This window comes from Hemicordylus capensis, chromosome 4 (assembly GCF_027244095.1).
Source record: "Hemicordylus capensis ecotype Gifberg chromosome 4, rHemCap1.1.pri, whole genome shotgun sequence".
Classification (NCBI taxonomy): domain Eukaryota; kingdom Metazoa; phylum Chordata; class Lepidosauria; order Squamata; family Cordylidae; genus Hemicordylus; species Hemicordylus capensis.
Genome location: NC_069660.1, coordinates 245,711,095 through 245,855,273, shown reverse-complemented (window position 1 = coordinate 245,855,273; position 144,179 = coordinate 245,711,095). Strand labels below are relative to the sequence as shown.

The window sequence follows — 144,179 nt, the reverse complement described above, 5'->3', positions numbered from 1 at the left end:
TTTTTTGGGTGTCAAGTACCACCTGTACATCATCTTATAATAATTTTCTTTTAAACTATAACATGCAGTGAACTTTTAATCCATTTTCCATAATTTTTCCCAAGCTGCCATATCTATATTATGACCCACATCTTGAGCCCATTTTATGTCATTTTAACCACTTCATCTCTTGTCTCCTCCAAAAGCAACAACTTATACATCTTAGAAACTAATTTTTCATCGTTTTCACACAGCTCCTTCTCAAATCTCGACATTTAATCCTCAAATCCAACTTTAAGATCCTTCTTATAGATTTCATTTAACTGATGGTAGTGAACCTTTCTATCTTATCACCACCAGTTAAATTTTTCCCACGGTTCAATAATCCGCCTTCTTGCTCTAATTGGTGCACTTCATGATAGACATATTCAACAGCAAACAGCAAATCACTTGTTCGTTGAGTTAAACCCTCTCAGAAGGTACTGGAAAAAGAAATAATTCCAACTGCTTTGCTTTTTTAAGTTTTAGAACTTTTACCCATCAGTTCAGTTTTTAAATTCCAGCATTTAGTATACAGATTGAATACCCATCCTTAATTTATAGTTGGCAGACTTACAACAACTTCACAGCATCGGCTTGAGATTTGTCCAATCTTTGCAGCAAAAGCAGGTAGAATTCCAGCAATTTATCACTAATCACGCTGAGAGGTGAGCTTCTTGAACTTCAACCATTAATTATAATCCAAACCAAAAGAGAATGGACACCAGACTGGCTTCTGTCCATTGGATTTCCAATGAAGGAGTGTAGCTTGATGAATCCCAGCCCCCACCGCCCAACTTAAATCAAAGCTGTACTTTCCAGCGCAGCCTTGAGATAAGGAGCAGGCTCCGGGGGATCCAATGGTCAATCTTGATCCAACCCTTTAATCCAGGGTGGTGAGGGAGGGGTTGTGAAGACTCAAAAAATCCCAAAATAACTCCTCCTCGGTCTCCCCTGTCGGGAAGCATGCAGCCTCGTTAGCAGTCCAACCGGAAGTCTGGGACAGGGATCCATCTTTCTTATTTATTTATTTATTTATTTATTTATTTATTTATTTATTTATTATTTCTCTATGTAAACCACCAGTTGTACAGTTAATGAGCCATTTTTGGAAGGGCGGTATAGAAATAAAATCAAATAAATAAAACAATTAAATAATAAATAAATAACTATAACAGAATCACCACTTTAAAAGGTGCTTCTTTGCTCAGTTAGCAGGGGTTAGCAAGAAGTGCTCAGTCCTGTGGTTGGTTCTGGAAGCATGTCTGCACATTCCAGGTGGAGACCAGCGAGATCATAGGCATTCTTTAAGAGCTTAGTCAAGGGTGTACTGCCTTTCTATCTAAGGCTTTCTATATAGTATATACTCTGGTCTCTATAGAAGTGGTGGAGGCTACCAGCCAGCATGTGCAACTTAGCAGTGCCTATCTCCGAAATGTACAGCTAATGTGATTTTAAGGATGGAGGCTGGCTTGTTAAAAATCAAATCTTGGGCTTGGCTTTTAATTATCTATTTTTGGTTGAAAATACATCTGCGACCAGTTGGTTTAATTCCTGAGTTTCTCTCAGCTAATCCCCGGTCACTGTGGTGTGTTACAGTAAGTAATAAACTCATCTTTCCAGGTTTAGATCCAACTCAATTGCTGGAACTGGGTCTAGCGAATGTGAAAAGAGTAGTGAGACAACACCTTGTTGATACTGAGATCCAAGAGAACTGGGCTGTACTTCCAGAGTTTTATAGAGTAATAAGAACTAAGATGGACCCCCGCAAAATATCTGTCAACTATCACTTTTTCTAAGTTTCAATGGATATTTACGAGAGTAAGGGCTAATTCCTTTCAATCTGCACTTTTAGCTGGGAGGTTTCAGGGTATGCCTTTAGAAGAAAGACACTGTGGTTGCAGGTCAGGAGATACAGAAACTGTTGCCCATATTCTTCTTCACTGTGCATTCCATTTATACCCTAGGGAATGTCTTATTGCTCCTTTAATATGTAAACTGGTAGATCAATCAGATGGAAATCTTGCAAAACATCTGCTCTCAGATAAAGATGCCTCAATTTCTATTTCTGTAGCTAAGTTTAGTTATATTGCTTTTAACCCCTGCTAACTGGGCAAAGAGGCACCTTTTACCGTGGTGATTCTCTTTATTTAGCAGGGGGAGAGTAATTGGCCCTATCCACCCCCAGCACAGTACTTCCAGTGACTGTTGCTGGTGTGTGTCTTATGTTCCTTTTTAGAATGTGAGCCCTTTGGGGACAGGGAGCCATCTTATTTGTTATTTCTCTTTGTAATGTAAGGGCGGTAATGTAAGGGCGGTTATTTCTCTTTGTAATGTAAGGGCGGTATAGAAATCGAATTATTATTATTATTATTATTATTATTATTATTATTATTATTTAAGAGGTATAATGGGACATCATCCTAATTGTAAACTCTGTGTGTGTGTGTGTGTGTTTACTAGTTTTTATTCTCTGTTTGATCTAATGGCCGTAAATAAAATTACAATTACAATTAGCATTGCCTATATGCATGCACACTTGCCCTTACAGATACACCCATGATTTTGAAACACCAATGCTTCTGTGTTGTCATAGCATCCTGACTATATGCTTTGAACTAATCTGAGCAGTATATGCCTAGAAATATAAAGAACCTGCACATATTTTGTTTTGAAAATACAGCTTTTAAGCGTAGGCTTTGTGAATTCCTCAACCCACTGTCTTTAGTGAACTGGAAAGCTTTGTGTATTGAGGTGAGGTCAGGTGGAAGCATGAGTGGAAAAACAAGTTCTGATTGTCTCAGTCTCCTTGCCTCAAGCTTCAAAATTCAGAGATCTTCTTAATCGGCACTGAAATGTCTCACCTGTATTCTCTAGACCCTTATCGTTCTAAATCCCTTTCCGCCTATGAGCAGTAACATCTGGCCACCTCTGAGTTTTGTTTGTTAGACATCCTAATTAGTTAATTAAGTATTTCCTGTATCTTTTAATTAGTATCTCAGCAGACCTGTTTACAGTTCTGTGCATCATTAAAAAATGGTCAGAGATTCTGATCCTCTTCAGGTCAATGCCTATATGACACAGATAATAAATATAGATACATAAACATAGAATGGCAATGGTGAAAATGTGGCAATTCAAATTTATTAAGTGCAGATATTTTCAGCTATGCAGATATTTTCCTATGTACATAGGAAGTTGCCTTATACTGTGTCCATGTCAAACCATTGTTCCAAATAGCTCAGTATTATCTGAGCTATTTGGACTCTTCATGGTTTCTCTCCATGGTGACTCTCCATGGTTTCAGAAAGAGATCTATCCTAGCCCTACCTGGAGATACCAGGGATTGACCCTGAGACCTTCTAAGCACGTGTTTGACCTACAGGCCTTCCCCTAAAATTTCCTTCATTCTTGGAGGCTGGACTCTCCTGAGCGAAGCTGTTTATGGCCCAGAATTAATGTCATTGCACACATATACCCCTCTGAACAAGTGTATTTTGGGAAGCCAAACCTCCAGGTTGAAGAACCTGGCAAGAAACCCTCCTAAGCAGAAAGCAGAAGTAGCTCCAGAGGCCAATATAGCAATAGGCTCCTATTTTTTACTGGGAAAGGTGAAAAACAGTGCCATATACTTCCAACCTAACACAGGGACTATTGATGCAGGGGGTGAATATTATCAGTGGTGTCCAAGATCTCCTTGTGCCTAAGCAGGGTGCTAAATGCTTCCTCTTTGTGCTTAAGGCAGGGGGCCCTCTCCCCCCCCCAAGCGATGGCATCAATAACTACTTAATTTCATAAGCACACATTCATGCCTACCATCTCCTCCTCCACCTTCGCAGAGCAATACCTGCTACCTCTACAGAGCATCTCTGTAGAAATGCCCTTTCTTTATTTCCTCTTGTACTTACTTCCCCTTCTCATTATCAGGCCAGTGGCAAATGAGAGAGGAGGGAACAGAAGCGAGGAGGAGGAGAGGTGGAGGAGGTGGTGGTAGAGGTGTGGTATGGTGTGAAGCAGCTCTTTGCTGAGCAGTGCCTGTGACACCACTTGGCAAAGAGCTGCTGAGATGGTGGGAGGAAAATAAAGGTAGATGATGTTCCAAGGGAACCAGCTGCCATCTCACAAAGAATGCCATAGACTCTTTGGGTTCTGCAGAGCCAACTGGAAAACACTCAGACCTTATGAGTTCTTCTCTTCCCCATAGCAAAAGAAAAACAGCCACACTGAGATAATTATGTTCTTTTAATTCTCACTATATGCTTGTTTTTTAATAGTACAGAACAAGTTACAGAATTAGTTACAAATCTATTTCTAACACCAACCTTTACAAGTTGACACTTCTTGATTGTCTGAATGGAGATACATCTGGAAACACTGATATCCACTGGGGATAAATGATAGTTACTGATGTTTTGTAGAAGTCTTAGTTTATTTCTTAGTTCTTATCCTTCACCCCTCCCATTACATTCAAGCTGTCATGTTGCATAATAGATGCCATCAGTGATTATTTTGTTACATCAGAAGCTAGCAGACTTAAGAAGCTGACAGACTTAAGAAACAAAATGCAGATTCTGTTACTTAGATGGAATAAATTTGATTTCCAACTTTTCAAACATACAGCAACACTGGGCAAAGAATGGTGCCTCTAACATTCTTTTCTGCCTTAAAAATATGATGCAGAGAAACATTTTTAAAAGGGCAATTTAAATTGCAATGTTTAAATATTGTTTTAGGATTTGAGAATAATTTTTAAGCTTTTCTGGTTTATTTTGTTGATTAAAAATAATAATAACATTTATTTATTAATGTATTGATTTTAAAACAATGGATCCATAGTTTCTGCTTACATTTTTTGTGTTCCAAGTGTTTAGATCCTCCCTATAAGTAGAAACTCCTCATGTAAGGTGATTGAGAGGGTGGCGGCTGACCAGCTCTAGGCAGTTTTGGAGGAAACTGATTCTCTAGACGCATTTCAAATGGGCTTTAGAGCTGGCTTTACCAGGGAATCGACAGAGGGAGTGTGACTCTGCTAGTTCTTCTGGATCTCTCGGCAGCATTTGATACCATCGACCGTGGTATCCTTCTGGATTGCCTGGGGGAGTTGGGGATAGGGGGCACTGCTTTGCAGTGGTTCCGTTCCTATCTCTCGGGTAGATTCCAGATGGTGGAGCTTGGTGACAGTTGCTCTTCAAAACGGGGGCTGTTATATGGAGTCCCTCAGGGCTCCATTCTGTCACCAATGCTTTTCAATATCTACATGAAACTGCTGGGTGAGGTCATCAGGAGATTTGGTGCTGGGTGTTATCCCGCTCTGGGAAGAGCAGAAGGTTTCAAGTTCCCTCTCTGGCTTCTCCAAGATAGGGCTGAGAGAGATTCCTGCCTGCAACCTTGGAGAAGCCACTGCCAGTCTGTGAAGACAATACTGAGCTAGATAGACCAATGCTCTGACTCAGTATATGGCAGTTTCCTATGTTCCTATGTTACTTCTCCTTTTCATCTTCAGGAAATGGCACTCATTCCCTAAATGCCTGCCTAAAGGCAGTAATGGGATGGATGTGACTGAATCCAATTGAGACTGAATACAAGCAAGACGGAGGTGCTCATTGTGGGGGCTCAGAATCTGAGGTGTGAGTTAGTTCTTCCTGTATTGGATGGGGTTACATTCCCCCGGAAGGAGCAGGTGAGCAGCTTGGGAGTACTCCTGGACCCAGGCCTCACCCTCAGTATCTCAGGTGGAGGCCATGTACAGGCATGCTTTCTATATCAGGTGGAGGCCATGGCCAGGAGTGCTTTCTATCAGCTTTGGCTGATTTGACAGTTGCACCCATTCTTTGAAGAGGATGACCTCAAAACAGTGGTGCATCAGTTACTAACCTCCCGGCTCAACTACTGCAATGCGCTCTATGTGGGGCTGCCTTTGTACATAGTTTGCAAACTTCAATTAGTTCAAAATGTGGCAGCCAGATTGATCTCCGGGGCAACCTGGAGAGACCATATTATGCCTGTCTTGAAACAGTTACACTGGCTGCCAATATGTTTCCAGGCAAAATACAAAGTGCTGGTTATTACCTTTAAAGCCCTGAACGGCTTAGGTCCGAGTTATCTTAGAGACTGCCTTCTTCTGCATGATCCCCACTGCATGTTAAGGTCATCTGAGGAGGTACCATCTCCAGTTACCACCGGTTCGTCTGGTGGTGACTCAGAGGCGGGCCTTCTCTGTAGCTGTTCCTGGGCTATGGAATGCACTTCCGGCAGAAATCTGTAATTTGAGTTCATTACTGTCTTTCAGGAGAGCCCTTAAACCCTATCTGTTTGGCCTGGCCTTCCAAGTAGTTTTTAAACTACTGTCAACTGTTTTAAATTGTTTTAAATGGTTGCCCTGGATTTCCAGGGTTTTTAGCTGTTTGAATGTATAATTGGTTTTATTCTGTTTTTATAGTTTTGATTTTAATTGTTAACTGGTTTTAATTGTTTTTTCCTGTTGTAAACTGCCCTGAGCCATTTTGGAAGGGTGGTATATAAATCAAATAAACAAATAAACGAACTAACAAATATGGACTCTAACAGGCTAGTCAAATGCTCTGTGGAATAATAAAAGTGGAATATGGGATCATGTATTAGGTTCCAGATGGTGGCATAAAGGACACGCATCTTCTTTTTCTAGTGCTCCAGTCCAGTTGCTCCCTCTGTATTGGAGTGGTGCAGCTGTTCCTTTGGGTGGATATGGGGTTAGAGAGCAAGCTGGCCAACAGCCATTTGTTGCACATCCTATAGGCTACCAGTGAATTCCCCCTTGCATGAAAATATGAAGCAAAACGCTGCATGTAGGATTATTTAAGGTGAGACTACATCTCTGTACCACACATGCCTTGCATAAATGTCACTTTAGCTTGACAGATAGGATCCAGTTGTTTGAGGATATATCCACATTCAACAAGTGAAAGGACTATTCCCAGTCAATATATTTGACAGGAATCTTCATAGCAAGGATAGGCAACTGGCAGCCTGAGAATTTAGTAATCTAGTCCCCAGCAGAGTGCTTGAACCCAGGACCTCAGCCACTTTCTCCCATGTAATCTCAGACAAAAACAAATGGCTATTTTCCCCTTGTCCCCAGTGTGAGTGTCAGCAGTGACGTAAGCCTGGACTTACTCTTTGCACTCCATTGTCCCTTGTGATGGTTTGCTGTAGTGTAGCAAGCCTTTGAGCCTGTGGGTTTTGGACAGGCTCCACTCATGAGGGCATGCATTGCTCTTGCTACAACAGGAACAGTACAAGAAGCTTCTGTCAGAAGCAAGTGTTGCAAGATCTTTTTGATCCTGGAACAGTGCACTGGCCATTTTTGCTGTTACTGATTGCTTTCCCTGATCCATGGCTAGTTCCTAACCTCTGGCTTGCTGAGTGGCCCCTGGCCCCTTGTTCATCTGCTTGGCTTGCCCCTTGGCTTGTTGCTGACCTTTGACTTGCTTCCTGACTCTGGGTGTGTCTGCTTGAGTTGACCCTTGGCTTACTGCTAACATGGCTTTGACCCTTGGCTTACTCCTAACATGGCTTTGAGCCATGTGCCACCTATAGGTAGCTGGCCATAGTTCAGCCTGACAGTGAGTTATACAGTGCCGCTTCTGTATAACCCACTGTAACTTGTTCCCATTTGCCCATGCCTTGGCTTCTGAGATCAATGAGGGGATCAACTTCTGAGATCAATGAGGGGATAACTCTCCCCAACCCTCTGCTCATGTTCACACTGAGGAAGAGGGGATTCAACATCCTTTGCATGTTTCTTAGCTCACCAGTAATTGAGTCAATAGGCAAAGATTTGAGTCCATGATGTTGGCCTCTTTGCCTTTGCTCCCCCATAAAAGGCTAGCTGCAGCGTCAGATCATCATCATCAGCGTGATCACCATCATGTTTGGGGGAGAAACCCAGCCCTTGAGACAGGAAGCTGGAATACAAATAAGCAGCACCACTGCAGGTTCCTAATACTGTAGATTTTGTGAAGAATGCCACTCATGTCATGTGTCATTCAGCCTGGTCCTATTTATTCATAAGGAAGTCGCACTGAGCAAAACAGAGCTTACACCCAAGTATGTAGGATTACAGTCTTCGTGACCAAATAATCCTAATTGCCTGTGCTATGTTCCTGGGTGAAAGTTATCTGTAGACAGTATGATGCTTTTGTATCGGGTGTAGAGCTTTGGAGTTAGGCAGCCATCTTGGTTGCTGGCTTAGCTCCACCCTCTCTAGACAGTTTCATATTCATGTCTAAAGACAAATTTTTAAAAATATAAATGAATCCAGACTTGTGATTATTTCATTGAAAAAAACAAAAAACAACCAACAGCAGGTTACTGGCATGAAACTCAATGGCTGACACGGTGCACAAGTCTAAGATGGAATGAATACAGCAGCACTGCTGTTTCCAACCAGCGGTTGTGCAAGCAGTACCACTGCAGTTTCCCCCATTCACCAAAATGGGGGAAATCATGGGAAAGCTGATTGCGCAACTGCTGGTCAGAAACAGTGGCACCACTGCTTCTGTGTCAGCAGCAGTGCTGCCATTGATATCTTCCATCCACCTTAGACTTGAACATCTTGAACACATTGATATCTTCGATCCACCTTAGACTTGAACATTGTCAAATCCAGAGACAAGCATTTTGGTATGCAAGGACAAGACAGTGAAGTTGAATCAGGAATATTAACAGTTTAATGAGATGGAAACTATTTGCAGAGAGGCAAGTTCAGTTAGCCTTCAGTGCTGTTGGTGCTGGCTGTTTGTTAGCCCCTCCTCTACTCCAGGACTGGAATAAAAGTAATTAAAGCACCATTCAAAAGCTGGCCTAGATCAATTAATGGATTGACCTAAAACATCACAAACATTATGTCAGCCACTCGAAGTCAAGGGTTCTCAACTCTGGGTCCCCAGACAACTTCCATCATTTCCAGCTCAATCTTCATTTACCTTCACATGGGTCAGGTGAACTGAATCAGCATGTCTGTCACTTAGACTCTCAGTCTGGAAGTGTCCTTATTTAAAAACTGGAAAGTTTGTCCTACTTATGCTGTCCAGTGATTGATTGATTGATTGATTGATTGATTAAGTGCCGTCAAGTCGGTGTCGACTCTTAGCAACCACATAGATAGATTCTCTCCAGGATGATCTGTCTTCAGCTTGGCCTTTAAGGTCTCTCAGTGGTACATTCATTGCTGTCGTAATCGAGTCCATCCACCTTGCTGCTGGTCATCCTCTTCTTCTCTTTCCTTCAACTTTTCCCAGCATTATGGACTCCTCAAGGGAGCTGGATCTTCGCATAATGTGTCCAAAGTATGATAGTTTGAGCCTGGTCATTTGTGCCTCAAGTGAAAATTCTGGATTGATTTGTTCTATGATCCATTGGTTTGTTTTCCTGGCTGTCCATGGTATCCTCAAAAGTCTTCTCCAACACCAAAGTTCAAAAGCGACAATGCTTTTTCTATCTTGTTTCTTTAAAGTCCAGCTTTCGCATCCATAGAGTATCACAGGGAAGACCATTGTCTGAACAATTCTAATCTTTGTAGGTGTAGACACGTCACGACATCTAAATATCCTTTCCAAGGCCTTCATTGCAACCCTACCAAGTGCTAGTTTGTGGTGTATTTCTTGACTGCTGGATCCTTTACTGTTGATGGTTGATCCTCCCACTTCAATGTCTTCATTGTCAATTCTGAGGCTGGTTGCTGTACCTGTTGTCATTAGTTTAGTCTTCTTTAAATTTAATTGTAGTCCAGTTTTTTCGCTCCTTGACTTTCATTACTAGAACTTGCAGATCACTCACATTCTCAGCTATCAGAGTGGTGTCATCAGCTTAGAGTGGGTTATTGATGTTTCTTCCTCCAACTTTAAAACCACGCTCATCTTCTTCCAATTCAGCTTCTCTCAATATATGTTCAGCATAAAAATGGAATAAAGAAGGAGAAAGTAGACAGCCTTGCCTTACTCCTTTGCAGATCTGAAACCAGTCTTTTTCACCATGTTCTGTCTGGACTGTGGCTTCCTGCCCTTTATATAAGTTTCTCATGAGAACAATGAGATGTTCTGGGATGCCCATTTTCCTAAGGATATTCCAGAACTTGACATGGTTGACGCAATCAACGGCATATTTTGCAAATTGTTTTGTTGGGTTTTAGGGGAAAAAACCCATCATTTGGTACATATATCTTGGAGTGGATTCAGATGACAGTTTCGGTTGTCTGTTAATCTGCTGCACTATATTACATGTGTCCTTAATGTTCTTCTGCAGCAGAGACATGAGTGCAGGAGAAGGAGAGGAAGGCAGTGAGGGGCCCATTTTAAAATCTTGTCTCTGGGCCCACTCCAACCACCCTGACCCCGGAGCTGTGCTAGAGGGAGCCCTGAGCTAGAGGGCCCGGTAAAAACCCAGGTACAAACATTGGGCTTGCCACAGAGACAGCTGCATACGAGCAGCCTTTCCCTGGGTAGGGCTGCTCATGTGCACAGCCTCAATATGTAACATAAGTGCAGCACCTCCTCTCGGCTCTGAAACCCAGCAAACACATGAGTATGGTTGGCAAGTGCTCCATTCCAGAACTCGGTAGTTGCAAGCCCCGCCCCTCCATGCAAAGTCCTCCAAGGGTGTGTATGCCTTCCCAGTATGCTTTGCACTGCCAGCAGCCTAGAAAAGCTTCATGACATCAGCAGCTACCCTCATATAGGGGTGTGCACGGAACCACCAAACTGCGGTGGGGGGTGGCTTTAAGAGCGGGGGGAGGGTTTACTTACCCCTCCCGCCGCTTTCCCGCTCTGGCGCCGTAATTTCAGTAGTAATTGGGGCGGCAGGATACCTCCCTGCCGCCCCTTCCCCGCTGTCGCTATGAAAAACTTCCCAGGAGTCCTGTGCATGCATGCACATCGTGCGCATGCTTCACGTCTCTGTGACATGCACGTGCAAAGGACTCCTGGGAGTTTTTCATAGCAACAGCGGGGAAGGGGCATCAGGGAGGTATCCTGCCGCGCCAATTACTACTGAAATTATGATGCCAGATCAGGAAAGCGGCGGGAGGGGTAAGTAAACCCTCCCCCCGCTCTTAAAGGCACCCCGCACCCGAACTGGACCACCCAGGTCTGGACCGGTCCAGAGGCCTTTATAATGGCCTCCGGACCGGTCCGGGCCCATCCCTACCCTCATATTGGCTATGAAGGAACAGGAGGTGGTTGCAGCCTTGCCAAAGCTGCTCCAGCCTCAGGATAATAGGGTGTGCTTTGAGGGCTAGCATGTCCACTTCAAAGCAGTCACTGTATGCATGGCTCTTTATGGTTTTAACATGGGGATGGGCGCGGGGTGCCAGGTGCCAGTGGCTGGGTAGAAGAGGTGCAAGGGTTCACATGTCTGGAAAATCAGGGTAGGAGAGCTCTCCTCTCCTCCATCCTCTGTTATACACTACACTGGGTACCGAAGCTGGGTACCAGCTCTGCATGGAGCAGCCTGGGCAGAAGGGAAATGTGTGAGTTCTGAACAATCATGCAAATCTGGGTAGCCCACCTCCTACCCTGACTTTAATGCTCATGTGAACCAACCTATGGTCTAGTTACATAGAACATAGGAAGCTGCCATATACTGAGTCAGACCATTGCTCTATCTAGCTCAGTATTGTCTACATAGACTGGCAGCGGCTTCTCCAAGGTTGCAGGCAGGAATCTCACTCAACCCTATCTTGGAGATGCCAGGGAGGGAACTTGGAACCTAGACACTCTTCCCAGAGTGGCTCCATCCCCTAAGGGGAATATCTTACAGTGCTCACACTTCTAGTCTCCCTTTCATATGCAACCAGGGTGGATCCTGCTTAGCTAAGAGGACAAGTCATGCTTGCTACCATAAGATCAGCTCTCTTCCTCTATATAGAGAAAAAGATGTGTGGAGATTAGCTCTGGGTGCTTCCATTTACTCTGACTAACTGCAGGTTCACCCATTGTGTGAGCAAGCCCTCTGTCAGGAATATACCTAATTATACTTTTATTTAAGCATAACTGCAAAATATGTTCAGCATAAATGCTGAAATGGCAGATTGGTTTTGCACAGGCGGAAAGACAATTGGGTCAAATTAAATGTTCTATCAAGTCAACTTGAAAGTTGTACAAGAGCTCTAAAATTTGTCATCTGTAGTTAACTATCATTGTTCATTTACTAACAGGAAGAAGAGTATGAAGGAGAGCACACCAGATAAAAGTACCTAATCCAGTCAAAATTAAGCACTTCTAAGTCACATTGACTTTAGGTTAAGAACATGTTTAACTTTTTCACTTAAATACAGTGGGTATTGGAAAGAATCACCCCCTTTGATAGACCTTAAATTCTGGTTCCCTTACATCCTGAAATGAAAACACAAAGAAAATTCCCTTCACCAGCTGTACTTATCCAATGCAACCTATAACATCCAACTGAAAAACATCACAATTACAGTCCAGAAAAAGTGTCAGAAATAAAAAACAAGAATTACTGAGATTGAAAAAGGATCACCCCCCCAATGTCAATATTTTGTTGAACCACCTTTTGCTTTAATAACAGCCTTGAGTCTGTTGGGATACTTCTCTATCAACCTTGCACATCTAGACGGAGCAATATTTGCCCACTCCTTCATACAGAACTGTTCAAGTTCGGTCACATTGGATGGTAGGTGTTGGTGGACTGCTATCTTCAAATCTCCCCACAGATTTTCTATGGGATTTAGGTCTGGGCTCTGACTGGGCCACATGAGGACGTTCACTTTTTTCTCCTTCAGCCACTGTGTGGTCAATTTTGCTGTGTGCTTCGGATCGTTGTCATGTTGAAAGGTGAATCTTCTGCCCATCCTCAACTGTCTGGCAGAGGGTAGCAGGTTTTCTTCCAGAACCTGACGGTATTTTGCCCCATCCATTTTTCCTTCTACCCTAACAAGAGCCCCAGTCCCTGAGGCAGAGAAACACCCCCACAACAGGATGCTGCCAACTCCATGCTTCACTGTAGGTATGGTGTGTTGTGGATGGTGAGCTGCGTTGGATTTATGCCAGGTGTACTGTTTGGTGTTGAGGCCAAATAGTTCAATCTTGGTCTCATCTGACCATAAGACCTTTTTCCATTTGGCATCAGAATCTTCAAGGTGCCTTCTGGCAAAGCTCAAACGAGCTTTAATGTGGTCATTCTTGAGAAGTGGCTTTTTCCTTGCGACCCTCCCGAACAAGCCACATCTGTGGAGCGCTCGTGAAATTGTTGTCACATGCACAGAACAACCACTCTTTGCCATGAAGTCCTTTAACTCCTTCAGTGGCCATTGGCCTCTTGGTAACCTCTCTTACCAGTTTCCTCCTTGCTCTTCCATCCAGTTTGGAGGGCCGACCGGATCCAGGGAGGATAGTAGTCCACCAACAACTACCATCCAATGTGACCGAACTTGAACAGTTCTGTATGAAGGAGTGGGCAAATATTGCTCCGTCTAGATGTGCAAGGTTGATAGAGAAGTATCCCAACAGACTCAAGGCTGTTATTAAAGCAAAAGGTGGTTCGACAAAATATTGACATGGGGCGGAGGGTGATCCTTTTTCAATCTCAGTAATTTTTGTTTTTTGTTTCTGACACTTTTTCTGGACTGTAATTGTGATGTTTTTCAGTTGGATGTTATAGGTTGCATTGGATAAGTACAGCTGGTGAAGGGAATTTTCTTTGTGTTTTCATTTCAGGATGTAAGGGAACCAGAATTTAAGGTCTATCAAAGGGGGTGATTCTTTCCAATACCCACTGTAAATGGGACAAAATGTTTTTTGTAAGGATCATGTCCATTATTTCCTTTTAAAAGTAGAATTGTGTCCTGAACAAGCCTAGTAAGTTCCATGCTCACTCTTTTTGGAAGTTGGAAAAATGATAAACACATTTCCGATTTCACAAATTAAACCAAAGGCTTCTCCCTGCTAAGAAAAGAATAATACCCAAACCTTACAACGGCAATAAAAAGAAAATGGCAAGAGGGCATTGTGAAAGTGAATATAGTTATTGTTATATAGTTATTGTTCTGTCTGCTACTGGAGTGTTTCTTCCCTAGGCCAATGAAGGAAAATCCAAGAGAAGACATTCCTATCTATCTTTCTCCCCAACAACTATAATGAGCTGTTGTGCTTTTTACATGTGTATTGCAGATAAGAAATGTCTGTGAACGTTTCTTGAATACTTGATGACCAAAGACAAAGAAAGAGAAAACAGCCACATATATTAATACGGCAAATATTTATATACCGCTTTTCAACAAAAGTTCCCAAAGTGGTTTACACAGATATAAACAAACAAACAAACAAACAAACAAAAATGGCTCCCTGTCCCCAATGGGCTCGCACTCTAAAAAAAGAAACATAAGATAGACCCCAGCAAAATCCATCCACTGAAGGGATGCTGTGCTGGAAATGGATAGGGCCTGTTGCTCTCCCCCTGCAAAATAAAGAGAATCACCATTTTTAAAATGTGCCTCATTGCTCAGTTAGCAGGGGAGGATGAGCTATAGGATGAGGAGTTATGCCCATCATATGCAATCAGCATCCAATGTATGCTTTTGCTAGAGGAAAAAGCAAAGCACTTTGGCTGACCTACCATGCAAGGGTACATCAGCCCAGTACGGTTGCATGCACTCAAGTCTTAGTGCCCTGAACGTAAACACTAGCATTAACTCCAGTTACTCAATATTTAAGGGAATCTCACATGGTAGTGTGTTTTACCTCTTCCCTGCCCACCCTTGAAAATAAGGGGAAGCTGTCAAGCTAAAGGTCAACCTTGAAACCTAGAAGTGTGCCTCAAATGTGGACACCAGTGTTCATTCCAATGTCTTATTCTTCAAGGGAAATGCTGTATTGTAATATATGATAATATAATTTACCTTTTCCTCTCTTCTCTTTGAAAGCTGAGTGGTATTTGCCTCTAAAACTTACAGCTGTGTCCTGAAAATATATAGTCCATTTCATGTTGACATGTCACTATTTAACTGAGTTATCATGTTACAAACAAATGGAATGCCAAACAAGTGAATTAAACCTAAGGCTTCACATTGACTAATAAAGAATAATATTTGTTCACCGCTAGCTGGCATTTAGCATGCTGTACAAACAATGAAGCATTTACAAAGCTTAACCCTGCCCTTGCAAATTCCTATAGCCCAGAAATTTCTCCCTAACCAAACTAGAGCCCAGCTGGCGAAGAACTAGTAGATTTAAGAATAGCAGGTGGTGGTGGTGGTGGGGTGGCTTTTGCAGGACAGAACTGAGGGGCATGGAAGGGTTAAGCAACTTCTTCCACTGCCAGTTCTCTCCTATGAATGCCTGCCATGCATGGGTATAACAGGGGGTTGGTAACGCCATGTTTGCCCACTGGAATGTAGTTTTACGCTCAGTTATACGAAATGATTCAGTAATCCAAAAACCTTTGTTTTAAGATGAGAGTTAAGATGCATTACATTGTCATGCTCTAAAAAAAAAATGGAAATTACAAGTTAAGATGCCCATCTTAACTTCTGTGCCTTATAAGCTGTAGAGACTTTGTACAGTCTGGTATATGATGATAGCTTTAGAAATGAAGCTCCATGCACACACATGGGCAATCTCATTTAAATTAAAAGGACATTAGGCATTCTTTTACATGTTCTTTTAATTTCAGTAATATTTCTTTGAGTAATGTCCCTTATTATGTCAGTCACTGCCTCCCCACCCCCCACCGCATTAAAGTTAAAAAAGGAAAGCCTTTTTAAGCTAGGAGGTCCCCTGTACTTGTAAAGGGGAATCCTAGCCAGATTCCCTTTTACAAATCCCGCCCCAGTGGTTTGGTTTGAACCTGGACTGGCACACACACACCCTTTGGGGGCTGGGCTGGTTTGACCTTGGACCACCCAAACTGTTCTCACATCCCTAGTGGGGGTAAGAACAAGGAGGCAGAGGGAGAAAACAAATGCCCATGAAAGGAAAGGGAGGGGGAGGCTGGTTGTTTAACAATAAAAGTGCCAGAGTGCTCACAAACTGTTATTATAAGACACCTATGTTCAGAACCAGGAAGCCACTCGCTACCGAGTGCCAGGACTTGCCCCTCCCAACTTCGGCTTCAGAATTCTTAGTGGGCAGACTCAGTTATGCTCTTACCTAACATTCCCTTAGTTATTTTTCCTGTTATTATGGGAATTTCAAAATCATTAGATTGGTATTTTTCAAACCAGCAAAAGGCACCAGTCCAGTATGGAACTAGATTTTTGGGGAATGCTAAAAAACATTTTTAAAAATTAAGAATATACACTGAGGCTATTCCCACGATCCCTGGAGAGCGGGCTAAGGGAGCTAAGCCCGCTTTCCAGGGATTGTGGGAACCACCAGGCTCGCAGGCACCACCAGGCTGGTGGCGCAGTGGTAAAACTGCCGCCCTGTAACCAGAAGGTTACAAGTTTGATCCTGACCAGGGGCTCAAGGTTGACTCAGCCTTCCATCCTTCCGAGGTCGGTAAAATGAGTACCCAGAATGTTGGGGGCAATATGCTAAATCATTGTAAACCGCTTAGAGAGCTCTGGCTATAGAGCGGTATATAAATGTAAGTGCTATTGCTATTGCTATTGCTATTGCTATGGTGCTCCCAAGGCAGCTAGCCAACCTAATTCCCCCTCCCCTTAAATGAGGTTAAAGGAGGGAGCACTCTGTTAAACCTCATTTCTTTGCTCATGTCTCGCGGTGGTGACACATGAGTAGACCCCCAACCAGGAGGCTGCAAGCAGCCTCCCAGGCTCAGGGGTCTTTCCAGGATGCCCTGCGCACTCGCATGGGGCATCCTGGAACTTCCGGGGGCCACACGGCACCCACCAATCCCCACAGCCCCCATTGGCTTCATGATGGAACCAGCAGTTGTGTGGGCGGACGATCTGGCCGCTCAGGGCTGCCTTTTGATCATCTGCGATCAAAAGCTAAGCCCGCTCTCCCCGCAGACCCAGAAGAAGTTCTTCTCACTGATCGTGAGAAGAGCTTAACTATCTGTGGTGAAAAAATGTCGACAACACTTTGAACCTTCTTCTTAGGAGTTAAAAACTTAAACTACTGTATCTCCACCAATTTGCAATGGATTTGCACCAAATTTGGAGGAGTGGTGTCCCCCATCCCCTAGTTGATGTGTGCATAATTACATGGGGATTGGATGGATACTTTTGACCTTATAAGCAATAGAATGTGCAGGGTTTATAATGATGGAATGCTGAAAACGATCCTCATCTTAACTATGTTGCTATGACTGTGCCAGTATAATGGAGCCAGAAGAGTGGGAAATTTATCCTGGCCTCATGGCAGCAAAATAGGACTGAAGCCAAACAAAAATCTTAGCAGCAAAAGCAGGAAGGGGATTACTAGCTGTCCAGCTCATAAACATTATTTCAGATAAATCTTTCCATAAAAAAGACTACATTTAAAACAGTCTCCTGCCACTGGTTTTTAAAGAGAGTGGTTTTAAAAGCTGTGGTCTTAATAACATTTTATGCACAGAATATAGATCTCCCCCGCCTGCCAAGTGCTTTCTCTGCCAGTAAATTTCTACCTAACTTATGCCCTACTGAAAAAGGAAGTGTCACTCCACAAGCTTCATACAATCACAGTCAAAGAAACAAGACAGCTTTAATGTGACAAGTTATATGGTCTCTGCCAGCTTTCCTCAGTTAGAAGTGAGCAGAGCTGTCTTTCATATGGACAGAGATGAAACACTGTCACTTTGCAATGGAGTAAGAGCTAGGATTCAACTGGGAAATCTTGCCAAATGTGAACAATGTGAATTGCAGCCTCTGAATGCCCCCTCTTCCTAATAAGAGGCTATCTGCCTACAGTGTGCTGACATTCTCCACAAATTAATCCGTTGTCCTTGTAAATGTCACTGTCTGCCTGATATCCCAGTTTTCTGTGACCAGAGATCTGTGGTGCGTGAAATGTTTAGTCTGGGGTATGTTTTTGCATAATCTTGCAAAAATTTTGTTTAGATTTTGAGAATTACTCCCCAAAACATCCCTTCCATTCTGTATTCTATCCTTGACAGGAAAGACTTCAAGAAGTGTCACTTTCTCAGCTTCTATAAAGTGTGTTACCTTTTTTATTTTTGCCTGCCATAAGGAAGTTAAAGGGCCCTGAAGTCTCTTCTCATGTAATGGCAACCTTACATATAGAAAAGGATGATTTATAAGGATGAACATCACCACCACTATTTTTCATGTTTTCATATCCTAGGACAGGTATTTAAATTATTTCCGTATATAATTAAAACAAAATATTTTCAGAGAGTTACATTGGTATCTTTCTTATCAGAGTTGTAATATCTACACCCATTATGTAACTCCAGGTCTCAGGTCTCTAGTTCATGTTACTTGTACATTGCTGTAAATCATTCATTAGGCTGGTTCAGAACAGAAGGTCAAGTAATTCTTTGAGTAGCTTTTATGACTGACTTTTTGCCCTCCAAGAGGACAGGAGTGCTGGGAAGTTCCTGGGTATTACTGAGCAGCACATGCTCTCTGTATCATCATTTGCTCTCTGATGAGTACTGGTAGTTGCATATCCTTTGCAATGTTTGCAGGCTAATTGAGATGGTAAACAAAGGTCTGCTCATTTCCCCTTTGAAATCAGACACAAAGCTCAACAAACGAAGCTAGTCAGCTTGTTCTTCGCCTGTAGAAATTCCTCCTCTGTTTTTCCTTTTAATGATGTTCGCCTGTAGAAATTCCTCCTCTGTTTTTCCTTTTAATGATGTTTGCAACAGTGCTTTTCACTGGTTACCTATGTAATGCCTGCTGCATTTTTTGCTTGCATAATTTCTATCCAGAAATCATAGGTAGCCATGTATGTCCATTAGGAAACAAGCCAAACGTTAAAACAGATAATATCTCTATTCGGGTCAACTAAAATATAAAAGAGTAGTCAGCAAGGTTTCAAATTCTCCAGAACCCTTGTTCAGACCAGATGTTGGGCAAAAAAGCAGGGAAGGGGTGGTGGTGGTGGAGGGGCGGTGGCACTCTGGATATGATTGAAGAGCCCCAATGTCTGCTGTTTGTAACGGTTTTAAAATGAGAGCTGGAGGTTTCATGCACACTTAATGTGATTAGACTGTGAGACAGATTTCAGTTTGCATTGATGGCTGCTGTGACAAAGAAGCAAAAATGGTTTTATGCTCTCTGCCTTGCCAAGGAACCTGTGCATTCTGATTGGTGCTGGACACAGATTCAAGCAACTGCTAAATATTATGCATTTGTTAGAGAGAGAGAGAGAGAGAGAGAGAGAACGAGAACCCCTTTTCTTTTGTTTTTATCCCAGTTGCCTTCACAGTTTTAGGGGAAAGGGGAGATACTCTTGCTAGGAGAGTGACAGACGAACTCACCTAATGTAATAAGGAATAGAGTATACTAGTGTTGCAGACTCTCTCTAGTTCTGTACTTTTAAAACCAGAAACTGTTCATATTATTCTTGTTGCAGGAAATCCTCTGGAACCTTTGCCCTCCTGTCTGATTCAGTCACTTGCTTTCATTCTTCCATCAATATTTGATGGGGAATGGGGCATCTTACTGAACCAGAAAGGATTAGACCAGGTTCCCACATTTTGAACTTGTTGCCTGCCAGAATTGAGTCAAATACAACGAGAGTGCCGAGGCTAAGCAGTGGCTAGCTTATATAGATTCTAAAAAGCAAGCAAATCAGTAAATCCTACAATACATGTCTTTGTGTATAAACAGATGTATTCATGGGGTGCCAACTAACCTTGAACATGAGCCACTGTCTGGCCTATCCGCCCTCCCTACTCCTTATCTTCTGGTATCTTTGGGTGCCAGCTTTGTTCCTCCTTCTGCTGAGTGGAGAATTGTCACCGGCCCTTGGCTTCATACAGTGTCTGATGTTAGGCTCTGGTATCTTGCTATCTCTTGGCAGAGAGAGAGAGACTTTACATTCTTAAACAATCTTGTTCAGGCTTTCTGGACATACATTCTGTTAGAAGTCTGAAAACAGTCTTGTTCAGGCCTTCTGGCCATTCATTCTGTTAGAAGCCTGAACCAACTTTACACTTATTGATTATTGATGAGCCTGTATTAAACATTTCCATATCATTCTGACCAAACCTTAGCCATCGTGACCAACAGAGGCTTAGCTCATTGTGAGTGCCTTCTATCAACATGTATTTTGCAGGAGGTTGAAATACTAGTAACCTGTAATTAAACAGGATTCATTAAAAAAAAATATTAGAACTTTCCAGTCCACCACCTCCCTCCTTTGAAAACCCTTGGCTGTAAAAGCACAGTTGGCAGGTAAGGCAAAATGGTTCGGTCTCTTTTCTCAGACCGTCGGCTGTTCAAAGTTCACAGAGGTCTAGGTAGGAGAACTGGTGAGCTAATGACTGTTCTGTTTTAGACAACAAGAGCAGCTTATTCCTATCTTCTTGTGAAATAATAATTATGAAAAAGGAACATTAATTACTACAAGTGCTTGTGTTATTGACCAGACTCCTGCTTCAGGCTAAACTCTGGTCCTTTTCATTCTAGTGCATACACATGCTGTCTGTGCAGGTTGAAAGTAGGCTTACTGTGTTGATCAAGTTTACTCTTAGGTACAGGAATTCAGCTTTAGAGGCATTCAGTGTTATGGAGTGAGAAGAATAGAAGCTTACACCAATTTCAGGTTTGTAACCTGATTTTTATGCTATTTCTAACAGAATGGAAATATTCTGTTGTGGAAATGGGGTGGGAAACATAGGAAGCTGCCTTCTACCAAGTCAGACCTTGGTCCACCTAGCTCAGTATTGTCCATACAGACTGCCAGTGGCTTCTCCAGGGTTGCAGGCAGGAGTCTTTCTCAGCCCTATCTTGGAGATGCCAGGGAGGGACCTGGGAACCTTCTGCATGCAAGCAGGCAGGTGCTCTACCCAGAGAGGCCCCATCCCCTAAGGGACCTTACTGTGCTCACATGTCATCTGTGCTATGAACCCCCAGTATTCCTGGCTATTCTTCCATTCTGTTATATTGTACCCCTGCTTCTTAGGGCCTTTTCTGTTATAATTACTTGGCTAATCATTGCACTTTTGCAGTCCTTGGCTATGCGTGTCAAAGGAAAACAGCAAACTACTGTATCAACAGCAACTACAGAAAAGGAAAAACCACATCAAGGTTGCCAGACACTGAACGTGCTGGTTTATAAATAGCCTTGTTGGGTGAAACTGCAATGAGAATCGTAGATTAGAAGAGCCCCAGATATCTTGTTAGTGACTTTTATGTATTAGCCTCACCCATAGACCAAGAAATAATGAACTTTTAATTCTGTAACCTTGTACTTATGATATATGTATTACTGCATTCTGTTCAAGGCACCTGGCATTAGGGGTGTGCATGGAACTGGCAGGAGCTGTTTCGAAGGCGGGGGGATAGCTTTAAGGGTGGGGGGAGGTGCTCACTAAAAAACTGGTCCGGCAGGGCAGCTGCACACCTTCCTACCACCCCGTCCACTCCTCGGAGTGGAAGTAACCCGTGCACGTGTGCATGTCAGTCCGTGCACACACGTTGCACACCAGAGGTACATATGAGTGAGCCTGACGTGCGCCCACATGCAGGGGAAATGCAGCATGTGTGTAAGTGCACCCTCCCCCACCCTTAAAGTTATCCCCCCCACCTTTGAACCACCAAGTGTTTGAACCTGTCAGAGGGCCGTAAAAGGGCCTCTGAACAGGTACGTGCACATCCCTACCTGGCATCTGTATTCTATATAGCAATTTAGCATAATTGTAATCTTGTTCCTGTCCCCTTCCCTCAAATTCCGTGTTTTGAAAGCCTGACAAAGACGTTGTGACCAAAGGACTAGAAAAGAAATATGATGACTGCTGAATAAATTGGTGCCTAACCACCAAGGCTGAAGACTTGAATTAAGAGAAAAGTGTAAACAACTTATTTTGTATGTCTGGGCATGCAGAAGATAAGAAACGGTGTATGATGAAAGGAGAACATCTGAAGACCCAAGCCCAGGCAGGTGGCAGAGTTGTCATTACCAGTGATCTCTCTAATTTTTTCCATCTCTGTGAGGAATGATTGTTGTTCTGGGCAGCAGTATCAAGGCAGTGCACATGTGCATTCAGAGTGAGGGCTTCCTGATACAACCGGAGTAGAATCTAAAATTAACTGAGTGGACCTCAAAAAACCAGTGAGCACATGCACACAAGCAAGCCTTAGAGGGAACACTGGGTATAACTATAAGTTTTGATGGACATGAGGGGCTGATCCCAAGATGACCGGAAGACTCTAGACCCAACATTCAGAGGGCAGGTCCAGAAGATGCATCTTCTCCCTCTCCATCGCTGCAATGTCCCCATATCCCAGCATCATGCACTCCATCTTCTGATCAAACCTTAGCATCTTTAATCACCAGGAGAGAACTTAAAACTGGCCATTTAAGGTTTCCCTTTACCTTGGTAATAAACTTTATCTATTCCCCATCTCCCTCCCCCTTCCACTACTAGATAAACTGCTTGTATTAGAGTTAAGCAAATTAGCTTTGCTTGCTAGGACCTTACATCTATTGTACCTCTCTAAATCTATTTCCTTAAGTAAAAATTCATAAAAGACAATCCCTGTTTGATTGCTTGTGTCTCCTCACACATCTACAGATTGAACCTATGCTAAAAGGTTTTAGGTAACTACCGAGAGTATATAAGATTCAGGGTGCATGAGTACACTGGTCTGACATGGCACTGGCACATAGGCCGGGTAGGTAGGACAGTAGCATAGCCAACAGGGATAGCAAACAGGGGATTGGAGTTTAGCGGGAAGTGTGCGGGGGAGCCTGGAAAAAGTCCCTGTGATCACAAGGAGCCCGGTGGAGAAGAGAAGGTAAGTACTGATTCCTTCTTCATATTCTTGAGAAAGGCAGTTTAGATAGTTAAATAGCTGTCCAATACAGCTGAGACCTATCCTTCTAAAAATCTCTAAATACTGTAAACTGCAAACAAAACCAGTTATGAAGATAGAAAGCTAGCAGGGGAGGGGGCATTTCCCAGTGTATTGCACAGGGTGTCACATGTATGACTAAAGGGAGCCAGCATGGTATAGCGGTTAGAGTGCTGGACTAGGATCGGGGAGACCCGAGTTCAAATCCCCATTCAGCCATGAGACTTGCTGGGTGACTCTGGACCAGTCACTTCTCTCTCAGCCTAACCTACTTCACAGGGTTGTTGTGAGGAGAAATTTAAGTATGTAGTACACCGCTCTGGGCTCCTTGGAGGAAGCGTGGGATATAAATGTAAAATAAATAATAATAATAATAATTAAGAATAATAAATTTGCTCCATGGGCAGAAGTCATGGTGTGTGCTCGGTGCAAGGAGCTCCTAGCTCTCAGGGAACAAGTTCATTCCCTCGAGCCCAAGGTGGTGGATCTGGAGAAGCTCAGAGACAGAGAGGCATGTGGACAAGACCTTCAGGGATATGGTAGAGGCATCCCACTCCAGGACTGATAGCTCCTTTGCTGTCAGGGAGAATGAAGGTCTTGGGGAAGGAGGACATCGGTCTGAGGAAGAGGGAAACCCTTTTAGAAGGGACCCCTTCCATGGAAGATGAACCCATATCCTCTCACACCGGGGATACTCCTCCGGAGGGTGGGGGCCTTTTTGTAATGGGCAATTCAATCAGAGGTATAGAGACATGGATTTGTGATGCGTGTGTTGACCGCACGGTGACTTGCCTGCCTGGTGAGAAGGTTGAGGACATCACACAGCATCTAGATAGACTATTAGGCAGTGCTGGGGAGGAGACAGCTGTTGTGGTGCATGTTGGCACCAACTATGTGGGGAAGTATAGTCGGGAGGTCCTGGAAGCCAAATTTAGGCTGATAGCTAGCATATTGAAGTCCAGGACCCCCAAGGTAGCATTCTCAGAAATGCTACCTGTTCCATGCACAGGTACAGTAGGACAGGCAGAACTGAGGGATTTCAATATGTGGATGAGATGTTGGTGCTAGGAGGAGGGGTTTAGATTTGTTAGGCACTGAGATACATTTTGGGGCAAGCAAGGCCTGTACAAAAGGGATGGGCTGCACTTGAACCAAGATGGAACCAGACTGCTGGCACTTAAAATCAAAAAGGTCACAGAGCAGCTTTTAAAATGACACCTGGGGAATAGCCAACAGAAGCTGGGCAGTATCCAGTTTGGCAAATGCCATCCTTTAAAGTGCAAGGGTGCAAAGGATTCAGATAAAACAGAAGGGAACAGTGTAGAACACATAAAGAGCAGACAGAAAGCTATGCCAGCTGGTCAAAGAGTCAAAGGAAAGATAGCACACACCACATGAGAGATTCAGCGTATAGGTGCTTATATGCCAATGCCAGAAACCTCTGAGTCAGGATGGGTGAGCTGGAGTGCTTGGTTGCTAACACAGAAATAGATATAGTGGGCATAACAGAAACATGGTAGAACAGTGAGAACTAGTGGGACGCTGTTATCCCTGGATATAATCTCTATAGAAAGGACAGGGAGGGGCACCTTGGAGGTGGAGTAGCACTGTATGTTAAAGAAGGGATAGAATCTAACAAAGTAGAAAACCTAGGAGGACCAGAGTCCTCCATAGAAACCCTGTGAGTGACAATACAAGGCCTGAAAGGAAATGTGCTACTGGGGACATACTATCGCCCTCCAGATCAGAATGCTGACAGTGACTGGGAGTTGCAGGAGGACATCAGGGAGGCTTCAAGGAGAGGCAGGGCAGTAATAATGGGTGACTTCAATTACCCACACATAGACTGGGTAAATTCACATTCAGGTAAGGACAAAGAGGTCAAATTTCTAGATACGCTGAATGACTATGCCCTAGAACAATCGGTCTTGGAACCAACCAGAGAGAAGGCAACCTTGGACTTAATCCTGAATGGCATCCAGGACCTGGTGCGGGATGTCAGTGTCAATGACCCTTTAGGGAACAGTGACCATAATGCGATCAAATTCAGCATACATGTGGGGAGAGAATCACCAAGGAAGACTAACCCAAAAGGAGGAAAGGTACCACTAAGTCCAGGAGGAAGGTGCCAGCATGGCTAACAGGTAACGTCAAGGAAACCATAAAAGGGAAGAAGACTTCCTTCCAAAATTGGAAGGCCTTTCCAAATGAAGAGAACAAAAAAGAACACAAACTATGGCAGAAGAAATGCAAGGTGAAAATAAGGGAGGCAAAAAGAGAGTTTGAAGAACATTTAGCTAAAAGCATCAAGGGGAATAACAAAAATTTCTTTAAATACACCAGAAGCAGGAAACTTGCCAGGCAGGCGGTTGGACCATTAGACAATGAGGGAGTGAAAAGGATTTTTAAGGAGAATATGGAGGTTGCAGAGAAGCTAAATGAGTTCTTTGTGTCTTTCTTCACAGCAGAGGATTCTGAGCATATACCTGTTCCTGAAACAGGCTTCTTGGGGATGGAGGCTAAAGAACTGACTCAGATAGAAATGAGAAGAAATGATGATGTTCTAAACTGTCTAGAAAAACTGAAAACTAGCAAATCACCAGGCTGGATGGCATCCATCCAAGAGTCCTCAAATAACTCAAATGTGAAATTGCCGACCTCCTTGATAAAATATATAACTTATCCTTGCAATCAAGCTCTGTATGAAGGACTGGAAAGTAGCAAAGGTGACACCTATTTTCAAAGAGGGATCAGGGGCGATCTAGGAAATTACAGGCCAGTTAGCATAACGTCTGTTCCAGGCAAATTGATGGAAAGCATTATCATGGAGAACAGGTCCTGCTGGGGGAGAACCAGCATGGCTTCTGCAAAGGTAAATCTTGCCTCACAAACCTTTTGGAGTTCTTTGAGAGTATGGATCAAGGTGATCCAGTTGACACAGTATACCTGGACTTCCAAAAAGCTTTCAACAAAGTTCCTCATCAAAGACTCTTGAGAAAACCTAGCAGTCATGGGATAAGGGGACAAGTACATTGCTAACTGTGGATTGCTAACTGGTTGAAGGACAGGAAACAGAGGGTAGATATAAATGGACAGTTTTCACAATGGAGGGAAGTAAGAGGTGGGGTCCCCCTGGGATCTGTACTGGGACAAGTGCTTTTTAATCCTCTATAATAAAACCCTTGAGTGTGCGACCGTGCTGCCCGTGTCTTTTTCGGCAGTTCCAGGCATGCGCGGAGCGCATGCCCAGAACCGCCGAAAAAGATATGGCCGCCCAGACATGGGCGGCCATGTTGACCAAATTATCCAAATTGCCCCAAATGATTCCCGCTGCGGCCGCCACTGCGGCCGCCGCCCTCCCACCCTCCCAGCTGCCCGAGTCCTCTCCCGGCCCCACGGGCGGCCATGGTGGCCAAATTGTTTTCCCGATTGCTCCTAAAAATTGCTGCTGCGGCCACCGCCACCAACCGCCCGCCCTCCCAGCTGCCCGAGTCCTCCTTACCTGTTTAGCCCCGCGTCAGTTGGGCGATGAAAGTCCATATTTTGAGAAGGAGAGAGGAGCTCGCAAACAGAGCTCCTCTCTGCGCAGGCTCTGCCCGAACTGGCGCTATCGATGCAAAGGACGCAATAGGCGTCCTTTGCGCCCAAAGCGCCAGTTCGGGAAGAGGCTTTGCAGAGAGAGGAGCTCTGCTTGCGAGCTCCTCTCTCCTTCTCAAAATATGGACTTTCATCGCCCGACTGACGCGGGCCGGGGCTGAGGAGGACTTGGCAGTTGGGAGGGTGGTTGGTCGGTGGCGGCGGCCGCAGCGGAAATTGCATGGACCGATTAAGGCCTTAATCATGGGGGGGGGGGGGGCGGAGAGGAGGAATCGGGCAGCTGGGAGGCCGGCATTTTTTGGAACGATCGGGACAACAATTTGGCCAAAATGGCTGCCCATGGGGCTGGGAGAGGAGGGAACGGGAGCTAAGGGGGGGGGGGGGGAACGCTAGCGCCTGTTATTGTAACGGGCTAAAAAACACTAGTTTATTCATAAATCAGCTAGAAGCAGGAGTAAGCAGTGAGGTGGCCAGATTTGCAGATGATACCAAACCCTTTTGGGTAGTGAAATCCAAAACAGATTGTGAGGAGCTCCAAAAGGAATTCTCCAAAATGGGTGAGTGGGCAACAAAATGGCAAATATGGTTCAGTGTTGGCAAGTGTAAAGTGATGCACATTGGGACAACCCCCCCCCAACTTCAAGTATACGTTGAATGGATCTGAGCTGTCGGTGACTGACCAGGAGAGGGATCTTGGGGTTGTGGTGGACAGCTCGTTGAAAGTGTCGACTCAATGTGCGGCAGCTGTGAAAAAGGCCAATTCCATGCTAGGGATCATTAGGAAGAGGATTGAAAATAAAACTGCTAATATTATAATGCCCTTATACAAAACTATGGTGGAGCCACACCTGGAGTACTGCATATAATTCTGGTCACATCTAAAAAAGGACATTGTAGAACTGGAAAAGGTGCAGAAGAGGGCAACCAAGATGATCAGATATTTTACACAATCTCAGCCAGCATATTAAGAGGCAGGGAAGATATGGGTTTGGGGAGCATATTATAGAAATCAAAATAAATAAATATTATTGATTAAGTATGTCCCTGAGTGAGCTGTTTTTACTGGATCCTAGTAAGACAGATGAAGAGTCTTTGAATGGTAAAAATGAATGAATAGATGAAGAATATTCATTCTTCATAGAATAACTTACTGTTTTATCACATTTCCTTCATTGTTTGGGGTGTGTGTTTGTGCTCTCCCCACTCCATTCCATTCTTCAGACAACCCCCACCCAGTGTTCTCACTAATTTTTTCCATCTGTGTCGGAATGAGTTTTATTCTGGGCAGCAGTATCAAGGCAGTCTGTGAGCACTGTATATTATTTAGAGTGGGACCTTCCTAATTCAGTCTTAGCGGGATCTAAAATTAACTGAGTGGGCATCAAAAAATGTTTGTGTGTGCGCGCGCGCACACACACACACACACCCCTACCTTAGAGGGAACACTGCCCCCACCCTCACATTACAGGAGGGTAGGATTTCCTTGGAAAATTCTATCAGAGAACTGTGACTCACATGAAATCCACATGCATGCTAAAGACAACAGAAAAAAATGGGACTATCCTTGTACAGCTGAAATTACCCTTCATTCCAGGGCAAAAGTAACATTGTTTTAGAGAAAGATGACCTGGTAGCATCCCAGAGGAATACTCGCTACATTTTAGTGTAGCAATGGCACAAAGCATGAACAAGAGAGACACAAACATACTTTTCTGCTCAGACTAAGAGCAAAAAAGAAGGTTCATTGGAAAATATCACCCTGGTGACAAGGAAGAATAGTTTTAAGCCATAATTGTGATTATTCAAGAATCACGTGTTAGCAGACTCGTTCTGCATCAGGATAATTGTGCTGATAAGGCAAGGACTACATTTAATACTTTTGTATTCTTCTCCCATTTGAGCTCAAGTTCCTGTTTTAGTTTTTTCTAATTTGTTTAAGCAATATGGAAAAAACCAAAATAAATCCAACCAACCAACTGTCCCACTCCTCGAAATGAATTCAAGCTTTAATCATTGGTTTGTTAGGGAAGATTTAAGACTGTGGCATAGGATTAAGACAGCATCCATGTGAACCACAGAGGATTACACAGCTGTAATAACACAGCTAGATTTTTTAAAAAGTCTCCTAGTTAGGGATCGCTACTGAAATCCAGAAAAGGAAAAAAAATTGAGAAGAATTGATGCGAAGAGTCCAAATTTAGAAAACATGTTTATTTCTTAAACAATTTTTACAAAAAACAAAAGTGATTACACATTCTTTAAGTTATCCATTGCAAAATGGAAGCACCTTCTAAAGTTCCACTTAAAATTCACGGAAATCTTCTAGACCTGAAATGAGAAGTTGCAACTTTGCTACTGCTAGACCCCCAAAAAGTCACATCAAGTTACATCAAGATTGAATATAACCAGCAGAGATCTGAACTACAGCAACAGGTCCTCCATACTAAAAGGTGCAAAATCTTTATTTACACATATACAAAGGTGCAAAATATTTATTTACACATATACACGTATTTTGGAATCATGATTTTCTAATTATTTTTAAGAGGGAAGTTAATCCCTTATTTTCATATTATTATTAGGGGTGAAAATACCCGCCATTTTACAGTAATTTTATTCTCCTTTCCCACTGGTTATACAAAGTATTTGCTGCTCAATTTTTATTTTATTTCTCAGTTATATTTTTTGTTCTTTAACTTTTGGAGAAAACATCACATTATAAGGCTTCCTTCTTTTAGGTCGTGGGCAGGGAGCGAGATCCTCTTTTATATAGCCTGAACAAAAATAAAAAGCAACAAGTTTCACCACATATTTTGTGTCAGAGAAAGCATTGATATATTGTATTGGGAGGAAGTCCTTCTTACTTTGAAATCTATTGGTTTATTTTTGTTACATTTAGAGGCCATAAAAGGCCTTTGTGTAAAAAGTCAAATGTTAAAAGCAGTGGCTGACATCTAGGCTAAACTATTCCTGAGTAGTCCTATTGAAATTAAGTAGTTCTACTGAATACCTTAGTCTGGATGTCAGCCAATATAATTATTACTGTTTCCTAAACATAATGGAGATCGAATATGTTAAGATGTTAGAAATATTTTGAAAATTAATTAAATGTTGCACTAGCTTCCCCCTTCAGGGTTCATATATACTGAAATGGAAATACTCTAGTCCAATTCAGACATTATGCTGCTGTATGAGTGTACAGATATCTGTACACTCGTACATGTGTTTGTGTGAATGACTGTACCTGTGTTCGTTTTAAAAGTGAACCTAGATTCAGGCCCTTCAAATGCATGGTACAGACAGGAAGTATACTTCTGTACCTGCATTCAAGATAACATGTGAATGACTGCATGTGTGTAAACATGTGTGCCTGTGTACACTATACACTCATTGTACAAGTGTCGAACATAACATGTGAATGGGCCTCCTCTCTCCAAACACATTGTCAGAGATGGCTGACATCCTGACTTATGCTGAGGAGACAATGCATGCAAAGCCCTTCCACATCCAGAGTTCTGCTGCATGGATGCTCATGTGCATGTGTGCGTGCATGGGGGACAATTTTCACTGATCGCTTCTTCCCCAGGAGGTGCTCTTTAACATGAGAAAACACGTTCCCGAGGGTCGTACAGCATTAGTCAGGATGTTGGCCAATAAGTTCATAACGTTATTTACAAGCCTGCACAATTTCTCTGCTTATAAATGTAGCAATTTCTTTCCAAAGATTGTACTTGAAATAAAAATGTGATCCAGTATGTCAGAATCAAAAATTAATATGTTGAATATCAGCTAGAACTGAGTGAGAAGTGTGTGCATATAAAATGATTACAACATAATGAAGCTATATTCATGACTGATAAGAGTGGGCAGGCAGGGTTTCACCTCTCTTCCCCCAAGATGATCGAAAATTGCTGCTGGGAGTGTGGACTGCCCTCCCATACGATCTGCACTGCTGCATGCAGCACAGCTCTCCAGAGGCCAGGACAATGTGTCCCAGCCTCCGGGTATTCTACAATGCACTGCGCGACAAGCATGGTGCATTGGGGAATAACCCCATAGGACGGGCGCTCTAGGTGCTCATCTCTGTGTGCGCTTGGGCTGCAAGCAGCCTGAGCTCACACATGATCTTGGCAGCTGGGTTAAGGGCATGCTTTGTGCCATTAACCTCGGCTAATGGCTGGGCTTGGAAGTTGGGTTTGGCTGGGCGGGAGCACCGGGATCCGCATGGAGCTCACTGCTCGGGAGAACAGCCTTAATGCCTGTGGTCAAACAAACAGGAAGCTACCAAACAAACAGGAAGCTGTGCTATTTGCTAGTTTAAGTTTCTTAATAGCCACGATGAGATGGCGTATATTCCTAGATATAATATCCATTTTGTGTGTGCAAGCAAGGAAACACGTTTTGATGCTGCTACTACTACGAATATTTATATACTGCTTTTCAACAGACGTTTTCAAAGCATTTTCTCACTTTCCAAGAAGTTTAGGAAACTTTGCTAGAACAGCACAGTAGTTACAAGAATGAAGCCAAGAATTCCCTGGTTCACATGTTCACCTCAGTCTTGAACACACTGATCTATGTTAGACAAGTTACTGTCTCTCAGCCTCAATCCTGCATTTGTAACAGGGAGATTGTAGCACTGGCTTCTCAAACAGCGTTGTTCTAAGAATTACTGAGAATGCTTGTGAAGCACTTCTAGCATTTAGAAATTGCTACAATAAATACTATTAGTGATGATGAGTACTAGGGAGAAAACTGGAGAAGATGCATGCTTAATGTGTGTAAGACACTGATCTATTTCTATAAGATATTGAAAGGACATAAAGCTGAAAGCACAATCTGCATCCGACTTAATGGTCAAGTTCCTATTTATTTTAACAGCCCTGGCTTGCACCCTTTGTGAAGCTTCTATCTCTCTGAATATATATATTTCAACAATTAGAGGAGACTGACAACAATCAAACAGAGGGATTTAAGGTCTGAATGTTCCAGCTTCCACCTTCATTTATATATTTGGCACTAAGTCATAGCAATTGTACAGCAAATGAAAATATGGTGTGGTTTCCCATCAGCCATGCTCCATAAGCAATGAATAGGCTGGAGAAATTGTTCTTAGCAGCAGCTTGCCACATTAGGCATCTTTTGAGGATGCCTTAAATAAAGTATTTCTTGTCTTAGGGCTGGAGACTGAATGTGGGATTATCTTCAACACACTGATTCTGCCTCCCCCCCGCCCAACTATTAAAAACTTGTGAATAATAGGCATATTTCCTCCACCAGCAAAATTCAGGTGAACCAATACTGAGAGGTATCCTGCTGGCTGGTCTCTTTACTAAGGATGGGAAAGCCTATGCCATTTCAGTTCCCCATGAAGGCTTGATCATTCAAGGGACAATGGTGGTGTGCCAATGACATCAGAAGCCCACCTTAGTCTGCTTTTGGGTGGATAAGAGGAGGAGACTCTTCCCATCCAAGTCAAGCCATGACCAGGGGTGTAGCCAGGGGAAAGGGGGCCTGTGTTTGCCCCTCTCCCCAGCAGCCTCTCGGAGTGAGGAAGATAATGAAGAAAACAGAGGGGTGGAGCTGGGGTGCTCGGGTTTTTGAACCCATCCACTCAATTATAGCTGCACCTCCGACCCTGACTGAGCAACCTCCATTCTTCCTGCTTGTTACTCAGATGACCTGAGCTCAAGATTGGCAGCTGTGGCAGGGACTAGCTCTCTCAGATTGCATCTTCTTACAAAGAAAGGGTACCAAGGGAGTTAGTCCTCACTGTGTAGTCATACCGGAAGCTCAGAGTGACAGAAGTTAGGAACTGCCCAGATTATATTAAAATACTGTACATCCGTTTAGTTAATGGCATTCTGTCTCTTAGTAACTATTGCTCCTTCATGCTTGATTAGGCACTTTTCTGCCAGGAGTGTCCTTCGTGAAAGACTTAAACTAAGCAAAATGTATTTTATGGGGAAGCTGACTATCCCATGTACTACTCAAAAGAGAAAGGGGATGCTGTAGTTTTCTCATGGTTTCCTATGTATGGAAACAGTACTAATCTCCTGGGAGCTTGTCTTGTTCCTGAAACAGACATAGATAAAGCAGAATTGATTTCATACAGTTTAAGCATTTATGTACTGCAGCAAGTAGACAAAAGAAGAGCACACAGGTTCTGACAAGAATTATAGAGCTGAATATTTGCATTACCTATACAACACTGATTAAACAGAGCTCTGTATCTGTTAGTTCACTGTAGCACTACTTTATATATTTACCTCTTTCAACACACATTTGGGTGGAAGGGAAGCCAACTTCCCAGAAATTTTCAGGCGTGTCAGGAGGAACGTAGCGAGATCGGTGCCTTGAACAGGCAGCTAACTTCTTTTCTCTCTCTCCTTCTGGCAAATCTGCATAATACTAGGAGACATTGTAGAATCTTTGTATTAAGAAATAACATTTGAGCACTAGAGCACCAAAGCAGCACTAGAATTGCCCCCCTCAAGAATACATGCCAATATGCAATTGGACACAAGAGTTGAACTGCACCAGCATATTTTTAACTCCTTGCCCTAGGGTTGCTTTGCATCTTATATTTTTTAGATACAGAATTAATCCCATGAACCACTTCTGTGCCTACATGCAAACATATTTTCTGAATGAGTAATATATATTGCTGGCTCTAAAACTAACACATGGACTTTAGAGCCACCTCTGGAATATTGCAGTCTTGCAGATATGTTTTGCATGTGTATAGTAGTATCAGAGTGGTTTGTGGGAGTCATCCTCTGTCTGAAAAATATAACAGGAGAGTGGCTCAGAGTAATCTGAATGCATAAAGGCACTGTGCAGACAATGTTCCAAGTCCCCTAAAGATGGTTAGGTTCAGGACAGGAGCAGATCAAAAGCTCACAACTTCCCCTTTCCACACTTCTCATGTGTGAATCTCTTCCCCCTTCCCTTTCAAGGGCTAACAGTATTGCAGAGTTGCATCTACCAGTGCTAACACTAACAGTACAGTGGTCCCTCGACTTACGTATTTAATCCATTCCGAACGCACGTTCGGAGGTCAAAATTTTCGTAAGTTGAAGAGCGCACCACGGAAGTCTGGAAACATTCGTAAGTCGAGGAAACCGCATCTAAAAATTCGTAGGTCGAGTAAGCTGAATCTAAACCGGCAACTACTTCCGGTCTTTTTTGTCGCTCGTAACTCGAAAACATCGGATGTCGAGTAGTTCGTAGGTCGAGGGATTACTGTAGTTAGCTTTAACCATTTCACTGATTGACTGACTAGGACTGGAGAGACCCGAACTCAAATCCCCATTCAGCTATGAAAGTCACTGGGTGACTCTGAGCCAGTCACTTATCTCTCAACCTAACCTACCACACAGAGTCATTGCTGCAAGATAAACACAACCATGTATACTGCTCTGAGCTCCTTGGAGGAAGAGCAGGATATAAATAAACAATCTAGGTTAGCTCCAGAAAATGAAGCGAAAAGTGAGTAGGGGGAATATATGAACAACAGGGGAGGAAGCCTTGCATCTGCTCCCAATCTCTTACCATACATAGAGGACCAGACACATTATGTCTACACCAAACCACAGAAAGGGATTATTTCCTTAATATTATCCTTATTACAATAAGAGTGCATTTTATTTTCCATTGAATCATTTAAATACTAGTAAGTGGAGTTAGACTCTAGTCTGACACACTCAGAAAGCAGTTTGTACAATTCCTAAAACTTCATATCTCATGGATTCCTATTCAGGATAGTTGATATTGGACCATTGCACTTTGTAGCTACATCCAATAGCATTTTCATGCTCATTTGTAGTTCTAATGAGTGCTCCCACTGATTGAACATCTAAGAAGTCTGTCAACAAGATACATGCTTATGTACAGAAAAATAAACAATGTGTTTGCAAGATCAGATCTCAGGTAGAAACAGAGGATTCAATATAAAATTTTCATTTGTTGAACTATCATTCATTTGTTAAAATATTTGTATGCGGAGTTTCTCCTCAACAAGACATTCAATGCTAAGAAAAACAGGTTGCTCACCTGTAACTGATGATCTGGTAGTGATCCGTTGATATCCATTAGAATGAGTTCTGTGCCTGCGTGGAAGCCTCTCGGTGTTGAGTTTTACAGCTCCTCTTCGGCGCCTGCGCTCCACCCCACGTGACCACGTGGCTATTTAAGGCAGGAGGAAGTGCAGGCACTTCAGTTCCTTGGAGACCATCGGAGCAGTCACGTAAGCAGGTAAGTTCTACTATAGTGAGGTAAGTACTACTGCGGAGGTTCGGTTCGGGAGGGTCTAATCATGGATATCAATGGATCACTACCAGATCATCAGTTACCGGTGAGCAACCTGTTTATCTGGTTCGTGATCCGTTGAATCCATTAGAATGGATGTTTAGTAAGCTCCATAAGGAGGAGGGAGCAGTAGAGTTATTGCAACACCCTTTTGAGGACACCTCTCCCAAAATTCGCCTCTGCAGCAGACCGTAAGTCTATAGCATAGTGCTTTACAAATGGTTGTTCAGAAGACCATGTAGCGGCCTTACAGATGTCTTGAAACGATATGCCAGACAGGTGAGCAGCTGACGCGCCATAAGCTCTTGTAGAATGCGCCCTGATGGTCTTTGGTGGCTGAACTTACTGTAGAGTACGCCAGACGAATGGCTTCGATGATCCAGTGTGATAGTCTTTGAAAGGTAATAGAGAAGCACCCTTCGCACATCTAGGGAATGTAGGGCCTTTTCCAATGGAGTGGTCGGTGACTTAAAGAAGGTAGGAAGCACTACGTCTTGATTGTTGTGGAAATCTGACACAATCTTCGGCAGAAAGGTGATATCCGGCCGGAGAAGAACCTTATCCGGGTAGAACTGGGCATAAGGGACATCCATGCAAAGGGCTGTGAGTTCACTCACTTTGCGAGCCGTGGTGATAGACGCTAAAAAAGCTGTTTTCAGGGATGCCAGCTTCACCGTTGTGGAATGCATGGGTTCAAAGGGTGGTTCAATTAGTGCAGAGAGGACCAGCGAGATACTCCACTGTTCAAGAGGTTTCCTGATGGGAGGATACAGATTAGTGAGGCCTTTCAGGAAGCTCTTGCATGAGGGATGGGAGAACACTGTTTTTCCATCCCAGCCTAGATGCTGAGATGAAAGTGCAGCCAAGTGTACCTTGATTGACACGTTTGATAGCTTTGCTGATTTCAGTGAGGTCAGATAGAGCAGGATATCACGGACAGAAGCCTCCTTAGGGCGGAAAGCATAGTGAGAAGTATAGATAGCAAATCTTTTCCATTTGCTAGCGTAGTTTTTTCTTGTAGATGGCTTACGCTGATTTAGCATGATTTGCTTCAGCAGTTGATTTTCCACTCTGTTAGTTGCAGGGTGAGCACTTCCGAATGTAGAAGGCACCTGTTTTCCTGAAGCAGGAGGTCTAGGTGGTTCGGAAGTCTCTGATAAGTCGAACCTAGTTTGAGTAGATGTGGAAACCATGCTTGGCGGGGTCACCAAGGCGTGATCAGGATGCACTTCACATGGCCTATTAGTAGACGTGCTACGACTCTGCTCACCAGAGGCAAAAGGGGGAACATGTACGTCCACTCTGCTGATCAGTCCATCTGGAAAGCATCTCCCAAAGACTGGGGGTCGTGGCCCGCTCTCAAGCAGAACAGCCTGCATTTTGTGTTCCACGCTGTAGCAAATAAGTCGAGCTCCGGGTGACCCCAGAGTAGGAATATCTTGTGCAGGTACGTGTCGTTCAGTTCCCATTCGTGTCGCGTCTCCGTGGAGAATGAATGACTGAGACCATCCACCAGTATGCTGTCTGTGCCCTTGATGTGGATGGCTATTGGGGTGATGCTGTTCTTGATACACCAATGCCAGATTTGAATGCTCAGGGCACACAGCAACCTGGAGACCATTCCTCCCTGTCTGTTCAGGTAGGCAATGGCAGTAGTGTTGTCCAAGTGTAGTTGTACTACCCTGCCCCTTAGCATTGGGAGGAAGGCTTTCATGGCTTGGAACACCACCAGTAGCTCCAGGAAGTTTATGTGGGACTGGCGCTGGAGTTGGGTCCAGAGACCTTGTGCTACTGTGGTACTGCATTGACCACCCCAACCCTGTAGTGAAGCAACTGTCGTAACCCACACAGACGGGGCCTGTGTCTGAAACGGTATTCTTATGTTGAGCCACCTCATCCACCAAGAGAGGGATCGTAGGATTGGTAGAGGCAGACGTAGTTGCATTGCTAGGCTGTCTCTGTTTAGGCAAAAAGAGGACAGGAACCACAGCTGAAGCTTCCGCATTTTCAGTCAGGTGTAGCGTACAGTTGACTTGCAGGAGGCCATCAGGCCTAGCAAATGTTGTATTTGACACGCTGTTTGCAAGGGATTTGCAAGGGATTGTGTTGAAACTCTTGAACCATTAGTGCTAAGGTCTGGTAGTGTTCTTCTGGCATCCAGTATTGCACCAATGTAGGATATGGTGGACACTGGGGTCAGGTGAGACTTCTTCCAGTTGGTTTGTATTCCTAGATCTCGGAGAAGGCCTAACATGTACTGAATCTGCAAAAGCAACTGGATGTCAGGAGCCAGTCGTCAAGCTAGAGGAACAGCTTCAGGCCTTTTGTCCTTAAGTGAGCTACTACCACCGCCATGCATTTGGTAAATACATGCAGGGCCGTGCAGAGATCGAACGGGAGGACTTGATATTGATATACTGATGTTCCTACCATGAACCCCAGGTACTTCTGGTGGGACGGTCGAATCCCTATATGAAAGTAGCATCCTTTAAGTCTAACATCACAAGCTACCGCTCCCGATGTAGCAGCGGTAGGATGTCTTGTAACGTCGTCATTCGATACCTCTTCACTTGGACGAACTTGTTGAGATGCCTGAGGTCCATGATTGGTCTTATCCCGCCATCTTTCTTCGGGATTTGGAAATAGCAGGAGTAAAATCCCTCCCGACGTTGTGCCCATCGCATTGGGACTATTGCTCTCTTGTGCAGGAGTTCCTTCACTTCTTGTAGAAAGGTACGTGTTGCTTTTGTAAAGCGAAGGCCCCTGAATAGCGGGCGTTTTTTTAACTCTATCGCATAGCCCGACGTGACAATCTTTAAGACCCACTGGTCTGATGTTATGTGGCGCCATGCTTGCACATGACTTGCCAATCTTATGTTGTTGTTGGCTAGTAGAACCGGCTGGTTGATGGAGTGGGCCGGGTGGTTGACCTCCTTGTTGTTCTGGGAGGGAGAATGAGGTTGAGGGAGCAATAGAGATGGACAGTGCGATGTGCTGTCCTGTAGGGAGAGGAGAGCTGGTCTTGTGGTAGCAAGCATGACATGTCCCCATAGCTAAGCAGGGTGGGCCCTGGTTGCATATGAATGGGAGACTTGATGTGTGAGCACTGCAAGATATTCCCCTCAGGGGATGAAGCCGCTCTGGGAAGAGCAGAAGGTTTCAAGTTCCCTCCCTGGCTTCTCCAAGATAGGGCTGAGAGAGATTCCTGCCTGCAACCTTGGAGAAGCCGCTGCCAGTCTGTGAAGACAATACTGAGCTAGATAGACCAATGGTCTGACTCAGTATATGGCAGCTTCCTATGTATCTCAGGGCCGTTGTTTGTTGCCCCTCTGCTTGTTTCCTATATTGTGTAGGGGTATATCTACCTTTCTGTTGTCCGGGGCGTTTATTGTAAGGCTGGTAATTTTTTCGGAAGTCCCAGCATTCCTGTGGTCTGTAGGATGCATGGGGGCGGTAGTAGGATCTTTGCTTGTTAGGGTACGAAGTTGAAGCCGAAGACATGAATGTATTGGCCGTGAATTTTGACTTCTTCATTTTTTCCATTGTAGAATCTGTCTCCCCTAAGAACAGGCCTTTTCCATCGAATGGTTGACCTTCTATCTTATCTTTCATGTCCTGGTGCAGGGATGAGGACCGTAACCAGGCGTGACGGTGGAGAGTAATTGCAGTGGTGATGGACCTAGACTCCGACTCTGCTAAGTGTTTTGCAGTGCTCAATTGCTGACATGTGAGGTCCCCCGCTTCCTGTAACGTTTTATGAAACCGCACGTTGAGCTCTTCAGGAGACAATGTATCAATGTCCTTTTCTAGATTTTCCCAAATGCAGTAGCTGTATTTTGCCATACAAGCTGAGTAATTAGCCACTTTGACTGAAAGGCAAGAGGTGAAGTATAACGTCCTCCCCATGACATCTAGTTTTCTGCCCTCTTTATCCGCCGGGGTGGTGTGCCTCCGACCTGACCTGGATGTGGTCGCACAGTCAATGACCAACGAGTTTGGTGCAGGGTGTTTGAATAGGTAGGTATTATCTTGTTCTTGAACCCTGTAGAGACCCTCCATCCTTTTGGACGTTGGCGTGGATGTGTGAGGAACCTGCCAAGCGCATTGAACAGCATTCGAGATGATGGGTAGCAGTGGTAGAGCTACCGGTTGTGCTGACTGTGACCAGGCCATGAAGTTGTAGACAGAGTCATCAATGGTCTTGACTTGTGAGGACAAATCTAGACCCAAGGCCGTAGCCATATGTTTTACGTGAGAGTGGTAAGCCTTTAATTCTTCCATCAGTGAGACGTGGGCCGGTGTGGCCACGTCGGGCGAGGGGTCAGCTTCCACAGTCTCTGCGTCAGACTTAAAATCGGAAGAGCCATGATGGCTGTCATCTGACGCAACCTCATAGGGAGAATGGTGTGACGGACTGCCGCCCGGTGACTCTATACACGGGGGGGGGGGTGTTGACAGAGGTGGGTCCTCTGTCTGGACCGCCACTGTAGCGATGTGCTGTGTGGTTTGTGTTGACCTTGTAAATGTAGGTAGCAAAGTTTGTGCGGATGCGTTGGAAACCACCGGTTTTGTTGCAAGTGGGGCACCCCCTTTACAGAGTGGACGGATTGGCAGGGTGGTAGTAGCTTGAGAAACGGCGGCTGAAGACGCGGCTTGCTGCCAAACTTGGTCCTACTCATAGTCATAGGCCAGTCCTGGCAAGGATGTGCCAGGTAACGCGGTCTCAGCAGATGGGGATGCTCTGTGACTGAACCTGCAAGTGTGCCATGGCGCTGTGGTGGATAGTTGTGTAGCGGATAGTAGTTGAGAGTTGGAAGGTGGAGCTTCTTCTTCCGAGTGCGGAAAACCCTGGAAGGTAGACGGTGTGTTAGCCGCAGAGTTCAACATTGTCAGAAGAGACTGTGTTGCTCCCGGGTCCAAAGCCGTGCCCCCCGTATCTGAAAAGTCTGCTTCTTCCACAGCAAATGTCAGCGGAGCCCGAAATTGAGGTGTTACAGAGGTAATATTAGTTGGAGTGTTCAATGCTGAAGGCTGTGCTCCATTCCCCGATGTCGAAGGGGACTGTATTTGGGTCGGCGTTGGCTGCAAATCCCATAGGCTCGGTATCGGCTGAGTCAGAATCGGAGTAGAAGGCAGTTCTTCTATAGTCGATGCCAGTGCCTTTGTCAATGTCGAGATCGATGTTGACGGGACATTAGGAGCGCTCGATGTCGAAGTTTCCCTCAGTGTTGAGCTTTGCTTCGGTGTCGACAGCGTGGCTTGCTGTGGTGCCATCGATGTCGACAAGGTAGTCGATGTCGAGTGTCTAGTTTGTTGAGTTGCTGTCGATGCCAATGGGGTGGTAGACGTTGAGGGCTTCGACATCGACACAAATTCCACCTCCTGAGTGGACTTCGGCGACAGCGTCGAGCCCGACGTTGACAGCTTCCGCATTTTCGCAGCAGGTGCAATAGCTGCCATTTTCTCACTCGACCTTCTTGAGGTTTTATGGGTTTTCACGGAGGGCAATGGGGTTTTAGACTGGGTGGAAGCCAGGGCCCCCGAGCCATGCGCCTGAGGTGATTTTTTTGATGTAGATGAAGCTGCTGCCAAAACATCCTCATATATAGCGGCCCGCAAACGGAGTTCTCGATTTCTTCGAGTTTGTTTCGAGAACGATTGGCAAATATTACAGGAGGACGTAACGTGTGCCTTACCCAGACAGAGCAAGCACAAATTATGAGCATCTTGGGAAGGCAATTTAGCCTTGCATTTTTCACAGCGTTTAAAAGTCTTTTTCTCCTTCAGGGTATCCATAACGTTACTCACAAATACGTGGTCAGTAGACAATCCGAGGTCAAAGCCAGGCAGCAGTCCAATCAGTCCATCAAACAAAATTGGTTTAAGAGTAGGCAGAAAACGCTAAGCAATCCAGGGTCTTATGTTCGAAAAAACAGTCTGATCAGGTGGCACAATAAAATCACAAGGCAGAATGCTTAACCAGAGGTCCAAGGTCAGAAGCCAGAAAAGACGAAGAATAGCAGAACTTTTTAAGAGAAATAAGGAACTAGAACGAGGAGCCGTAGAAACCGAGTGAACTGATCTCCACGGCGGTCGCAAAGGAACTGAGGTGCCTGCACTTCCTCCCGCCTTAAATAGCCACGTGGTCATGTGGGGTAGGGTGCAGGCGCTGAAGAGGAGCTGTAAAACTCGACACAGAGAGGCTTCCACGCAGGCGCAGAACCCATTCTAATGGATTCAATGGATCACAAACCAGATTAACTCATTAATATGATATTAAACTATATCATGTCCTAATTTATAACCTACTGAGGTTTCCGATACATTATTTACCAGTTTGGAAATAACACTCTTCAGGGAGATCTGAAAAGGCACATGCAAAAAAACATGTGTCATGTTTCCCATGTAAAAGAAAGCAATTGGAAGGTGGCTCATGGCAAAGAAAAGAGTAGTTGATGCCATACTGTTGTACTAATAAGATTAATGTAAGCAAGTGGACCTTGTGCATAGGAAGGGCAGAGGTTTAGGTCTGATTCATATGTTAATTTCTTAATGAGGGTACAGATGTAAGGGAGTACTAATTCCTCCCTCAGTGCTTATATGGGCCTTGGATTCTGACAGAATAACACATGAACCCACCCTTAGAACCTTTGCTTCTTGCCCCATTTTCATTATTATCCATGTATAATTTACACAGCACTTCTAAATGTACAAAAGTGCTTTATACTCTTATTTTCCTAAGAAATGTTTGGATACAAAGACCCCTGCTGCAGGGCATTGGGTCTACGTGGTCTTCAGTTCCTTTACAGCTTGACAGTTCAATGCTTTGAAAATAATGTGCAATCTTTTCCTGCTGACCTGAATCAAAGTTGAAAACACACACAGTTCACTACAGAGGCTCCCGAGTACATTAAGCAAGGAAAGAATGTTAATCCTCTTCACTGATGTCTGCTAGGATATGTTGTACTTCTAGCCACAGTTCTGCCAGAACTGTACAATACAGACATTATATAGTACCATAGTGTTTATGTATCCAGAAATGTTTCCCTCAAGGTTAAATTCTTTTTTCAGTTTAACTCAAAATATGACAGGCTTGCAAGATCCAAAGAGTGATGGATCATAAAAAAGGGGGCTAACAGATTGTGACAGATTATTTTTATCAAGACAGAAAATGCAAAACTAAAACCCTGTTCCAGTCCAGCAGAAAATCAGTCCCTGCAGCAGAACAGTTAAACATTCATGGAGTATTTAGGACTGGTTAACATGTGCATGGTCACCTTAAGTGGGGCAGCGGGGAAATGCTTGACTAACAAGCAGAAGGTTGCTGGTTTGAATCCCCGCTGGTACTATATCCAGCAGCAGCAATATAGGAAAAAGCTGAAAGGCATAATCTCATACTGTGCGGGAGGAGGCAATAGTAAACCCCTCCTGTATCCTACCAAAAGAAAACCACAGGGCTCTGTGGGTGCCAGGAATCGAAATCTATTTGATGGCACACTTTACCTTTTATCATGTACATGACATGTGCATCAAAACATCTGATGACTGTTCAGGGCTGGAATGCATGTGTGAATGAGTACATTCAGAACAGTCACTACTGTGTTTTTGAATAAAGCCCATTCACAGATTCAGCTGTAAGTCGTCAAACACAAAATAATATGAATGTGTAAATCTCCCTAGTGTAGTCCTTTTTATTATTAGGGCATGGTTAGAAGGAAATGAAAAAATAAAAGGGAATCTTGGACTATATTTGAGGGATAGCAGAGAAGGGAAATGTTTACTTACTGAAAATTCTTGTGGGTTTTTTTGGTTGTTTTTGTTTTTTAAATCAGTACAGTCTCTCATGCAGACTAGCAACTCCTCCTGGGGGAGGGGTCAATTTTTCACCTCACCAGGAGAAGCACTCTGCCTTCCAAGACTAGAATTGGCCAACCAGGAAACCCTTTTCCCTATCAGGATCAAACATGGTAGCCAGGAAAAAAGGCAAAACCATCACTACATAAAACTAAAAACCTGTAACAAATGAAAAAGACTGATGAAAAAGATACAGAACATCTGTTAGGCCCTTGTGTGGTGATAGGCAGGGCCAATGAGTGCGGGTCAGTTACAACACAATCCGAGTGGGCAGATTGGCCTCTATACTCCAAAGGATGTGGGTGTACAGTAAACAAACATTCCCTTTCTTCCCTCCAAGTGCCAGTCTCTAAATCCAAGATGTAGAAAAGTAGTCCTCTGCAGATTGTGTGTAGCCGCACCTTAAGGGAATGGGAACAAGGGGATCCCAGTGTCCCAGCAGATCAGGTCTCACACTGTTCCAACTATAGGGATAGGCAACATAAGCAGCCTGTATCTCCTTTTCCAGTTCCAAATGGGGGTGGGAAGGGAGCCAGGTTACCTTAATAACAGTTGACCTCTCAATCTTCTCTAAGCCACAGCAGGATTAAACTGCTGCATCTTTTCCTGCCTCCCAGCAGCGTTGGGGAGGAATCAGGCAGCAACAGCAGTCACTACTGAGAGGAGAGCTAGGCTTGTGGTAGCAAGCATGAATTGTCTCCTTTGTTAAGCAGGGTCTGCCCTGGTTTGCATTTGAATGGGAGACATGTGAGCGCTGTAAGATATTCCCCTTAGAGGATTTATTTATTTTTATTTATTTAATCGATTTCTATACTGCCCTTCCAAAAATGGCTCAGGGCGGTTTACACAGAGAAATAATAAACAAACAAGATGGATCCCTGTCCCCAAAGGGCTCACATTCTAAAAAGAAACATCAGATAGATACCAGCAACAGTCACTGGAGGTTCTGTGCTGGGGGTGGATAGGGCCAGTTACTCCCCCCTGCTCAATAATGAGAATCAGCACGTTAAAAGGTGCCTCTTTGCCAAGTTAGCAGGGGTTCATCTACATGTAATTGCCACATTCACATGTAATTGCCACATTATTTCTATGCTAGAGTCAGAGAGAGCATCACCTTCATATGTTAGCAAATTTCCAGAGGCACCTCTCTGGCTGCTTTTGGAAACCAAATGCTGGAGTAAATGGACCTTCGTCTGATTCAGTAAGATTTATTGCATTTGGAATAAATACATCAACAGAACTTCTCATTTCCATGTAATCCAAAGATGTTTCTTGATGCTTTGAAGTCTACACTTGAAAATCATAAATGCTAATTAAGACCTCATATTCTAATTTATCCACATGAACTTTCTCATCTAGCTTTAACTCTATTTAAATGGCTTCTGCTCCCTATCCCATCATTTTGGTACAATGTAATTGTAGACATCCCACATGCTTTCTTCTTCTTCTGGGACTGTTTATACTAAAAGCTCCTTTCCACAAACATTTTAAGATCCTGCTCTTGTTGTTAATATTTTTTCATGATAACAAAGGTCTTCCAAGTGTTTCCAATCTCACAGTAACTACTATGATTAACTCACCAAAATGTAAAAAAACTGAGTTCCTGGAGAGGAGAAGCCTGCACTGTGTAGAGACAGGAAATTAAAATTGTTCACACACAACCCTTGGCACAAGACACAGAGCTGTGTTTATGTCCTGTTTTTATTCAAGGCGTCTACATTTCACATATTTTGGAACAGAAAATTTAGTTCCACAGTGGGTAATAAATTAAGTTATGTGTAATGCAGAAAAGTCTAGCAAAGATTTATTAAGCTCCTCATTTTGGTTCAATTTCAGAAACATATTAATGTGCTTTTTTTAGCAGAAGAAATTGAATAAGAAAAAAAGGTTAAAAATGGAAATTAAACTGTAAACATCAGTGCATCTTCCAAGTATCTTTTCTAGTATAAGATTGATCTAAAACAAATTGCAAAGTATATTTATTGATAAATTACACATGCTCTTAATATTAGGTTATTTGATGTAGTGCAATAATTTAAGATGGAGGGAAAAATACTTAAATTTAGAAAAGCAGCATATTATATATTATTCACATGCACTATTAGCCTAATGATGAAATGCAATTGCTATGGGACAAACTGTCAATCTAATCACAGCAAGCTGACTTTTGAGAGATCCCAAATGCTTTTGAGGCTCCTTTCCTACTGTAGCCCTCACATCACAAACAACAACTCTCAGCGTCAGGGAACCCTATGGAACAGTAGTGTAAGAAAATGCAATCAGGAAGTAAAGTTGTAGAAAGTCCTGAGCATATGTAGAAGTACTTGGGAATATTCACAGGAATCTTGAGATCCCAGCCAGAATATATACACTCCATTTCTGCACAGATCAAAACCCAGGATGTTTTTTACTGCAATGGCTGCAGATATATCCATGTTTCACTCTCTATAAGACCCATAGGTCGTTTGGTGGCTACACAGAGACAGGCCTTCTCAGTTGCTGCCCTGATCTGGCAATTTTCGAAAAACACTTGAAAACTCATCTTTTTGCCCAAGCTTTCTCAGCTTCCTAAATTTTTAGGTTTTAATTTCTGGTTTATTTTTAAATTGTTAAATTGTTTTTAGTTTTTGTATATGTTTTTAAACTTGTTTTATGCTATTGTTAACTGCCCAGAGATGAAAGTTTGGGGCGGTGTACAAATCTGATAAATCAATCAATAGGTAAAACGGTGCAAGACTTTTCATAGATACGTAGGTAAAATACATGGTTCCATGCACTTTTTGGTTAAAATATCATACCATCTCATCAGCTAATACTACAAATATTTTTCTTTGCTCTTGAGATTTAAGACCTAGCTAAATTATTCTACAAGAAAAAGGCCCATAGCACCAAGGGAAATAAATGTACTTACTATTTTACATTCTTTACAAGCATGGCCAGGTAATTTTCTTCTTTCTTCTCTCTTACGGACAACCTCAATATGAGGAAAATCTAATATAGTATGCTTCCTGGGAAAGTAAACAGAGAATTACAAGGAATCAAACTTGATGCTGCCAATATTTGCTTTTCAATTAGGACACTAAGTTTGTGTAATGCTTCATTTAGTTAAGAAATAAATAAATAAATAAATAAATAAATAAATAAATAAATAAATAAATAAACTATAACCACAACAGGGTTCTACCAGAAGCTATAGCAATAGAAATTTGGCTTTGTTAATGTTTCGTCTTTTATATCTCACCCTTGAAAAAAGTAGGATCATGCCATCATTCATGGCAGTTAGTCCAGTATCGTTCTTCTGAACAAGTTGCCATTTTTTATGTTTGTTGCTATTAGGAGTAATACACAGCAACAGAAAACCACTGTAATAATTATCACTCACATTCTATTGTCTTCAGCAGGACTTGTCTATGATAATTTAAAAAAATTAACAATGACAACAGTTTTCTAAAGGTAAAATGGGCAGAAGCACTACATATCAATACAACCCACTAAATGCTACTACTGTTTAATCTCAATTAATTTTTTAAAGCTGTTAAATAAAGGCTATTGAAATGAACAGAGATTGAGAAGCAACAGTACACACAAGCAGCATCATGTGTTAACACAACTGATGGTAGTGGTTGGTGCATTTATTTGTTTGCCTTTCACCTTCCTCATGCTCTTGAAACTGGAGATGGGCTTGGTATATGCATAAATTATAATCCAGTAAAAGCAGTAGTTAGGGGACACTATGACAATTACTGATAATAATTAAAAGTAGAAAGACAGTACAATACAGAATAGATATTGGGTGTTCTTTTACCACCTGTGTATAGAAAATGATAAAGTGACACATTCATTTTAATATAATATTTTATATCTCTAACTAATATTACTGGAATAATATGTATTTTACAAAAGGAAATAGGCTGGAATATTGAGAGCCAGTGTGGTGTAGAGGTTAGAGTTTTGGGCTTGGACTGGGGAAAACCCAGGTTCAAATCCCTGTGATCTTGGGCCAGTCTCTCTCTCTCTTTCCCCCCCTAACCTACCCCACAGGGTTATCAGGAGGATAAAAGTGGGGGAGAACCATGTACGCTACCCTGAGCCCTTTGGAGGAAGGGTGGGATACAAAATGTCATTAAAAAACAATAACTAAATGGACATGGAAAATGAGAGAACCAAATTTTCTTCATATGAAATTGTACTTCCACCCCCAATTTACATTCTTTAGAAATCATTCAAAAGTTTGATTCCCACCCCCAAAGTTTAGACTTCTGATTTTGTTATGCAACCACGATTGCACAGAAAAAACTGTAAATAGTTTTATAACATACCTTTCATCATTTTTACAATATGGTTCCACAAAAGCCTTCTGTTTGGTTTTATCTTGTTTGTCTACATGTCCTGAAAGCAGATAACTTGTTATAATGGAAATCCTCTAGAGAAAGCACAAAGTTGCTATAAATCTAAGTGAAGAAACTTGGCCACAGACATACATAGATGTCTTAGTGTTTGAGAACTATCTTTCCCCCCAGCAGTAAGAAAACTACAGCTTGAAAAAGGTACTCTCCTTTGTGCATTCAAAATAAAATTGTTATTCACCCTCACCCCATGTACACAAAGTGGGTTACAAATCTAAAAACAAACCAATACTGTACATACTCTCTATGTTTTTCTTTACTGTTGACTGTTCCTTATTTTCCCCCTGTTCTTCCTGAGGGGACTCCCGATTGTCATCTTCTAAATAGGATTCATATTCTTCATGTGATGTTCGATCAAATATTTCTGCTAAGGTATCATGCTTACTTCTCTCTCCTTCTGCAAACATAAAATTAAAAGACAGTAGCAGTGTAGCTCAAACCAACCAACCACATAGCTGCCGTAAAAGCTTGGTGGGAAAGAAAAATTTTCAATAACCATTTACAAGTGAAAACTGAGTGGGCCTGTTCAATCTCATTGGGGATGGGGGACATTCTACAACCTAGATCATCAAATGATGTGGCAAATGAATAATTCACAAGATTATCTCAATTCCACAAGAGCATATGTGAAAAACAGGCACTCTCTAAAGTATCCCAGACTTCTATAGGCTAAGAATAGCACTTTGAATTCTGCCTGGAAATGAAATGGTAACCAGTGAAGACAGTAAAGAATTAGGGTTATACATATCCAGCTATAAAATGCTGCATTCTGCACCAGTTGGTTTCCAAATAGTCTTCAAGGGTAGCCCCATTTACAGTGCAGTATTCCAGTCAAAAAGCTGCCAGTGTGCAGGACAACAAGTGGGGCACACAGTGGGGCACAACTAGCAAAATCAGCCAAAGCTTCAAAAGTGAACTCCAGGTCATGGCTGTTAGAAACGGTGGGCTCAGACACCCTTAGGGAATCAAGTTACCAAATATGACTGGATTGTAAGTCCAGGGCCTATTTACAGACCCATCTTAGGGATTTTAGTACCGTGAGCTTCTGCTTTCCACATTGGACTTCTTGGGTCTAGCAGTTTCTTCTTACCCACTCTGGACTGACTTCATGACTTGGTGATGAGCTACAATGTAGAATCCATCACTCTACTTTCACTAAGCTGCTTGTGCCCTGCTGGATGCCCTTATGCCTTCCTTTGATCTCTTCCGCAAGCCCCAAGTCCCGTCTCGATAGACCTGTTTTAGGCAGCTTATGCATTCCCATCACCCTCTGTTACCATAGGCTGCCACTTTGATGCATCTAGTGGTAGGGTTGTTCCTGCCTGTACGCATGGGAGTTACTGGTTGTTCTATCAGCAAAGCTAATATCATATGTTATTATCTACTTCTATTACTAAAATAAGCAAACAAAAACTTACTTGGACTGTTTGCTTCTTTCTGTTCTTGATTTTTCATTCTCAACAGAATGCTATCACTGATGTATGTATAGTCCATGTCCACAGTGTCTGCTGCAGTTCTTGATTGGGTGCTTTCCTTTTACGTTACAAGGCAATTATAGGAAGTACATTTTTTAAAGATTACAATCAAATGCATCATTTTTATCTCATAGCAGATGCCCATTTAACAGAAATATAAAATGTTTAGATTTGATTTCATTATTGAATTCTGAAAGAATCTCAAGTTTTTCAGGGGTGGCTCTCACATATTCTTTTGGTAGTTTTCTATACTCGTGAGTAATCTACTTGTATAAGCAATTTAACATGCGGGCATCGATCTTTCTGCCACAACAAATTCCATTATTTCCAAAGCCTGAAAATGTATCTTCTGTATTTAAATAGGATAAAGTTGAAAATCAACTTGTGAGAGCACATATAGCCCACAAGATGACAGTTAAGAATGCTGTTTTATTCCATATTTAAACAGTTATAGGGCTGAGATTTATAGCTCATACAGTTCACCAATCATATGAGCAGCCAACTTACAGGAGTGAAAAGAGCAGTCAAAAAAGATCTGAACTGGATCTCACCTTTTTAAAAAATGAAGTTTAAAAACAATACGCCAGTGTAAATGATTTCTACTAGTATACTTTAAAGCCCAGTCTCAAATATGAAAGAAGTAGAAAAGCAGGAAATGATTCCTTTCTACCTTTGTTTAATTTCATCTTATGAATGAAGGTTTCTTGACACCAAGACCGTGCTTAGCAGACAGTTAAGGCATGGCAGACAAGTTCATACACAATTATCAGGTTTCTAGTAAAGCCCTCAGGATAGATTACTGATTACGCTCTATACAATCACACTTTAAAGCATTTCCCTCTGTGTAGTAGGCCTAACTCTTCAGTGTACATTTAGTATGAATAGAGATACAAAAGTTCATTGCTGACAGTTGGCATTGGCCATAAAGCCTGCTTGAATTTTACTTTGAAAAATTATGATTGTTAGTAGCAGAAAATTGTTTGTAGTGCCGAGGTGGCGCAGTCAATGACCAGGGAGTTAGGAGCAGGATGCTTTAGTAGGTAGGTATTGCCCTTTTCCTGGCTGTGATATAAACTTCCTAAATGTTTGGAGGTTGGGGTTGATGTATGAACAACCTCCCACATGCACTTTGCTGCCCTGGAGATTACTTGGAGAACAGGAAGAGCCACAGGTTGGGTCATTTGTGACTTGGCCATAAAATTATAGACAGGATTGTCTATGGTTGCTAGTTCGGATATCAGGTCCAAGCCCAGAGCCTCTGCCATCTCTCTAACATGTTTATGGTAGGATTTCAATTCTTTGTTAGGGGGAACATAGGTAGAGGGTGGCACATCAGTAGGGTGATCCACCAAACTGTCTGGATTGTCCAGATCCAATTCGAAAACGATAATCAAAACGTAGTTGAAAGTCCGTTCTGAGGGTCAAATAATGCAAATGTTGTCCCGAAGCCAAGAAAACAAGTCAAATAACTGAAATAAAAGTTGGTTTTTGGTTGTTCTTGTTTTAAAATGAACTCATGAAGCAGAAAAACTTTCTGAAGAACTTTAACTGACATGGAGCAACAGACCAAGGTCCGAACGCAATGGCGGTCAGAAAAGAACTGAGGAACATGGCGCCGACCTGCCTTTAAATAGCACTCTGGGGCATGGAGGTGGGGCTCAGTCACCACAATGAGCTGCGGCATTCTACCGCGAGGGTCCTGCGCAGGCACAGAACCCATTCTTATGGATATCGACAGATCTCTATCCAGATCACCACCAGGAGAACATTCTTCAAATTGTCCTTCAGAACTAGGATATTCCAAAGAGTAATAATCTATCACATCAAATGTTATTAGCAGATGTCCCAAGTTCGTTTTATATTAGAAAATAAACTATTATATTTGAGGGTGGCAATGAAACAACCAGCCAGGCCAAAATTTAAAAATATATTCACTAAGCCAGTTACAATCAACTGAAGTAAAATACTCCCTCTGTGAGAGCAGAGGGACCAAGGCATGTGTAGGAAATTCTCTTGAATGAGAAGCAGGATAATGGGAGTACCTTTTCCCTGATATACAGTATTATCTTTCCATGGGCAGAGAGATTTTGATGTCAAGGCACTTTCAAACAATGCAGTCATACAGCTGCACAAGAAGACTGCCACATGCCAGAAATTGTATGTTGGAATGGGTGTCATCTGTCTGTATGACCAGTTAGCAAGTTTATGCTGATTCCTACCATTTTCTAAAGTACAATTCATGTAAAATACATATCATGTTGCTTTATCTTGAGTCAAGCTTAAAAGATTAATAGCCATAATACATGCTTATTTCATAAGCTGTGGATCACACTTGAAGATTGCTTACTTTTGTGTCTATCAGTGTAACGTCCATTTTGTACTGGGAAAGCTCTGCTCCCGGGTCTATACTCCAATGCACACTTTCTAAGGATGGTTCATCTTCAAAAGAAGAGAGTTGTAAAAGTTCTAAATTCTAAATATAGTTCTAAATTCTATAATTTAGAAGACACAGAATTTTAAAGATATGGAAACAGAAAATGACCTAAATAGTATCCATTGCCTATCCAAAGCCTGAGATGACATAAAGGGGGCAAGCTGAAAATGGGAATTTGAAATAAATAAAACTAGCTGGACTGGGCACATAACTTCTGCACCTCTAGTTCTCCCCCCCCGCCGCCATTTTCTCCCCCACCCTCCGCCACAGTTTTGTTGCCCACCACGGCCACTGCTTTTCTTTCCCCCTGCTGGCAGCTCATTTGCAAACTCTTGTGAGAGCTGCCACGCATGAGATTAGCGATGGCTACACCTTAGAGAAATATCTATATAGATATAGATAAATAGATAGATCTCAAGCAAAGAGAATGTGTGAGAAATGGTCTGTAATTAGAGGCATATTTAGAGGATGGTAATACCAATAAAAAGGGAAGAACAGGATACACAATGATGCTCCTACCCTTTTGTAAGTAAAAGACAGTAAAGATACCTTGTTTATTGAATTGTGTGTGTTTTGTCACTCTGCAAGGATTTGGTTGCAGCACAGAAGCTGGTTCGCCCACTTCAAGTCCTGTTCTTATTTTACTTGACGGATCATGGATACCACCAACCTATCAACACAGTTATATTTTAAACAACTTTCAGGACTAACCTTGAAATATTTTATTACCTATTTTGCTCACAATTCACATTAACCACTTGCATAGATATCCTGATGTCCAACCCTATGTGCATAAGTAAGCAGCTGGAAAATGTTTGATTACCTTCACACAAGATAGATCTTTGCAAGGTCTTTGACAGGGAAACCAGGAGAAACGCCAGCCTCCCTGGAAACCACAGGCGATTATTAAGCTAGGTAAAAAAAGCTTTGACCAGCAACTTACCTTCATGTCTTCAGAGAGGTATGATTCCAGGATATAATTTTGCAATGGGGGATTACAAAAGTCAGCGACTTCTTTTATTTGTACTGAAGTTTTTCTCTCTGGGGATGCTTTGCTGAGAGATTTCAGGATTGCTTCCTGTACACAGGGTTCTTCTTGTGAATCGTTGCTCATTAAGTAACCACTACTGATAGTTTTACTATCTTTCATTAGTGGTTGGAAAACATCGTGGAGAGTTGCCTGTTTCAGCCTGGTTTTGGAAGTCTCTGCATTCATGTGGCTTTTCTCTTGAGAGTGAAAATCAGAAAAGCGATCGGATAGGTCTAAAGGCTTATCAGTTGAATTATCCCTATTGATAGCATTAGGAATATCTGCTTCGGAAGGGAGAGCGTTTTCTTTTTCACAGCTAATGACATGACCACTCCTCTCCTCAAACTTCTTCCTTTTAGGACATCTGTTTCCTAGTGGTTTATGTGAAGCAAGAAGGAAGTCACTTTTGATTATCTCTTCTTTATCTGAAAGTGTGTTAGTTACACATGTTATGAGCTCATCTGCATTCTGTTTCAGAGCTACTTGCCTACTAGCAGGAGCCTGACTGATTACAGAGGTGATTTCAGTCCCAAGATTAAGTGGTACAACAAAAGCAACATCTTCAGATTTTGATCTCACTTTCTCTGATCCAATACGGGAAGAATTGTTGATGGGGTTGATCTTCAGATTTGACTTCCGTCCTGTTGCTAATACCGAAGGTGAAAGACTTGTATTCAGGCCTAAGGCGGTCTTCACATTTGCAGATGCTCCAAAAACAGGAGAAGGTACTTTAGAATCCAAATCTATAGATGGAGGAGTGTTCTCAGATGGATCTGATAAACTGAACACAGTTAAAAGTTTTAGAAAACAGCAACACCCCAAACTTTATTGCACTGATGGGAAACATTTCTTTAAAAACCAATCAATGAGCATAAGGCAGTATTGTACTATTAAAAAAGGCAGCGAGGCTATTCACATAAGCAGCCCAAGCCAGGCTAGGGCAGCCCAGCCTGGATTGGGCTACTCTTGTGCAGCAATGGGATCGTTCCCAATCCCAGTGCTTCCCCCCCTGCTAGCCCAGCCCTTAACCAGGGTTAGAGGGTGTCAGCGCACCTTCGACTACAGTTTTGGGATTATGTGTGTGGTTGGGCTGCATGCAACCTAACTGCACACAGAGTCAGGCACCTAGAGTGCCCAACTCATGGGGAAATACACCAATGCACTGTGCTCGGCACACAATGCATTATGGGATTCATGGAGGCTGGGACTCATTTCCCCAGCCTCCAGCGATCTGTGCTGCTGGGATGTTGCACCGAATAGGAGCTCCTTGCTCATCTAGGGGGAGGAAGGTAGGTTCAACCCTGCCTCTTGCTGCCACCTGCCCTCTCCACTCCTATTATGGTTGTGAGAACAACCCCAATACATACGGAACGATCACTGCCTTCAAAATTACTAAACTTCAATATAAGTAGGATTTGGGATACTCCCTAATATGGCATACTTCCTAATTCAAAACCCTAATTTTGAAGAGAGATATGCTATAGTGGATCAATAGAAGTAAAGACTCAGCAGCATTCTTGGAGGTAGAAGCACCACTACTTATCAGCTACATTTTTAAAATGATGTATCAAAGTCATCTTTGGCCATTATATTTCTGCTTGCTACGTATGTTAAACCAGTAATTATCTTGGAAGTTTTCCAGTGAATACTTCTATTCAGATTATTTTTTTAAAAAACCCCACACTTTCAAAAACGTTTTTACAGGCCATATATAATTTTCTTTTACAATGTCTGAATTTTGGACCACACTGTTTTCTGACTGAAAAAAACTAAACATTTGACCTGAAAATTGGGACTATTCTACAACTTAACACATTAGTAAGATACCAGATTCTACAAAAAAATTTGTAGAATTTTTTAATTACAAAAATTGAATAAAATTATGGTATGCAAGTCATTTAATATTTGTAGGCCAATCCTTCGAGGTTTTTCATTTCAAAACTCACCCTAAATTGTCACTATTGCTCCTTGGTAATTCATGGACAAGCTGTTTTCTGGAATTTCCCTGTTTGTTCTGAAGCACCTATGACACAAATGGATCGTTTCACAAAAAATTAAAACATTTTTGGTCTCTTTCTTTGCTGCAGTGGTTTCATAAGCAAAATGCATATGTTCTCTTCAGTCCAACAAAGCAAGCCTGGAGAAGCCAAGGCTTTAGGCACAAAAACATTGTTTAAAAGCTAAAATTCCTCCAATTTGCCCTTGGGAGGGAGCAGGTTCTGCACTCATAGTCCTGGTTGCTGTTTGGAGAGGGGTTAAGTTGCATATGTAGTCCCCCACATCTATCTTGAGATACACATTGGGGGTGCTACACTACAACACAGGGAGATTCAAGAAAGTCAAACTTCTATTGATCAAGAACAGCCAGCAGAGGCCTGAATTATCACACTCACTCAAGTCTTTAGCACAACTGCCTTAAAGTCTGCCATTCCCTTCCTTTCTCCAGACCTCCACTTGCTTTCTCTTAAAGGGTCAGTAATCGTCAATAACAGCAAAGTTTAAGGCAAACTCTAAATTAACAGAAGATTATGGAAGACTAATTACATGTCACAAAAGCCTGCTTCCATGAGCATAGTGACTATAGCTGGATCAGGACATTTGTACTTGGGTTCTTCTAAAATCTAATTATGTTCTGAAGCTAAAACCAAGAGATCCCATTTAAATAAAATTACAGCTGTACACAGAGAGTTGTATTTCATTAATAAATGTGTGCATGCCAGTAATACCACAGAATTTTACACTGAGTTCTAGCAATTTGCTTTCCAATGAACTTTGCCAAGAAAGTAGTTGAGAGTTATTTTCTAAAAAATGTTAATCATGTAAGTATGGTATAAACCTTTTCTTTAAAAATAGAAGTTGTTTCTGCTAATGCAAATTTACAAGCAGGAATGTTTCATTTTCAGCATATCAATTTCCTTCCATTCTCACAATGACTTAGATAAGCAATTATTGCAGGTGCAATATTTACTATTCAAAGCCAGTTGCTTTACATGCTGCCATTAAGAGCTGGCAGTCCTTTTCTTGCTGAATCGTAAGATGAAATAAGCAGGATGAGAGACTACTTTTTTCTATGAAGATAAATTTTCCTGAACCATACTGGACATTGTGACAGATCAAGGAACATACTTACAGGTTCATGAAGTCCTAGTGTTTCTGCAACAACTGCAGCCAAATTAAAAGGTGATGTTGTAGCAGGGCACTCTCCAGTCCTTTCTTCATCTACACAGAAAAACAATACACAATAATAATAATACCATTGAATCATACTACTCTTGTTTGCCGGCAGCCCAAACTGAACTAGTGCTAAAAGAAGTTCATGAACTGGGAACTTGAAATAATAGAATTATTATTTCTTCATTGATAAATTATTTAATTTTTGAATCCTTAACAAAAGGGAGAGTTGTACACACACCCTTGCCACTCATCTACTCTCCTTAACCAGAATGCACTACACATCCCAAAAAGGAACACTGAGTGATAGTTACTGTGAAGCGTACTTCTTAACATCCAGATATCCATTCAGAGCAAGTTAACTCATACTACTAATTCTGGAGGGCAACATAATCCCGTCTCCAGTTAATCAAGGATTGAAGAGCCCCGTGAAGGAGATTCTGTCCCACTTTTCAGGATGTACTGTAGTCTGAGATTTGTGTGAGCCTCGAACTTGGAGGTTTTATGTATGTTTGTTACTAAAGTTCTCTCTCATATGAGGTGAGAGTAAGAGAAGAAAGCACCACAAAGAGTACCCCGGAATCTGTCAGTTGCCTTCTGACATGTTGAGTCAGGGTTACCTAAAGAGCAGCAAAGCAGTCCTGGACCTCTGGCTGGTTGATTGATTGATTAAATGCCGTCAAGTCGGTGTCGACTCTTAGCAACCACACAGATAGATTCTCTCCAGGATGATCTGTCTTCAGCTTGGCCTTTAAGGTCAAGCTCAACCTCTTAAGCTCAACCTCTGGCTGAGGCTGGGCATAACCAACAAGACATCATATTTATGTTTCAGAAGCAAACATGCCCAGTGCAGAGTGTCTGATGAAATTGAAGCTAGAGGACCATGTTGCTGCTCTGCAGATTTTGGGAGGGGGGGGGAGGGAAAGGTGTTAGAACAAAAGAACAGCCCTGCTGGATCAGGCCCAAGGCCGATCTAGTCCAGCATCCTGTTTCACACAGAGGCCCACTAGATGCCCTTGGGAAGCTCACAGGCAAGAGCTGAGAGAATGCCCTGTCCTCTGCTGTTACTCCGCTGCAACTGGTATTTAGAGGCATCCTGCCTCTGAGGCTGGAGGTGACCTATGGCCCTCAGATTAGCAGCCATTGATATACCTGTCCTCTATGAACCTAAACCCCTCTTAAAGTCATCCAGGTTATTTACTGTCACAACATCATGTGGCAGAGAATTCCATAGGTTAATTATGCATTGTGTGAAAATGTACTTTGTCAGTCCTAAATTTCTTGGCAATCAGTTTCATAGGACAACCCCTGGTTCTAGTGCTATGCGAGAGCAAGAAACATTTATCCCTCTCACATAACATGAATGGTGGTGAAAGCCACAGCGCTATTCTGGTGGAGCATACCATGATGCCAGCAGGAATTTGGAGGTATTGGACTTTGCAGGCAAGCACAATGGAAGCCTCGAGTCATCTGGTGAATATAGACTTGGACACATTTATACACATGATGTAAAGGTGAAAGGAGACAAATACCTTGCTGTTTTTTCTGAAGGTGGCAGTGTGTCTGATTAATTCATACACATGTCAATCTTGTGTCCCTCTGAGAGCCACACAACCTGGCTAATTTCTTGGCAGGTTTACAATAAGGACATAGACATTACAAATCATACATATTCCCAAGAGATTTCCATTGGCAAGCATATTGCTAAAAGATTCATCTTTGCAACTGCCAAATCTTTGCAGAAGGAAGACATGGAAAGCGTCTGGGACCTGTGGAAGCAAGAATTCTCCTTTGGAAGATGAGTCAGTACAGAAAATGACTGCTTTCTTTTGGATGATGCAGAAATGGTCTCTGATGGATTGTGCACTTAGCTCAGAAACCCTTCTAGTGGATGTAATGCCTTGTTCAAGGATTGTCACCTTGAACAATATAAACTACAGTGGTGGTGTTTTCAGAAGCCCCAAAATTTGTTGTTGTTTTTTTAAATAGAGGAGATGCACTTTGTGGAGATCCCAGAAGGTGCATCTATGGAATGTTAAGGGACTAAGTAGGATGGCGCCACACAAGAACCAGCGCAGATGTGAGTGAGATCCCAGTGGTTTCTGTCAGTGTCTACTGATAATAGAGCTACTGATCGTCTCTGGAGAAGTTCTTGATTGAAATCTGTTTGAAGAAAGGAGATAAGTTCTCATATGTGATAAAACACAGATTTTTTCCTGTGAAAAAACACATCTGAGGAAGGCTTTCCATGCTACTTCATATATTAGTTGTAGATTTCATCATGATATAGATTTCATCATGATATCCAGGAATACCTGCATTGTCATGTGTTCAGCTTCCAGGTGGCAAGCTGGAACCACACTGGATCTAGGTGAAGGAAGAGGCACCGAATTAGTAGATCATGTGGTTGTGAGAGGATCCAAGGTGGCTGGGGATGCCATGTGAACCAAGTCCAAGAACCAGGGCTACCATGACCAGGACAGAGCCACTATTATTAGGCTTGTTTTCTACGCATACTTTCTTGAAGACCTTGGACAGAAGTGGGGTGGGGAGAAAGGTGTAGAGGAGGTTCAGGGGCCACAAGATTGCCAAGGCCATCAATTGTTCTACCCCCTCCAATAAAAATAGTAAAGAATCAGTGTAGCTTGTGGTTTGTCAGGGAGGTGAAAAGTTATACTGTAGGTGGTCTGAAGCATCTCCAAATCATTGCAAATATAGACGGGCTCAAGCTCCACTCAGAGGAATTGAGGTCTTGTTGGCCTAGCCAATCTGCTTTGGTATTGTGGATTCTGCTGATATGGTAGGCAATCAGGAGGAGTGCTTCTACCTATTGCAGGAACAATATTGATTCTAGATGGAGCAAACAAGACCTGGTATTACTCTTATCGGTTTACAAGCTGTAGTATTGTCCATCCTGAGTAGGAAATCTCTCTACTGGATGAGTTATGGGCTAATCTGATGACTTGGAATTCCAACTATTTGATGCTCTGCAGTGACTCAGTTGATGGTCACTTGCCTTGGGTGGTGTGGTCCAGGCAATGGGTTTCCCAGCTGGTGAGACTCACGTCTGTGGTCACTAGAATCTTGTTGGGAGTTTTGGAATCGGATGCCCTTAGTTAAGTTGCTGCGATCTGTCCATCTGGTCATGGAGGCCATTACTTGGAAAGGAAGGTGTCTGCTGATATAATGATGGTGAGCAATCACATCCTTGTACAGTTACTGCAGACAGAGCTCTCATGAGAAGTTTTGTCCCAAGCACCTGTTGATGCAGGCTACCATCAATCCCAGGGAGTATGCTTTGAAGACTGGACAGAGTGTGTTGATTATTTTGTCCACACAATCTTGTGGAAGGTGCACAAGTCTCAGACTAGTGTATATTAGTGATCCTAGGTGTGGGAGTTTCTAAGTCGGGCATAGATGACTTTTCTGAATGTTGATAGTCCCTCAGAGAATCCAAGGTTGTTTGAGTATCCTGAAAGCCCTGATTGTAGGATGGTGAATGTAGTAGCAGGTCATTGAGGTGAAGGTAAATATGAACACCGATCAGGCAGAAATGAGCAGTATGGACAAGTACAGCCCTAAATAATGTTTGTATGATCTCAGTAAGATTCCCTAACATTGCTACCACACACAACCTAATTTCCTGGGAGCACTGTTCCCCTAAGGCGTGTGCACGTGCTCACAAGTTTTCTGATGTCTGCTTAGTTAATTTTAGATCCCACTCAGGTCGAATTAGGAAGGCCCCACTCTGAATGAATGTGCACACAGTGCCTTGATTCTGCTGCCCAGAACAAAATTCATTCCGCAAAGAGATGAAAAAAATTAGAGCGACCACTGCCTGGGAGGTTTACTATTGGCATATAGATATTAGAAATCATACACATTCCTGAGAGATTCCTATTGGGATATGAAATGGCTCACATATTTCTAAAATATTCATCTCCACAAACACAAAATATTTGTGTAAATATAAAACGAAATATATAAATATATCTTCTAATAGGACACTGAAGGGAATTCCAAAGGTGAAGAGAGGCAAACAAAAATGCTCTTTTGAGTGCCATCAGTATTAGTGCTTACTGCATAGTGGACAACCCAAGAGGCTGCCCAGAGTAAATTGACTCAAGATATTATTATTTATACTTATACCCCACTTTTCAGCCAAAATTGCACACCCCCACAAGCTAACAACAATTAAAATGCTACAGATACATGGCCGGGGGTGGGGGGGTGGGGCATGGAGAGGTAGAGCAGGAAAGATGTTTGCAGCTCAGAGATCTAGCTTCAGAATTTATTTATTGTTGTTTTGGCCAAAGGAGCCCATCCTGATTATTTATTTATTTAACATATTTTTATGCCGCCCAAAACTTGCATCTCTGGACAGTTTACAACACAAAACAACAGAAAAGTTAAAACATTATTTAAAAAAAATAAATGACAACAAAAATTAAAACACTGGTTAAAATAAATGACAGCAAAAAGTTAAAATATTACAATTTAAAATTTTAAAACAATGTTAAAACTATTAAAACAGTATTCAATTAAAAGTCTGGGTGAACAGATGTGTCTTTAAAGATTTTTTTAAAATTGTCAGAGATGGGGAGGCTCTTATTTCAGCAGGGAGTGTGTTCCAAAGCTTTGGGGCAGCAGCTGAGAAGGCCTGTCCCTGAGTAGCCACCATACGAGCCAGTGGCAACTGCAGACGGTACTCTTCTGATTATCTCAATAGGCAGTGGGGTTCATGAGGAAGAAGACGTTCTCTTAAATACCCAGGGCCTAAGCCATTTAGGGCTTTATAGGTTATAACCAGCGCCTTGTATTTTGCCCGGAAACTTATCGGCAGCCTGTGTAGATCTTTCAATATGGGAATAATATGGTCTCTTCAAGATGACCTAGAGAACAACCTGGCTGCCGCATTCTGAACCAGCTGTAGTTTCCGGATTACACACAAAGCCAGCCCCACATACAGCGCATTGCAGTAATCCAGCCTGAAGGTTACCAGCATATGTACCACTGTTTTGAGGTAGTTTGTCTCAAGAAATGGATGCAGCTGGTGTATCGGCTGAAGCTGATAGAAGGCACCTCTGGCCACTGCCTAAAACTGGGATACCAGGGAGAGGCTTGGATCCAGAAGCACCCCCAGACTGCGTACCTGTTCCTTCTATGGAAGTGTGACCCCATCCAGAACAGGCAGATCAAACTCATCTCCCGGGTTTCGACCCCGCACAATGAGTACCTTTGTCTTATCTGGATTCAGATAATTAGATTATACCATCTATATGCCAACTGGCCTGTCTGAAAGGTGTAACTTAATACTTTCCCCATCAAGTTTCACAAGCTTGATAATTAGAAGCATTGAAAGACCCCTTTCTTACTTCATCCAAGTAGGTCCATTTTTTTTAATTGTATGTCAAAACATACCTCTCATTTTTAATACTAATTCCCCAAAGTGAAGAATAGCCACCAGTTATAACAAGTATGGGCACCAAAAGTTTTTATGTTAAAACTTTTACAGTTTAGTTACTTGCATTGCCATATGCTTCCACATTTTATTAAATCCACCCTGCACCAGTCAACACATTTCTAGCCCAATATCAAATGGGTTGATTATTTTTAGCTTCCAATCTGGTAGTTAATCTATAAAAAAACAGTATAAATATAATTGGCACATTGCCCTCTCTTATCACTCCAGAAGCAATCCTGCAATTGGTCATTGCTTTCTCTCTGGTCAACACACCCAAACCAAAAAAGATCTGTCTGCAGAGTGATTTCTAAGTACATCTGGCTGTGTTCCTTCCCACTGTATTAAATATATTATGGAAAAGGCTATATTTACTTGACACTGGTGATGACAGTTGTGGATCACAGGTATCCGCCACCAATATTTCTTCCCTGGAACAGACATGCTTTTGAGTGGATGACAGTGTAACTTTCCCAAGCTCTAGAAAGAAAAGATAAAGCCAGAATCAGGTACAGCATCTCTTTATGATTATATTTAAATGCAGTTTATAACCTTGGATTTGCATTTTTAAAATATCTGATGTTCTGATCCTACGGAATATACTTGTCCCATGTGCACAGGGATTCTCACTTGCTTCAGTGGAGATTAGTGATTCCTTGTGCATATATTTAGCAGGGGGAGAGTAACTGGCCCTATCCCGCCCCAGCACAGTACCTCCAGTGACTGTTGCTGGTGTCTATCTGATGTTTCTTTTTAGATTGTGAGCCCTTTGGGGACAGGGACCCATCTCATTTATTTATTATATCTCTGTGTAAACCGCCCTGAGCCATTTTTTGGATGGGCGGTATAGAAGTCGAATTAATAATAATAATAATAATAATAATAATAATAATAATAATAATAAGTAGCCAAAAATTGGTGGGACCATAAAATTGAAAAAGTGGTAGAAAATTAAGATGCAAAAATATTAAGGGACTTCCGATTACAAACAGACTAACATCTGCCACACAATACACCAGATGTAGTCGAGAAGAAAGAAAAACAAGTGAAAATAATTGACATAGCAATAGCAGGGGATAGCAGAATAGAAGAAAAAGAAATAGAAAAAATCACAAAATACAAAGATCTACAAATTAAAATTGAAAGACTGTGGCAGAAAAAGACCAAAGTAGTCCCAGTGGTAATTGGTGCCCTAGATGCAATTCCAGAACAACTTGAAGAGCACCTCAACACCATAGGGGCCACAGAAATCATCACCGGCCAATTACAAAAAGCAACTTTACTGGGAACAGCCTATTTTCTGCGATGATATCTATAATAACAGCAGCAACATCGACAATAAAATTCTGGCATCCCAGGTCCTTGGGAAGGACTCGATGCCTGGATAAAACAAACCAGTCAATAACACCTGTCTGACTGTGTAAACAAGAAATAATATGAGAACCATAGTGGCAGAGCACAAGCAAGATAGCCCCTGATTCAAATCTTACATCAAGTCACCAGCTCACTGGGCAACCTTAGGCAAGCCATTATTCTCCCTGTGACATGGGAAGAGTATTACTTGCCCATCTTACAGGGCTATTGGGATAACTAGGAACATTTATGAGGCACTTTGAACACTTGCAGATGCCCCACAGCAGTGGAACTCTTGTTCCCTTAAAGAGGGAAAGTCTGACTCAGGACTGGGTTTAAGTTATCAGGCATAAGCAGGTAGAATTAATTTTAATGTTTCCATAATTAATTAAACAAAAACAAACAAACAAACAAACATATATCAAATACCCCAAACTCATGTCTCTGGGTATATGATATTGGGCTTTAAAATTGTTGTGTGCCTAAACATTAGGAATGGTTTCGGCTAGAAACAAACAATATCACATCAAGCAGAAGCATTTAAATACAACCAGTATGTATATGTGGAACAGCTTGAAAAACTAGAGCACACTCCATGGATTTAGGTCAGGGATATTCACTAAAATCCTGAGGAAAGATGACAGCATAATGAAGATTGCTGGTCTTGAAATAACCATGTATGGGGCTTCATTATATAATGAAGTCCTTACACACTGTTATTAGATCTGGTTCAGGATAAAACATGTAGTACAGCGCTTCAGTCACTCAACAATAACTATACAAGATAAAGTTATACAAGATATACAATAACAGAGTTTACAAGATATAGATTTTTAAACAAGCATGCAAGGTTTCTCTTTAAAAACAGTTTAGCACTTTGAGCAAATTGCAGCGATACTTGCTGGGTTTTAAGAGATGAATATATCAAAAACGTCTCAGAGGTATCTCAAACCAACATTTATTGGCCAACATCCTGCACACAGCAACCTCAGTGACATCGAGCCGCCAGGGCTGCTGCATATGTAAACAGCCATGCAAAACTCCTTAAAACAGTGGGCAGGCACTTGTTTTGCACAGCTTGCTTGTATTAGAAGCAGCCTGCTTCTGCAACAGCCCCAGCTGGGCTGCCTTTTATTTGCGCAGCAGCCCCAGTGACTTGCTAACTCCGAGGTTGCAGTGTTTAGAAAGCTGACCCCTGACTTTTAAAATGTGCCAAACTGGTTCAGCTATATTAATAAATTTAACCTGTCTCATATCTATATACACAAAGGCAACAGAAATACATAGTGGAATGAAAAGTTAGAAAGACAGGACATGATCCATCCCCCAAAGATGCAACTGACTCCATGGAAGCACAGGGCTCAATAGAGTGCTCTTCCTTTCCCCTGCTAGCCCTTGAACAGACGCGAGTGCACCACAGTGTATCTACTAGTGAGGCCCATGCACACCATCCATGCTGTACTCTATACTCTCCCCCCTCATTTCCTATTTTGGCTAGGTTTGTTGTGTGTTCCAAGGATGAGTAAGGGGTGGAGGGGACTTACAGCTACACATAGGAGACGTGCACAGATGCTCCTGGCAGTAGGGTGGCAGGAGAGAGGAACAAGACCTATCATTATTAAGCCCTATAATTATTTCCTCTTGTGCATGCAGCTAATGCTTAAAGAGTGCCGTCTTCTGCATGATCCCTACCAGATGTTAAGGTCATCGGAGGAAGTCCATCTCCAGTTACCACCGGTATGTCTGGTGGCAAAGGCGGGCCTTCTTTATAGCTGCTCCTGGGCTGTGGAATGTACTCCCGGCAGAAATCCATAGCCTGAGTTCATTGTTGGCCTTCAGGAGAGCTCTTAAAACCTATCTGATTGGTTTGGCCTTCCAGGGTTTTTAAACTATTTTAAATGTTCTAATTGTTAATGGTTTTAAACTGTTTTAAAATTGTTTTGTAATGATTGTTTTTAAAGGACTAATTTGCAGGTTTTATTTTTGCTGCTGTGCACCACCCAGTGCTGTTTGGATGGGGTGGTATATAAATGAAATGAAATAAATTTTCTATTGTGCACCTTTAGGAGGGTAGAATGTTCCCGTAGTTCCTTCTCCAAAATTTTATCCAATTTTTATTGAAATTTGACAGCATTCTCTGTGTAACCTTTTAAGCTAGAATTTGCAAAAGTTTTGTTAATTGCAATATTTTCATTAATTGGTACAAAGCATGTTATGTTTGCGATAGCTTTGTTTTAAATGCAGTGGATTGCATCCTAAGGTTTCCTTACACTGAAAGGAGGACTCCTTTTTCATAAAGAAATATTCAATATTTGTGGATTGAGATCAGAAGTAGCAGCAGCCACCATACCTGCACTATACACATGCAAAGTAAACCACCCAGAGATGTGCGTTTTGGGTGGTATAAAAATATGCTTGCTAGCTAGCTAGCTAGCTAAATAAATAAATAGCCAAAGAGGTGAAAGAAAGACTTTTGCATATCCCTGCTGGAATAAGAGTGGCCTTTAGGAAGGCCTTAAAAGCATACCTGTTTAAGCAGCCATTTGATTGATGTTTTAACAATTAAAACACTTAAAAACAGTTATTTGTAAACTGTCATGAGAGTCTGGCAGTATAGAAATGTAATTAATACAACAAACAAACCAAAACAAAACATCAGTTTAGAGACTAGATGTCAAATTTAAGTTTCCTTTACATATGAGGATATGCATAAGACAGGATTTAAATCCTTCAATTGTCCACTAGGTGGAGGTATGAGAATATTCAAACATGAATGCACAGATAGGTACAATAATTCAGAAACTTGTTTCTTAATTAATTAATTTTTAAAAGAAAAGTAGGTTTTCATACAGTATATGGGTACACATTGGTAACCAAGAGGCATCCACTTATCAGAATGTATATATACATTATCTATATAATGTATACTGTATCTCTTTAAAGTATGGATATTGAAAGTGGACTATTGCCTAGTGCTGATGCTGAAGTTTAAAATAAAATATTATGTTAGTTTAAACAGGCCAAATTAAAATACCAAAAAAGTTACTAATTCCTGTCTTTGAAATTGTAATTAGCAGTATTCCTCATCATTTCAAAAAGAAAGATTTTCAAATAGCCTACCATTAGTTCTTCCCATCTGTTCCGAACTTGTACACCTTTGTTCCGTGTAACGGACATGTCTATTCTCTCGTTTTCGACGTATTCGATTAATAAGCGAAAATGGAAGCGGCTGAACTGGTGAATCTGGAATAAACGTTTCTGTATGTTGCTCTTGCTCTCTAAGAAAACAAAACAAAACTAATGTTAAGTTAAAGGAGGGTGAGATAGAAAATTTTCACACACACACACACAGACACACACACACCCTTCTGAACCCCGCCCCCTGTAGCAGTTTTATCCCATAGGTTTAACAAGATCCTGTATTCGAATAAATGTAGCCTCTCACAGTTCATTTGTTCATTCATTCCCTACATCTGCCAGGCCCTTTGTTCAGCAGTTCAGGTCATACTCATGGCCCCGCCACTGACTGAGATTCAGCTGGGGAGTAGAGACAGGGCCTTTTCAGTTTTGGCCCCTCAGTTTTGTAATGTCCTCCCAAAGGAGTTTTACCATGCAACCTCTCTCAGGATCTTCAAAAAGTACTTGAAGATCCATCTTTTTAGAGAGACATGTTAGTGGTTTTTTTAAAAAATCTATGGTCTTTATCTGGTAAGTTTTTAATTTTTTAAATGATTAATGTTTTAAACTTTTAAGGTTGGCTTTAATTGGGTCCTGTGTTTATCTAACTTTTACAATTTTAGTATGTTTATTTGTTTTATTGTCTTATTTATTATTTTATTATTCCTATAAGCTGCCCTGAACAGAGTGGGAGGGCTAGAAATATTTTTAAACAAATATATAAAACACTGAGACCCATCCCCCTTTCCAGCAGTTTTTATCACACAGTCTCAGTGGGATCCTGTATTCAAATAAATGTTGCACCTCATAGTGAAACAGGTTGCTTACCTGTAACTGATAATCTGATAGTGATCCATTGCCATTCATAAGGATTGGGTACTGCACCTGCGCAGGGACCTTGCAGAAGGATTAGCTAGCTCCTCACAGTGCCCTCTCTGACTTGCATGTGATGTGTGTTTCCGTTGGTATCGGCAGTCTGGGCGCCATTTTTCCTCTGTTCACTGATGACCGCCATGAAGCGACAATCAGTCACTGTGTTCCACTTTGAGATAGGTGCCATTCCTCCTTTCTTTCTGATCTTTTATTTAAAAAGTATAGATGGCTACTGCAGCGGGGTGGCAATGGAAGGGTCTTATGAATGGCAACGGATCACTACCAGATCATCAGTTACAGGTACGCAACCTGTTTATCTGGATTGTGATCCATTGCCCTTCATAAATCAGGGGATTTGGCGCGGGGTGTTATCAGTATGCTGATGACACCCAGATCTACTTCTCCATGTCAACTTCTTCAGGAGATGGCATAACTTCCCTAAATGCTTGCCTGAAAGCAGTAATGGGCTGGATGAGGGAGAATACACTGAGACTGAATCCAGATAAGACGGAGGTACTTATTGTGCGGGGTCAGAACTCCAGAGATGATTTTGATCTCCCTGTTATGGATAGGGTCACACTTCCCCAAAAGGAACAGGTTCACAGTCTGGGAATACTTCTAGATCCACACCTCTCCCTGGTATCTCAGGTTGAGGCAGTGGCCAAAGGGGCTTTCTATCAGCTTTGGCTGATACACCAGCTGCGTCTGTTTCTTGAGATGAACAACCTCAGAACAGTGGTACATATGTTGGTAGCCTCCAGACTGGACTTCTGCAATGCGCTCTATGTGGGGCTGCCTTTGTACGTAGTCTAGAAGCTTCATTTGGTACAGAATGCGGCGGCCAGGTTGGTCTCTGGGTCATCTCGGAGAGACCACATCACTCCTGTGTTGATAGAGTTACACTGGCTGCCAGTAGGTTTCTGGGCAAAATACAAAGTGCTGGTTATAACTTATAAAGCCTTAAATGGCTTAGGCCCTGGGTATCAAAGAGAACGTCTTGTCTTCTTCATTATGAGCCCCACCGCTCATTGAGGTCGTCTGGAGAGATCCATCTCCAGTTGCCACCAGCTCGGCTGGTGGCCACATGGGGACGGGCTTTCTCAGTTGCTGCCCCGAGACTGTGGAATGCGCTCCCTACTGAGATACCATTCTCCCCATCTCTGACAATTTTTAAAAAGCATTGAAAACCCACCTTTTCACCCAAGCTTTTTCAGTTTTTAAATTTTTTTTAAGGTTTTAATTTGTAGGTGATTTTAAATTGTGAAATTGTTTTAAGTTTTTGTATATATTTTAACTTGTTTTATGCTATTGTTAACCACCCAGAGATGAAAGTTTGGGGTGGTGTACAAATTAGATAGATAGATAGATAGATAGATAGATAGATAGATAGATAGATAGATAGATAGATGATTGGGTGACTAGCTAGCTTCTCCTTCAGGAGGTAGGTGCAGTAGATCCAGAAGCCTCTATTGCAGCATCCACTTCAAAACACTTCTCTCAAAATTAGCCTGCACTGCATTACAGAAATCTATAGCATAAAGTTGGATAAACAGTTGCTGACAAGACCATGTTGCAGCTGCACAAATGTCTTGTATCCTAATCCCTGATGGGTGCGCTGCCGAGGAGGCATAAGCCCTGATGGAATGGGCTTTGATAGTCCATGGTGGTTGAACATTCTTCAGTTGATAGTGAGCAGGATCAACTCCACCAGCCAGTGTGATAGTCGTTGAAGGGATATAGCCTGTCCTTTCATTATGCCTTTGTAGGCAACAAAGAGAATATTGGACTTTCTGAACCCTCTCGTCCCTTGCAGGTATTAGAGGAGATATCTCCGCATATTCAAGGAATGAAGAGATTTTTTCAGTGGTGTGGACAGACTGCAGAAAGAAGATTAGGAAGTATAACAGCTTGGTTCAAGTGGAAGTCCGTTACGATTTTAGGCCTAAAGTCAGGGTATGAGCTCATGACAACCGTATCAGGGTAAAACTGTGTATAGGGAGCAGTGTTCCCCCTAACAGGGATTCCCAGATGTTGTTGACTGCAACTCCCATAATCCCTAGCTAAAGGGCATTGCAGCTGGGGATGCTTGGAGTTGTAGTCAACAACATCTGGGAATCCCTGTTAGAGGCAACACTGATAGGGAGTATCAGTTCTCAGCGCTGTCAATTCACTAACCCTTTTTGCGGTCATAATTGCAATTAAGAATGCAGTCTTCAGTGTCAGATATTTGAGAGTAGAGTCCCTTAATGGCTCAAAGGAGGCTTCAGTCAGAGTTGAGAGTACCTTTGTTCAACAGGCCACCTTACGGGGGAGTAGAGATTATTGATCCCCCTTAAAAAGTGTTCACAGTCAGGGTGCAAAAATGCTATGGAGCCATCCCTTGTGCTTTGGCCACCAGATGCACCTTTAAGGACACATTAGCCAAACCGGATGCCTTTAAAGATGAGCCCCTGGTGGCGCAGTGGTAAAACTGCTGCCCTGTAACTAGAAGGTTACAAGTTCGATCCTGACCAGGGGTTCAAGGTTGACTCAGCCTTCCATCCTTCCGAGGTCGGTAAAATGAGCACCCAGAATGTTGGGGGCAATATGCTAAATCATTGTAAACCGCTTAGAGAGCTCCAGCTATAGAGCGGTATATAAATGTTATTGCTATTGCTATTGCTATATATAGCAGCACTTGATTTAAAGCTGCCCGCTTCGGTAAGAAGCCACATGCTTTGGCATAAACCTGAAAATGTTTCCACTTTCTGTTATAGTTCTTACATATGCAAGGCTTCCTATTGTTGAGCATTTTCTTTCTTAGTAGCCGACTCTCCAGGCTGTCAGCCTGAGGATCCGTGGGTCAGGATGGAGATCCGCTCCCTTGTCTCTTGACAGTAGGTCTGGGTGCTGGGGGACACGATAAAAAAGTCCGTTGGGATAATCTGAGTAGTAGCAAACCATGGCTGGTGTGGCCACCATGGTGTGACTAGGATTGCTGTCGCTCTGTCCGGTATCAGATGCGCCAGTACCCTGCTGATCAATGGTTGCGGTGGGTACATGTACAGGAGGCCTTTCCCCCAATGGTGTTGAAAAACATCCCCCAGAGAGGCTTTCCCTAGCCCTGCCCATGAGCAATAGCAAGGGCATTTCCTGTTTTTTGCTGTTGCGAACATATCTACGTCCCCACATGTGCCCCCACATCTGAACATTGGAGTCAGGTACCGATGGTTGACTTCCCATTCATGATGATAATTCAGGAGGCTCTTGCAACTGAGACAATCTGTTTGCACATTGCCCACTCCCCTTATTGTATGAACAAGGGGTATATCTTGTGCAGTAAGCACCAGTTCCATATCTGCATGCTTAGCGCGCACAATGATCGGGACACAGTTCCACCCTGCTTGTTGACATACACCATGGCAGGCGCATTGTTGAGCTGAAATGGCACAACTCTGCCCTGCAGAAGAGGTTGGAAAGCCTTCAGAGCCAGGAACACTGCCAGCAGCTCCAGGAAACTGATACGCAACGTCTGCTGATGGTGGGTCCACACTCTCTGGACTTGATGCCCCCCCCCCGAAGTGGGCATCCCAGCCTGTTAAGGAGTCATCTGTAGTTACCCACTTAGTGGGCTCCAGAGGTTGGAAGGGTACCCCTCCCAACAGATTCCTCTCTAGCAACCACCAGTGGAGAGAGTGGAGCGCAGGTTTGGGAATGATCAGTAGCATATTTTGGCTGTCCAAATTGGGACGAAAAGTCCCGAAGTACCACATCTGAAGTTCGCGCATCCTCAGTCATGCATAGGTGATAGTTGTATTGCAGGACACCATCAAGCTCATCAGGGTTGAATATGATATGCTCTCTGAACCAGGTTGGCCAAAAACTGAGTAATCAGGGCACTGATATGCAGATACCTTTCTATTGGCAAGAATGCCCATTTGGTTTGGACATCCAACACTGCTCCAATGTAGGCAATCTGCTTTCTGGGTTGCAGATGAGATTTCTCTACGTTGACCTGCACACCGAGTTCCCTCAGGAGATCCAACACATAATGGACTTGTGAAAGTAACTCTTCTCTGATTTGTCCTGCAAGGAGCCAATCACCCAGTTATGAGAAGCCCACGAGGCACTGAGTCTGAAGATGAGCGACAATTGCTGCCATACATTTTGTGAAGACTTTTGGGGCTGTAGCCAGGCCAATGGGGAGCACTTTGCATTGGAATATCCGGTCTCCGACTGTGAGCCGCTGGTACTTCCAGTGGTTTTTCTGGATCCCTATAAGGAAGTACACATCTCTTAAATCTAATGTTGCCGACCATTCTCCCTGGTTAGGAGGGGCAGTATGCTCTGGAATGTCATCATCCTGAATTTATGTACATCTATAAAAAGATTCAGGTTTCTCAGATCTATAATTGCCCTTATTCCGCTGTCCTTCTTCGGGATTTGGAAATAACGGGAATAAAAGCCCTGCATTCTCTGTGCCCACTGCACCGGAGCAATAGCTCCTTTTTTCAACAGAACCTGTACTTCCTCCTGCAAAACAGGAGTTGCTGGGGTAAAATGCTGGGTATTTTCATGCCTGAAAATGGAGGCATAACTTTGAATTCTATGGAATAACCAGTGGATTCTATCTGGAGTACCCACCGGTTCGATGTCATGTTGTGCCATGCTTGGGCATGGCTTGCCAGTTTGGTGATATTGGCACCTTTGGAATGTAGAAATGTAGACGTTCTGATTGGTTCTGCTGCTGATACTTTCACAGTGGATGCAGCACACAATCAAAGAGACTGCTTGGAAGATTATTTCAGGGATTCATCCCTTGGTTTATCTGTTTCTGTACAAACCCCCTCAATCTTTGGTAAGGCTGTGCATTGATGCCTGAAATCCTGTTTGTCTTGATGCTTGTAAGTACCATGTTGGCGGCCGAATGATCTATTCCATGACGTCGAGCAAGTGGATGTAGAGGTAGTGATGAAAGTTTTGGCAGTATATTTAGACTTCTTTAATCGTCGAATCATTATTTTAGCTAAACTGGCCTTTTCCATCAAACCCCAGGGATTCTATACACTCTTTCATTTCCTGCTGCAAAGTGGTCGACTGCAACCAAGCACGTCGCCAAATAGCAACTGCCGTAGCCATTGCTCAAGATTCTGTCTCTGCTAAGTGTTTATATGTGCTCAGGTGCTGTCTAGTGAGAGCTGTCAACTTAACATAAGTGTCCTAAAAGTTACTAAGAAATTGTTCAGGTGCTGTATCAGCTTAGAAGAGATTTGTTGAAGAGTATCCCATAACAAGTGATTGTATTTTGCTTTACAAGCAGCATAGTTTGCGATCCTGATTGCTAAACCGGCCATGGAATATATCTTTCTACCCAGCACATCCAATTTTCTTCCTTCCTTCTCAGTTGGAGTCATATGTTTGTGACCCGACTTCAAAAATGATGCACAATCTATTACAAATGAGTTTGGTGATGGGTGCTTGAGTAGGTAGGAATTGTCCTCTTCCGGGATCCTCAGGCATTCAGAAGTTGGGGTGGATGTCTGGAGCACCTCCCATGCCGATTGAGCAGCGTAGGAGATGACCGGTAACATTGGAAGAGCCACAGGCTGAGAAGACTTTGCCGCAGCCATCATTGCTGTCCTTGACCTCTGTGTTTGGGAGCTTGATTTAGAGGCCCAAAGCCTCTGCCATCTCAGTCAGATGTATGTGTTAGGCCTTCATTTCTTCCCTGGGCAAAATAGAAGGCCTGGTTGGAACATCTGATGGGGTCAGAGGGGTCAAACGTTGTGGTCAATTCTTCCTCAGAGTCCATGGCTTTATTATTGTCCCCTGATGGTGGCACAATTGGGACCAAACTCTCCTTTGGCTATTTCTGGGGGGTCACCTTTAGACTTTGCAACCGCCTTCTTGGGTTTAGCTGGAGGTTCAGCCTGCTTGGATTTCGTCATTGTCACAGTAGGCAAAACATTCTGTGGTAGAACAGCCTATGGGAGTGCCAGCAGTTGAGCCTCTGGAGGTTGCTGTAGCACAGAAACCATTCGTGGCTGCAGGTTTGCCAACTGTTGGCCAGCAGAAGTAGTCTGTGCCACGTGAGGCGGGTGATGCACCTGCACATGCTGAGCAGCTCTCTGTGCTTTCCATAGTTGGAACTCGGCATAATCATCTGGTAGAGTCGCAGCTGACGCATGTCGAAATCCACATGTATGTGTCATTTCCCTCTGGCCTGATAGGCCTTGTTTATTAATGTACTGTAATGGCCACCTCCAGGTCAATGGGGCATAGGAGGTCGTCGATACTGACACTGGTAGAGTAGACACTAGCTCTACTCTTGATAGAGTAGACACTAGCTCTGCTCTTGATACTGCAGTCTGCTGGGAGGTGAAATGCACTGGTGACATCGATGGTGTTTTTGGTATTGGTGCAGGAACCTCTTCGACATCAGGCTCGATGTTGAAACCTCTACTGAGGAAACCATGAAACGTCGACCCCAACAGGGTGCTCGATGTCAACTCCAAAGTTGAGAGCAGTGTGCTTGCGGTATTGGGATCCAGAGATGGCTCTTCCCCCAATACGTGCTCAGTTTTGAAGAATGAGTGCCTTGGAATCAGGTTGCCGAGGCGTTTCTTCCCTCTGCGTCGAGGGGCATTGCAGTGGCATGTGCGCAGGCGAAAACTGTAAGGGTCAATGTGGAGGCACAGCCCGGAAAGGGAACCTCAAAACCATCGACACCGTTGCCATAGTCGCAACGGTGAGTCCTGGAACTGCAGGCTCTGGTGTCGGGTCCTCTATCACTATCAGAGAGGCTTGACAAGGGAATTACAGCCCTGAGGGGGATGGTGTTCTTTCCCTAGATACAAACTGCGTCTTCGATTTGTGCTTTTTCGGAGGCACTGTCGACTCCTCTTCAGCCGATCTTCTTTTCTTTTGTTCTTTATGCTTCTCTTCTCTGGATATATCCTCTGAGTGCTTAAAAAATGTTGAGTGCTTAAGAAACGGTGATTCCATCGTCATTGGGCACTCTGACATCAAGTGTGACATTGACCCCGACGGGTAGGTAGGTCTCAGTGTCGGTGGACAAAGTGCGTCCTCAAACAACGTGGCCCGTAGTCTGAGGGCTCAGTTTTTTTAAAGTTTGTTTTTAAAAGGAGCAACAGATTTTGCAAGCCAAAGGGACATGTTGCTCACCCGAACATATTAAGCAAGAATCATGGCCGTCTGTAGATGGTAAGGTCACTCTACACTGGATACAGTGCTTAAAAGTTTTCTTCTTTTCCATAGCTGACATCTATTAGACAAAGAGTAATCAAGGCCACTCCGAAGTCCATTCTCACACCAAAAACAAAGTCCAAATAGAGTAGTCAGAATGCAGTCCAAAGTCCAATAACCAAATAACAAATCTTTTCTCTTCACTTTTTTCAATAGTTCCAAACTGACTCCGAGGAACTCCGTAATGATGTTCTGATGCCTTGGCGGTCAGAAAGGAAGTGAGGAAAATGGCACCCAGATTGCCAATACCAGCGGAAGCATACACCATGTGCAAGGCAGAAAGGCACCGCGAGAAGCTAGCTAATCCTTTCGCAAGGTCCCTGCGCAGGTGCAGAACCCAATCCTTATGAAGGGCAATGGATCACAATCCAGATCATTTGTTCACTTGTTCCCTTGGTGGGGAACGATGGGTATGGCAGGGTAGGATGTCAGGGAGCTAACAGAGAAGAGATTCTTTAGATTTGAGAAAGCTGCAAAGGAAGAACAAAAAGCACTGTGGAAAAATAAAAGTAAAGGAAAAAAGGGTGGGTGGGTTTACAGAGGTATCAGAGTGCATTAGGGGTGTAGCTGGGAAGGAATATGTTAGAGAAGTTGCCCGTGGAGCTAGAAGTGAGGAAAGATTGTGTCTTTCCTGAGTTTGGAAAGTGAGTTAAAGAGCAATTTTGAAGGATCTGGAACAGATGTGGAGGGGCTGAGGAAGCTGGGCAGAAGACCTTGATAAAAAGAAGCGTGGTGGGTTGGAAGGAACAAAGGCTGGCAGGCTGGGAGCCACAGCGGGTGGCTAGGATGTTGGCAGCAGAAATATATATATAGAAGAAGAAAACAGATTAGAGAGTAAACAGGACCATAAAGAAGTCACTGGGAACAACAACTTTATTTGGACATTATCGGGATTCCACTGATGCCTCCTCTTCCTTCTCTCCCAGGTGCTAGGATAGAAGGGGAAAGGAAGGATCACTCGTCATAGCTGGACTTTGGAACAGGTAGAATCATTGAGCCTCTCCTGCACTTTTTCTGCCAGCTTCCAAGTTCAGCAGCACAATATGAGAAACCTTCCTTTCTCCCCATTTGGGAAAAGGGAAAAGTTTCTCATAATGTTCTGCGATTTTGAGCTAGTTGATGGACAGCAGCACTTCTTAAGAAATCCCTACTCCAATCTGGGAGAGGGAAGAATGAGCTCTCTCAAATTTCACTAAGTGAGGGCCCTCACCTATTATGGAGGCTTCATCATCATAGCTGTTATCATCAATCACTTCCAGCATGAAGATATATTTATATCTATTAGCACACATAAAGAGAGAAAATAATATTTACTTTATCTTTTGCTGCATCTGCTGAAGTTGTTCAGAAATCATTTTATTTTCATCTTGTAAGTTGTTTCTTTCATTCACTAAAATATGTAAGAAAATGAAAATACATGGTAATTTTCAGTTGTATTTCATTTCTTCATCAGTCCTTTTAACAAGCTCATTAGATGAGACAATAACTATTAGAAACTTGCATGAACTTGTACTTCAATACCTTTAATTCAAAATAAAGTATTTTAGTCAGTCACTAAGAACCCTGTTTCATAAAGCAATTTGCTGCTTAATTATATCAAGCTGATTAATTGTGAAATCCAGTAACAAATTACTTACTAATTCATTTTTTGCATCACATGAAAATATTTCTTCATTGCAAAAATGATTTAGGGAAATTGACATGGGGGAAGGGGAGAATTGTGGCCAGGGTGATTGTCCTATGTAAATTTGACAAGGATTCAAGTCCCTATTCCTTGCCACTTCTTGACTAGTGGAACACAAGACAAAACACCTACTGCCAACTTTACTGCTGGGATACTCCATTCACAAGAATAAGTCCTTCAACTGGGTGCTCTTGCTTCACTAATCTCATTAAAATAGGGCAAGAAGGTAAAATAAATTCCTACTGCTAGATTTAGTACTCTTCCAACCTATGAGCAAGGTAGCAAAATCTAATCTGGAAAAACAGATCTAAGCAGAAAAATTAGAGTTTCAGTTAACCCAACAGAAAATATAGTCCAATCTGATTATCGACAGATTACCAAAGAGCTAAGTCAAGCAAGTCAAGAGCTCAGTTCCCCTGCTAACTGAGCAAAAAGGCACCTGTTAAAAGTGGCGATTCTCTTTATTGAGCGGGGGAGAGCAACCTGCCCTATCCACCCACAGAACAGCATCCCTCCAGTGATGACAGGGAGGGGACAGGGATCCATTTTATTTATTTTATGTCTATGTAAACCGCTCTGGGAACTTTTTTGAAAAGTACTATATAAACATTAGTTGTTGTCAAGCACAGAAAAGACCTTCCCACTCCCTGTCCACCCTGCAAGTCATAGTTATTAGACAAATCTAGCCTGGATTTGGGTTGCAATGTCCCCCCATAAGTAGGACTCTTTGTGAGAGCAGAGATCTATCACAGACTTGATAAAATGTAACAACAAAGTATATGTAAAGATGTCACAAAAATTAGGCAATGGCTCAAGAAAAAGGAAGATAAAACTCACTCAGTTCAGTTATCAGTTTAAGGTTCTGTTGCCGAATATTCTCAAATTCCTGCTGTTTCTTCTTCATATGCTCTTCAGTTACTGCACAACGATCACACAATCCTGCTCTTAAACTATGGGAATTAGAAGATTTGTTAAAATCAGTATAATAAAAATACAGTCCTAGATAATTCAGAGTACACCAAGAAGGTCTTCCAACATTTAAAAGCAATTCAGCATAAGTATATTAAAAGATAACTGGAATAGATATAGATATTAAAGCATTAACATCAATTTCTAGTTTATTACTGAGTGCTAAAAATCACATTTGTGGGAGACCAACGTTTCCCCCCTCATAAGAACAGCCCTGCTGGATCAGGCCCAAGGCCCATCTAGGCCAGCATCCTATTTCGCACAGTGGCTTACCAGATGCCGCTGGAAGCCACAGGCAGGAGTTGAGGGCGTGCCCATTCTCCTGCTGTTACTCCCCTGCAACTGGTACTCAGAGGCATCCTGCCTTTGAGGCTGGAGGTGGCCTTTAGTCCTCTAACTAGTAGCTGATGATAGGCCTCTCCTCCATGAAGTTATCCAAATCCTTCTTAAAGCCATCTAGGTTGTTGGCTGTCACCACATCTTTTGGCAGAGAATTCCACAAGTTGATTATGCATTGTATGAAAAAGTACTTCCATTTGTTAGTCTTAGATTTCCTGGCAATCAATTTCATGGGATGACCCCTGATTCTAGTGTTATGTGAGAGGGAGAAAAATTTATCTTTATCTACTTTCTCTACACCACGTATGATTTTATAGTCTCCCCGCAGTTGTCTTTTTTCTAAACTAAAAAGCCCCAGGTGTTGTAGCCTTGCCTCATAAGAAAGGTGCTCTAGGCCTCTGATCATGCATATCCTAACCACAGGAGCCTCTGAAAAATGTGGTGTTGGCTACCATTTGGAGCAGGCTTACTGACAAACTGAACCATTTTGTTTGTGACCATTTTCAGTTCTTAAGCCAGTCCTCTGAAGGAAAACCCCTATACAATTCTTAACTAGTCAAAAATCCAGCTGAAAGGCCAAATGATGTTGGCACAAGGGACTAGTTTCCAACCTGCTCAGAGTATCCAGAATCACTGCCAGGCAGTATTCAGGAGGAAACACTGGCAGATTTGCAGTGATGCTGGACCCAGCACTAGTGCAAAGGGCCATTTTATTATTATTATTATTATTACATTTATATCCCGCTCTTCCTCCAAGGAGCCCAGAGCAGTGTACTACATACTTGAGTTTCTCTTTCACAACAACCCTGTGAAGTAGGTTAGACTGAGAGAGAAGTGACTGGTCCAGAGTCACCCAGCTAGTTTTATGGCTGAATGGGGATTTGAACTTGGGTCTCCTCAGTCCTAGTCCAGCACTCTAACCACTACACCACGCTGGGTCTTTTGTGTTGGCAGCAAGACCTCATATCAGATCCTATGAGCCATGGTGTCAGCTCACATCACAGGAGCAGGCTGTTAGAGCTACTGCAGTCACAGATATATATTTAGCTGAAAGTAATTTACCATTAAATATTCTTTTAAATGGAAAAAAATTAAGCTGCAAAAAAACCCCAACAAAATCAGTACACCAGAGAACATTAAAAGTCATATAAAACTTAGGCTTGTAAACTTTCAGCAATCAACTGAATTTTTAGGATATACATGAAATGCTGATTATGAACGATATCTTGAATTTTAAGATGTTAGCTAACATTAAGCCTTCTTACATAATATATATGAGTAATACTGGGTTTTGGCATGTAACAAAATCAGAATTGTGGTTTTAATATCAAAGTCCTTGCAGATAAATCAGTCTGAAATCTTCCTAGCTCTACAGAACAAAAGAGATTTCTTCTAGACAATTAAGTCAGAACATGTTTATTTGAACTATTGTTTCTTTAGTCTCCCCTACAATGTTATATATTCTTCACATCACTGGCTGGATTTACATGCATGTCTTTAACAATACAGAGCGTTTAGAGAGCGCCTTCTTCTGCATGATCCCCACCGCATGTTAAGGTCATCTGAGGAGGTCCATCTCCAGTTACCACCGGCTCGTTTGGTGGTGACTCAGAGGCGGGCCTTCTCTGTAGCTGCTCCTGGGCTGTGGAATGCACTCCCAGCAGAAATTCATAATCTTAATTCTTTACTGTCTTTCAGGAGAGCCCTTAAAACCTATCTATTTGGCCTGGCCTTCCAGGGTTTCTTAACTACTGTAAACTGTTTTAAATTGTTTTAAATGGTTACCCTGGTTTTCCAGGGTTTTTAGCTGTTTGCATGTTTAATTGGTTTTATTCTGTTTTTATAGTTTTGATTTTAATTGTTAACTGGTTTTAATTATTTTTATCCTGTTGTAAACCGCCCTGAGCCATTTTGGAAGGGTGGTATATAATTCGAATAAATACATAAATAATAAATCAAGTTCCAGAACAAATCATAAGGCTTCTGTATTGATATAAAACTTGAACCAGTTGGAGACAACATTATCCACAGAGGTGCTCATGAAAATGAATGGCCGCAAGGCATTTTCCCGGTACCCTCACTGCAGCCAACAGAATCGCCCGAAAAATCATTCTAGATGGTCAAGGGATCCTCAGCAACAGTGCTGGCTGTGACATGATTGACTGCAGGTGGAGTGGGAAATGCTCAGAAACTGGCTCATGGAAGGTGTCACCACTCAGTTTCCAACTTTCCAGAACAGTTTTTCAGGAGGCTCTGGTGGCTACATTGAGGGTAAGGGGGCAGGTAGAATGGCATGCCAAGTGCCACTGTGGATGCTAGCCCATGAGTTTTGTATACCAGTAGCAAATAAATTAAATCACAGCAGACAGGACCTCCAAAGGTAGGAAAGGGTGGGGAAAGTGTTAGATTTGGGGAGGTTTGACTGAGACCACACTTTCAGTTAAAGCAAATCTGAATTTGACTCCTGCTTCTCTTTCCCTAGTTTCTCTGGGAAGGCAAAAACACAAGGCAACCCAGGAAAGCCTGTTTGCAAAGTCCCCCTTCTAGGATTAAACACACAACTATCTTCCTCAACACCTCCAAGTCTGAAATCACTTCTTAGAGAAGCAGCTCTGGGAGATGTATGTACACTGTTCTAAAATTGTCTTACCAGGAAGCGAGATAGATTATTAGTCAGTCTATCCAGGCAAGCATTACCTGCTGCTAGTTACAGCTTGTAACTTTTCTTGCTTTTGTTTCCCCTAAACTTTGGATTGCTATTAATTTCTTTTTGTTGAATCCATGCATTCATCATATACAACATTTAAAACCATATTTTTAAAAATGCTGTTAGATAAGCTATGATTATTTTGTGAATAAGGTTGCACCTCCATGCTTCACAGCATCCCCTTAAATGCCACAGCTCAAAACTAAAGAAAAACAGTGGCTAACCTTACAGACAAAAAGGGATCTATCCTACTTACCGGTCTTCTAAAACTGTAATAGTATCACACAGTGCTTTCTGTTGCTCTCTAAGTTGCTGGTTTTTGGTATAAAACTCTTCAAGCCTCTCAGCATCCCTAAATGCAAGTAGAAATTCATTGACAAACAGAAAATTGTAAATATGACAATTGCATTTTCATTATCCAGGAGCCATATTAACTCAAGCTAACAAATAAATGTGCTTTCTTATTATTGATTGTTATATCAAATGTCTATGTCTTAGAAAACAGATTACTAATATTGCTAACACACATTTATTTGGCACCCAAAGTATATAATCATTACAATGCATAAAAAGTGACCTGAAAAGGTAGCATAGCACAACACAAGTAAATCTAGTGAGGGGTGTAGGGGGGGGGAGGGGGGGAGAGAGAGCGAGAGAGACTTTGTTCAGATTGTTCCTCAACACCCGCTATTAAAGCAAAGGCAACCAGCTGAATAAATCAGAATGGAAAGACTGATCTAAGGCACATAAGGTAATAGCATGAGTGGAAGTAAGGTGGGCTCTGTAGAGCAGGGAGAACAAAGCAAAGCAAGGTCATGAACAGTATTTAAACATGGAACTTCATCAATCATTGAGAAAGAGGGGAGAGTCCTATTCCAACACCACAAAGAGTAATAGTCTTTGTGGTAAGAGGTAAGGAATACAGAATCCTCATATGCCCGCTCTACACAGGAGGATTCTGAACCAGTGTTCCCTGTAGGAGGGTTTCTCAGAAGTTGTGTCCTCCAACTCTCAGAAATCCCAGCTGCAATGGCCTTTACAACAACATCTGGAAATACCTCTTACAGGGAACACTGCTCCCCACCTGCATTCCCACATGTAACTCTATGCAGCTCCTATTCTCAAGTTGCTCAAGGCTACTTCCTGTTTGCCAAATCTAATACAAATTATTGAATGAGAGAAGGTATGTTACTACCAATAACTGCAAATATGATAGCATAATACTGAAGTCAAGACTGACAAATTGCAGTAGTTATGATATCTTCTTTTAAGCAGTGGAGCAGACAAGCCTTGAGTACAATGAATGCTAAATGAAGCAATACTGGTACCCCAGACAAAAGTAGAGTATCAAGTAGTTTTCCAAACTTTCTTCTGGTATTCCTTCAAAAGCTGTTGAATCTTAGTGATCTTACCTCCCAGATCAGCTATGGATTCATGAGGAGCCCCTAGGCAAAACACTATTTTTTTCCTTTCACCTGTAATAACTGCTGATAGAAGCCTGCCTACCCTACAGGGATGTTGTACTGACATTGTACAAATAATGAAATGTGCTATACATATACTAAATAAGAGTGCCACCCTTAATTCACAGAAATTAAGAAATAAAGCTTTTACCACTGTAACAGAAAAAAGGTTACTACATCAGGATCCCCCAAACAACTTAGTGATTCACCACACCTACTGTAGTCCAGCCATCAATAATGGTCCATCCTATTATGTTACCACTTCAGTCTGTCATCTTATTATTCTCCATTTGTCTAGTTCATCATGGTACATATGGTGGCATGTACAGCTGGTCAGTATCCATATTACTTCTGTGTATATTGTACTGTATGTAGACTACTTCAGATGGGGGCTTAATAAGTCTGCTGGTCTTGTGGTAGAAAGCATGAATTGCTAAGCAGGGTCTGCCCTGGTTTGCATTTGAATGAAAGGCTATATGTCAGCACTGTGAGATATTCCCCTTGGGTGAAGGGGCCACTCTGGGAAGGGGCCACTCTGGGAAGAGCATCTGCATGATTACAAGCAGAAGGATCCAAGCTCCCTCTCTGGCAGCTCCAAGATAAGGCTGAAAGAGACTTCTGCTCGCAACCTGGGAGAAGCTCTGCCAGTCTGTGTAGACAATACTGAGCTAGTTGGACCAATGACTCAGCATATGGCAGCTTCCTATGTTCCTATGTAATGCAAAAAACAAAAACAAAAACAAAAACCACCATGGGAGTTGTCAAACATCTGGCAGGCTGAAATACATTCCCAGTGAGCTGTGCTCAATTTGTTGGGTCACAACCTGTGAAGGGCCATAATAGATCATTCTTTAATCTAGCAATATGAGTCAAAACCTGTCATATATGAAGAGTACAAAGCTGCTCAAATCTTTTCTTCTAAAGCTAGCCAGCAGTGAACTCAGTGGGACTTCTTAGCAAACCAGCTGGCAATCAGGCAGCATGGTTAGAGTCTTACACTCACTCGCCAGGAACAACCACCATCTAGTTCATGTGTATACAAGAGCTTTCGAGTGTTCAAAAATGCCTCACATGTATTATCTTCTTGTAATCCTTACAACAATCTTTAAGGTGAGTAACTGAAATGATACACCATGCCAGAGCTGCCCAAGCAGTGCTGCACAACTGCAGGAGCAGAGTTCTAAGTAGCTGCGCAACTGCCTGCTTGACGTGCAGCAATGCAGGCTGATGGGCAAGGTCAAAGCTGCATTGCGCATCATGTCGGCCAGTACTATTATCCCTACTGTGCGGCGGGGGGGGGGGGGGGAGAGCTGAGAGAAAGCGGCTTGCCTTGGGCTACTGAGTGACTGCATGGCAGAAGTGAGATTTCCTGAATTGTACCCCAGTCTCTTAAATCCAGTTTGGATTAAAGCTTGGCTTTGTGTGCTGCCACTCCGCCTTGGGAGCATGCACTCCCCACTTGCACACCCAGGACCCAATAATGACTGGCACATAAGACTGGAAGAACTAGGACCACTTTTATTAATTACATTTACAAATAACCTGCAATGAGGAACATACCAAATAGAGTGCAGGTACCACCCATGTGGGTCAGCCTCATAAGGAGGACTGCCCACCGCAGGGCAAAGGACTGAATGTTGAGTCTTCCCAGTTCCAGGTCCAGACAGCCTCATCACCAGGAGGTTTTATCCCCGCTGAGGAGAGGCCAGCGAGCCCCACCCCACCCAGGCTGCAAGACACTGAATAGTGGGCCCAGCCAGCCTCTGGGTAGGGGCAGATCCCAGCCCAGGGACCGCAAAATCTGCAAGGGCTGTTTCTCAGCTTCCCGCTCGCCTTAATTGGTCCTCCAGTCAAACACCAATACGAGACAACCTACCTCAACCCGCACTCACCTGCAAAATGGCCGCGATCATCCCAAACAATGAAACCCTACCAGGAGAATCGGTGAGAAGTAGGCAAAAAAAGGCCAGCCCCCAAGCCAACTGAGTGTGACCCAAAAATTCCTAATTGGACCCCAAAGGGCAACCAGATAACCCTCACTGAAATGGGATGGGCGGGCAGGTGCCCCAGAGCAACTTGCCCCAGAGCAACTGAGCTAGAGCGAAGGGAGCCGGCTGCTTATGCAGCCACTCCCCCGCTCCCATTGGCCAGCCACCATCATGTGCCGGGGTAGCCCCTGTGCCCGTCAATGGGGCTGGGCACACAACTCCACACTCTGCTTTGCCGCAACGTGCGGCAGTGAGAAACGGTCTTCCCTTCACAAGCAAACCTTGAAGGTATTCTACTTCCTACTACGGTTAGAAACAAAACAGGATTGATCATGACATCCAAACTGAATGATCCTGGCTTTTTCCAGCCAGAGTTCTTGAAACAAACCATGATCTGAACCAGAGGTTTGAAGTCAGGTACAGTTTATTTCAAGAGCTCTAGTTAGAACAGGCCAGGATCAGTCTATTTGGACATCACAACCAGTCCTCACATGTTTCTAACCACAATCAGAAGTAGACTACTGAAGCTCAGAACAGTAGATGTTATGAGGCTCATGAACACGAGGGAGGGAGAAATGCATGCTTCTCAGGGCTAAGAGATGGTGTGTGAAGCCAAGGTTTAAGCTCGGCTCAGTGTGACATTTGAACCAACCCTTGGTCATTACGTTAAACCAGCTATAAATATGTTTCATTGAACAGATGATTACACATGATTAGAATCAGTTGGCTGTAAGGGCATTCATATTCTTAGAGCAAGATGTGAAGAACTGGAGAAAAGAGTTTATGAGGGTTGTGGTGCCACTTGACAAACTGACTGGCTTCTTGGCTATGAAAATAGTCTTCCTAATGAATGGTCCCTGACCCTGCATTTACAAGACCATTAGATTTAGTGCTGAACCTGGGTGCAGCATAAGAAGCTCATTGTCTGGCTGTTTATCAGCTCTGAAATACTAAACCTCAGGTATTCAAGAAGAGTTAGAGAGAACAAGAACTCCTATAGAAGACTATTGTATCTACAATGCAGTACTTGTAGGATGATTCCAGCAAATAATAATTAAACCATTTAGCTTAGTATGTATTAAGTCACAACAAAATGTCATCAATAATACCCATCTCCCACTGACTCTGAGCTAACCACGGATGGAAGCTTTTGAACAGAATAAAACAAGCAAGAATATACTACCGTAAGTCATGACAAATATCACCTGACAATCCCAAAGTTTAAATGAAAGTTACAAGACAAAAATGTTTTGCTAACTGGTATACAGGCAGAAACTGATATAGCAGAGATCAAATTTTTCCTGATCCTATTTACTTAGAAGGAAATTCAACAGAGTTCAATAGGGCTTATTCCCAAGATATGCATGGCATTGTAGCTTTAATGCAAATTACTAATAGATGCAGCAAGAATATTTTATTGCAAAAGTAGAAACAGTAAAATTTAAAATATGTAAACTAAACAAACTACTTTTTAAGTAACACAAGATGATTAACTATGTTCATGAAACTGACAACATTTTCAGCTGCATATTTTCCCTGGGACACCTGTTGTTTCAATACAAATTTCTTTCATTACATCTTATAAAAAGATACTGCATTATCTCAGCTTGCTGGTGCCTTCAGAATTGCAGAAAGCATCAAAATACACTAAAATACTAGAATTTCCTACACCATTCTCCTATGGACGGCACCTTTGAATTTTTCTGCTATTTAGCAACTAGGATTTGGACTTTCTCAACAAGACCCTATTATCTTTCCTTACTGAATCTCCAAAAACATCTAACAGCTAAGAAGAATTGGGAAATGTAATATAATCCCGGGTACAGCCTGAGCCATTTCCAGCACATTGTTTCAATACTGCTGAACTGCCTTACAGAGCCACGAAATGTCCATAGCCACAGAGTCTGCATCTGGGGCCTGGCAACACCAACATTGACTGGATGCCATTTGGTACATTCTTTGTAATGCATGTGATTTATAACACCACAGATGTAAAGCTTTATAAATGTTTTCTTTTACTGCCACAATGGCAGAGCCTGCAGCCCAGTTTGAACAAAACTGTCTCCACTGGGGTATTGAAATATGAATTTTCAAATACTATCCCCATAGTTTATGGCCTTTGTTTAGTGGGTAAGAATTAATCTGCAGTTTGTGCATCTTTGCCAGGAGACATAGAAAAACATATTATTTCATACAGTGAAAGCCCTATAATAATTTTTTTAAAAACAACAATTGTCACAAACTCTGTTGTTGCCCATAATGAAGTGTTTAAATTCTAGAAAGAGACATGCCATTGCAAAACCACTTTCTGATCTGGAAGTCCTTTCCACCACCACCCTCCCTCCCAATTTATGGGAACTCTCTGTAGATATTCAGTGATAAGGGCAATTTACTCAGCACCCACTCATTTCATTTCTGCTTCACAGAATACAGGATTATGGCCTGGCCCTGAAAACTGATGTAAGGCTGAGATCTGGTGAGTTCTGGCACAAAAGAAAACCCTGTCTCAATAGTTTTATTTAGATTTTAGTGCAGTATCCAGTAGGGTGTTTAAGGCATCCTAATCTGTAAGAGCCAAATGGCTTGAATACAAAGTGCATGCGAGGAAATTCTGCTGTTTGCTATCTGGAGCAAATACTTAGAACTAGAGTCAAGAATGGTAATGAAAAGTAACAATAAAATAATAAAACAAGAAAGAGCATAGAGATAGATCTATCAACATTTAACGCTCCCTACAAATTATGAAAGGAAGACAAAAATAAATAGTGGTAGAAATACCCAGAGAAAAAGAAAAGGTAAAGGTAAAGTGTGCCATCAAGTCGATTTTGACTCCTGGTGCCCACAAAGTCCTGTGGTTTTCTTTGGTAGAATACAGGAGGAGTTTACCATTGCCTCCTCCCGCGCAGTATGAGATGATGCCTTTCAGCATCTTCCTATATCGCTGCTGCCCAGTATAGTACCAGCAGGGATTCGAAGCGGCAACCTTCTGCTTATTAGCATTTCCCCACTGCGCCACTTAAGGTGACAACACGAACAAGGAAGATCTACTATTAAGTATAATTCATCAGGCACAAATTTCAGTATAAGCAGAAATCTGAAAATAACTAAAACAGAAAGTCGCATATAAGCTGAGTCAGTTTGATCTGACAGAGCTAAAGACATACGATAGAGAGCTCATCCTTGTTTGGTATGCCCAAAATGAATTAACTGACTGACACTGTGTTAATTCTGACAAGGAAGATCTGTGTAGGATAGTATCTGGAGAGTCTTTGAAAAGAAGCGGGAGAAATGACAACACAGAAGTAATTGCAGATATCAGCTCTACAAGCCGAAATCTGGCTCACTTGTATATACTGAGACCTTGGGTTAGGGCGGTATAAAAATGCACTAAATAAAATAAAATAAAATAAAATAAAATAAATTGCATTGTAGAGACCAGGTTCAGAAAATATAGCCAGGTCAAAATAAACTAGCTTTCAACTGAATATTTGAACTGGGACTGAGTAATAGTCTGTCAAACAAAAAAACAGTCAAAACAAGAACTTGAATATGCAACAACAATATCACAACCTTGAAGGAATTCCACAAGAATCTTCAGATGCACAACAATGGAGATAAATGCACTTGTATTTGCAGGCTCAGGAATTAGCAAATTTAACTATTTTCCTCTAACAAAGAATAATTATTTCATGAGTCCATACTTACAAGCACCTTTCTGTTTTCAATTTGGAGATCTTTGACTGTAATCCTAAAGCAGGAAAAACAGAAAATCAAGGTTTTACACTTCTAAATTCTCTTTACCTGCACAAATTAGTGAAGAACTAGCTGACCCTTGACAGAGCATCTGTGCGGTCTTGCACTGAGCCTGTGGCATTCCACCTCCACAATGCCCCACCGCCCCCCGCAACTCCCCCGCCCGCCCCCGCCGCCCCCCACAACGCTCTCGCCCGCCCCCGCCACCCCCGCAATGCTCTCACCCGCTCTCACCGCCCCCTGCAACGCTCTCACCACCACCCGCAAATCTCTCGCCGCCCCCGCAACTCTCTCTCACCCACTCTCTCCCCCTCCACAAGTTTCTTGCTCGCGCTCTCTGTCCTCCATCTTTCTATCTCTGTCTTGCAGTCCTTGCTTCCCACTGCCAGGGACTGTCGCCCACTCACCTGACTGCCTCCGAGCACCCTGCTGCTTCACGGCGCAACTCAGCCAACCGCCCGCAGCCCCCAGAGCCAACTGTCCAGCTCCCAAAGCCGCCCCCAGCCTCCGAGCTCCCTGCTGCTTCACAGCGCCCCTGAGCCAACTGTCAAACTGCATTCTAGCCACCCCACAAAACTCCCTGCTGCTCCGGAACTCTCTCTCCCTCTGTCAGCCAATCACCTCCTTCCTATCACGTCTCCACACATGGCCCGTATTGGAGAATTAATAATATAGATGTCATTGTACAGATGTGTGGAAACTGGAACAAACTACCCTTGCATTTTTTTAGGGCTAAATTACAGTTTTGTTTTGTTTTTAAGAACAAAAATATAACTTGCTTTTCAATTATTTGAATTCATAAAGCAGGCAAAAAGTAGTAAATTCATAAATATGCAATAAAAATTTAAGAAATAAATCAGACCACACAAACACACAAATGTAAAATCAAAACAAACTCCCCAATTTCACCTACAGACCAAAACACTTGTTTAAAATGAAATGTATTTATAGCTCTCCTGAAAGCAGATAGGACTGCCATACCTGGGATGGAATAAAGTTCCATAGATAGGAAGCCACCACTAAAAAAGCACTGTTTGCTGTAAAGATCAATTTTACCTCTGATCATAGTGGCACTTGCAAAAAGGTTGGGTCACGAGACTCTGATGCATGGGGAGATATATCTGAGAAAATGTCTTCTCTCTTGTACCTCAGACCGAGGCTCTATTGGACTTGAAATCAAAACCACACTTTGAATTTAACTTCGAAACAAACTGGCAGAAAGTGAACCTTGTGCAGTGTTCAAGGTATATGCCCTCACAACTAGCACTGTTTACCTACTAGGCTGTCATATTTTGGATCAGCTGAAGTTTCTGAGCTTCTTTCAAAGGTAATCCCATATTACAATAATCCAACGTGCATTACCATCGTCCAGTCGAGAGAATTCCAGGGTACGTACATACAGCAGTAGTTATATCCTTTTCCATGAATGGATACAGCAGTCCTGGCCACAGTCTCTACCCAGGAATCCAAAAGGAGACCTGGATCTGGAAGCACTCCCAAAGTGTGAATCTGTTTCTTTGGGGTGAGTGTGACTCCATCGAGGACAGATATATTCACTACTGCCCTAGTCAAAAGACCACACCTTAGGAGACCCTGTCTTATATGGATTGTGTCAGTTTTTTCACCTGTGACTGAGTCACAGTTTCTTTAAACAGTCAAGGCTAAGATCACAACACTTGTTTCAGATGAAAAGGAAAAACAGAATTTGATATAATCAGTATAATGAAGGCACCTCACTCCAAAAATCTCTCTTAGGCGTTTTGTTCAGATGTTAAAAGGCATAGGAGATAAGATTGTCCCTGCAGAATCCCAAAGGTCAATTCCATATGGGAGAGGAGAAATATCTCAGAATCTTCTAGAATTCTACTCCTATTTAGAACCACCCAATGCAGGATTCTCTACTCTCAACCGATGCAGTCAGTCTAGAAGGATATAACAGTCCTTGTTATTAAAAGCTACTAAGAGTGCTAGAAAAATCAACAGAGTCACACACCGTCTGTCTCTCTCCTAGCGCAGGTTGTCAACAAAGGCCCAAGTCAGAATGAAATAGGTTCAGATATAAATTTGTTTCATCCATAAGCACCTGGCCATTTAATATGTCTGGTTTGTCTCTAAGTAAATGCATTAGAGTTCAGGTTTTTGTTTGGAAAGCAAGTCACGCCAAAGATGAATGTCATAGAACAGGGGTTCCCAACCCGTAGAACTCCAGATGTTGCTGAACTACAACCTCCCATCATCCCCAGCCACATATTGTAGCTGGGATGATGGGAGTTGTAGTTCAGCAATATCTGGAGAACTATAGGTTGGAATAGATGATTACAAAAGAAAGAGAAAATAAAAAATGAATAAAATGACTGAAAATAACTTCAAAAGACATTTCAGACGCTAACTTTCCTGCCACCAGCATACAACACCAGAAAGGCATTATGCTTGGTTATGCAGAGAAGCTGAGAAAGCTTTCCAAATGTGGCTGCTATTTGACAAATCAGTTCGATCTCTCCAGTTAAGACCCTTATACAGTGCTCCACTTTAATCCTTCTCCACACCCATCAGAAGGAATGAGGCTGCAAAACAATGAAGCTCCTGTAAGAACAGGTCGTCTGTTTGGCAAAGTATTTGCTACTGTAACACTAGCAACTTGAGCTACTACTGAAGAAGCAGGGCTTAAAAGGTCACACTATATGCAAGACTACTTTACCTGAATTCAGGAAAAACTAAACTTACTAGAACATTTCAAAAGATTTTCTTTAAATGAGAATTCTGGTGTGTATTTGTTATGACCTGAAAATGTGCTTTTACTCATGTTACAAAAATTGCTTTGCAGAGGACTAGGTAGTTTATCCTTAGGTAGTTATCCTTTACTTGTCTTCAGTAAAAAAGACAAGATGCATCATTATTACATTTCTGCAAGCTCACTAAGCTCGCAAATTTTCATTTTGGTAAACTGAATTATAGCTTAAACCTTTTTGGTTCAAACAGAACAAGACTTTCAATTGTTCTGTTCACTTTTGTTTCTGCAAAGGACAGATCTCTGTTACTTCAGCAAAAATGTGTTTGCTGATCAAAAACCTAAGGCAGACATTTAGAGGAGGAGGAGGAACTGGACAGCAGGGTATGCTTAACATTTTCCCCAATCTGTCAATTCTTCTCCAGAGCACTTTTTTCCACTCAACCTGGGTTATTTTAGGTCTCAGAGTTGGATGGGGAGAGAAAGAGAAGGAAAGAGGAAGGATTGCGGGGGAATGTCCTACCAATTCTTCCCTACAAATATCCCTGCTATTTTATTTACTCTCTGCCTTGGAGAGTGACTGAGGAGACAGGACCAGCACTGAAACCAGCATCAAGCCCCGGCACCGTAGCAGAACATGAGAGAACCCCAGAGCATGGCTCCCGAAACAGCAACCACCCTCATTGGCAACCACAGATCCTGAATCCCCTGAGGAGTCAGCTCCTCCCACACAGCTGCACTGCCCAATATCTGCATGCCAGTGCTGGCAACAGGCTGGGCAGGATTAGACAGAGAGAGGAGACGTGCCAAACTCCAAGCCAGAAGACTGTCTTTAAAAGCTTCCACCCTCTGGGCAGGGAGGCAGAGCTCAGGAGGGGTAGCCAGAGCTCAGAGATATTTAAGAGCTCAGTCTACCACTGACTGCTGTCAGGACAACATATTTATGGTGCTGCAACCTACCTTCAGGTTCTCAATCCAGAATTTTCACTCGAGGCACAAATGGCTAGGCTCAAACTATCATACCTTGGACACATTATGTGAAGACCCAGCTCCCTTGAGAAGTCCATAATACTGGGAAAAGTTGAAGGAAAGAGAAGAAGAGGACAACCAGCAGCAAGGTGGATGGACTCAATTATGACAACAATGAATGCACCACTGAGAGACCTTAAAGGCCAAGTTGAAGACAGATCATCCTGGAGATAATCTATTCATGTGGTCGCTAAGAGTCAACACCAAATGGACAGCACTTAATCAATCAAGCTGCCTTCCCTTGCCTTGCTAACCTCATGGGCTTTCGTCTACAGGAGAGGATAGCTACATTAGGATTACAGAGGCAAATTTATAATTACACCCTAAACATAACTTGGAAGTTATTTATATACTTCCCCTACAAGATCTCTGGCCAGTTTACAATTAAAACCTTAAATCCTATAAAACAAATTAAAATAACCATCAATGAAGCTTTAAAACATCATAAACTAAAAGCCTGATAAAACAGGTATGTTTTCAAAAACTTACTAAATCATTGGGTAAGTAATTGGGTTTGTTCATCTCCACACAAATAATTTCTCTAATCAAAACTATAGACATGAACTGAAGCAGGAAGAAAAATATGTGACCATTTTCACACCTGAAATGAAGCTTGGATTTGAATTTAGAAGCAAGTACAAAGCCTACCTAACACACTATTTACTAACTCAGATTTTCCTGGCCACATCCTATTCAAACCTTCAAAAATGTACAAGACATAAAATATCATCCTCTGTTTGCTTTCTTGGCAGCATAAGGATGATGGGGCACTTATCAGACACAGCACAACCAGAAACAAGTGTTTGTTAGGCATTATATAAGATGTATTTTGCTGACATCTAAAATTAAAAAGTCATGAATCAGCTTTAATTCTTATTTATAGAATTCAGAAACAAGCAAAGTCCAGGCAAGTCTGTGTTTGATGTGTCTGAAATACCAGGTTCTTCTGGGGGATCCTGAGCTTTTGCAAAAAATTAACTAACCTTCAGGCACGTCTTTGATGTATAACATAGGATCTAATCTGACTAAGCATTACGTTGAACACGGTAACAAAGGTCTAGGCATGAAACAAAAAAGTCTGCCTGATGGCAAGACTGCATTGACACATCTACTGCCAATCCAAATGGGGCTTACTCAGAAGTAAGTCTCATGCAGTAAATTCCATTGAAATCAAAGGATACGTATGCTTAGGATACAGCCCTGCTGTGTATTTCAACAATCACTCATTATTTTTTGTTTTTCAAAGTCCCAAATTATTTTAGAGTTCTGTGCTAAACATTACAAAAAGCAAGTTGACAGTTTATTCTTCTATTATTTAGCTTCATAACATATACAGACTCCTAGAGTGGCCAAATTCTGTTCTTGGAGAGTTCAGCATATTCTGTTGATGACATCCCAATTACTGTAAAAAACCCAGTGAAGAAAGAACTGAGTCAAGAAGAGTAGAGGTTACGTTCTTTTCAGTTTTAACTATTATAAGGCTGATAAATTTAGTAAGAGCAATAAACTTAACTTGTGGTCTATGGTATATAACATGTATTCTGAAGACGTTTCCCGATGCTCTCCTAATTAAAGAAAAACTGAAGCAAAGCAGAGTAAGTGACTATGCCTCACACACTCAATTTGAATATACTAGAGTTCCTTTTCAGCTCCCAGCAGTGGGGCCTTTCCTGCCCCTTTCATCCCAATATTATCTTTCGGTATTGATGGTACTCCTGGACAAAACCCAGTGGTTTTCTCAGCATTCAGGAACACAACTGCACCAGGCTCCTAGCTGATGCTTCTGTTGTGTGCCTGTTGCATATCCCCTTCAACTTTGAGACTGGCTCTCTAACCTACCTCACAGTGTTGTTGTAAGGATAAACATAACTATGTGCTCCTCAGAGAAAAAGAGGGATATAAATGTAAAAATAAAACAAATAATTAATGTGGACAAGTCACTGGGATGGGCTTCATCAAGGTTCATTCATGGAGCACAAATAACTACTGTAACTGGCTACTAATCTTGATGGCTTTCTGTTACCGCTAGGCTGAGAGGCAGCATGCCTTTGAATACCAGTTGCAGGGGAGCAATGGAAGGAAAGAAAGTGTGCCTTCATCTTGTTTGTAGGCTTCCCAGAGGCATCTGGCTGGTGGAAACAGGATGTTGGACTAGATAGGCTTTTGGTCTGATAGTAAAATAAGATACCAAGTCAGACCACTGGTCCATCTAGCTCAGTATTGTCTACATTGGCAGTGGCTCTCCAAGGTTTCAGGCAGGAGTCTTTCTCAGCCCTATTTGGAGATGTCAGGGATTGAAGCTCAAACCTTCTGCATACAAGCAGATGCTCTATCACTGAACTATGATCCCATCTCCTGAGGAGAATACCTTACAGCAGACAGTGCTCACATGTAGTCACCCATCCAAATGCAAATGAAGCAAACTCAGTTTAGCAAAGGAGACAATTCATGCTTGCTACCACAAGACAGGCTCTCCACCCCAGCAGTGCTCTTATGTTCTTAAGGTCCCTGTCACAGAAGTCTCTTGTGATTCCAATGTCATTTATATGCTCTAAGCATGAACAACAGCCAGAAAAATATAATGGTAAGACATATTTACACTCCTAGTGCACCCCATCTGCTTAACCTCTGAAGCACAGGGATTCTTAAGATGCTTTAGATTTGAAAAGTTATAGCATTACTTCATCACTACACAAAATATTAACTCCACTTGGTAGGCTTATGGTAAAGCTTTGGGCAAGGAAAAGATCGACTGAGTAATTTAGATGAACCCCGCAAAAGTTCTAATTGCCATGGGGTTGAATACTTTTACATGACTCAATGTGAAAAGTTCTACTTAAGTGACCAAACACTGAAAAGATTAGGATTATTCAAACAAGATCAGCCAACATTCATCTGGAACGCACATCCACACCCTTCTGCCACCTTGCTATATTTGTTTATTATTTATTTATTCTATTTCTACACCACGCCAAACTTCCATCTCTGGGCAGTTTACAGTTGTCACCACATGGCTGCTGAATAAACAAGCAACAAAAACCAGCAGATCAGGAGCCAATTTTTGGAACAGTTGTTTCGTAAACACACACCAGCCTATTATGCAGCATTAATATCTTGAGTGCAGATCAAACAAACAAGTTCTGCAGACAAAAAGAGCTGGTGAAATGAAAAAAACTTGTATAACTTTCTTGACGAGACTACTATAGTTTGTTTCTAATATATGCATGGTTTCCTAAGTTCTTGACATTGTTCTGTCAATTGCTAGGTATACAGATCAACCACCACAGTTACCTTTGACTTCTTTATCATGACATTCCTTTAGTTTGGACCACAGTTCCTTGAAATAGTCAGTAGTAGGTTCTGCAGAACTGGGACTTCCACAGTTTCCTCCAGAAGCATTCATCTCGTCTTTCCTGTTTTTCCCTTGTTCTGCAGTAGTTGCTCTGTGACACACTTTTAGGTTTACATTACAGTTATGACGTTTTTCTAGACTCCTGGATTCCTGCAATGACAGGTTGACAATATTTACAGAGTGTTTATCACTTACTTGCAGCAGCAGATAAATATATATCACTTTTTATTTGCTATTATAAGGTTTTATGAGCCAGGCTAAACATTGTTCCACTTAATTCCCCCCTCCCTGCAACTTTAAAAACAAAAAGCAGTTGCTTGAGACCACTCAGTATTGCTCCTCAAGCTGTTTCACCCAGCAGGGACACACCATGCATGGATATAAAGAAACATATCCCACCGGTGTGGTCGCCACCGAAGGGGTGACACCAAAGGGGGTTGCCCCTTTGGGGGAGCCACTTTGGGGAGCAATGAGGGTGAGGGCCTGGTGAATTTTTTTTGCTTCTGCTGTTTTTGGATCCTGGGTGTTTCAGATGTGTCTTGGTTTGTCTGGGGATGGGGAGACAGGGAGTGTGTCCACTGACTGTAGGATGGCTATTTCGGCGGTGGTGGGGAATAGAGGAAGTAAAGCTGGCAGGTCGGCGCGTTGTTACAGGGGAAGGGAAGTCAGAAATCTATTAGCTGTTCCCACTTGCGGCTGCCCTGCCAGCTCTTTGACCTTGGGGAGCAGTGCCAACCTCTCACAGACTCTCACCTTGCTCCTCTAATGTCAGATCTGTCCAGAATGAGTCAGAAACTATCCATGATTTGATTCTTGATGAAGGGGGCAGACCTGATATGTATTACAGAGACTTGGTTGGGGGAGGCTGGTGGCCCAGTCTGGTCCCACCTTCTCCCTCCAGGGTATTCTGTTGAGGAGCGGGGACATGGGCAGGGAGGTGGAGTGGTTGTAGTCTATAACAATAACCTTTCCCTGACCTGGATCCCTGTGGAAGTGTCTGAACATATTGAATGTGTGTACCTAAGTTTGGGGACCAGGGATAGAATGGGGTTTCTGTTGGTGTACCGATTGCCCCGCTGCCCAGTGGAGTCCCTAACTGAGCTGACGGACTTGGTCTCGGGTTTGGCGTTGGAGTCTCCCAGGCTTGTGGTGCTGGGGGACTTCAATGTCCACTATGGGACTAATTTGTCTGGGGCAGCTCAGGAGTTCACAGCGGCCATGACAACTATGGGCCTATCCCAAAGGGTCTCGGGACTGACGCACATTGCAGGTCACACACTTGATCTGGTCTTGCACTCCAATCAGGGTGGTATTCCATGGGTGGGGACTCCTGTGATTTCCCCATTGTTATGGACGGATCACCATCTGGTTAAGGCTAGATTCACAGTCACACCCCACCTCTGCAGGGGCGAGGGGCCCATTAGAATGGTCCGCCCGAGAAGGTTATTGGATCCAATAGGGTTCCAAGAAGCCTTGGAGGGATTTAGTGTTGGCTCTACCAGTGATCCTGTTGATGCCCTGGTGGAGAACTGGAACAGCAAGCTCACCAGGGCAGTAGACATGATCGCACCTAAGTGTCCTCTCCGACCTGCTTCAAAATTGGCCCCTTGGTATACGGAAGAACTATGGGGGCTGAAGTGGCGAGGTAGATGACTGGAGCACAAATGGAGGAAGACTTGACTCGAATCTGACAGATTACAACATAGAGCACATTTGAAGATCTATGCTTGGGCAATATGGGCAGCAAAGAAGTGATTCTTTTTGGCCTGTATTGCATCCTCAAGTTCACGTCCGGCGGAGTTGTCCAGGGTTGTGAGAGGGCTAGTGAGAGCCCCTCCTCCCTTGAATCAGAATTTGGAACCATCTATTACCGCCATGATATGTTTAATGATTTCTTTGTGGCTAAAATCTCTCATATTCGGGCTGACATGGATTTAAACTCCACAATTACTTCAATGTCTGAATCGGAGGTGTTCAGCAACTCCTCTTATGTGGTTAGGCTGGATCAGTTTCAGTTTGTGACTCATCACAAGCTGCTTGGAGAGATCCAGCCTACCACCTGTTCTCTTGACCCTTGCCTGAAGTGGCTAATACTATCTAGCAGGGAGGTTGTTGTAGAAGGCCTGGTAGAAATCATAAATGCTTCTCTGAGGGAGGGCAGGATACCTCCTTGTCTTAAGGAGGAAATTTTTAGACCACTTCTGAAGAAGCCTGCCCTGGATTCCTCAGATTTGAGGAACTATAGGCCTGTCTCCAACCTTCCGTGGCTAGGCAAGGTAATTCAGAGGGTGGTGGCCTCCCAACTCCAGGCAGTCCTGGAGGAAACTGATTATCTAGACCCATTTCAGACTGGCTTTGGGGTGGGCTATGGGGTGGAGACTGCCTTGGTCGGCCTGATGGATGATCTCCAATTGGGAATTAACAGAGGAAGTGTGACTCTGTTGGTCCTTTTGGACCTCTCAGCGGCTTTTGATACTATCAACCGTAGTATCCTTCTGGAGCGTCTGAGGGGGTTGGGGGTGGAAGGCACTGCTTTGCGGTGGTTCCACTCCTATCTCTCGGGCAGATTCCAGATGGTGTCCCTTGGGGACTGTTGTTCTTAAAAAACGGAACTTCGGTATGGTGTCCTTCAGGGCTCCATATTGTCTTCGATGTTGTTTAGCATCTACATGAAACCGCTGGGAGAGATCATCAGGAGATTTGGTGCAGGGTGTTATCAGTATGCTGATGACACCCAAATCTATTTCTCCATTTCAACATCATCAGGAGAAGGCATAACTTCCCTAAATGCCTGCCTGGAGGCAGTGATGGCGTGGATGAGAGGTAATAAGCTGAGACTGAATCCAGATAAGACGGAGGTGCTTATTGTGCGGGGTCGGAATTCGGGAGATAAGTTTGATCTGTCTGTTCTGGATGGGGTCACACTTCCCCAGAACGAACAAGTATGCAGTCTGGGGGTGCTTCTGGACACAAACCTCTTCCTGGTGTCCCAGGTTGAGGCAGTGGCCAGAGGTGCCTTTTATCAGCTTCGTCTGATATGCCAGCTGCGTCCATTTCTTGAGATAAATGACCTCAGAACAGTAGTACATCTATTGGTCACTCAGACTTGACTACTGCAATGCGGTCTATGTGGGGCTGCCTTTGTACGTAGACTGGAAACTGCAGTTAGTCCAGAATGCGGCGGCCAGATTGGTCTCTGGGTCATCTTGGAGAGACCATATCACTCCTATCTTAAAACATCTACACTGGCTGCCGGTAAGTTTCTGGGCAGAGTACAAGGTTTTGGTTATAACCTATAAAGCCCTAAACAGCTTGGGCCCTGCATATTTAAGAGAATGTCTTCTTCGTTATGAACCACACCGCCCATTGAGATCATCTGGAGAGGTTCGTCTGCAGTTGCCACCGGCTTGTCTGGTGGCTACTCGGGGATGGGCCTTCTCCATTGCTGCCCCGAAGTTTTGGAACACACTTCCTGCTGAAATAAGAGCCTCCCCATCTCTTACAACTTTTAAAAGTGCAGTCAAGATGCATTTGTTCACCCAGGCTTTTAATTAGATACAGTTTTAACTGCGTTTTAATAGTTTTAACTTTTTAATTTTAATTGTTGAAATGTTTTAATCTTTTATTGGCTGTTTTTATTGTTTGTAAACCGCCCAGAGAACTTGCATTTTGGGTGGTATAGAAATGTATTAAACAAACATATCTATCTATCTATATCTGTAGCTTAAATACACATGCGCCCAAGCCCAGGACTGACCTGTTCCCTGCCCCCACATCCTGTAAGGTAAAGCACAGGACAAGCAACACGAGTTACTAGTTGTGATGCCAGTGCAGGACATGCAATTTCTTTCACAGTTATTGATACCCTGGATTGGTGGGTATCAATCACAAGGTGGCACCCTCAGACAGTTGCAGTGTTCTCAGGCAGCTGTTAGCACTCTGGGACTACTTACCAACCTGACCTGACCTGCACTAGACTTCCCTGCCTGATTGCCACTGTGCTAAACCAGGAAGTTAGAAGAGCATGCTGTGCCCCTAAATTCAGGAACACCTACCAGCTCTGCACAGCTGCGTGGGTGGTCCCGTGGAAACGAGGCAATCTCAGCTGTCCTGTGCATATACATACATCACTGTATTTTACATTTGACAAGTCGACATTAGCCCAGTTGATACATACTGTTCAGTGGCAATCAGATATCAGTACATACCTTCATGGTAGACATTCCCGACTTCTACTATAAATATTTGTGGAACACACTATCCAGTGACATTATAAATTTATCTAAGACACTTCTTGTAATAGTATATGAGTACAACTTATGGCTACTTAACGAATAGACCAGATATTTCATGCAGCTAATGCTGTTTAGCCCTAAATTTGAATCTTTAGTGCTAGATTTCTTCCCTATGTAAGGGTGCATATTTGAGATTTAAAAACACGTAAACACTACTATTAACAAAAATGACTTTTATCTTTTAATACACATCCTTTAAACACCTTGCCATAATCCCAATCAGAGTGCTTACAGAGTGATAAAAGATTTGGATGACTTGTTTCCCACCTTTTATCTGGCAAAGCTCTTGCATCTTTAATAGAATTGCGGGGGTAGGGCGAAGTAGTGTTAGTCTTACAGATTTAGGGTGACAAGATGACTTTCTGATTTTGCACACCACCCCCACCCCCTGATAAATACTGTATGTACAAAGTATTAAACCTTTTGGTCAGAATAACTGAACATTTATGTATGGTCCTATTCTATTAGCTTTCTTGCTTTTTTCTTTTTAGGAACAATGTCAATATCGTGTTTAAATGGCCTATGCATTCTATATTTCAAAGTCCACAATTAATACCTCTTGATCCTTGCCCAACATAGCTTATACTATCTGGCAGAGAGGCTGTTGTAGAGGGCCTGGTAGAGATTATACATGCTTCTCTGAGAAAGGGCAGGATGCCTCCTTGTCTTAAGGAGATGATCATTAGATTGCTTCTGAAGATGCCTGCATTGGATCCCTCAGAATTAAGCAACTACAGACCTGCCCCCAAGCTTCCATGCCTGGGCAAGGTGATTGAGAAGGTGGTGGCCTCCCAGCTCCAGGTGGTCTTGGAGGAAACTGATTATCTATTATCTAAACGTATTTCAAACTGGCCTCTGGGCAGGCTATGGGGTGGAGACTGCCTTGGTCAGCCTGATCTCCAATTGGGAACTGACAGAGAGAGTGTGATTCTGTTGGTCCTTTTGGATCTCTTGGCAGCCTTCGATACTATTGACCATAGTAGCCGTCTGGAACGTCTGAGGGGATTGGAGTTAAGAGGCAATGCTTTGCAGTGGTTTCGCCCCTACTTCATGGGCAGATGCCAGATGGTGTCTCTTGGAGACTGTTCTTCAAAATCTGGACTTTCCTGTGGTGTCCCTCAGGGCTCCATATTGTTTTGATGTTGTTTAATATCTACATGAAACCGCTGGGAGATATCATCAGGAGATTTGTTGCAGGGTGTTATCAATATGCTGATGACACTCAAATTTATTTTTCCATGTCAGCATTATCAGGAGAAGGCATAACCTGCCTGCCTGGAGGCAGTAATGGGCTGGTTGAGGGATAACAAATTGAGGCTGAGACCAGACGAGACGGAGGTACTTATTGTGCAGAGTTGGAACTCGGGAGACAATTTTGATCTACCGGTTCTGGATTGGGTCATGCTCCCCCGGAAGGAATAGGTATGCAGTCTTGGGGTGCTTCTGGATCTGAACCTATCCTGGGTGTCCCAGGTTGAGGGGGTGGCCAAAGGTGCTTTATATCAGCTTTTGCTGATACACCAATTACATCCGTTCCTTGAAATGAACGACCTCAGAACAGTGGTGCATATGCTGGTAACCTCCAGGCTCGACTACTGCAATTATCTCTATGTGGGGCTGCCTTTTTACATAGTCTGGAAACTGCGCTTGGTACAGAATGCGGTGGCCAGGTTGAAGGTCATCTTGAAGAGACCATATTATTCCTGTGCTGAAATAACTATACGGGCTGCTGATAAGTTTTTGGGCAAAATACAAGGTGCTGCTGATTACCTATAAAGCCCTAAACAGCTTAGGCCCTTGGTATCTAAGAGATCATCATCTTCATCATGAGCCCCATCGCTCATTAGGATTGTCTGGAGAGGCTCATCTGTGGTTGCCACCAGTTCGTCTGGCAGCTACTCGGGGATGGGCCTTCTCCATTGCTGCCTCTGGTCTTTGGAATGTGCTCCCTGTTGAAATAAGAACCTCCTCATCTCAGGCAATATTTTTAAAGGCACTGAAGACATATTTATTCACCCAGGCCTTTAATTAGATTTATAGTTTTAATACTTTTAATGTTGGGGTTTAAAATATGTTAATGTTAACAATTTTAATTGATTGATTTTAATGTTTTAAATGATTTTAATTGTAAACCACTCAAAGATGCAAGTTTGGGGCAGTATAGAAATATATTAAATAAATAAATAAATAAATAAATAATACTACAACCAATATGATGCTACTAAACTGTGCCTTTGTCAAATCAGCCGAAGCTGATAGAAAGCACTCCTGGCCATGGCCTCCACCTGAGATACCAGGGTGAGGCCTGGGTCCAGGAATTCTCCCAAGCTGTGCACCTGCTCCTTTTAGGGGAGTGTAACCCCATCCAGCACAGGGAGATCTAACTCATCCCTCAGATTCTGATCCCCCACAATGAGCACTGCCGTCTTGCTTGGATTCAGCTTCAATTTGTTGTCCCTCATCCAGCCCATTACTGCCTGTAGGCAGGCATTTAGAGAATGAGTGCCATTTCCTGAAGATAAAAAGGAAAAGTAGATTTGGGTGTCATCAGCATACTGATAACACCCAGCACAAAATCTCCTGATGACCTCACCCAGCAGTTTCATGTAGATATTAAAAAGCATTGGTGACAGAATGGAGCCCTGGGGGACTCCAAAAGGCAGCTCCCATTTTGAGGAGCAACTGTCACCAAACTCCACCATCTGGAATCTACCCGAGAGATAGGAGCGGAACCACTGCAAAGCAGTGCCCCCTATCCCCAATTCCCCCAGGCAATCCAGTAGGATACCATGGTTGATGGTATCAAACACCGCCGAGAGATCCAGAAGAACCAGCAAAGTCACACTCCCTCTGTCGATTCCCCTGTAAAGGTCAACCATCAGGCCGACCAAGGCTGTCTCAACCCCATAGCCAGCCCTAAAGCCAGTTCTCTCTATTCACTTTCTCCACACCATGCATGATTTTATAGGCCTCTATCATGTCTCCCTGATAGATTAGATTTTTTTCTAAACCAAAAAGCCCCCTTGCCTCTTAAGAAAGCTGCTCTAGGCCCCTGATCATCTTGGTTGCCCTCTTCTGTACCTTTTCCAGTTCTACAATGTCCTTTTAAAGATGTGGTGACCAGAATTGTACACAGTATTCCAGGTGTGACCTCACCATTGTTTTGTATAAGGGCATGATAATATTAGCAGTTTTGTTTTCAATCACCTTCCTAATTATCCCTACCATGGAATTGGCCTTTTTCACAGCTGCCACACACTGAGTTGACATTTTCAACTTGACATACAAATTGACATAATCTGATAAAAAGAGAAATCCATACACTCAGCAACCACTTCCTATATGCAGAACCAATATATTATGTATATCCTATTCCATTCATTCTGTTTTCCTACTTTTCAGAAAATAGAGACTGGATCATTCCATGTAGTCCTGTATTCTGTTGCCAATAGTGCAAGTGCAACACATGTAAGAATCTGTCTCTGCACATGGAAGGAATCTGTAAGGTGGAATTTGTGAGCAATGCATATTCTGGCTGTATTCGCATCTACTAAGCTCCAACAGCTTCACCGCTTTGAGCTGTACTGAGGCAACTGCTTCAGAACCAATAACAGAACCTGGGGGCACCCTTTGCCTTGCTAGGAAAATATTCAAGAAGTTTCACTTTAAAATTAAATTAATAGCTATAAACATCACTTTGTACAAGTGAATGTTCGATAGCATGTCACATAGGAACTATACATCTCTCTGAACTACAAGTCTTAGAATTAGCTGTACAAAGCAAGCACACTCTATACTATAGTCTATGCCCCTGGGAAAGCAAGTGAGTGAACACTGCTACTGATTTGCTCCACCAGCCAATGTCACACACCCAATTTTGATAAAAAATAAATATGCATGAGAAGGTGAATTATTTACAGCGATCATTTGCACAATGGGTTGGAAGTCTAAAACTGTTGCAACTAAGGCATTGGCTACATTACACTCTTCAAACTCGTTTTGAAATGAAATCAATTTGAAAGGATTCTGGGAATTGTAGTTCTCTGGCAGTGGGCTAGGAATTTTCAGCACAAGTTCAGCAAGTTCCCAGAATTCTTTCAAACCAGTTCAGCCTCAAAACTGTTTTAAAGAGTCCAGTGTGGTGGCTAAAGCCTGTATGTCAGCAGCGAATGCCATTAAGAATGCATGTGCAACCAAAAATAGTTTCTAAGATAATACTTAACAAATAAATGTTATTTTATTTATACTAATTGTACAGTTAGAGGCATGTGTACTGTGATATGTGAAGAAGCTAACAAATAAAGGAGTCACAGTCACCTTAAGTGGCACAGTGGGGAAATGCTTGACTAACAAGCAGAAGGTTGCCAGTTTGAATTCCTGCTGGTATGTTTCCCAGACTATGGGACACACCTATATCGGGCAGCAGCGATATAGGAAGATGCTGAATGGCATAATCTCATACTGCATGGGAGGAGGCAATGGTAAACCCCTCCTGTATTCTACCAAAAGAAAACAACAGGGCTCTGTGGGCACCAGGAGTCTAAATTGACTTGACGGTTTACCTTTAATTAAAACAAGTTATCGCTGTCACTGTAATGGTTAACTTTTCAAGATTATGGCTGGGATCCTGACAAGTTAATCTTCATGATGGGTCTGCTCGAAGTAGGACTAAGTCAGGAACTCAACCTATGTTTTTCAAATGATTTAATAAACTAGGAAAGAAATGTCCCTACACCACACTCCGAGTCAAACACACAATACTCTAGCTCCCCATTGCCTGAGCCAGGTAAGGGCTCCTTAAGGCTTCCTGGGCCTTGGAGAGCCTGCTCACACTCACCTCTCTGCTTCTGCCCTGCATTAGGCTAGGCTGCTGCCCTGACACTGTGCACTCTCTGTCTAGTACTGTGAAGGCCTAGTCCAGGGCTCTTCAACTTCAGCCCTCCTGCAGATGTTGGCCTACAGCTCCCACAATCCATGATTATTGGCCACTGTGGCTGGGGATTATGGGAGTTGTAGTCTAAAAACAGCTGGGGGCCAAAGTTGAGCAGGCCTGGCCTAGTCACCCCTGCTGTGTTACCCCACCTCCAGAGGCTGGCTGAGCTTTGCAGGGTGAGATAATTGTTTCCTCACTGCATTACAGCAGTGTGTTCCCCACCTTTCCTTCTTCCAATGAAAACCCCCAAGGTTTGGCAACTCCTCTCTCACCCATCAAGATATGTGTTGACACCTATTGGGTCTAGTTCCTATCTTATCTCTGCATTTCCTGTCTTCCTGTAATCATCTTCCTGTTTGTATTCCTGCTGCAATTTTGGGTGCTGGATTAATCCTCTTTCTCTAAACATCTTCCTATTTCATTTTACAGTTACATTTAATTCTCATTGTACTGTGTTTGCACAGTAAATGCCGTTTGATACAGGTACCAAATATGTCTTACATTGTCCCCTGCCTCTTATTGTCATCATAGGAGCACTGCAGGCATGCTAATGGTGCTTATCAAGCACGCACATACTCACACACACGCCCAAGGCAACAGCGACAATAGTGGATGTGGAGGCTGCAGTATGTTGACTCTGCAATTTAAATTTTTTTGCTATTTTCCCTTGTTTCTTCAGGGCACTGAGCATGTACTGGAATTCCTCTGACTTGAAAGTGAGACACCTCATCTATTATATTTGTTATTATATTCATATTTCCTTTGCCCCATACCAGCCCCTTTTGGATGTCCAAGTTGTATTTCTAAAAGCTGAAGTTCTAGGTTACTGAAATGTTAGAAATTTGAGAAATAAAAGAAAATGTCATTTGGGAAGGAAGAATTTTCATTTGCTGAGGCATTGCCTCTCTTTTATAACACTCTTGGGAGAGGGATTTTGCTTTTTAGGACTGATGATCCAGCTATTCTTTTTAATCTGGGGGATGGGCTGGATATATCTGCCTTTCTTTTGGTCTCTGAGTGGTGGCGTACTTTTACCCGTTTGGCTTTTTAAGAGCAGATTTGGGCCAAAAAAGCAATTTAACCAGTCTGTCTCAGAGTTTGCTAAGCAGGATACACACATGCCTATACCAACACCACACTTCTTTGGTATGGGAACGTTTCACTTTGTTTTCTCCAGAATTTGGGGGAGCTTTCAGTTTTTTTAACATTGCACAAAGAATTAGCATTTTCCAAAAGGAGCAAATATTTTGGCCAGTGCTGGTTCCCACCCACCCCAACATCTTTCATGGTTTATTGTAGAAGGTTGGACGCTGAGTGGTGCTGCTGACTAGTTTTGTTTGTTTTTTGCTGTAAATCAAATGTTGGGTTTTCTAAGGCATCAAATATTTGGGGCAGAATTTGGTTTGAGAGGCTTTGGCACATCCAAAAGAAATATTCATGTTATGGAGAGGAAAGCATGGTGTAGTGGCTAGAGTGCTGGACTAGGACTGGGGAGACCCGAGTTCAAATCCCCATTCAGCCATGATACTAGCTGGGTGACTCTGGGCCAGTCACCTCTCTCTCAACCTAACCTACTTCACAGGGTTGTTGTGCAGAGAAACCTAAGTATGTAGTACACTGCTCTGGGCTCCTTGGAGGAAGAGTGGGAAATAAAATGTAAAAATAAAAATGAATAAAAATAAAACACAAAGATGGGGTTTAAAAGCAAAAAACCAAAAAGGGAAAAGAAAGAAAAAGCTGATATTAGGTGCTGGGAAAAACAAAAACAAAGCTGATCTATTCAAGGTGGATATGAGTAGTCAGAAAGACCTTGCTGCAGGTCTTTCTACCCCGCTGACTGTGACATCAGACAAGAGGAACACAAGATCAAATAAACTGGGCCAGCAATAGTAGCACATCTTGTGATCCAGAGCCAGTCTGCTATAATACAGTACAACAACAATCTGGAAGAAAAAGGGAGATTGTGGAATGAAGGTGTCTGGAATGCTTCAATTTGTTCAGTGAGGCACACAGAAACACAGGTCTAGTCTACAAATACTTTCTAACACTTTACACTGCTCTGGTGGCACGTGAGAAGTTTGTCAACTCTCAAATGTATAAAGAACAGGCTGACGAGGACTTCATATCGGACCAGATTTTTGGGAACACATTCCCAGACCGTATCAAGACTTTCTATGCAGACAGCCTCTTGGGACTTGGGCAGTTTCAGTTGGATTTCAAATATCGTGGGCGAGAGAGGCTTTTCAAGGCCTATGGAGACAGTTTGGGCGGCGGGCAAGGGAGTAACACCGGTGTATCTCAGGTCTCTTTCTTTGCAAGACGGCCAGCGCGTCATGAGTCAGTCACTCGACAAAGAGGCTATTTCAGTTCACCACCAGTCTGCCCGGCCGGCCTCCAGAAAGCACAGAAGACTCCTTCGGCGTTTAAAAAGAGCGGGCTTTTTTTTTCTTCTTCAAAAGAGTGAAGGGAAGAGGAGTATGCCGGGCTTTCCGCTCAGGAGCAACAGAAGGGCGCGCTCCCCCTGCCTCCCTGAAAAAGGGGTGGACGTGGACCAGCCCCTAAAGCAAAGTCGGAGCCGTGTTTGTTTTTGCGAGGTGTGCAGCAGACGGAGAGCACGTTTTGCCGCAGGGGGATTACTTTGGCATGCCTTATGGTTGCGGAGGGACACACACAACTCGCTAACCTAGACACTCACGAGTCCGGGGGGGGGGGGGACAAAGGAAGGGCCAGAAGAAGTCCTGAGCTAACGCCTCCGGGGTCTGCGGCTGGGGAGGGACTGCGTAGGAGGACGGGTGGGGAAGGCAGAGGCTAATTACCTGGCAGAGGCCGGATGGTCTTCTTTCCGCTAACTCTGTTCAGGCAGCGACTGGAAAGAGAAACAGAAAGTGAGAGAAACAGGAGACTTTGTTGCTCTCCAGCCCGAGAAGCGGGATGCTTCTAGCTGCCAGTGACCCGAGAGGCAACAGCCCGGTTTGAGTCGGACAGATCTGCCCCTGGTGGCCGGAGGCTGTGGCGACTACTAGTTTCCATCGCCAAGAAGGGAGATTTCCCCACTCCGTCCTGCTGGGATTTCCCTCCACGTCTCCGTCTCCGTCGCCTTCTGGCTGGCTGCTAGCAAAGTTTGAGCCAGCGCCTCATGTCAGTGTCTGGGCTCAGCTCTGTCTGGAGGATCATACGAAGTAATAAAGGAGCGAGTGCTACAGAGCATATGCAAAGAGTGCCTTTTCCTCCTCGGCTATTGAGGAATTACAGTCAGCCCCCACACATCTGTGAATGACACACAGACTTCCGGATCAAAAGATTACGCCTCGGGCGAGCATAAGACTTCTTGTTTTCTATCCTCGCACTGCTTTGGAAACCAGGCATTTTACGTTGTTGCGAGTCCTGCCCTTTAAACAGATAGTTATAGATCTATCTCGACTCAAGTGAGGCTATTGGTTTATAAAACAGTGCATTTTTAAAGAACGATTCCGCATCGTAAGTGCAGATCTGATGGACGTTCGAAATCCATGAATCTGACTGAGTGAAACTCCCTCATTAAAGTCACGAGATTTCTATTTACTTATGAACAAAGAAACTAAACATGTGCTATCTAAAGGCTTAAGACCACCGTATACCAGTCCATATATAGTCTGGGGCACAGCAAATGGCATTGCAGTTAAAATGAAAACACACACACACAACTTCCAATGTCTTATTTGCATGGAAGTGATTCTTCTTTGCCACAAGCCCTGCTAATTGAGCAGAGAGGCACCTTTAAAGTGGCGGTTCTATATTTAGCAGAGGGAGAGCAACAGTTACTATATCCAAACCCAGTACAGCATCCCTCTGGTGGTGGTTGCTGGTGTTTACCTTAGGTTTCTTTTTAGATTGTGAGCCCTTTGAGGACAGAGATCTTTCTTTATTTTTTCTGTGTAAACTGCTTTGAGAACATTTGTCGAAAAGCAGTATATAAATATTTGTAATCATCATAGGCTACCAAGCAAGAAGTGATTTACTGCTTCTTACTTCTTCTGACTTGAGCACCAGAGTAGTGTGCTTAGTGCTGTGAAGAACACAGAAGTGTTCATAAGGCCTATTGTCTACATCAGGGATTCTCAATGTTTGGTCCCCAGATGTTACTGGACTTCAATTCCCATAATCCCCAGCCCCAGTGGCCTTTAGTTGGGGATATGGGAGTTGAAGTCCAATAACATCTGGGACCCAACGCTGAGAATCTCTGGTCTACATTATAGGGAGGAGAGAAGCTGGGATTCCATTGCCTTACTGTAGAGGAAATTCTTCCACTAATATGCCCAGAAGAGGTGCATCTAGGTAATTTTGGAGCCTGGACCTAAAAGCCTTTGGAGCCGCCACCCCCCGCCCCAAATTAAGCATCATCATACTCCATTGGGTGACTAAACCACCCAGGACAGACTAAGAGGATTGGGGGGTCCTCACGGCTGAGGAGGCCCTGGACTTTGGCCCCGAAGTCCAGGGGTAAGTATGCCTCTGATGCCCTGTTATTAAATTATACTGTAGAGTTGGTCTGGAAGCTATACTGTATAACCTTCAAGTCGCTACCTTGATCCCTTGGGAGGGAATTAGTGGGCAGGGGAGTAGCAGTTGGGAAACAAGAAGGTAGAAAGTTATTGTGTATTACTTCCCCCCTCCCCCATTTCCCTTGAGGGCTGTGGGGATGTTCTTGATAATAGTCATATTTATACTGCACTCTTTCTGAGTGCTGAAAGCATTTCACATAGATTGTATCAATACATCATCTAGCAGCCATAGAAAGTGAGCCAGTGCTATTGTCTTTGTACAGAAGTGGCAAGCTGCAATCAAGTGATCCTCTGGACCCTCACTTCTTTAATATGTCACAAACACAGTGCAGCTGTGAGTTCTCCTGCTCTACTTCTCCCCCAATTCCTTTGTCTGCTTAGCCATGGGGCAAAATAAATCCATGCTTTAAAAGGTAAATGTTTTCTGCTATGTATTGCTTGTAGCCAAATTAGGGAAACTGCAAGACACATTTCTCATATCAAGAATTATATACTTTAATCAGAAAAGGTATATATATATTCACCACCACTTCACTAGATCACTCTTAAAAAGCTGCTCTGAAAATGATTGTATGCATTGTTATACTCAGATTTCTAAAGAGTGCAAGTTAATGTTCTGTTTATGCTAAAGGTTAGTAAATACATGCTTTTCACTGTTCAGGTTTCAAAAAATCTGTTAGTTTGGGGAAATATAGTAGTATGCATATGACCAGGGGCATCACAAAGGTCCTATTAGGACTGGGTCCCTGGCCCACACTAAAGGTAAAATGTTCCATTGAGTCGATGTGGAATGTAGGAGGGGTTTACCATTGCCATCTCCCATGCAGTATGAGATGATGCCTTTCAGCATCTTCCTGTATTGCTACTGCCCGATATAGGTACCAGCAGGGATTCAAACTGGCAACCTCATACTTGCTAGGCAAGTCATTTCCCGCTGCACCATTAGGTGGCTTGGCCCACAGTACTTGCGTTATTTACAAATTTCCTTGCTCTTTTTAAACACTTTTTGTGGCAACCTTATTAATACATAGTGGCTACACTATATTGAGAGATATTATACCTAGCTCATTGGAGGTGATGGAAACTACTTAAAAGAATGTTCTGAATGCATCCAAAGTAGATAAAGTTTACTACAGTATATGTCATTTGTCTAGGAGGAGTAAACATCCACACCTAGATAATAAAACTGTGGGAAAAGAACTAGCATTATTGCATTTGAGGGCAGTTAAGCATCTCCATGAGGTCATGGCCAAATTGTAATGCAATACTTAACACATTAATGGTGGTGGGGGAATAACAACAGGGCCAGACTGGGGGCACTGAGAGGGATGTGGAATGTATGTGGGGAGGGTGTCGGGTTTTGAGCCAAATGGGTACTTAAGGGTGGGAGTATTCATTGCTGCTGAGTGTGAAAGGGCACGGGGCGCCCTGTGGGTGGGGTGCACCGGGAATATGCCCTGTTGCCCTGTGGGCCAGTCCGAGCCTGATACAATAACTATACTGGTCTCATTTTTTACATTTGCAATTTATGAAGATTTTATTTTTCAGTTATAGTTAACCCAGTATTTAGTTACTGTATAAGTGGTGTTAGCAGCAGAGATGGCTGGTCAGTAAAGGTAGGAGGGGCTCCACCCATCCATCAACCAAACAAACAACTAATATGAATGTGAATCCTCCAAGGTAGGGAGCTTCCTCCAGGGGTGGGGAATCAACAAAGATATGGTGTTGGTAGATCAGCCGACTGTTACAGGAAATCAGAAACTTAATAGCTGTTTCTCCTTCCTACTGGCCTATCAGCAGGAGCTGACCTGCTATGCATTATGGAGACCTGTTCGGGGGAGGCTAACAGTCCAGTCTGGTCTCAGCAGGATACTCCGTGGTAAAGCAGGTCAGAAGATGTAGGGCAGGGAGGTGGAGTGGCTGTGGTCTAAGGACACTGTCTCCCTTACCAGGATCCCTGTCAGGGAATTGGCACATATCAAGTGTCTGTACCGAAGCCTAGGGACCAAGGATAGATTGGGACTACTGTTGCTGTACAGATCACCCTGTTTTTCAGTGGAGTCCCGAGCTGCCAGACCTGTTTGCTGGCACTGGAGTTGTCCAGATTGTTGGTGGTGGGGGACTTCAGTGTTCACTATGGGACTGGTTTATCAGTAGGGATGTGGGTACTGGTTCGGAGGTTCGGGTTAGAACCCACCCCTCCCCCGGTCCAGCCAGACTGAACTGAACCCCCCTCCCCAGTTTGCAATTTTTTTTAAATTAGAAAAAATATATTAACCTGTAGCGCCTTCAGGGGGGCTTCCTAAAGGTCATGGTGGGGGTCTGCAAAGGTTCACTTCCCTTCACCAGCCTCTGAAGTCACCGCTGCAGCCCGTCCTGGGCTGCCTCTGTGAGTCCTGGCAAGGCCTAAGGCCTTGCAGGGTGGCCATTTTGTTTTCGGCAGCCATATATATATATATATATATATATATATATATATATATATATTTAAAGAAATGGCTGCCCCACATGCTCAAATGGTCCCTGCGAGGCCCTAGGGCTTGCCAGGGCTTGCAGAGGCCATTTGAACATGTGTGGTGGCCTCCAAAATGGCCACTGCACCGCTTTTTGCAGCCCTGAATGGGCCAAAAATCAGCCCGGGGGGAGGGGGAGACAGGTTAGACCAAAGGGGCTACAGGTTAATTTTTTAAAAATATTTTTTTAAAAATCGCAAACCCCCTTGGACCGAACTGGGAGGAGGGGTTTGGGGGGTGCTGGACCGAACTGGCCTGGTCAGGTTCGGGTGCAGTTCGCACCTGAACCGGGCCAGCCGGTTCCATGTGCATCCCTAGTTATCAGGAGCTGCTCAAGAGTTCATAATGACCATCACAACTATGGGCCTATCCCAGGTGTTCTCTGGTCTAGGGATGTGCATAAACCCTGACCGATGGTTCAGCAGTGGGGGTGGGGTTACCAGGGTCTGTGAGGGTGCTTTTACCCCTCCCCCCACATTTCCCCCACTGACGCTGCACCCAAAATTGCTGTGTAGGGCGACAGCATACCTTTTTGCCGCCCCAGTCAGCATCAGACTTGAATTTGCTGGTGCGTGTGCACATAACATGCATGTGCAGCACTGGCCACTTTTGGTCTGACGCTGACCAGGAGTCTGGTCTTGACGCTGGCAAGATGGTACGCTGCCACCATGCGCACACACACCGGCCACTTCTGGTCTGACGCTGACCGGGGTGGCAAGAAGGTAAGCTGCTGCCCTGCACAGTGATTTTGGGCACAGCACCAGCAGTGGAAAAGAGCACCCACCCTGTCCCATAAAGGTAACACCCCCCCCCCACTGCCGCACCATCTGAACTGCCGGACCTCCGAACTGGTTTGGTGGTCCAGAAAAGGATGTGCCCGAACCGGTTGGTTCAGTACCCTGGACTGAATCATATTGAATCACACTTTCTATGTGGTCCTACTCTTATTAGGGTGGTGGGGACTCCTGTTATTTTCCCATTGTCATGGACGGACCACCATCTGGTTAAGGTAGGACTTGCAATCACTACCCACCTCTGTAGGGATGCAGGACCCATTAGGTTGATCCACTTGAGAAGGTTATTGGATTCAATGGGATTCCAAGAAGCCTTGAAAGGTTTTGAGTTGGCTCTGCCGATGATTATGTTGATGCTCTGATACAAATAATGAACTCACTAGGGCAGGAAACACATTCGCTCCTAAGCATCCTCTCCAACTTGCTTCAAAATTAGTATTGTGGTGTTCAGAAGAATTATGGGAACTGAAATAGTGAGGTAGATGACTAGAGTGCAAATGGAGAAAGACTTGATTCGAATTTGACAGGAGTCAACATAGAGCACATCTGAAGATCTATGCTCTGACAATACACGCTGCAAAGAAGCAATTCTTTACTGCTGTATTGCATCCACAAGTTCATGTGCAGCAGAGTTGTCTAGGGTTGTGAGAGGGCCAACACCAGCCCCCTCCTCCTTGAATCCGAATTTAGAACCATCAGTTACCTGCTGTGATACTTTTAATGATTGTTTTTCACAGACAAAATCTCTCTTATTCGGGCCAAACTGGATTCTACAATTAGGGCAGAGTCTATTATAGAGGTATCCAAGAACTCCTCTTAGGTAGTCAGACTGGATCACTTTATTTATTTATCTATCTATCTATCTATCTATCTATCTATCTATCTATCTATCTATCTATCTATCTATCTATTTATTTATAGAGTTATATACCTCCTTTCATTAAAGCAATCCCAAGGTGGTTTACAGTAAAAAAAACTTTTTAACACAAGATGGTAAAAAAAAAGACACAATTAAAATATTAAGTGGGGAAAAAATTAAACAAATATGATTAAAAATTTAAAACAAAAGCATAAAGGCAATACAGACTATAAAGAGCAGCAGCAGAGAATAAAAAAAATGCCTGGGCAAAAAGCCACACTTTTTCTAAAAGCTGCAATGGAGACCAAGGAGCGAATAGCCACCGGGAGAGCATTCCGGAGTCTGGAGGAAGCAACAGAGAAGGCCCTGTCCCACGTGCACGACAACCGAGCCTCCCTCATTGTCGGCACCCGGAGCAGAGCCCCCTCAGATGACCTCGTTGAGTGGGCAGCAACCCTTGGGAGCAGGCGGTCCCTCAGATATCCCGGGCCCAAACGTTAAGGGCTTTAAAGGTCAAAACCAGCACCTTGAATTGGACCCGGAAACAAATTGGTAGCCAGTGCAGCTCTTTCAAAATGGGTGTGATGTGCTCCCACCGGGCAGCTCCAGATAAAACCCTAGCTGCCGCATTTTGCACTAGCTGCAGTTTCCAGATATTCTTCAAGAGCAGCCCCACGTAGAGCGCGTTACAGTAATCCAGCCTTGACGTGACTAAGGCATGGGTAACTGTGGCCAGATCTGCCTTCTCGAGAAAGGGACGCAGCTGGCGCACTAGCCAAAGCTGTGCAAAGGTAGCCCTCACCACTGCTTCCACCTGAGCTTCTAAAAGCAGAGCCGGGTCCAGTAATACCCCCAAGCTGGGTACTTGCTCCTTCAAGGGGAGTGCAACCCCATCCAGAACTGGTAAAATCTCCTCATCCCGATTGGCTCTCCTACTGACCATGACCAACATTACCTCTGTCTTGTCCGGATTCAATTTCAGTTTATTAGCCCACATCCAACCCATTACGGCCGCCAGCCCCCAATCAGTTTGTGACTCCTGAAAATGTAGACAAGCTGATTTTGACTGTGCACACTACCACCTGCTCTCTTACCCAACTTGGCTTATTTTATCTAACAGTGATTGTTGGAGAGGGTCTGGTGAACATAATAAATGCTTTTCTGAGGAAGGGCAGGATGCCTCTTTGCCTTAAGGAGGCTATCTTTAGACCAGACTTGAAAAAACCTATATTAGATTCCTTAGAGTTAGTCAGCTATAGGCCCATACCTGTTCCCACACTGCACTTCTTTTCCCTATCCAGCAACCTAAAAACCTGTTTTCCATATGCACAATGCCTCATTATTCATGGTTTTGTTACTCGCAGTAGTAGGTGAGGAATGGAACACCTGTGAGTAACAAGGTTTGCCTGTAGTTTGGAAACTACAACTGGGACAGAATGCGACAGAACTAGGTTGGGACGGAATGTGACAGAACTAGGTTGGTCTCTGGGACAACATGAAGGGACTGTATGGCACTGATTCTGAAATAATTGCTCTGGCTGCTGATTTGTACTGGGGCAAAATACAAAGTGCTGGTCATTACCTATAAAGCCCTGAATGGCTTAGGTCCAGGGTATATAAGAGATCAGCTTTTTTGTCATGAACCCTGCTGCCTATTAAGATCATCTGGGGAGGTCCAGTTATGGTTGCCACTGGCTTGTCTGGAGGCAACTTGGGGCCAGGCCTTCTCTGTGGCTGCCCCAGGGCTTTGGAATGCACTCCATGTCAAAATAAAAGTTTCTCCATCTCTCATTGCTTTTAAAAAGGCCCTTAAGACACATCTGTTTTCTCAGACTTTTAAATAAAATTAATTTTAAATTGTTTTTATCCTGTGAAATTATCTTAATGGTTTCACTCTGTGTATTGTTTTTGTTCTGTGGAGGTGTTTATCTTTATTTTTATATTGTAATTTGGATTGTGTACACCACCCAGAGATGTATATATCAGGCAAAATGTAAATATGGTAAGTAAAGCTTTCCCATCGCTAGATTTGCCCCCTAAGCCTATAAAAACAAAAAACCCACCACCCTACAAAAAGACTCACTCCCCCTTGGATTAACAGGATTAACTAGGAGAGGAACAAAATTGGATTGGGAAGTACTGGCTGTTAGGAGCTCTGATTGAGCTGTCTTTGAGCCAGTGTGGTGTAGTGGTTAGAGTGCTGGACTAGGACCGGGGAGACCCGAGTTCAAATTCCCATTCAGCCATAATACTAGCTGGGTGACTCTGGGCCAGTCACTTCTCTCTCAGCCTAACCTACTTCACAGGGTTGTTGTGAAAGAGAAAATCAAGGATGTAGTACACCGCTCTGGGCTCCTTGGAGGAAGAGCGGGATATAAATGTAAAATAATAATAATAATAATAATAATTCTCTAGGCCTGCTTCCTTGGGAGCTGAGTGGCATGCACTATTAGCTACTAGGGATGTGCACAGAACCTTTTCTGGAGCCCCGAATCTGTTTAAAGGTCCAACGTTGGAGCTGGTTCGGAGGGCAGGGGGTCACTTTAAGGGGAAGGGAAGGTGCTTCCTATCTGCTCACCCCTGCCCTGCTTTTCCTCCCCTGACTGGGGCTCTCCTAAACAGCGTGGGTGTGGGGCTGCCGTGTTCCTGCCTGCAGCCCTGCTCAGTGTCACCACATGTGTGTGCCATGCATGTGCGTGCCAGCCATGAGCGTGGTGATGCTGAACGAGGCTGCAAGCAGGAATGCCAAGTATCACTTTGCCCCCACCCCATATTCAGTTAAAATTATATTCTGTATGTTACATGTGAGTGAGTGTGCCAAAGTCATACTTTGCCTAAGGCATCAAAAACTCTTGAGCCAGGCCTGTAATTGCAGGGTCTTATCTTATGTTTCAGCTGTCTGAGGAAGCCAGGACTCCTTGAGTGGACAAACCTAGAGAGATCCACCTGAAGTGAGCTTGCTTTGTGAGTCTAATACTTGCAGGCGAGACTGCCCAGGCCCCTTGGTGCTCTCCGAAATTCCTGTGAGCTTGTACAGAGCTGCAGTATTGTGAGTGGCACTCACACCCTCCGCCTATCCATGCCCTTTGCTGGAAATACCTAAAGAGGGACTTTAAGCATCTCTAAGGCATTACACATGGAGTTCTCCACACAGCAGCCTTTACCACAAGTTTTCTGCAAGACATTACTGGGAACTCAAAGTTATCACCCAAACCTGATGCAAAAAGTGGATTTTTAAAACCCCGGATATAAAACCCGAATTGTGTGTGAAATACTCCCAGATAGCTCGCAGGGACTTTGGGGTAAATCTGCCTGATTTACGTACACCCTCCATTCTGGAGGAGATGCCAGCTAAAGTGTTTTAAAAGCCCTGTGTGAAAAACTCTCATGAGATCAGCAGAACAGGAAAGGTATGTAGTCTGTCTTTTTTACCTCAAACTCTGTGCTCTCTATATTATATCCCCACTCCTCACTCCTTCCCCATGGAATTTCTCCCCCTCTCTTTTGGTTGCTCACTTAGTTGTTCCTAATTGTATCCCAGTCCTTAATTATTTTGCCAGCAGAACCGGTCAGAGTTTTGGTTCTGGTTGCCAAATACTTCCATTTTGCATTTTGCTCCTGTTGTTTCAATAAACTTTATTCCTGTTTTTCACAAGCCTTTTCTCCATGTCTCTTGCTCCTCTAGGAGTACTCTAACATTGGTTTACCTTTTTCCAGACTAACTTTCCTATCCTACTCTTGCAAATTGGTTTCATAATGAATTCCTCCAGCTCAAGCAAAGGGAGAGGAGAGCGGTCTTGTGGTAGCAAGCATGACTTGTCCCCTTAGCTAAGGAGGGAATGGTCTGCCCTGGTTGCATATGAAAGGGAGACTAGAAGTATATGAGCACTGTAAAATATTCCCCTTAGGGGATGGAGCCACTCTGGGAAGAGCATCTAGGTTCCAAGTTCCCTCCCTGGCATCTCCAAGACAGGGCTGAGAGAGATCCTGCCTGCAACCTTGAAGAAGCCGCTGCCAGTCTGTGTGGACAATACTGAGCTAGATGGACCAAGGTCTGACTCGGTATATGACAGCTTCCTATGTTCCTAAAAGCATAGTCACAGTTTGTGGTAGTTAGCATGTGTCTGAGCAAGTGTGTAACGGTGAACAAACTTACTAAGTTATTTATTAAACTGATTACTAAATTGCAGTTATAAGGATTCCCAGGAGCATATTGCTATATAAGAGATTTAGTTGTTTCTTGATCCTTGAGTTGTCTCCAGGATTTTTTAATAAAAGTACCTATAATTCTACATATATTTGAAATAAAAGCATTCAGTTAGTTTATAATAAAATCTATAATAAATTCCAGTATAGACAGACATGGAAATTATCATCATACCAGTCTTCACTTGACATAATACTGAAAAACTCAGAATATATTGTAAGATGTGGACCAGGATTGATATCACATTGCTATATTAAATTTTAGGATAGCAAAACTGGGGGTGGGGGTGGGAATGAGATAACTGAAAGTGCTTCAGCAGACTGGGTCCAGTTAACGGTCCCAGCAATTAAACAGTACTGAATATTTTTGGAACTGAAACTTTTCGTTAACACTGTACACAAACAGCTTCTCTTAATCATGAGTTGCATACACAGCTCATGGATGGGCAGATTCCTTGTAGCCAGCTGCTCTTCTAGGAAGCAGTTCACTTATCTTTCTAATCAAAAAGAGACATGTGCTTTGAAAGTGATGTGTGCTGTACTGTATGGAGTAATAGCTTTCTATTATAAAATATGATCATTGTGGAGTATATTTGTATTATAATTGTTCCTCCTGAGAATTTGCATTCTCAGTTGCTTCTCCTGAGATGTTCAGTTCTCAATAAAATCATTCTCTTGAACAATCTTGCTGCCTGCCTGAATTTTTGCTCTGTCTATCTGTTTTCATGAAGACTGAACCCTAGATATTTGCTTGGAAGCCTGTACCTCAAAGACAAAAAGGTTTGTGTGCATGTGCATGCCTGCCAGCCACATAGACTGCTCAAGTGCCATTGAAATAAATGGAAGTTTAGCAATCTGTGTGTAGGTTTTAGAGCACTAGATAGTGGTAACCATAGGCTCTGCTCTGCTCTGCACTACTCAAAGAAAATAGTCCAGTGGTGGGTAATATTTGCCCTCCAGCTGTTGTTGAACTACAGTGCCCCTCACCCCCAAGCCACAATTTTGTGGATGATGGGAGTTGTAGCTTATCAACAGCTGGAAGGCCAAGATTGCCCATTCCTGGAATAGTCTTTGTAACTACATGGGGAGTTATGCAATTTCCACTTGAACTGGGTTGTGCTCTCTTAAGTCAGCTTCTGCTTAGACTTCTAAATTCAGAAGCACTGAAAGAATTAGCTAGGAATAGTAGTAACTTGGGTCAGGGCTACTTCTTAAATATACCACCACTTCTCCCTTGCATATGCATATTCCAGGGAAAGATTGCATAATTTCCAACTCTGAGGCATTGGCAGCCCAACAGACAGGGCTGGCAGGGGTGGTGCAGGTGCAGCTTGTTCACACTTGTCTCGCCCTGCCCTGGCTGCCTCACTGTCTCTTGCCCCACCACATTGTTAACCCCAGGTGTATAGGCTGGTATTCGCCATGTTGGAAATAACCCAGTGAATACCAGCCTGCAGGCCTGCAGTTAACACCATGGTGGGGCAAGGTGAGAGGCAAAGAGGTGGCCAGGATTAGGAGAGACGAGTGTGAATGAGCTGTACCGGCTGTTCGTTTTCCTCCTCCCAGCCCGCCCATTCCGGCCATGACTGCTCTGAGATACCTAGCCAGGCTCTGCAATTGAGGTCATTCCCACAGAGTGTGATATGCGACAGTTGCCTTCCTCCACCTCAGTATTCTCAGCCCTGACCCATCCCTGTTCCCACATTGCACTAAGCATGCTGATTTTCCACCCACCCCTTGCTGATTTAGCCCATCCCTCTTCTCCCCAGCCTTGCCTAATATCTACCCCCTGCCCCTCCTGTTCCCCATCCCTGTGGTAACCATAGGCTCTTCCCACCTTGCTGCATACCAGTTCTGTCACCCAGAGATGCTCTTACCCCTGGATTTCTGGGCCAAAGTCCTGGGCCTCCACACTCCCTTGGGGCCCCCAAATCCTTTTTAGTCTGTCCTGGGTGGTGTGGTTGCATTAAAAATGTGTTAAATACTGAGTAGGTGGGTGGGATCTCCAAAAGTCTTTAGGTCCAGGTTCCAAAATTACCTAGGTGCACCTCTGCTGTCACCCAGGGTATTGCAGTGCCTAAGGTGAGGTGCCAAATGCTATGCTGGTCCATACCCCTGATGGGAGCCTTTCTCTTCCAAAATTAAGCTTTGAAAGTGGGTTAGGTTGCCAGCAGCCTACTCTTCTCTCCTTGTGCTTCTTGCAGACTTTGCAAGCAGTGTGAGGAGAGGTGCTCCTTGTTAAACTTGAAAGGATCAGATCTGTCCAGAAGAGCTGCTCTGATGGCAGTGGCAGGGAGCATCTTGTCATCCTGCTGCCACTCCCGTAATTGCTGCCTGAGGTGACTTATGAAAGGGCTGTCCTTGCCCCACATGATCTCCACTCCCAATACTTTCCCTCACAGCCTGATGGTGGTAGTACTAACAGCTGCCATTCCTCCTCCCCACTGTGCCTTTTCAAAAGGCAAAGGACAGGCAATGGGACAGCAGAAGTGGTTTGAAGATAGGCTGGGGTGAGGGTGGTGGTGGTTTGAAGTGGTTTGAAGATAGGCTGGGGTGAGGGTGGTGGTGGTTGGCACATGCCAGGAGAAGTTTGAGGGAGGTGGCAGGGTCCACTAAAGGAGCAGCTGGTGGGCAATCCACTGCCTCCACCACTTGAGGTCTCACCCAGCTTCATTAGTGGGGCAGCTGTTTACCTATCCATAATAAATCTCTGTTGCCAGATTTCCATTGGGAGAACAGCTGGGGATGTTTTTAAAAACACTCTTAGTGTGAGTTGCTAGAGCACCATTTGTCAGACGTACTCCCTCTCCCAGGTCTCTCCGAAAGAGGAGAGCTGGTCTTGTGGTAGCAAGCATGACTTGTCCCCATAGCTAAGCAGGGTCTGCCCTGGTTGCATTTGAATGGGAGACTTGATGTGTGAGCACTGCAAGATATTCCCCTCATGGGATGAAGCCGCTCTGGGAAGAACATCTAGGCTCCAAGTTCCCTTCCTGGTTTCTCCAAGATAGGGCTGAGAGAAATTCCTGCCTGCAACCTTGGAGAAGCCGCTGCCAGTCTGCGAAGACAATACTGAGCTAGATAGACCAATGGTCTGACTCAGTATATGGCAGTTTCCTATGTTCCCTATGTTCCCTATGTTCCTATGAATTAAGAACCTAAGTGAAAGTGAGCAGATACATCTTATCTGAAGTACATATGAACACAAAGGTACTATGTAGCTCATTGCCTGCTGTTTCACATAATGCAGCTGGTGAAGTTTATTTTCAATTTCTGATAGCATATTATGAGACAATTAATTTTTTTTTAAACCTGGGCAAAAACCTATTTGGAAGGTAATGATGGGAAGCTGTATTTCAGGGAATTCTTAGTGATCTTGTTGAAGAACCCCAATAAGTTTCCCAGGAACCTCAGGTTTCCTGGAACACAGTTTGAAAACAACTTTAGCAGATAATCTTTTAGCAAATTCCTATGATTATTGTGGGAGGCATTCATGGATGTAAATCCCTAACGTCCCATGTTACCAGAGTCTAGGGTCAGTTATCCAATAGATTTTATTTTGATCAGTAATGTTAATGTTAAACAAGCCTTTTATTTTTGGCCTTTCTTGGAGTAATCAATCCCTCTTCCTTGGTGATTGGACATTATTTTGGTAAGCTGGCTCTATGCTGCTGTTCTCATTCTCAAGAACATTAAATAGCATTTTGCTTTTGGCTTACTTACTATATGGAACAATGCTATAGTAAATGTGGAGATACATTGGTTTACAATGTTGTTCTCAATATAATAGAACTGTATAAACCATTATGGCTGCTATGAAGAATACAAGATATAGACCACCATCTAAAGAGCTTCTTCTGGTGCATCCAAAGTTCTATGCATTTCAGGGAGGGACAACATTTTTCTTTGAACAACCCCTTGCTCTCCACATATCATGCTGCAACTAACTTTAAAAAGTCTCTTGGACTTCAAAAGCAATTTGCCATGTGGTATGGGAACTAGTGTTCTTTTTATAAAAACCAAATGGGTGCACAGATATGATTGCATGGCTTTCTGCCCATATTGTTGAAATTAGTGTTGAGTTGACAGTTTGGCTCACAAGGACTGACATTTTGACATATGAGGCAGAAAATCCAAAGTATCCAACTGTTTTATGTTGCACATGTCACCTTAACACACACAAAGTCGGTTTTTTAAAAGTCAGATATTGCAGAACAGAGAGTGAGAGCACATGCGTCAGATCATTTTAAAAACTTAGCTGTAAAATATAATTAGTAAGGTAACTGGCAATTTGCTGCTTTTTAATAGTACCCAAATCTGCTACCTAAAGCAACCATTTCACTTTTTATGCTAGGGACAGGGGTGTAGCTATAATTGAGCGGATGGGTTCAAAGAACCTGGGTCCCCCCAGGTCCTGAGGGTGCCCGAGCTCCACCCCCCATTTCCTTCATTATCTCCCTCACTCCGAGGGGCCACCTGGGAGAGGGCTGAACACGGGCCCCCTCTCCCCTAGCTACGCCCCTGGTTAGCGGACGAATGGCCTCAAATGGTTATTCACCAATATTCATTAACTGAACATTCTCTCCAAAGAGTTACTTGGCTGCAATTTTATGCACATTTATCTGGGAGTAAGCTGTACAGAACTCCGTGGGACTTCTTAGTGAACATGCATAGGATTGTGTTGCATGTCAACATTTTATGTGTAGAGAGATTTAATTGAAGAAACTGGAGCATTCAGGGCTGCACTGAAGACATTTTCCACTTTGAGCACTGTGAATCATACCCCTGTATGCTGAATGACTTGCATTATCTTGCAGTGTGTGCCAGTGCAAGGGCAGGGTATTCTTGGCTCAGGAATCTTGCTTTTTCTGCCTGTTTTCTTGGAAGCAGTAGAAAATTCAGGAGATCAGAACTGTGCATCATAACTTTTTGGCATGCACATGAACATACAAATCCACTTGCCAAGAGAAGATATGTTAATTAAACCAAGTCATAAAATATGACATAAGCAATTTTATGAACAAGATATCAAAATCCGGAATTTCCCCTTTACCATATTTTTCTCCCAATGGTGAAAGAAATGAATAAGTCCAGTTGGTTTGGAACCAATAGAACACATTACTTGTGTAACTCTGTTGCCATTAATGGAATTTAATAAACTAACTTCATATGGATAAAGAATATTCAATACTACACACTCTTACTTGGGAGTGAGTCCATTTATTTCAGAGGGATTTACTTCCAAATTAACATACATATGATTGAACTGTTTCTAAAATTAAATAATTGATTTTTAATATTATTAGTTATTACTATTTAACAATGAGACACCTCACATAAAAGAAAATGTTACTTAATTTTGCCTTGTACATTAAATAAAAACTTCTTAGATCTGCCATTCAGTGTTATTTCAGTTCAAGAAATCTATTTGGCTTTCTTCCAAGGAATAATAAAGATAATTGCTCATGCTCATCAGCTAGGATTTCCACTCACCAAGCTAAGACTTCCTCTTGTGAAATTATGTTGATCTCACATAATGTACTGAGCTCTTAAACCACCTTAAAATATAGCTCAGTAGGTACCAATATTTAACTTACCTTATAATTAAAAGAGCTCCTAATTATTTTCTCTAAAATCCATTAAAACACACTTCCTGAGGAAGGGAAACCACTATAGGATGTATTTCAGTTAGAGGATAAGAAGAGTCACATTTACTTTAAACAAAAGTTATTTTGTCCTAAGAGGCATGACAAAACCTGTCTTCATTCCTTTCTATTCAGCTCAGCCAGTACACTATTACTTAGCTGTAGTTAATCAGTTACCAGATTCCATAGCCTTTGCTTTTAACTGTCTAATTCTTATTTGATACTGTTCCTAGGAATGTACTAAGATCCATAACCCCAAAAGCAACTGACTTTTGATGCATCATGAAGGTGGGGTTATAATTCTGATGGATCCATCTAACTTTAGATACTGAATCAGGGAAACTTTTTTTATTTATTATGTAAAATAAAGTGGGAATTAAAGTTTTAACATGCAATGTGTCACTTATAGCTATGCTGTGTCAAGTTTTGTTAAAAAAAATTACTCTGTGAAATCATTTATTTCCCTTTATCATATTGCCATTGTGTCTTAGTATATATTCTACAGACAGAAGCTAAGACAGAAGAGTTAAGTGACTTGCCAAACAAGTAGTCAGTGGCAATCCTGAGTAACATTAAGCTGCCCCCCACCCACACATATATGTTTCTTCCATGCACTGGGCTATAGTTCTAAAGAGGCACTTGATGGAAATCACAAAATGATGACATGAGTAGCCATGTATGATGCAGGAACATGGTCATACATAAAGAAAACAGAAGGAAAAAACAGTATAGCTGTACTGCATGACAATATTAAATGTATCTGATGATATTTTAAAACAAGCTATCTTTTAAGGGAGATTGGAAAAGCTTACCTGTTGGTTTTAATTGTGCAAGGTTTGTCTGCCCTTGATCAGCAGTGTTGACGTTCCCTGAGCCTATAAACATCAAGCTTATATAGGATGAGGAAGCCACTGTGGACCACACTAGAGAGTGCTGAGAGGAGTTGTGCTGCACCTAAGATATATACAATGTGCAATGGATAACCCAATATGTCTTTCATTTAACTGGCTGGGCAGGTTTCTGCATTCTCTGGAACATGGAATCATACCAGAATTTGTTGGCATAACAGGCCAGTCAAACTGGTTCCTTGGTATAGCAGGAACCTGTTCAACCAGTCTGCATCAAAGGGCAGCTCAACATGCTGCGGCTCAACTCAGCTCTGAAGCCGCGTAAGTGGTGAATTATTCACGCCTCCACCAACTCCCAACATAGAATGTTGTAGCCTCCAGCAAAATAATTTACCAAAGGGTTGGGGAGTGCTGTATCCATATCAAATACAAGACTATCCTATTGTTGCAAAGTCTTCATTATTATATATCTGGATCTGGTGATTGATAGATTGGCATTTTGTTAATAAACAGGGATGTCAGGAAACATACACTTAGAAACAAAGCAGAAAAGGTTATTGCAATTATATGGCATGGAAACCTTATTACAAATGCTACTATAAACAAAATCTTAAGCTCGGGCCTGAACTGATTTTTTTAAAAGAAGTGAAAGAAGAATTGTTCCGTTGGATGTGGGGGGAAAGTTTAGGTCGTACAAAAATGCTGCCCTTTTTGGAGCTGTGCTCATTATTACCTGCTTTGGTACAGAAGGTTTATGCAGGAGAAGCAGGTCAGAAGAGACATATGTTGGTGCATGTAACACCAAATAGCAAAACTTGTTGAAACATTGCTGTATGCTAATAGTAAGATCTCCCTAACTCCCAACCTGTTGCAGCCTATTGTGGGCTTTTACAGGCAGTTACATTTTTATTCAATAATCCAAAAACCTTTGGTTTAAGATGACAATTAAGATGCTTTACATTTTCACTCAAGCTCTAAAAAGAATGGAAATAGCAAGCTGAGATGCCCATCTTAACTTCTGCGCCATATGATATGTAAAGACTTGGTAGAGTCTGGTATATGATGATGGTTTTAGAAATGAGGCTGGAGATGTCCAGCCTCATTTCTAATGGCTTTAGAAATGAGCTGCAGAGACACACTGCAGGTAAACACACACACCACACACACTGCTGCCACCCTCCCTCCCACTGACACACTGCTGCCACACACAGACATACACTGCAGCCAGACACGCAAACACACATGCACACAGCCCTTATCTGGTGCAGTGCGTGCCTCACCCGGCCAGCGAGCATTCCCCACTTGCTGCCCTGCCCCCAGGGCTCAGATGGCCTCCATGCATGTATGGAATCCACATATGCGTGGAGGCCATCTGAGAGCTAGGAGCAGGGCAGCTGGCAGTGAACACCAGCTTGCCAGGGTGAGAAATGCTCCCAACTGAGGGAGGCACTCCATGCTGGACCAGGGCAGGCGCTCTGCACCAGGCAGCAGCAGCAGCAGCAGCAGCAGCAGCAGCAGTGGGCTGTGGCCGGTGAGAAAGCTGCCGCTTCCTTGACAAAACTGTGTGCTGCAAGACCACCATACTGGTTGTGGGCAATGCTGTGGGCACTGCGGCTTCAAAGGTCTACTGCACAAACTCTTTCAGCCCGGAAAATGCATGTTCCCGCCTCTTAAAACACAACTTAGAAGATCAATTGTGAAATAACCATCACTTGAGTCCCAGAGAGCTATATAAAAGGCACTTTTCTGGCAGGCAGTCTGAAGGCGGAAACTATGGAAATGGTCTACAAAATCATTTAAATACCTCTTCCTCAGTCCAGAAAAATGTTACATAGGAAACTGCCATATACTGAGTTTATCTAGCTCAGTATTGTCTTCACAGACTGGAAGCGGCTTCTCCAAGGTTGCAGACAGGAAAAAAATGGAGCCTTGCCATGTACCAGAAAGCGGTTTACATCCGGACTTACCTGATACCTCCAGTGCATAACCTGGCTGTAGTCTATCCTCCCCCGCTCTATCTCCTTCGGAGAGTTGAAAGCCAGATCTTCCATCTAGTATGGCACACAGCGTCCTTCCCTTTGGCCCGTGCGGTAGCATTTAAGGAGGTTGAGCGAGGAGGCCTAGCCCTACCTGCCCTGCAACCCTATTTTGTAACTGAATTCATGTCCTACAATTTTGGAAACTGGATTTTCGTGAATGTCCAAAATATGTCCAACCTCCTGCAAAAAACCTGGGTCTCACTTTTCGCTCTGCGTTGGCGCAAGTCAGCATGGGGCATAGCATAGTGGGGGAAAGGATCTTTCAATGGTAATATCACACAAATATTGAAAAGAGACCTCCTGGACTACTTGAGAGATTTGTTATTCACACTTTAAAAATGGAAGGTTGAACCGGATCTATTTAAAGGATCCTTCTCAGTTAAGCAGCTAAGGAAAACAATTTATGGAGAGATTCTAGAAGTGGGTTTCTTAAAACCTGATTTAGAATGTAAATGCTACAAACACTGCACTTCACAGTACTTGTTGCAACCCGATCACCCTATCGCTCTCTTGAAGGAGAAAAAAGTCCCTTTCCATTTATGGGAAACAAGGTGGCGCTTATACCACCAAGTACTACCACTTAATGCAGCTAAGCCATGGCTCCCAGAGGACAAGCAAGAGTGTCCTAAAATCACCTGCAAACAGAAAGCTAGTGAGCTAGGTAAAACATTCAGGGAAACCCACTCACATTTCTTAAAAGAATGTGTGGTAGCCAAAAGAGTGTGGCAGGGAGTAAGCAAGCTGTTAGAGTGGCCTGATTTGGAAAAACAGACTTGGGAAGAACTAACCTCGGGTTTGAGCGACAGAACCTCTTTTCGAGGTCCCAGAAAGAAACCTTCAAGGAAACGGGACCGAACGGGTGCCCTCATACTAGGGAATTGGAACATTCCCCTTCTCGTAATCAGGTTAGTAAACCTGTATGTCATTTATGCAATGCTCCTGCATAGGAATAGGGAGGGAAGACACGACTAAGAGGTTCACACAGATGAAACAGTAAATCTCTTCTGGAAAAATTTGTATGGTTATGTGCAAAAAGACAAGAGTATCTCTTCTAAACAGCAATGGGACAAATTGTGGAAATGGACGTTGGACGTAAACCCCCCCCCCCCGATTACCTGATGTGCCTTGTAATCCCCCATCCCCGAGTTACAGTACTACCTGCATATACTTCATAACCTTGTGGGTTTCCAAATCCTTGTGTGTAAATCTTTGTAGATATATGATGTACAAACAACCACTTTGTATATAATTGTGCTTTGGCAATGTACTGTATGCTTTGGTAGTTTGTTGGTTCAATAAAAAAAATCTTGTCCTATTAAAAAAAATAAATCTTGTCCTATCTTGGAGAAGCCAGGGAGGGAACTTGAAACCTTCTGCTCTTCCCAGAGCGGCTTCTTCCCCTGAGGGGAATATCTTGCAGTGCTCACACATCAAGTCTCCCATTCATATGCAACCAGGGCAGACCCTGCTTAGCCAAGGGGACAAGTCATGCTTGCTACCACAAGACCAGCTCTCCTCTCTTCAAATGTTGCCAACCCTTTAAACCCCTATTCAAAAGAGAACAACTTTGAAGTGTTCTATCCAAGCCATTTCTTAGGGGTTGTTGCGAGGATAAAGATAACTATGTACTCTGGGCTCCTCAGTGGAAGAGTGGGATGTAAATGTAAAAAATAAAATAAATAAATATTTCTTAATGGAACCCCGCCAAATTTGCAGGGGAAGTGTCTCTTGTCACCTAGTGAATGTGTGCTGATGGACAGGCAGATTTGACAAATGGTTTTGATTTTATAAGCAATAGAATGTTCAGGGCTTATTATGGTGGAACGTTGAAAACACTCTTCATCTTAACTCACTATTGTGCTAGTATAATGACATTTGTATGGAAATACCCTTTAACACAGTCTTGTCCATAACAAAATTCTGCTTTCCCATTAACCTATGAGATCAGTATTGTTCACAGTGTGGAAGCAAGATTTAAATGATTCCATGATAATTTTAATAAATCCCCCATTTATTTGCCTCCAGCCATTGTTTCTTTTCAGATTATCAGTTTAGCAAGCAACCAATGCACTATAATAGATGTTTGTTATGTAGTATCCAGAAGCTTACATTTAGATTTCAAATGACATGTGAGAGAAATTTTCCTACTAACATAATTTATGAAAATATGTCCTAAGAGAATTGCAAACTCTACTTACTTTAATGTGTTTATTGGATTCTTTGACCTAGAAAACATTTGGTCAGGCACCAAGATTCCCTTTGTGCCATACTTAGAAGAGAGGGCTCCATGAATGTAGCTGCATGCTGTGTCACTCATTGGAAATGATGAGTGTTAGGTCACACAACTCCATGCATGGAGCCCTTGCCACTGAGTGTCGCTGCTCTGCAGCACAGCCTCCTTGCTGTGGTCCACCAGATGCCTCTGGGGAGCCCAAAGGCAAGAAGGTCTAATTGTATATGTAACTATGAGGTCACTGGGGAAGAAATGCACTAATTTAGCTAAGTGGCTTTATTATAATAGCAATTATGCAATATTAAAAACCAAGCTGTTGATACCATCAATATGATACATTCACAGTCAATTTAGCTATAGCTTACTCGATTAATTGCCTTGTCTAATTAATATGTAGGATCTTCATATGCCATATTTTGAAATTGTGTTGTGGTGACAGTAGTTATTTTATAAGGGAAAGTGCTTATAAAATCATTTCAAATAAAGTTAAAGGTCTTGTGCTTGTTTTGTAGAAATGCAAACACCACATTTTTTTAATAAAAAGTTTGAATAATTATAAAATATTTAGCTTTATGTATTAAATCCATGGATACAGTTCTGTGATGAAGCTATGTTTCTTAGATGCTCCATTTTATGTAAATCCAAAAACCTGTCTTAAGTTGAAAGGACTTAGAGTTTCACAATCTAAAAGAAAGAGGAGCTAGTGGCACAGGTGTGGACCTGTTTCCATAGTAAAGGTATGCAGAAACATTCATATATACAAGTATTCATTATAGGAAGTTTACAACATACCTACTTATAGATATCATAAATTGCCCAATATTTTTATGAACAAACTATGGAAAAGACCCAAACACCTAAGCAGAGTAGTAGACATATTGTGTGAATAGGGCTTATGTCATCGGTTGTGTGCCAGGGGCCAGATGAAACTGCCATATGTACACCCATGTGTCTTTAATCTTTGTTGGATTTTCATGTTTGTAAGGTGCTTTACCACCTAATGGTGCAGCGGAGAAGTAACTTGCCTAAGGAGCAAGAGGTTGCTGGTTCAAATCCGCACTGGTATGTTTCCCAGACTATGGGAAGTGCCTACATTGGGCAGCAGTGATGTAGGAAGGTGCTGAAAGGCATCATCTCACACTGTGCAGGAGATGGCAATGGTAAACCCCTCCTGTATTCTACCAAAGAAAACCACAGGGCTCTGTGGTTGCCAGGAGTCGACACCGACTCAATGGGACAACTTTACTTTAAGTTGGTTTTAGAGCCCAATATGAGTTTAAAATGAGTTATAAATATTTAAAAAATGAATGAATGCATTACTGTGGTTGTCTTATGGGTACATCTTAAGATGCTGCTTGTTATCCTTAAAGCTTAAATGATTTGGGGCCAGGATCTCAGAGAACAGCTCCCATATGAACCCTGGCCTGTCCCATATGCTCAGATCTGCTGACTGGACCCTGCCCTGAGTATCTCAGCATTTGGAAGCTAAGCTTCCAGAGAATCTGAGGTGCAAGGCTGCCTTGGTTGGAGCACCTGTTCTCTGAAATGTCCTCTTTAGGGAGGCTACACAGTCCCACTCTTTGCTGGCTTCCATGTGCTTTATGTCAAAGAGCCTTTTATATATTGAATGTGCTGCTGAAGGACTTGCTATATTACTGTCTTTCTCTTTTATGGCTGGATTCCTGTAATCAGGAATCAATCTAGAAAAGGCATCACCCATAATTACTATACTTGATAATGATTTCAGCAGGTCTTAACCAATGTTAACCAGATACAAGAGAAGACAACATAGCATTGATTGTCTTCCATGATGTATGTCCCTGGAATGTGGACTTCAGACTTTTTGTAGACGAAACGTGTAGATAAGCTAATTCCGTTCAGTATAGGAAGTAGTAATTTGTGCCATATTTGCACATGCATGAATAGATTTGGATTAGCATTATCAATTTAGTACCACTTTTGATTTTATTGTGTCTTTTGATGTCTGTTTAGTTAGGTGAAACTATCTTGTCATAAATTCAATGCTATTATCTAGTCTGTTAGACAGCAAAAATGGTGTGTATCTCTACTTCTAATTGGTCTTGTAAATATCACTCATGTTCAGTTTAAAATGTATGAGTCATTTAGAATCCAATGGAATCTGGATCAATTTAAATGTTCACAGGCTACCTATTACATGCTTGGAAAATGCTCTCTGCAGCCTATTAGGAGGGCCCTTGAACAAAATTCCCTCAGTGGCAGATCTTCTCTCCTTGCTGCTGCTACCAGCGTTCTCTCTCTCTCTTTCTCTGTGCCTGAAGAAGGAGATCAAGAAGTGTCTGCAGCATCTTTTGCTCCTTATTGCTTGCCCATCTGACCACCCAACCTCAGAGGAAGAGGGCATGCAGGTGGTGATGGCAAGGGGGAACAGCGGGGCCAGGGAACTCTAGCAGTCAGTGGTAGACTCCCTTTTTGGGACATTGATTTCAGCAGATACCCAAGACTACCAATTCTGATGCCAATCCTTAACATGAATGTGAAAGCTGTGCTCTTGAGCAATTCCTATGCTGTACAATAGGAAGATTGCCTTTGTGCAGTTTTTGGTGAATTGTGCCTTATGGGTATTAATAACTAAACATCTTCCACTTTTGTTTTCAGATAAGAAATTGTGTTTATCTGAATTTTGGTAGCAATAAACACTGTTTTTAAATGTTGTTATTTAATTTTAAAGATCTGTATCCTGCATTTCCTTGTTAAAACAAGCCAAATGTGGCGAACAGTTAAACAAACAAACCAAAACCAGCAACTGTCAACCAGTAGACGTTCAACATCTTCACTAAAGCTACTTTATCCTTCCCATGTTCCTTGAAATAATTTGAGCCTGGGCACATATTTTGGCTTGGTGATCTCCTATTATTTTCCTTCCACAGCCAGCTTCACATACCAATTAAGCACCTGCAATGCTATTGAGCTGGAAAGCAAAGCAATAAAAGCTTCATCGGAAATTAGATTCCCTTACCTGCAATGTAATTAAATAAAACTAGATAGAAATGGTGCATCTGGGTGTTTCTAATCTGTGCACAGGATGTGGAACACTGACTTTCATGAGAAGTACAAGAATGACACTTAGTGTTGGATCAACAGTTTAGCTTTGCTAAATCTAAGTTCATGAACTTACAAACCAGCATTTGATTTTTACCCCCCTCCCCTCCACTGAGTGACTGCTCAAATTACTGGGCAAACCACATTATTGTCAGGAGGAAAGACAGGCTTGCCAGGGCAAAGCAGACACACAAAACGTGAGGTCTTCCGAGAACACCAAGCTCAGATGAATTTCCCTGCACATGAAAGCTTAGCTAGCCACACATTATACTCATTTCTCTTATGAGTTGCAGAGCAAGGAGTAGAATAAACATGTCCTCCTACTAAGGGGTTCTTAGGGACAAATTAGCTCTGACATAGAAGTTCCATTTTTTTGAGCTCCCAAAGTTTCTTTTAGAGAAAGAAGCTGCGAGACCCCCTGGCCTAGATTAGGATCAGGGTGGTGGGTGGGGAGATGGTTTTACCCTTTGTCCTCATGCCACTCTCCACTGAATGCCCCCCCCCCCGCCTCCAATAGCTACTATTATTTGCCCTGATTGAACAAACTTCTGGCAGGGAGCACAGATCATTGTCTTAATTGGGCACCTGACCTATTGCATACTTAGGGAATTCAACCCAGCAGAATACTTGCCTTGTATTCTATGCTGAATACTTGCCTTGCATTCTATGCTGAGCATGCAGATCAGACCTAGGCAGTTGATGAGGTGTTTCCACAGCCTCTTTTTTCATTTAGGAATGAAGGGTATGCAACAAAATGTTCCAGACTGATGATGGCCTTGCCAAAAGCTGTGCCTGGGAAGTTGCCTACCATGTTTGCAGAGAACTACATGGAGAGAAGCTTTGGCAGTGAAATTATCTTTGGGCTGGACCCATTTTCATTATGTGACGAGGAGGGATCCAGGGACAGGTATAAGAGTGATGGCCAGGGATGTGCTCAAGGGGGCTCTGGTGCTATTTTTCCCCAAACAGCAGCTCCTCATGCAGCATGGCAAGCAACTTCTGAAACTGGAGACATGAGAAACTTTTTTTCCAGGGTGAATAGCACACACATGGCAAAGGCGGGGCAGACATGATCTGGATTGGGACCATGGCCAGGTTAGTGTTAAAGTCCTCCTACCTTCCCACAGAGTCCCAATCCAGATCCCTCCTAATGTATGCTATTTACAGGGGGGGAAAGCAAGCATGCCTGGTCAAGGGGTCCAACATGGTTGCAAGATAGCATAGGAACCCACTGCCACAAGGGAAAAAAAGTAAATGAAATAAAAGAAAATATCAGTAACCATATTGGTTACCAACTGCTCATGCCTAAAATAACATATTTACCTGAACAGAAGACAACTCTGAATTTAAGACTATCCCCTTAAAAAGCAGGGGTTAAATACAGGTTGTACTTGTATTTACTTGAAAGGAAGAGGACTCTGAATTTAAAATGACCTCCTGATTTCTAATATCAAAAAACTTGAAGGGTGGGGGGGAAACCTAGTCTTGGATTCAGATAAATACACTAGCAGTTTGGATTCTGACCTTAGCTTCCAGAATGCATGCTTTCCATGAAAGTTTATAATTTTATTTTGACAGTAATCAGATAAGAGATATCTAGAATATAGCTTGTGGGCAAATATTCATGCATATAAATGGGTTCAAACAGTGTAGTTACAAGAAATCTGGATATAATTATCACCACAGCTACAAGCACCATATGTGTGTTCTTTTCATTGAATGAAAATTGTCAACTTATAAAACAAAAGTTCCAAGACTGAGACTCTAGGGCAAGTCCAGATGCTGTTGGACTACAGATCCCATTATCCTTTGGCTACTATGGCTGGGATGATGTGAGCTGTAGTCCCACAACATCTGGGAACCCCAGGGTGGCAACCCCAGCTCTAAAGTATTTTGAAATATATATTTAATTACATACCTCAGGACTGGGAACAGGCAGAGGCGTTCTTACCCTCGGACCTTGGGGCCCTGGTCCTTTGCCTCCAAGGTCCAGGGAAGCTCCAAAGGCGGGGGGGGGCCCTCTGCAAGCCCCTACTGTTGTGAGCCCCCGCCGCCGTGAGGCCAAACCACCAATCTTGCCAGTAATTTTATTTATTATTGAAAATTTTATACTGCCCTTCCAAAAGGCTCAGGCAATTCTAGTTGCCATGTGTGCAGCCGGGGGTGGGGGGTGAGTTAAGCAGACATCCCCTCACCGTGGCAGCGGGTGAAGCAGGAGCGTCCACTGGGCCTGGCCATTCGGCCCAGCAGCTCTTGAGAACTGCAAGGCACTCCAGCACACCTATGCAGTTTGAATAGAGCTATTCAAACTGTGCAGGTGTGCTGGAGCGCCTCACAGTTCTCAAGGGCTGCTGGGCTGAATGGCCAGGCCCAGTGGCCGCTCCCGCTCCACCTGCTGCCGCCACCACGGGGAAGGGGGTGATGCCTGCTCAACTCACCCCTCACACACATGGCAGGTAGAATTACTGGCAGGAGTGGCAGTTTGGCCTTGTGGTGGTAGCGGAGAGGGCTTGCAGTGGTGGGGGGCTTGTGGCCAGGGCCGACGAGAGGATGCGGGGAAAGCCGGTACAAATTACCAGTGTCTGGCAGTTTGGAATGGGGCCCGGGGTATGCATATTTTGTTGCTTCGCACTCGCTGCTTGGGCGCCCCACCTGCGCCCGAGACTGAGGGAGACTCACTGCAGCCACCTTTTCCCAGGCCAGTCCACCACTGATTGCTGTGCTGCCGAGTGAGCTCAGCTTACAGTGGGCGGTGGGCTGCTGTGGCCACAGGCACTCACCCTCCTGCCCGCTCACCGTCGCCATCATCATCATGATCCTGAGGGTGCCTGCTGAGCCCGTGTCACTCCCCCGCCTGCCTGCGCCGGCCCAAAGGAGCAGCAGAGAAGGCAGGAAGGAGCGGAGATGGAGGTGCCGGCGGGAATGTTTATTTTACTTCTTCTTTTTCTTCTTTAAGCACTCGCTTTATAGGTAAAGTTAAGAAGGGCTGAGGGGTGGGGGAGGAGTGGAGAGAACAATTTTCTTAAAAAAACCTCAAACAGCTAGGTGAGTCAGTCAGCCCTTGAGGGGAAAAAGAGGTGGGGGGGGAGCCTCCCACTTGGCATACTGGCCTGCTCTCTCTTCTCCTTGTTCCCTCCATTTTGTTGGGAATTCTCTCTGGTAAGAGAATCCCTTTTCCATTATAGCAGAGTGCACAGAGGCACAACACAGCGGAATTTGCTTAGGCATGCGTGCATGCTGAGAGTAAAGTAACTAGGAGCCAGTTCATAGTTTCAAATCAATATAAATGATATTTATTAGAGAACTCCATTCTGGATAGGAAAGTGAGGAGTTAGGATCTCTAATCTATCTATCTAGCTGGATGCAGATGGATTCTGCATCTCTGCACACATGGTGCAGGGGAGAGGAGCTTGCATGTTGCAAGGTAGAAGGAACAGGAAGAGAAGGGAGAGAGGAAGGAAGTGGCTGGAAGGAAGGGAGTCCCTGAGATTAGCAATCTACATTCCAAAGGGATAGTGTCAGAGCAGTAGAGAAGGGATGACCAATGTCTTGACCCTCTAGCCCTCTGACTCATTAGTCTGTCCTCCACAGTCTTTGAGACAAGAGACAGCGTATAGTCCTTCACTTCCAACCAGAGGCGTATCTAGGGAAAATAGCGCCTAGGGCAAACACTGAAATTGCGCCCCCTGTCCAAGCATCTGACACCCATCTTTCAGATAACTTTACCATAATATCAGCTGAAAAATACAAGTCAAGCTCGTTAATCTTTTAATATTGCAAAAACTATTTAGCAGTGGACTTAGCCAGACCAAAAAATGCTGGAAAACTACAAATTTCAGTATGTGGGGGCTCATGAAATACCCAAATACTATGTGGAGATGTACTTGGAAAACTAAACAGAAGTGCCTGTCTAATTCTCTACTATGCATTGTAGCATCACCATTACATAAGTTTTAAAAATTAATGGAGAATTTGACTTTTCCCACATACTCTGTAAATAATTAAAGGATATGCAGAGTAAACTGTGTCACAGCTTGGAATATATTCTAGTCTTTCAGAAAGACAGTTAAAATGAGAGAAAGAGAGCAAGAAACTCCCAGTGGGCCTTAATATTAAGGGTTTCACACTGATTCAAAGATAAACTCACCATTAATAGCCATATTAGCAAGACATCACATTTAACTCACTTATCACAAGAAGCAAAGTAAGAGCAAATGAATACAATCCTAGCTCTTAAGCGTCAGCTCAGTATTCACAAGCCCTGATTCTCTGTACATAGTGCCAATCTGAATATGTGTACAGTGTCTTATATTATATTTTTATTATTATTATTTTTACCCGTAGCCCCTTTGGGGGGCTTCCTAAAGGCTGGGGGGTGGGGTTTTTTTTGCAAAGATTCCCCCTCACCCCGCTGGCCTCTAGGGCCTTGCAGGGAGCATTTGAGCATGTGCAGTGGCAGTTTTTAAAAATAATCTTCTTTTTTTTTAAGGTGACTGAAAACAAAATGGCCACCACACATACTCAAATGGCCTCTGCAAAGCCTGGCATGACCTAGAGCCTCACAGAGGCCATTTGAGCATGCACGGTGGCCATTTTGTTTTTGGCAGCCTTTTAAAAAAAATTAAAAATTTTACAAAATGGCGCCCCCTTCAAGTGGCACCCAGGGCACGTGCCCTGCCTGCCCTACCCCTAGATACGCCCCTGCTTCCAACACATTTCAGGATCCCCCCCCCTCCAAACATTATTTAAAAGAAAGGGAAATAGGCAGTAAAACAAGAAGGGGTGAAAAGGATACCACAGCAGGAGACTAGCACTGTGTGAAGGAGCAGGGGTGGGGGAGGGAATTAAGAGCCAAGTGGAGAAGGAGAAAGCCAAGCCAAAACATTTGGCATTACTGGAAAACTCCGAATGGACATGCTCTTTAGCCTCTAGCTAAATAATAGTGGTCATCATTCCAAAACAATAAAATAATAAGCCTTCCGGTGCTGCCGCCTGGCAAAAGCTTATGCTGCACTGCATTACATATGTATTACAAACAAATTCAACATATACAGTTTTTACCAGGATGGAGATGCTGTGAGGGGGAAGCTGGATCAGTTGAATTTCTGCAACTTGTGCAAGCTATTACCAGTACAGTGCCTCCATCAGGGCAAAAAGAGCTGGCAAATGGCTTATTTAAAAATGACAATCTAGCTATGAACAAGATTGTGACAAAGCTTTCTAACTAAATGGGATTATTCAAACATCACAGTTTACTTTCTTTAATTTGTAACCAAGGAGCTTCTATAATTATTAAGCCTTGTTCCAGTATTATATAGAATTTCAGCAGAAATTGCCTATAATCTAACTGTATTTTCTCTTAGTTTTCAAATAAATAAGATCTCATGTCCAAAAGATAAAAATGTAAAAATTTAACCTTTTTGTGAAAAACAAAAAGCAGTTGCATTTTGCTAGTTAATTTTAAATAGGTTGCATTATACGAGTGTTGCAATTTGCGAAAAGTTGCAATTTGTGAGGCTGCATCTTGTGAGTATTTACTGCAATTTGAATAATGTTGATATATTACATGTGATTTTGATGTAAGTTTTTAAAAATATGTTCTTTAAGAATACATGTTTTCTTTTCCTATTCCATGTTTCATTTGTATACCAGGCAGGACATATTTGTTGTTGGGTTTGTGTGTGTTTTTGAACATCAATACTAATCCTGTGTAAAGATTTTTAGCCACTCCACCCTTGCTGGGCCCCCCAAAAAATATTTTTCACTGGGGCCTGAAAAAGCTCGCAGCGGCAGGGGATCCTCGCGGCAGGGGTGGTCCGGGCACCCAAACCACCTAGGTGCGCCACTGAGAACAGGAAGAGAGCAAAATCTAGGTGTGGAGATTCAGCCTGTTTTGAATGCAGTTGTACTCCCTCTGAAGGACCAGTGCCCCCAATGATACTCCTGAATCTAGCTTTGTTCCTGGAAAATTGGATAGTGGCTGTGGCCAGGAGTGCCTTTACACAGCTTTGGTTGGTTGGTGTGCCATCTACAGCCCTTACTGCAAAAAGCTGATCTGGCTGAAGTCATGCACGCCTTTGTAATATCTCAGTTAGACTATTGCAGTGAGGGTTTGTAATATCTCAGTTAGACTATTGTAGTGAGGGTTGCCCTTGAAAAGCATCCAGAAACTAAAATGGGTGCAAAATGCTGCAGCCAGAATGTTGTGGGGGACTCCAGATCAGAGCATATTGCTCTTATTCTATTTGAACTGCCTTGGATTCCCATCTGCTTCCAGATTCAATTCAAGGTACTGGTCATTAGCTTTAAAGCCCTTACACTTTAGACCCTAGATACCTGAAGGACCACCTACTGCCAGATGATTCTGCCTGCCCATTGAGCCCCACTGCTAACTGGACTAAGAGGCATCTTCCAAAGTGCTGTGTTTCTTATATAAAATAGGGAGAGAGTAATTGTCTCTATTCAGCCCAGCATAGGATCTTTTCAGAGGGTGTTGCTGATATATCCTTTGTGGTTTATTTTTAGATTGTGACAGGGAACAATGTTCTCATTCTTTTTGCTATAAAAACTGCTTTGAGAATCTCTTGTTGAAAAGCAGTATTCAGTATACGTCGTCACCACCACCACTACCACCTGGATGGCCTCTGTTATACACTTGACCTCATTGATTGAAGCTCAGTTGGTGTGCATGATGGACAGAGCCTTTTGAGTGGCAGCCTCCTGGCCAGTGATGTAGTTACCAATTCAGAAGTGCAAGTGCTCTCCATGACAGCCCATGCCCACCCCAACAGGCAGAGACGCCGAGAAGTACCAGCGCTCTGCCCTGGCATGTTCCCCCCTCCACTATATCCCTGCTCCCAGCTCTGGAACTCTATTGGCAGCCTTCAATAAAACATTAAACACGTACATGTTTTGACAAGTCTTTGATGGGAGGAAGCCTCTGTAGATGTGGCTTTAAATGTTTTTAAACATTTACATGTTTTAAATATAACACATTTCCTTTCTGATCCAGTTTAAAAGTCACACCTGAGCTTCCCTATGTGAAAGTGGAATAGCGAATTTTGCTAGGACACCTTCCTGTGTCACTGGGTAGGTGACTTTTCTTTTGTTTTCACCCACCACAGTAAGAATAATATAGTGGTCTTTTGCACAGCACACTATGCTGCAGACTTGCTTGGTAGAAAGATCAGGGCAACAGCACCAAAGCTGCTACTGAAGGTCACACACTGATGAAATGTTCAAGAGGAGAACAGCTAAAATAAAATGTCAATTTCATTTTTTTTTTAAAGTGAAAATTCTCAGGGAGCTCCTGCACAGTAAGGAGGCAGACATCTCCTTTTACAAGTGTTGTTGAAACTTAAGCTGAATGCGTTCTGGAAGTAGAGTGTTGCTGCTTATTATCAGGCTTTATAGAGAAACACATCACATATACAGGACTTCTGTGCAAAATTCAAATGCTTTAGAATCAGTTTTAAAATTACACTTCAGGTTAACACTCTCTCTCCCTCTCCCTCTCCCCCCCCCCCCGTGAATAAGAGCAGTGGTTTAAAATTAAAAGCCACGATTGGCTTTCACACTCGCTGTACAGACCACCCAACAGAGTTAAACAATTAATTTTGCTTTACAAGGAAAGAATTATCATCCTTAGCCAAAACTAATTTGATGACAATCACTCTACTTAATTGGCATCAAAACAAGATCTTCTCAGTTTTCATAGCTAAGGTGACTCATACCTAAAAAGCATGCCTTTTATAAATAGGGACCAGTGGACCATCTAATATATGCCAGTGACTGAGTCCTGATAAAAACCATGAACAACTTTTAAAAACCATGAGCAACTTTTAAAAACCTCTTTAAGCAACTTTTACAGATGTAGGTAATAAAAAAATACCCCAATGCAAGTGTTCTTCTTTCTCTAAGTTTGAACATTTAATGATGGAAGGATTCTACATAATTACCTCTAACGCATAAGCATGAAGGCACATTAAAACCATTATTAGGCACAATAACATCACAACATTTTAAATTTTGATGTGCACTCCAGTGTTTCCAGATGCAGATATTTCAAGCATGACATCCTGAAATAAAAGATCAAGAACTTGATATGACAGAAGTAGATGATTTATGGTTCAGTGCAATTGTATGAAAGATTACTTAGCAGGAAAAGTAAAAAGAGTTAAAATGTGATTTTTAATTTTTTTTAGGCATGATTACGTTGCTGAAGCCTTGCTTGCCTGGCTGGTTCTCATTAGGGCAATGGTGTTGGTGACTTATTTATTTATTTAACCTATTTGTATACTGCCCACTACCGAAGTCTCTAGGAGGTTTACAACAATACAGCAAACAAGAAATTTTAACAATTAAGACATATTTAAAAATAATATTAAAATACCCACAAAAACTTCCAAGTAGCTAAACATCTTGGCTGAAGAGATGTTTCTTTAGTTGTTTCCTAGAAGCCAACAGGGATGGAGCAGCTCTAATCTCAGCAGGAAGTGCATTCCACAGCTCTGGAGCAACTACAGAGAAGACTTGCCTTTGAGACATCACCAGATGAACCGGTGGCACTCTCAGACGAACCTCTCCTGAAGATCTTAATAGGCGGTGGGGCTCATAACAAAGAAAGGCGTTCTCTTAAATACCCTGGGCCCAAGCTGTTAAGGGCTTTATAGGTAATAACCAGCACTTTGTATTTTGGCCGGAAACCTATTGGTAGTGTAGTTCTTTTAAAACCAAGTGATATGGTCTCTTTGGAACGTTCTGGAGACCAATCTGGTAGCAGCATTCTGCACCAATTGCAGTTTCCAGACTATGTGTAAAGGCAGCCCCATGAAGAGTGCATTGTAGTAGTCAAGCCTGGAGGTTACCAGCATATGCACCACTGTTTTAAAGTCACTCACTTCCAGGAAAGGGCGCAGATGGTGAATCAGCCAAAGCTGATAGAAAGCACGCCTAGCCACCGCCTCCACCTGAGGTATCAGAGAGAGAGAGTTGGGTCCAGAAGTACTCCCAAAGTGTGAACATGTTCCTTCCGGAACCCCGACAGATCTATCCCATTTCCCGAACTATGGCTTCCTACAATCAGCACCTCCGTCTTATTTGGATTCAGTCTCAGTTTGTTATCCCTTCTTATTATTCTTATTATTCTTATTATTTCTTGTTTACACAGTCAGACAGGTGTTATTGACTGGTTTGTTTTACCCAGACATCGAGTCCTTCCCAAGGACCTGGGATGCCAGAATTTTATTGTCAATGGTTATAGATATCGTCGCAGAATATAGGCTGTTCCCAGTAAAGCTGCTTTTTGTAATTGGCTGATGGTGATTTCTGTGGCCCCTATGGTGTTGAGGTGCTCTTCAAGGTCTTTTGGAACTGCACCCAGGGCGTCAATTACCACTGGGATTATTTTGGTCTTCTTCTGCCACAGCCTTTCAATTTCAATTTGTAGATCTTTGTATTTGGTGATTTTTTTTCTATTTCTTTTTCTTCTATTCTGCTATCCCCTGGTATTGCTATGTCGATTATTTTGACTTGTTTTTCTTTCTTCTCGACTACAGTGATATCTGGTGTATTGTGTGGCAGATGTTTGTCTGTTTGTAGTCGGAAGTCCCATAATATTTTTACATCTTCATTTTCTTCAACTTTTTCAATTTTATGATCCCACCAATTCTTGGCTACAGGTAGCTTGTATTTTTTGCAGATGTTCCAGTGTATCATCCCTGCTACCTTGTCATGCCTTTGTTTGTAGTCAGTCTGTGCGATCTTCTTACAACAGCTGATTAGGTGGTCCACGGTTTCATCTGCTTCTTTACAAAGGCGGCACTGCTGTTTGTGGTTGATTTTTCGACTTTTGCTCTTATTGCATTTGTTCTTAGTGCCTGTTCTTGTGCAGCCAGTATTAAACCCTCTGTTTCTTTCTTCAAGTTGCCATTCTTAAGCCATTGCCAGGTCTTGGTGATGTCTGATTTTCCACTTATATTGTGTAAATATTGACCATGCAGGGGCTTATTTCTCCATTTTTCTGCTCGGTTCTTGACTTGTTCTTTCTTGTAGGCCTGTTTTGTTTCATTGGTGTTGAATAGTTTCGCGTTCTTGACCGTTTGAAGTGCATCTTCTTCACTGTCCCTTATATATTCTTCAAGGCCTCTTTTCTCCTCCTCTACTGTTTGATGGACTTGCAGCATTCCTCTTCCACCTGAGCTGCGAGGGAGGTAGAGCCTATCTACATCACTGCGGGGGTGCAGAACATGATTGATGGTCATGATTTTCCAGGTCTTACGATCTAGCTTCTCTAGCTCTGCCTGGGTCCAGTCTATTATTCCTGCAGTGTATCTAATAACAGGTATAGCCCAGGTGTTTATGGCTTGTATGATGTTCCCGCCATTGAGTTTGGACTTGAGGATTTTTCTGACTCTCCTGATGTATTCACTTCCAATTTTTCTTTTAACTTCAGTGTGTGCGATGTTATCAGCCTGGAGAATGCCCAAGTATTTGTAAGGTTCTTTCTCTTCCAGGTTCTTGATCTTGCTTCCATTGGGCAGTTCTGTTCCTTCTGTTTTTCTTATTTTCCCTCTGTTCATTATTAATGCAGCACAATTGTCTAGTCCAAACTCCATTGCTATATCGCTACTGAATATACGGACAGTGTTTAGCAGTGATTCGATTTCTGACTGGGACTTTCCATACAACTTCAGATCATCCATTATTATTATTATTATTATTATTACATTTATATCCCGCTCTTCCTCCATGGAGCCCAGAGCGGTGTACTACATACTTGAGTTTCTCTTTCACAACAACCCTGTGAAGTAGGCTAGGCTGAGAGAGAAGTGACTGGCCCAGAGTCACCCAGCTAGTTTCATGGCTGAATGGGGATTTGAACTTGGGTCTCCCTGGTCCTAGTCCAGCACTCTAACCACTATACCACGCTGGCTCATACAGCCCATTACTGCGTCAAGGCAGGCATTTAGGGAAGTTATGCCATTGCCTGGTGAAGCTGACATGGAAAAATAGATTTAGGTGACATCAGCGTACTGATAACACCCTGCACCAAATCCCCTGATGATCTCTCCCAGTGGTTTCATGTAGATGTTAAAAAGCGTTGGAGACAAGATGGAGCCCTGAGGGACACCATACAAAAGCTCTTGCTTTGTAGAGCAGCAGTTTCCAAGTAATACCTTCTGAAATCTACCTGAGAGGTATGAGTGGAACCACTGCAAAGTGCCCCCTACACTCAGTCCTTCCCAGGTGATCCAGAAGGATACCATGATTGATGGTATCAAAAGTCACTGAGAGATTCAAAAGAACCAACAGAGTCACACTTGGACAAAAGACTCCACCCTCATAAACACACCTCTGTTCAGGAGCTCCTTAGCTAAGCTTCTGCCTCCACTGATGTCTGTGTGATGTGAATGAAGGGGCCTGTCTTTGTCCTTGCTCACATTGCAGTGGTGGCAGCAGCAACTTTGGTGAAGAACTGCTTTGTGTGCTGGGGGTATGGGAGGGGGAAAACTGTAAAAAAAAAAAAACCCCAACTTTTTAAAAAACCTTCGCCCACTCTCTGCAAAGTGGGTGAAGGCAGAATAGGTACCTAACTTGCTCACCCCTTCTGTGGTCCACTATAGTGATCAGCCACCCCTTCCCCTAAAGAGTTAACTGGAAATGAACCCTGTCCTGTCTGACAGCTGGTGAATTCCAGGGCTCAGCCAATCAGTACACCAGGTGAGTGGGACCTGGTGAGCTGTTGGGAGGAAGAAGGCAGTTCTTTGTTAGAAAAGGACATGTGGCCAGGAAGGATGGCTGCAGGAAAATGACTCTGCAGATCCTTGAAAGATAGGAGGGCAGCAAGCTTGAACTCTCCTTTGGAGTTTGGTGAGTTCAAGAAAAGGAAGCCTAGGAACATAAGAACATAGAAAGCTGCCATATACTGAGTCAGATCATTGGTCTATCTTGCTCACTATTGTCTTCACAGACTGGCAGTAGCTTCTCTAAGGTTGCAGGCAGGAATCTCTCTCAGCCCTATCTTAGTGATGCCAGAGAAGGAACTTGGAACCTAGGTGCCCTTCCCAGAGCGGCTCCATCCCCTAAGGGGAATATCTTACAGTGCAAATACTTCTAGTCTCCCTTTTGTATGCAACCAGGGTGGACTCTGCTTAGTTTAAGGGGACAAGTCATGCTTGCTACCACAAGACCAGCTCTCTTCCTGGGCTTTCACTTTGGGAAGTTTATGGAAAAGTTTTAGTCAGACTTTGCATTAGAAGTTATATTCCTTGTGTGAGTGTGTTTTGCATATTCCTGATACTGTTCGATTATAGTTTACCTACAACGTAATTGAAATAAGAAACATTTTCCTACATAACTGTTTTTTTGCAACTGGGTAACCGAGATTTTTAAAGTGTGCCTCTCCAACATCATTTGGGGTGCTTTTGAAGTATTCTTGTAACCTACTGAGCCATTTTTGAATCTACCAAAAATACACAAGAGTATTAGGAGAAGCCTAGTCATGCAGCTCAGCAGGGATGATTCAGCATTTCTTTCCCTCAGGTGAGCTTGCTCTGAGACAAAGGCTTTATTCTGCTACAACCACTAATCTCATAGGGATGCTGGGATGGAAGGTATTGTACTCCTGATAAACAACCATTGATAAATCAGCAGCCTTATAGCTGTTATCTTGTGGCTAGGAAGGACATAAAAGGAACATAGATTACTCTTCCCCTTTCTGTGCCACTGTGTACTAACCTAGGGGGGAGAGAAATAGCACAGAACGCTGCTTCATCAATAAGGGGCTATGAAACAGTGAACTTGTCTGGCCATTCTGTAACTTGCAATCAATCAATCAATCAATCAATCTTTATTACGGTCACAGACCAGCATAAAGTACATTTTAAAACCTAAGTAGCAATAGATTTTACACTCTAAGATGATCATAAGATGATTTAAAATATACCATAAGAGATATAAAAGATGCTAAAATACATTACCAACATAAAATGATTTAAAATATAAAAAATAGGCATGTGACTGCACTAAAAATCTAGCTATGGCTCCAATAAGAGACATAGTAGACTTTGGGCTACATTTTGATTTAACTATGGCTGCAATAAGAAGCATAGGAATAAACCATATAGCATCTATCTCACAGCATTCTGCTACACATTCTTCACATTCTTGTGAAGCTGACTAAGGTAAAATATCCTATGCAGTAAGTTCTATAGAAAAAATTAAGAATGTTTTCTTATAACTTCAGTTGTGAGTTACAATCTTCTACCAGCAGCAGTCAAAATAGCAATAGCAATAGCAATAGCACTTACATTTATATACCGCTCTAAAGCTGGAAGCTCTCTAAGTGGTTTACAATGATTTAGCATATTGCCCCCCAACATTCTGGGTACTCATTTTACCAACCTTGGAAGGATGGAAGGCTGAGTCGACCTTGAGCCCTTGGATAGGATCAAACTTGCAACCTTCTGGTTACAGGGCAGCAGTTTTTTTACCACTGCGCCACCAGGGGCTCATAAATGGTTGTACTGAGTAACAATGACCTGTTCCATTGGACTAAGCTCCGGGACTGGTTTAACAGGGCCCTTGTAGACAAAAATGGCAGCAATTTTGCATCAGCAGACTTGTGCCACATATAAGCCTCAGCCCCTCTGAACTGCTTTGAAGATCTCCATCCGTTGTCATGCAGAACCGTAGTTAAAGCCTGATATCACATGACATTTCCAAGCCAAGGGAGTGCACAGTCCCCATTCCCCTGCCTGCACAAGCATCAAAATTCTACTTCTAATTTAGATTAGGAAAAAACCAAGATCAGTGGTGATGGCCAAAGTGATATTGATTTAGTCTAATCAACTTGCTTAAAATAAACCTAAATATAAACCTCAGATTTGAAATGGGATTTCCCTTAATGGCTTGGGTCCAGGCTATTTGAGAGAGTGCCTCCTTTGTCATCTGTTACGATCTTCTGGAGAGGTCTGGTTACAGTTGCCACCAGCTCATCTGGTGGCGACCCAGGACTGGGCTTTCTCTGTGGCTGCCCCGGGGCTTTGGAATAAGCTTCCTGCTGAAATAAGAGCATCTCCTTCTCTGTTTGATTTGTAGGCTGTTCTCTCAGGCTTTTAATTAGAATTAATTTTAATAATTTTAAAAACTTGTTTTAATAATTTTGTTCTATTGTTTTTATTGTCATGTATTTTAATTTGTGACTGTTAAATATTTTAAATTTTGTACACTGCCTAGAGATATACATATCAGGCAGTATAGAAATATAAACAAACAAACAAATAAATATCAGAGACGTAAGTTTTGGGTGGTATTAAAATATGTTAAATAAAATAATAAATAAATAAATATCTAGGTTTATTTCAAGCAAGTTGGTTAGACTAAACCAAGATCAGCTGGTCTAGTCATCATGACCAGTCTTGGATGGTTTCTACTCTAAACTGGAAGTAGAAGTCTTCCAATGCTTGAGCAGGCAGGACTGTAGAGGAGTGCACATTCTTGGGGCTCAGGGGTGTCACACAGAGCCCGGCTTTAACCTTAGGTCTGTGTGACATCTGAACCAGCCCACTGTATTTATTTGTTGTTTGTAATTCTGAGGGGCAATAGGAATAATATGGCTATTTAGTGTGAACCCAGGAAGAACTAGTAGCCAGCATCCTGACTAACAAAGTGCCATTGCAGCAGTGTTATGTTCCTGACTAACGCTGTGGTGGCTCGTGTGTGTGTGTGTGTGTGTGTACGCGCACACACACACTCATGGCCATATTTTCAGGTGGTGCAGGCAGCTGCAGAAGGAAGTGGAGATCATTCCCCGCCCTACATGTGCTGCTGCAGCCTTGGGTTGGAAA

At 42.9% G+C, this 144,179-nt stretch overlaps 1 protein-coding gene and 1 long non-coding RNA gene across 5 annotated transcripts; one reads left to right on the top strand and one right to left on the bottom strand.

The window, feature by feature from the left end:
* Positions 1-28,735: 28,735 nt before the first annotated feature.
* On the bottom strand, positions 28,736-105,869 carry RBBP8 (RB binding protein 8, endonuclease). 4 transcript variants are annotated; one of them, XM_053248437.1, is made up of 19 exons: positions 105,391-105,869; positions 93,286-93,496; positions 86,190-86,232; positions 79,290-79,385; positions 75,856-75,968; positions 74,649-74,724; positions 65,160-65,317; positions 61,062-61,166; positions 55,185-55,273; positions 54,001-54,077; positions 51,968-52,835; positions 51,574-51,694; positions 50,938-51,029; positions 48,534-48,648; positions 47,357-47,512; positions 47,029-47,098; positions 45,621-45,717; positions 32,815-32,956; positions 28,736-29,319 (listed from the first exon to the last, which is right to left on the bottom strand). In XM_053248437.1, the coding sequence occupies exons 2-19, from the start codon at positions 93,395-93,397 to the stop codon at positions 29,222-29,224; spliced, it is 2,628 nt and encodes an 875-aa protein (XP_053104412.1). In that variant the 5' UTR covers positions 93,398-93,496; positions 105,391-105,869; the 3' UTR covers positions 28,736-29,221. The 4 variants fall into 4 exon arrangements, with proteins under 4 accessions (XP_053104412.1, XP_053104409.1, XP_053104410.1 ...); XM_053248434.1 differs by lacking the exon at positions 105,391-105,869 and adding an exon at positions 103,155-105,238; XM_053248435.1 differs by lacking the exons at positions 28,736-29,319; positions 105,391-105,869 and adding exons at positions 43,824-43,996; positions 103,155-105,243 and having other exon boundaries at positions 32,838-32,956.
* On the top strand, positions 104,647-107,533 carry LOC128324201 (uncharacterized). The gene is made up of 2 exons (XR_008306721.1): positions 104,647-106,051; positions 107,379-107,533. It is a non-coding gene; the product is annotated as an uncharacterized LOC128324201 (long non-coding RNA).
* Positions 107,534-144,179: the final 36,646 nt, after the last annotated feature.

Coding starts and splice junctions, on each gene's coding strand:
- RBBP8 (XM_053248434.1), bottom strand. CDS start 103,304: ATGAGGTGTCTCACTTTCAAGTCAGAGGAATTCCAGTACATGCTCAGT. Junction 52,836..54,000: donor AGCAATAGTGACAATTTAGG/GTGAGTTTTGAA, acceptor AACTGTGTTCAG/TTTATCAGATCCATCTGAGA. Junction 51,695..51,967: donor ACCTCTCTGAAGACATGAAG/GTAAGTTGCTGG, acceptor CTGTGTTGATAG/GTTGGTGGTATCCATGATCC.